The 144,179-nt window shown below is 34.8% G+C and overlaps 1 protein-coding gene across 4 annotated transcripts; it reads left to right on the top strand.

The window, feature by feature from the left end:
* Positions 1-64,121: 64,121 nt before the first annotated feature.
* LOC149528998 (uncharacterized) lies at positions 64,122-125,218 on the top strand. Of its 4 annotated transcripts, none has more exons than XM_089809004.1 (2): positions 64,122-64,770; positions 71,077-77,710. In XM_089809004.1, the coding sequence occupies exon 2, from the start codon at positions 75,443-75,445 to the stop codon at positions 76,397-76,399; it is 957 nt and encodes a 318-aa protein (XP_089665130.1). In that variant the 5' UTR covers positions 64,122-64,770; positions 71,077-75,442; the 3' UTR covers positions 76,400-77,710. The 4 variants fall into 3 exon arrangements, 2 of the variants coding, with proteins under 2 accessions (XP_089665130.1, XP_089665131.1); XR_016358511.1 differs by lacking the exon at positions 71,077-77,710 and adding an exon at positions 124,943-125,218; XR_016358510.1 differs by lacking the exon at positions 71,077-77,710 and adding an exon at positions 78,141-78,605.
* The last annotated feature ends 18,961 nt before the right edge of the window (positions 125,219-144,179 follow it).

The following is a 144,179-nucleotide window of genomic DNA, read 5'->3' as shown; positions in this document are numbered from 1 at the left end:
AACCTTTAGCTCAAGGTGATGAGGGATAACAAGTGACAAAGTTGGATTACCCTAGACAAAGCTCTGTCAAAGGGATAACCTTGGTGAGATTGATGGATTTGGAAGATTTTAGGAGTGGCAAACTTTTGACAAAAGTGACAACAATTTTGAAGGCTTGGATGTGAGGTTTTGATTGCTGGCTAGATGGTTTGATTCTAAATGAGATGGATGAGCTAATAATGCTTAAGGGGATAACCTAAGATGGCTGGCTTTTCTACAAAGATGACTCTAAAGTGAAGCTTATCCAAGAAGATGTGGAGAAACAAGGGTGTCTAATCATAGAAATCATGACTAGTTGGTAAGGCATAAGTAGGATTAACTCCTGGATGTTGGCTAAATTTGATGTTGTGCTCTAACTAGGCCTCTTGAAGTGCTTCGTCGGTAGCTTTGTCCTCTACTTTGTGGAGTTTGGCAATTCGTGGGCTTGGTGTTATTTCTTTTCTCTTGGCTGAAAGTTCTTGGTATGCTAGAGATGGTTTGAGTTTAACTTTGTGGAACTTCTGTTTGGGTTTGGGTTGCTCTAACATCAATTCCTGAATCTGCTTGGCTTTGAGAGATCTTGGTTGTTTTGCTTCAACTCGTTCAACTTCTGGAATAGGCAGTGACTATGCTAAGTATGCCCTAAGCTAGGATTGACCAAGTTTGGCAAACATTCATTCAACAAATAAAAGATCAAGCAATAGATAGAAACAACTAGATAGAAGTTTTTGATTCTCAGAAAGTGATACTTGCGCCAAGGAGTGTGTATGTTCTACAAATGTTTCGATCAGTCACCTCAAACACATTAACATCCTAGATGGTTGTCTACAAGGCTAACAGTTGGTTTAGCTAAGGAGTCCTCGATATACCCAAGGTACATGAGGCCCAAATCTGTAGATGAGACCAAAAAGATGTCACACAGCCGAGAGGAGCGGTAACCCACTTCTCCTCTTTCACTTCTCAAGGGTATAAAGTTCCTTGAGGCTTAGCCTGAGTGAAAAAATCTTGATCCCAAGAGAGGTGTCTTTCGATTCACCTCCCGATTCTTATAATCCGCCAGAACGCTGGAGTTGAGGTCGTCCAAGGGGTGATGAAATCCCCAAGCAGGCCTCCTAAAAAGAAACAAGGTTTTGGATCCTAATCTTATGCACCCAAGATGGCCTCGAAAGACGACAAGGGGAGAGAAGACTTGGATGACCTTGGCTAAAAAACACGCTTGTTCTTTTACCAACTGACTCTTATGTGTGCTAATCTAGACTTTGCAAGCACTCATGTTTAAGAGACAATGTTCAATTCCAACTTGAAGCGCCAACAAAAGTAAATCGATCGAAGAATGCAAACAATAAGAAGAGTTAGGGTCAACAAAAGCAAACTCGCGCACCTAGAGGCCCTCCACGTCAAGTATCGATTAATTTTCTTTAAGGCATTCAAGATTGAGTGTGAGTTTGTTTTAAGCCCAAAACAAAAGTGTGTGAGATTCGATTTCAAGCGCGCGCCCGAAGGCTCTCCACGTCAGTTGTTGTTCAATTTTAGTGCCCAAACTTGAAGTGTGATCGATTTAATCTAGAGTTTTGATCATTTAAGAATTTTGATAAAGTTAAAGCAAACATTCAAAGACCAAGTGAGTGAGTTAGATTGTGGAACATTTAACACCTTTTTCAAGTAGACCCATCCCCATAAATGGCGCTGAGATTGCAACCAATGGTTAATATTTGATGGGTGATTAGAAAAGAGGTGAGTCCAAGGAACTACTCAAATTGATTTTTGCAAATTTGTATTTTAACTTAACAAGGTTTCTTAAATGTCCAAAAATCAAACTTTACCTAGATTGCATGTGGAAAAGAGATTTGTTTTGTTCAATTTTTAGAAGCTCCAAATGAAGTGTTTGATATTGCAATGGTTAATTGATCCTTAGAATTCAAGATTGGATTTGTTGTTTTAATCATGCATTCAAGGAAAATTTGATTTTAATCCATGGCATTCAAGAGTGATTTTAGCAACATGCATTCAAAGACAAGTGGTTAAACATTCAAGTGTTTTCTTTTGAGCATTCAAGATTGAGATTTTGTGTGTTGTTTTAAGAACTTTGAAGTGCTTTGTTTTAACCTTAGATCATTCAAGATTGTTTTGGACTCAAAAGTGAAAATGACTCTTTGGACTTTGGTTTTCAGTCAAGATTTTGTGTTCTAGTTTGCATATTTTAAGCCCAAAAATGATATTCCTAGATTGTTTTGATGCATGAAAAACTTAAGAAACATTCAAGATTTTGCAATAAGACATTTGTTTGGAACAAATAACAAAGCTTTTAGGACAATTTTTGGCAACCATTTAGGACTCTTAGTTTTCATGAGATTTTTTTAAAAGAACTTTAGTGTGCACTTAGTGTTGATTTTGAACCTTTTGAAATGGAAATTTGAAGTTCTTTTTAAATTCCCAAAAATGAAGTGTTCCTAATTTTGCATGAATGCATCTAAAACCTTGATGTTGCAAGGATGCAAATGATTAGATTGGTTTAGTTTCACTTGTTAAAAGATTTTTTCTTTTTTGCAAATTTTTAATTTTTCAATGGATTTAAGTATGATTTGGGGGTTCATTTTAAGCACTAAAAAGAAGTGTGTATGATTTTGCTTCCTTAAAAAAAAATGGCCAAGATCTCCCACAAGAAGAAGAAGAAGAAGTAGATGGAATAAGAAGAATATAGACAAGAAGAGGAAGAATAATTTCAAGTTCTTTGTCCACCTATAAGCTTGAAAAATTTGCAAACACTATGAGATAGATTATGAGTTCCTTTGTCTTCTTCATGCTCATGTGGACCTACAAAACCAATTTATACAATCCTACCAATCACAAAAACAAGTAAAATTAGCCAAAATCAGCAAATGACATACAAAACTTGACTAAAAAAGCTAATGAAGATGACCCATGCAGGATCCCACCGGGCGTGCCAAAATGTATATGAGCAATGTTAGTATGCTAATAGAAACCAAATTTAAATAAAGCTTCTACAAACTAAACAAAATTCATAAACTTCAAGATAGACTAAGATGAGCTCTCAATTGAGAATATGAGTCATTAATGGGATCTCTCAATGAGAAGCTCTCTTGTTGAGTAGCTTTGTCTAAATAGATAGGATGTATGCTCAAGCTTATGCTTCAAAAAGGGCTTCAAATGGAGTTGGAATTTGGGTGTGAGTGTATGGTTTTGATGTAAAATGGCTTCTCAAAATGGCATTATGACTTTACTTCATGGATTGTGTTATTTTGCAAAGGGGAAGGATCCAATTTATAGGCAAGAGGCTTGAGGGATTGAGGGCTAAGATGCAAGGATGGGAAAAAGCTCATGGAGGGCTCAAATTGCATGAGAAGAGAGCACATGGATTGTGCTTCCTTATAGCCAATCGAGTGACACATGTCACATGGTGAGAGGATGGAGGAAAGGGGAAGGATGAGTCAACAAAGGAGGCTCGAGGGATAAAATCTTCATAAAGACCCTCATAATGACTTGTAAGAGCAATAAAAGGGATTGTAAGAGTCATTTATGACCTAGTGGACTTCATAAAGTTTTATGGTTGAGATATTTTGAGGGTGATGAGAGAAATTTCGATTTGGACTTGATTAGGAAGGTTTTAAGCTTGTTTAGGCTTGTGCAAATGATTAGAGGATGGATTAGGATGGTTTAGGATTAGCTTAGGGATAGGCAAGTGGATGGCATTTAATGAGGGTGGGTGAAGGAGGAGATATTTGTTAACTTTGGCTTGGGTTAGTAAGTTTTAACCCATGTTTAGGGAATGTGACAAGGTTAGGAGGGGATTAGGATTAGGTTTAAAGACATCTTCTAGAAGAGTCTAGACTTTGGATGAGGATAAAGACTTTCTAGAATAGTCTAGAATTTCCTAGGATGAGGATGAAGACTTTCTAGAAGAGTCTAGAACTTCTTAGGATGAGGATAAATTAGATTTTTAGGAAATAAATAAAGTTTTATTTATTTCAAGGGTTTGGGTTGAGGAGATATTTATTAAAACTTTTTTAATAAACATGAGGATTAATATTTAATCTTAATTAAATATTTTGAGTTGGGATTAGGGGTAGGAAATGATGGGATTAGCCTTTAATCGAAATTAAAGAAGGATTAGAAGATTTTGGAAGAGGTTATTGGTCATAAGGAAATTGGCCAAGTTTTGGGCAAAAAATAAATTTTTTATTTATTTTAGGATTTTTGGTCAATTTATTAATTAAATAATTAATAAATAAGGAAATAATGTTTAAATAAGATTTAAACATTTTTGGTAGGGATTCCTTAATTAAATATTTTTAATTAAGATAAAGGGATTTAATGGCATAAAAATTAATTAATTAATTAATTAATGATGATGTCATCAGGGATTTTTTCAAAAAATAAAAATACTTTATTTTTTAAAGGATTTTTAGGTGTCTACATATAGATCTATGTTTTAGTTCTCCATTATGCTTGGTTTTCACACACTTATGCTCTAATAGCTTATTCACCCTTCAAGCATCCATACCCTTAAGCCTTCTTACTTTTCTTGCCAATGTAGTCTCTTCTCTTAGGTCACTAAATAAATCAATACCCTAGACTCCTTGTCTTCCTTAGGTTCTTGCACATGATAGCCTTTGCTTCTGACCAACCATCTATATAAATAGAGAATTAAGATCTTTTGTCATTCATCCTCACTTATCCATTTTAGTATTAGGTTGGATTAGGAAGGATACAATGAATCTACACATCATTTAATTTCATTCCCTTCTAGAAACTTCTTCTTCAATCTTCTTTGAATTTGCCTCAAAATTGTTCACCATGAATTTTTTGCCACCAACTCATCAAGCTTATCTTCCACATGGTTCACACAATCCAAGAAATCAAACTTGTCAGCTCAGATTCATCAAATTCATGATCTTTCTCATAATGCTAACATTCAACATTAACTTACTTTTGATGCTCAACACATACTACATTGCTCGATATCCACTATCAAAACACTTGGCATAAACTAAAGTTAAGTGGTGCTTGACATCAACTAAATTTTACTTGACTTATACTGTATCACTCAACTTACACTAACTTTTCTTGGCACCTATTGTGTAGATTCTTAATCTTGGTAGACATACTTCATTTAACTTGTTCTTCTAAACTTAATCAATGTATCCATCCTTTGCAACCTTAAGTAGATTATCAATGCACTATAATATCACTGTCTTAATTGATCCTTGTACTCCTTTTCCATATCATAAGTCAACCTTTCCTCTAGGTGCTATTGTTACTTCATTTGATCAAATCCTCTTCATCAATCAAAAAAATGATAGTACTCAAATCATCTAAGCAATTATCTTACCAACAAGTAGTAGGTTTGACATCAGTAACAAAATAATGATTGAAATACATATTCATACTTGTATCAATCTATTTTCAATGGGTACCCACAAAATGATGTACTAATATAAATATTCTTTGTAAGAGGATGGACTTTGTTAGGAGCCAATGAAATACATTTCGTACATATTAGTCCCTATTAGAAGACTTTGAATCCCTGTTAGGAGATTCGAACCCTATTAGGAGTTAGAGAAGACATATAGACCCACTGTCCAAAAAAATTTAAGGGCAAGACCACTGAATTCACTATCCAAATGGTCTTCATATTATTCCTTTCAAAATAATAGAAATGAAATTAATCTTCATAATTTGAACTCTTTCTCTATCCTCTTACCATGCCAATACTACACCAAGCACTTTCTCATATCTCAATACCAAGTTTTCAAAGTTGCATTACACCAATCCCTTTCATTGCTTGCACACATTTACCAACTTCACATCTCCAATACAAGTTCACTTTCTTGCATTCATTATACACTTCACCACAAGGAATATAACCTTCCTTTATACGAGATCCTCAAAATAATTTTTTGAGTTACCCTTGAGAATTTTCCAATTAATTATAATAAGACTTCATTAAGATATTACATCTTTTAACAATTACAAAACATTGTCAACTCACAATAAATATAAATTCCCACACTTATGATATCTGACCTCGTTCACTCATTGATGTCATCATTAGAATGTCTACTATCACTATCTAACTTTTCTCACCACAATTCTATCCATGTTAAGAGATATAATCCAAACATCATAAACCACTTCTTAGGTACACTATCTGCACATTATATTCTATACATCTTGAATAAATATTGCATTTCTTTGGATCTCTACATATGTACTTATCTAGTTCATCAAGGAACAATGTAGAACACATCCTCATCTATGCTTGACCTCATCATCAATACACAACCTGTACAACCTCATTCTCTATTTGCTACTCTGCCAGTCTTTATAGAAACAATACTATGTTGACATCAATAAAAAAATAGTCATGAATGCAACATGTCAATCATATTAACAATCTCCCTAAGTGTTATAGAAATGCTTAAGATACTCCCCCAAAGGAATATCATTAGCATTCATGCTAATAATATCCCTTTTTGGCATTTATGGAAACATAGATGAAAAGTATCCAAGTTCCAAGATTGGCAAATCCAACTATGTTATTTTTTCTGCTCTCATATTTTTCAACTCCTCTTCATTAATGAAATCTGAAACTCATAGGAACAACTTTCCATATATGCTTCCTCATTCTTACATGGATGGAATCAATTGTTCACACTTCTTCCAGAGTGTTATACTTCTCCATTATTATCAATATCTCATAAACAATTCTTTCCCATACATTCTCTCTCTCATATGCATCTTCCACATAATATCAGAAGATGTTTTTCGTACAATATCTCCCTCTTTCATCAATGATAAAGACATCATTATGTCAATCAAGTTAGATTGTGGTTACTAAATAGGAAAGTATTGTACACACTTCATAAATTCTTTGGGGTTTGGGGGCAGCACCTCAAAAAGAATTTGGGTCATGGCTGATGTTATAGCTGACATATGGCTGACATGTTGTAACCCTAAAATGGGATAAGATACTTGTATAAAGGGGCTTAGGGTTAGGTATTTCCATTAATTTGTGACGTGAAATTGGTTCTTGCGGTGGTACTGAGCTGTAAGGGATTACAAATTGTAACCAGGTTGTAATCACTAGATTGTAATAAGATCAGACTTGTTGTTTGGTGGACGTAGCCCAAGGATTGGGTGAACCACGTTAAATCTTGGTGCCTTGTGTTCTTTTCTGTGTGATCTATTATTATTTTTTATTGGTCATATTTGCATGTAATTTTTATTTTTTGTCTATGGTTTAAAAGAAAGTCTCACGGTTGAGTGGGAGCGATAGCAGATGAGGGTAAGCTGAAGGTTGACAAGTTTTATGGGCAGAACTTCAAGTTATAAAAGATGCAAATGGAAGACTATATTTATAAAAAGGATTTATGGAAGTTGTTGGAAGGAAAAACCAAGAATCAGGGATCTATGTCAAATGATGAATGGGATCTTTTCGATAGAAAGGCACTTGGAAGCATTCGGTTATGCCTGGCACCAATAGTGGCATTTAATATTACAAAAGTGAAGATGACACGAGAGTTGATGAAAACCTTAGCAACATTGTATGAAAAGCCCTCTACTTCAAACAAGGTATTTCTCATGAAGCGTTTATTTAATATGAAAATGGAAGAAGGTGGATCTGTTGCAAATCATTTAAATGAGTTTAATACTATTACTAGACAGTTATCTTCTATGGGTATCAATTTTGATGAAGAAATTAGGGCACTCTTGATTTTGTGTTCTTTGCCTAAAAGCTAGAATGGCTTGGTAATGGTTGTGAGTAATTCTATTCTTGGATCTAGTACCCTAAAATGTGAAGATGTGATTGGTGTTATTTTGAGTGAGGAACCTCGTAGAAAATCCTCTGATGGATCTACATCAGGAAGTGCTTTGATTGCACAAAGCAGGGGCAGAATGATTGAGAGAGGAAATAATTTTGGAAATCATAGGAAATCAAGAGAAAAGTCAAAGGGGAGGAGGTCTCAATCGAGAGGACCGAATGATTACTAGTACTGTGGGAAACCAATGCACAAAAAGAAAGATTGTTAGAATTGAAAGAAAAATCAAGGAGATAAACCAGATGGAAACAAGGAGGCAAATGTGGTAAGTAAAAAATTCGAAGAGGATGCTTTGCTTTTGTCTTTTGACAGTGTTGATGATTCATGGGTTTTAGATTCTAGTGCTTCATTTCATGCTACACCTCATAGAGGTTATTTCATTGATTATGTCCAAGGGGATTTTGGGCCTATTTATTTGGGGGATAATGAACCCTGTCAGATTGTTGGAAAGGAAAAAATTAAGATTAAGTTACAGAATGGGAATCATTGGCTACTACATGAGGTAAGACATGTTCCAAGGCTGAGTAGGAATTTAATTTCAGCAGGGCAACTCGGTGATGAGGGTTGTGTAGTTACTTTTAATGATAAAAATTATAAGGTTTCAAAAGGTTCCCTTGTAGTAGCAAAATGTGTGAAAGTAGGCACCTTATATCTTTGTATAGGTCATATTGTTCCTTCTACTTTATTTGTTTCAGAGAAAAATGAATGTTAAGGAACAATTGCTACAGTTGAGCAAGGAGAACAAATAGCTTTTGTAGATTCTGATACAACGTTGTAACACAATAGAATTGGGCACATGAGTGAGAAAGGTATGAAAGTACTTCATTCAAAGAAAGTTTTACCAAGTCTAAAATGTGTTAATATGGATTTCTGTGAAAGTTGCATGTATGGAAAACAAAAGAGAGTGAGTTTTGTGAAGACTAGGAAGGAAAACAAAAAGGAGAAATTAGAGCTTGTGCATATCGATGTATTGGGACCGGCTCAGGTATATTCCCTTGGAGGCTCTCATTATTATGTTACATTTATTGATGATGCAACTAGAAAGGTATGGATTTATTTCTTTAGACAAAAATCTGATGTATTTCAAACTTTTATGAAATGGAAATGCTTGGTTAAAAATGAGACTAGTAAGAAATTAAAATGTCTCAGATCTAATCATGGTGGTGAGTATTGTAGTCGTGAATTTGAAGATTATTGCACCACTAATGGTGTTCATAGACAAAAAACTATTCCAAGGACTCCACAGAAAAATGGAGTGGCTAAACGCATGAACAAGACTATAATGGAGTGTGCAAGGAGCATGAGGTTGCATGTTGGGTTGCCCTTACACATGTGGGCAGAGGTTGTCAATACTATTGTATATTTGATTTACAAAGGTCCCTCTACTCCTTTGGGTTGTGGTATTCTAGAGGAAGTATGGACCGGTAAGAAGGTGAGTTATTCTTTTCTCAAGACCTTCGGTTGTGAAGATTTTGCTCATATAGACTCTGAAAATAGAACCAAGATGGAAGCTACATCAAAGAAATGTGTATTTTTTGGATATGGCATTAATGAATTTGGTTATAGGCTTTGAGATTTTGAAAATCATAAAATTTTAAGAAGAAGAGATGTCATAATCACTGAGAAAGTGTTGTACAAAGATCTATTGCAACAACATGAGAAGAAAGAAGATGATTATGTAGTGTTGGATGATATTCCAAAAGCAGATGTTCCAGTCATTTCTTATGATGTGCAACAACCACAACAAAAAATACCACACACACCAATGAATGTTAGATGATCAACAAGGCAAATTAGACCTCCAAAAAGATTCTCTCCCTCTTTGTATTCAATTTTACTTACTGATGCTAGTGAACCTGAAAGTTATGATGAAGTTGTGCAGGTGGATACTAAGATTTAGTAGGAGTCTACAATGAAAGACAAAATGGAACCTCTGCTAAAGAATAAGACATGGGATTTGTGCAAGTTTCCTATAGGTAAAAGAGCTTTATAGAATAAGTGAGTTTATAGGTTGAAAGAAGAGGAAGGGGGTCAGAAAAGATGTAAAGCCAAGTTAGTTGTAAAAATATTTGCACATAAAAAAGGAATTGATTTTGATGAGATATTTTCTCCCGTTGTTAAAATGACTTCCATCCATATTATTTTAAGTCTTGTGGCTACTGAAGATTTGCATTTAGAGTAGTTGGATGTTAAAATAGCCTTCCTTCATGGTGATTTGGATGAAGAGATATATATGCCTCAGCCACAGGGATTTGTAGTCAAAGGTAAGAAGAACTTAGTGTGCAAATTGAAGAAAAGTTTATATGGCTTAAAGCAAGCACCTCGGTAATGGTTTCTAAAATTTGATAGTTTTATGCATGAGCATGGTTACAGTAGGTGTCATTTAGATCATTGTGTCTACTTTAAGAGGTTGGATGATGATAGCTACATTATTTTATGTTTATATGTTGATGATATGCTTGTAGCTGGGTCTAACATGGATCACATTAAGGGGCTGAAAAGCCAATTAGCACATGCATTTACTATGAAGGACTTGGAGGCAGCAAAACAAATCCTTGGTATGAAGATTTGCAAATAGGAAGAACAGAACATTGATGCTATCTCAGGCTAATTATGTGGAGGTGTTGCGACGTTTCTCTATGGAGAATGCTAAAGTTTTCAGCACACCTTTACCTGGTCATTTGAAGTTGACTAAGGAGATGTGTCCTAAGACACAAGAAGAGGGGGATAAGATGTCCAAGGTACCCTATGCTTCAACTATAGGAAGCTTGATGTATGCCACAGTATTTACTAGGGCAGATATTGCACATGCAATGGGAGTGGTTAGCAAGTATATGAGTCATCCAGGAATTGAGCATTGGAATGCAGTCAAATGGATTCTTAGATATTTGAGAGGAACATCTAATACGTTTTTACACTTTAGAGGCTCTACTACTGATTTACAGGGCTATGTTGACTTAGATTTGGCAGGGGATATTGATACCAGGTGAAGTACTATAGGTTATGTCATTACTATTGGTGGGGCAGCTATGAGCTGGGTTTCTCGATTACAAAAGGTTCATGCTTTATCCACTATAGAGGAAAAGTGTGTTGCTACTACAGAGGCAACCAAGGAGATGATATGGCTTCAGTTCTTCTTGGAAGAATTGAGACATCCTCAAAAGAATAATTATTTGTTCACAAATAGTCAAAGTGACATTCATCTTGCAAAGAATTCAGCTTTGCATCTAAGACCAAACACATACAGTTGCGGCACCATTTCATTCAATTAGTTTTGAAGGATGGATAGTTAAAGTTGGAGAAGATACATACAAATGACAATCCAGTAGATATGTTGACCAAGGTAGTAACAAGGGAGAAGTTGAACTCCTCTTCAGCTTCAGTTGGTCTTCTAGATTGAACATGAATAAAAGAACAGTAGAGTCTAGAGTGGTTTGATCCAATGGGAGCCCCATGTGGTAGCAGTATTGCTATAGAATCAGTTTCCAAGTTGGATATTGTTGGTTAGTATGGCGCTTGATCAGTCCCCAAGTGGGAGATTGTTAGATTGTGGTGACTGATCAAGAAAGTATTGTACATACTTCATAAATTCTTTGGGTCGTGGCTGACATTGTAGCTAAAATATGGCCAACATGTTGTAACCCTAAAATGGCATAAAATACTTATATAAAAGGGCTTAGGGTTAGGTGTTTTCATTAAGTTGTGATGCAAAATTGGTTCTTATGGTGGTACTGAGCTGTAAGGGATTATGAATTGTAATCAGGTTGTAATCACTGGATTGTAATAAGATTGGACTTGCTATTTGGTGGATGTAGCCCAAGGATTGGGTGACCATGTTAAATCTTGGTGTCTTGTGTTATTTTCTGTGTGATCTATTATTTTCTATTATTGGTCATTTTTGCATCTAATTGTTCTTTTATGTCTATAGTTTAATCCTAACAAATCATCTGCTCAAAGTCTTCAATCAAATCAAGTGTCCAAAGACACTATTTTGTACTAGCTATCATGAGTCCTTAATGACTCTATTCAATAATAGATAATCTACCATATAGGAAGCATTAACATCCAGTCTAGATAAACAATAGTGCTTTGTGCTACTAGAATGATGCACTCTTTGCATCATCTATTTAGAAGTAGGCAAGGGCATAACCCCAGGCATACCTCACAAATACTCAAATGTATCCTTAAGCAATGGCTTCATAAAAAAATTTGTAATCTGCTCCTTTATATCAGCATACTCTAATTTGATCTCTTTCTCTTCAACTTTATTCCTTAGGACATGGTACATAATAGATATATGTTTTTTCTTAGAATGTAACACATGATTTTTAGACATGCTCACTATACTTTTGTTATCACAATATATGATAATAGGTTTTGAAAAGTCTATCCCAATATCCTTTGACATCTATTTCATCCACATGATCTGATTACAATTGTTTACTACTACTACATACTTTTCTTCTATTATACTCTATGAAGTGCAATCTTATTTCTTGTTAAGCCAAGAAACCAATCTTCCTCCCAGGGAAAAATACTCCACCACTTGTACTCTTTCTATCACCCATACTACCTGCCCAATCCGTATCAATATATGCACATAAAGTAAATTCATTTGATCTATCATACCCCAAGCCAAAATCAAGTGTACCCTTCAAATATTTGAATATTCTCTTTACTACTGTGTAGTGTGATTTGTTAGGGTCTTCTTGAAATCTTGCTACTATGCTAGTTACATTTTCTATATCTAGTATGGTGTCAGTTAGATATTGCAAACCTCTAATCATGGATCTATACTTCTTCTACTCAACTATAGGTGTCTCATCTTTCTTAGATAACTTGTGACTAATTATCAATGGTGTACCAATAGGTTTTCAACTTTCCAAGCCAAATCTCTTCAACAAGTCTTTCAAATACTTATTTTGTGATAGAAAAGTACCATCATTGTTCTACGCAATATATAAACCTAAGAAATATTTCATCTCATCAATCATACTCATCTCAAATTAATTCTTCATTTCATCATTTTTTTTCACTTGCTTCATCATTACCTCCAAATAGTATGTCATTCATAAATATCAATAACCAACAATCCATCTTCAATATCTACCACATATTAATTACTATCTACAGTACCTTTAGAAACTCCCAACTTTGCCAAATATTTGTCCAACATCACATACCAGATTCTAGGTGCTTGATTTAGTCCATACAATGCTTTATTCAACTTGCATACCATGTCTCCTTTTGTTGTCAAAGGAAATCCTTTAGACTACTCAAAGTAGACTTCTTCTTCAAGTCCTCCATTTAGAAATGTTGACTTCACATCCATCTAATACACTTTTAACTTCTTACTTTTTACATAAACCAAGAACATCCTTACTACCTCAATTATGGCAACAGGGGCAAATGTCTCTTCATAGTCTATACCTTCTTCCTATGAATATCCTTTACATACCAATATTTATTTATTTCTCACAATCTCACCTTGTTCACTCATATTGTTTCTTAAAATATATTTAGCTCCTATAACATTCTTATCTTTATGTCTATGAACCAATTTGGTGTCTCATTCTTCACAATTTGATCTAGTTCTTCCTTCATTGCTTGAACCTAATTATCACCCTTACATGCCTCATCTGCACTCTTTGGCCCAATTTGAGAAATCAAAGATAATTCTTCATGTACTATGTTTCTTGTCATAACTCCTTTTTCTTTGCTTCCAGTAATCTAATTGGCAGGGTGATTCTTTGTCAGATTCATGTTAGGTGTAAGTTTCACTGACTTAATTCTTATTTTTTTCTCTAGGTTTAGATCTTGGTTCTTCTCTCTATTCTTCAACTTGAATATCATTCTGCAAATCATTGATAGTCTCAAAGAAAATCTCAATATTTTTTATGATAGGCTTCCAATTAGCTTCTTCTTCATCTATTACTTCCTCTTTCTCAACCAATTCTAGCTCATCACTATCATCACTATCGTTGAAAAATCTTTCCATACTTGCTTTAAATTTTTCATCATCAACAACAAGGAAATCATTTCTAGTCTTCCTTACACTCTTATGACATTTGGATGAAAAATGACTAGATTCTTTACATATCGAACGAACAAAAAAGATTATACCATCTGGCTCTCTTTTCATAAGAAGGGAAATTCCTTCTTCAATGTTTTTATCTTCTTCATATCTGAATCTATCTTCACTTGTACTTACACTTCTTGATGAAGTACGTCTATAATTTTGTATGCAACAAAAATATTCTAAATCTGGAAACTCAATATTTTTTCTGTACATAATTATGATATCTCACCGAGGAACTCCATCTTCTAACTCAATTAATCTTAGAACTTTATAAACTAAAATGACCCACCATTGATCTCCTTAAGTTGTTAAGATTTTCCTTATAAAGTACACCAAGATAACTGAGAGGGGGGGACGGGGCATTTGAATCAGTTATCAAATCTATATAACTTTTATCAACCTTATTAAATCTTAAACATGTAAACAATATAATAAACAACCATAAGAAGATACACATACACAATAATACTAGATATACTAACTAGGGAAACCCTTGATCAGAGGACAACCCTGATGGGGATGGTACCCACAAAATGATGTACTGATACAAATATTCATTGTACAAGGATGGACTCTATTAGGAGCCAATGAAATACATTCAATGCATATCAGTATCTATTAGGAGACTTTGAATCCTTGTTAGGAGATTCATTGTCCAAATAGCTTCAAGGGTAAGACCACTGAACTCATTGTCCAACTAGTCTTTGTATTATTCCTTTCAAGAATAATATAAATGAAATTATCTTTGAAAATTGAACTCTTTCTTAGTCCTCTTACCATGTTAATATTGCACCAAACACTTTCTTAGATCTCAATACCAGATCTTCAAACTTATATTACATTAATCCCTTTGATCACTTAACATGCATATACCAACTTCACATCTCTAGTACAAGTTTTCTTACTTGCATTCATTACGCACTTCAGCACAAGGAATATAACCTTCCTTTATACCATATCCTCAAAATAATTCTTTGAGTTAGCCTCCTAGATTTCCCAATTAATTATAATAGGACCTCATTAAGATATTATAATTCATTACATCTTTTCACAATTACAAAATGTTGTCGGCTCACAAAAAATACAACTTCTCACATGTGTGACCTTTGACCTCGAACATGTTGAAAATAGATTGACATAACTATGAGAATGTGTTTCAATCATTGTTTTGTCACTAATGTCAAACTCGATACTTGCTGGTAAGATAACTTCCTAGTTGATTTGAGTACTTGAACCGCCTCACAATAGGTGTTCCATAGTCATGCGCTAGGCCTGGCTTAGGAATAATCTATTCAAGCTAAGGACTATTTTTCCCCTACCATGAGGTGCATTTAGATTGTTAACCCAAGGATGTATACTTGAAATGGTCGGCACAGTATGTGCACTAGGTACCTTGATGAGTCATTATGCTTGTGCTGCAGGAAAGTAAAAATGCAAAGGAAGGAAACTACTAAATCTATGAATGTTGAAAACACAATGACAAGATAACAGAGATTCCATCTTGACTCATCCACTAGAGTGTTCTCACAGATGTTGCAGGAACATTTATGAAGTGTGATGCTACAGGAAGGAATTAACTAGCTACGTCTTACTTAAAATACTGCTAATGCTAGTAAAATAAATCTATTCTATCCTAATCTAATCCATCTTCCAAGTGGGCCCCCTTGGTTGGCTTCTCTAATCTACCAACACGGGATAGAAGCTAAAGAGAACTAATTCATTTCATTAATCAGTCATTACATAATTCAGAATTGTAAAACACAACTGCAACAAATTGTGAATCAGTGTTCTCTCTTACTCGATAAAACTTATCAAAAACCAAAAACTAAAACTTCACACACAAGAGTCGATCCTGACATATATAGGGAATCTACTCTTTATTACATAGCAGAAAAGTAACTATCCTAAGTTAAGTTTGTAGGAGAGAATATAGGAGAACAACTGAAAGTGGAAAGGAAGGATAATGGAATTGAGGAGGGAGCAATGAAGTCTCAGCATCCGCTTGTTACGACGTAAATGCAAAGAATGTAATGGCTCATAAAAGCTCCTCCTTATTCACTGCCATGTTTCCTAGAGTGGTTATAACTTCCTTTTCGTAGTTGTTCCTTGATGCTCGTTTCTCCTTGAATGTTGTCGGCAACCAACTTCTGGATTCTTCCGCTCATCCTTTAATCCTTATCATCAGGTTAGTTATGATATAAGACATATTTGCAAATAAACATCCATCAAACTAAATTCAAGCATAAGAACGCACATTTGGATATTTATATGAAATACTGCATATTAGATATAATTTAGGCAAAAGATGACATAGTTTTTCTACCCCATAAATCATCAAAGGTTTATCAAACATAGGCTTATAAGTGTTAAAACAAGGATAAACGGAGTATCACAAAGTATCTTAAACATAACAAAATAAAGGCATTTTCTAGACTCATCATCTGCCCCCTGCTAAACTAATGCTTGTCCTCAAGCATTACACTTCTTTGTCAAAGATCTGAGCTCTCCAACTTCTGCAATTCATTCTTCTATTGCAATTACTGTCAAACCCCACACAAAAGCTTCACCTTCATCAAATGTCTTGGTGAATTCTACAACTGCTTCTTCATTATATGTTGTTAAATTCAAACAATAACCTAACCACCCACATGCATTGAATCTTCTTACTGCTTCTACATCAAAGAGCAACAAAATGTGCTCAACCGGCTCTTTTCTCTGTAGACCTCCTCTCATTTCTTGATACTTCTTCTGCTACTCCATTTCCCTCTCCCTTTCTAAATGCAAACTTCAAAACTCTGTGTTATTTCTAAGACGCTTCACCGCTTCTTTTTGGGAACATTTATTGCCATAACCAATTGTTATGTGCCATAATTAAACTTTAGGTAAAAGTAAATCATGAATTTGCATGGGAATCGTCTGGCAACATGGTTCAAATGCCAAAATTTTTAAAATAGGTCACATCATGGCTTAGCACGAAAAATTTGGCACGAACAAGGAAAAATTCATTCATAAAGTGGGAGTACAACACTTGACATGGCATACTTATGGCAAAAAGTTCTCATTAATAAAGGGAAATTCCAGGATTTTAGAAAATCATCACAGTTAATCAAGCATGTCATTGGATAGTATGACACTCCCTTGACCCCTGCTAATTTGGTGACAAGTGTCCTCACTTGTTAGACTAGTATGGGTGAGGGACTGGAATACGTCGTAATTATAAAGACTATGCAGTATTATATATAATTAACAAAATTTGCAAACTTATAAATGAATAATAGTTTGAAAACATTTATACCTACCAAGTGGATTGTAACATGCTCCAAAAAAAAAGGTGGCAGAAATAATGTAAACAGCAGCATCCAGCAACATGTGCAGATTGCATTGAAAACACAAAAACTTAATTATGTAGAAAGTGAGTGGATGGAAGATTAAGAAATGGAGTGGGGTGGGTGGATGGAAGATTAAGAAATGAATGGAAAGAAATATCATGAAAAGAAAATGGACTTTATGCGAACATAAAGTTATTATTATCGACATGCAAATTAGAATTAATGTTGAAGAGGAGCAGGCGGAAGGTTTTCACCTTCTGTTGCAGGAAGAGATACTTGAGTTGTCATTGGATCCAGTTGTTCGAACTATTGCATGAATTCGGCTTTTGTTTGAGGCTATTTGTAAAGTTCAAGTCAATGACCATTGATCAGCATTTTGAAAGGCACATCATCAATTGTGGTTAGTTGAACAATTCCATTGTCAAAGACATGGATGATTTGATATGGTCCTAACCATCACGTCTGCAGCTTCCCTGGCATATCCTTAAAGCGAGGATCATACAAAAATGCCCAGTCACCAGCTTTGAACTGTTTGTTGAGGATTTGAGAATCATGCTAGTGTTTTCTCTATTTTTGCACCAGTTTAGTATGTTCTAAAGTGGTCTTGTGCATTTCATCCAAAGAATTAAGATGCAGGAGGCATTCTCTTTGTGTTGCAAGAAGATCAATATCTAAGGTCAAGGTTGTTCTTAAAGTTTTGTGTTCAAAATCAATTGGAAGCATTGCCACTTTCCCATACAAAAGCTCAAATGGTGTGAATTCGGTAATGGTTTTCCAAGTTGTTCTATAAGCCCAAACAGCTTCTTGTAACCGGCTGGTCCAATCTCGACGATGCAAATGAACTGTTTTAGTTAGAATATTTTCCAACTCACTGTTGGTAACTTCTGCTTGTCCATTGGCTTGTGGATGATAAGGACTAGATCTATGATGCCTGATGTTATATTGTTTCATCAATTCTGAAATCAGGTTGGAAGTAAACTGTATGCCTTTATCAGTAACCAATTCTTTAGGAACTCCATAGCATGTAAAAATCTCTTCATACAGGAATTCAGCAACTTTTTCATCACGGGCATGCTTCATAGCCTTAACCTCAACCCATTTGGTTAGGTAGTCAGTACAAACCAGAATATAAGACTTCCCATTGGATAGAGGATCAATAGGACCGATAAAGTCCATTCCCCATTTGTCAAATGGTGTTAACACCACTTGAAGATTCAGAGGCATTTCATCTGTTTTGGTTGGGCGACCCATTCTTTGGCATTGGTCACACTTCCTTGTATAATTGATTGCATCTTTATGAAGGGTAGGCCAATAGTAACTAGTGGCTAAGATTTTTAAAGCTATTCTTTTGGCTGCAAAATGTCCTCCACAAGGCTCATTATGACATGCATGCAAAATATCATATGTTTCATCTTCTCTTACACATCTGCACATAACTTGATCAGGTCTAGTATAGAATAGAAAATTGTCTATCCATGAGAAATGGAAGCTTTTCTGTATGAGCAGCTTTCTCTCCTTATAAGAAAAATGTGCTGGTGTCTTATTAGCTGCAATGTAGTTAGCAATATCTGCATACCATGGAACTTTAATAGCAATATGAAACAAATGTTCATCTGGAAATGCATCATCTACCAAAGTAGTGTCAGTATCATGATGATTGATTCTTGAAAAATTAATCAACTACAATGTTTGTTTTTCCAAGTTTATCCACTATGGTTATGTCAAATTCTTGTAGCAATAATAACCATCTTGCTAACCTACCAGTTATAGCAGGTTTGTTCATGAGATATTTGATTGTTGCATGATTAGTATGAACATAGATAGGATAACCTGTGATGTAATGCTGAAATTTATTTAGAGCATAAACTACTACTAACAATTCTTTTTCAGTCACTGTATAATTCAGTTCTGGACCATGAAGACTCTTACTGATATAATAAATGGCATTCTCAAGATTTGGGTGTTTCTATGCTAAAACTGCACCTATGGCATAATCAGAAGCATCTGTATATATGTGAAAAGGTAGGTTCCAATCAGGGCCTTGTAAAATTGGGGTTGTGGTCAAAAGTTTCTTAAGTTGCAGGAAAACTTTATCACACTCAGGTGTCCAATTGAATTCAGCTTCTTTTGTGAGCAGCTTGTACAAGGGACTGGCTATTTTACTGAAGTCTTTTATAAAATGCCTATAATATCTAGCATGTCCCAGAAAAGATCTGATATCTTTTAATTTAGTGGGTATGGGTAATGTTTGAATTACCTCAATTTTAGCTGGGTCTACTTGTATACCTGCAGTAGATATGAAATGACCAAGTACCACACCCTCTTGCATGAGCATGAAACACTTTTCACTATTTAGTGCCAAATTATGTTCTTGACATCTTACCAAAACTTTTTCAAGATTTATCATTGCTTCTTCAAAAGTAACTCCAAATGTTGTAAAGTCATCGATATAGATTTCCATACAATCATGTGATATATTAGCAAAAATACTAATTACAGCCCGTTGAAACGTTGCAAGACCATTACAAAGACCAAATGGTAAAATAGAGTATGCAAAAGTACCCCATGGATAGGTAAATGTAGTTTTGTCTTGGTCTTCAAGAGCAATACTGATTTGATTATAACCACTGTATCCATCTAAAAAGGAGAAGTACTTCTTTCCAGCTAGTGTATCCAAAACTTGATCTATGAAGGGTAAAGGAAAATGATCCTTTTTAGTAGCCTTATTCAACTCCCTATAATCTACACAAATTCTCCATTTTTCCTCCTTTCTTAGGTACTATAACCAGCGGTGATACCCATTTACTATCAGACATAGGATAGATAAAGCTAGCATCAAGCAGTTTCTGCAATTCTGTTTTGACTATTTCTCTGAGGTTTGAATTTATCCTCGTCTGAGGTTGACGAAGTGGTAGACAACCTTCATTAATGTATATCCTATGGGTACACATTATAGGTCTTAATCCTTTCATATCACCATAATCCCAATAAAAAGTCTTCTCATGCTTCTGAAGCAATTCTTTTAACTATTCCATCTGTACAGATGTCAATTTGGGGTTAACATGCAGTTTATGGCCTTTATTCAGTTCAACAGGAATAGTGGATTCTACCATAGCAATTTCAGAGATTGGGCTTCCTTCTAATTCATAGGGAAGTAGTGAAAAAAGATTTTCAGGTTCCTTAAGTAAAGTACAACTTGAATCAAACTCCTCATATGTAATCAATTCTAATATAGAGCTTTCAGACACATTTTTTTCTACCACACAATTGTTGGTAAGGATGCTTTGGATTACTGAATCTTCTTCTTGTAACTTTAGAAAAGATTTCCTATGTAACATCATAAGTTGTACTATGGAATTTATCTCTTCTTCTTCATCTCCTAAATTTGGCGAAAAAAGATGTACTCAAATCTGGTAATGGTTGTGCAGGAGGATATAGATCAAATTGCTTGGTTGCTTGGCCATTTGATATGGTCATATTCCTTGATCTGCAATTTATGTTTGCATCAGCTATAGCCAACCATGGTCTACCTAGAATGACAAGATAGCCAGATAGGTTTACTTTAGGGGACAAAATCATGAAGTCCCCAGGATATTCTAGGGAACCTAAGGTCACAACAATATTTTCTATCATTCCATCAGGAATGACAGTGGAACTATCTGTAAACTGCAGAATAGTTGGTGTGGGCCTTAATCCTTCTATTTGTAACTTCTTCATGGTTTCTTTAGTCATCACATTTATAGGAGCTCCCAAATCTATTAAGGCATTTTTAACAAACAGACCATTTATGCTGACACTTACTACTGGACTCCCTGGGTCAGAATATTTTGGTGAAATCACTCTTCCTAACATGATATCAGCTAAGTGTCCAACAACATGAATTGCGGTAGGATCCTTCTTCTTCCTTCCAGGTTTCTTTAGACAAGCTTCCCTTATAGCTTTTCCATAAGCAGGAATGTCCTTAATAGCTTGAAACGAAGGTATTTGCACATGCATAATCTTCAACTGATTAACAATGTCAAAGGGTTGTTCCTTGCTTTGTTTAGGTTCCTTTTGTATTAGTTGGTATGGAAAAGGAGGCTCTACTACTGGTTGAGTTGGTATTGGTATGGTAACATTAGTTGGGTCAATAGGTTCATCAACCAAAGGCTCTGATGCTGCAGGAGAGTCTGATACTTCAGTTATAAGAGGTGGTTTTGGTGTTGGTAAGGTCGTTCCAGATCTCAAATGTATATCTGCGACATCTAGGGCATAAGCAGGTTACTGCTGGGTATCAGCACTATACATGGGCTATTGTGGTTTGCTATTTGGATTTGGCTGAGGTTGTGCAAGTAGCTGTGTTTGCTTTTGAGATCCACTATTTGTAGGTGGTGGCATTAAAGCAGGTTGTTGAGCTGGAGGGGGTAATTGTGGAGCACCAGTATTTTGGTTAGGCCATTGTTGAGACCCCTTCCATTGGTTTGAAAATTGACAATTCCATTGGTTTGGAGATTGCCAATTCCCTTGGGGTGGTTGCCATTGGTTCTGCTGGTTCTGGGGCAATTGGTTATTTTGCTGGTTAGGCCAAGGTTGTTGGAAATTTTGAGACCATTGAGACTGTTGTGGGTTATTTTGCCCAGCATTATTCCAATTGGGTTGGTTTTGTGGAGGACCTTGGGTATTGCGGTTTTTCCATTGATTACCATATGAATTTGAATTTTGCAAGGGGTCTTGAGGCATACCTTGACGTTGAGCCCACGGTCGGCATTGAGCAACAAAGAATACTTGCTCATCATCCCCATCTATCTTTACATATTTAGTTGGAAGATGTTGGTTCTCCATGCTTGTGACCAATTTACAGTGGCAATCCTTCTTTTGTTTTCGGCAATGAGGACAGTACTCAGCTAGTTGTAACTCAGCCTCAGCTTGCTTCTTCTTTGCAGTCATTGTATCCAACTGTGTAGCAACATCATTACTAATGTCTTGTTTGAAATCTAACAACAAATTGGATATTTCAAGTTTTGAAATGCCTTGACTAATTCCTTTTGTAACTGTAGAACGGGGTCCTCGACCTTTCTTCATGGTTGACCTTGAATAGTTCTGACATATCTTTTTGAGGTCATCCCATTGAGCTTGATATACATCTCCACCAGCCATCAGGTCTAATGCTTCCAAATAGTCTTCATTCACTCCTCTTAGAAAGACTAGTTTTTGGGAATCTTCAGACAATGTGTGCTGAGGATTCTTTTGTAGTGTATATAAAAATCGAGAAACATAGTCTTCTAATGTCTCTTCCTCCTTCTTTGATATCCTAAAGATATCATCTCCTCTTGTACCAGATGCTTTGCAATATTCTTTATATTTTTCCAAAAACAAAGCTTGCATTTCATCCCAATTCACAGCTGCATTGGCTCCTAAGCCCATGAACCATCGTAAAGCTGATTCATTCAATGTGGCTAGAAATAATTTAAGCTTATGGGCATTAGTGTTGTAGTTGAAACTACAACAAAGGATGTTGAACTCAAACAAGAAGGTATCAGGGTCTTCAGTTGCAAGGCCATAGAACTTCGGAAGAGCAGTGGGAGGTATATTCTTGAGATTGGCATTGGTTATGAGACTTGGAAGTGGAAATGGAAAAGTGGGTTGTGCCATGACTGGTGGGACTGGATTATGAGGTTGCTGCTGAAAAGGAATGTTAGGCACTGGATGATTAACAACTGGTGGATTTGAGGTAGTGTTATCAAGAAGACTGGTCAATATTTCAGTGAAAGATTGGAGACCAGATATATCCAGGGATTCATCTCTTGATGATGATACTGTGGGGAAAATAGGACTTGCATCTTCAAAGGGCAACTCAATTTCTTCTTCAACTTCTTTATTCAAATTAATAGATCCTTGTGGAAGAAATTTTCCATATTCATCTCATCATCTTCCTCTTCGATGCATGCAACTAAAATTTTCACACTGGTAAAAAGAACTTAATCTAAAAACTATAACTCAAAAAATGCTCCTAGCTTGACACCATCCCTGGCAACGGCGCCAAAAATTAACCGCCTCACAATAGGTGTTCCATAGTCATGCGCTAGGCCTGGCTTAGGAATAATCTATTCAAGCTAAGGACTACTTTTCCCCTACTATAAGGTGCATTTAGATTGTCAACCCAAGGACGTATACTTGAAATGGTTGGCACAGTATGTGCACTAGGTATCTTGATGAGTCATTATGCTTGTGCTGCAGGAAAGTAAAAATGCAAAGGAAAGAAACTACTAAATCTATGAATGTTGAAAACACAATGACAAGATAACAGAGATTCCATCTCGACTCATCCACTAGACTATTCTCGCAGATGCTGCAGGAATGTTTATGAAGTGTGATGCTACAGGAAGGAATTAACTAGCTATGTCTTACTTAAAATACTGCTAATGCTAGTAAAACAAATCTATTCTATCCTAATCTAATCCACCCTTCAAGTGGGCCCCCTTGGTTGGCTTCTCTAATCTACCAACGCAGGATAGAAGCTAAAGAGAACTAATTCATTTCATCAATCAGTCATTACATAATTCAGAATTGTAAAACACAACTGCAACAAACTGTGAATCAGTGTTCTCTCTTACTCGATAAAACTTATCAAAAACCAAAAACTAGAACTTCACACACAGGAGTCGATCCTGACATATATAGGGAATCTACTCTTTATTACATAACAGAAAAGTAACTATCCTAAGTTAAGTCCGCAGGAGAGAATATAGGAGAACAACTGAAAGCGAAAAGGAAGGATAACAGAATTGAGGAGGGAGCAATGAAGTCTCAGCATCCGCTTGTTATGACATAAATGCAAAGAAGGTAATGGCTCATAAAAGCTCCTCCTTATTCACTACCATGTTTCCTGGAGTGGTTATAACTTCTTTTTCGTAGTTGTTCCTTGATGCTCATTTCTCCTTGAATGCTATCGGCAACCAACTTCTGGATTCTTCTGCTCATCCTTTAATCCTTATCATCAGGTTAGTTATGATATAAGACATATTTGCAAATAAACATCCATCAAACTAAATTCAAGCATAAGAACGCACATTTGGATATTAATATGAAATATTGCATATTAGATATAATTTAGGCAAAAGATGACATAGTTTTCCTACCCCATAAATCATCAAAGGTTTATCAAACATAGGCTTATAAGTGTCAAAACAAGGATAAACAGAGTATCACAAAGTATCTTAAACATAACAAAATAAAGGCATTTTCTAGACTCATCAGTACTATCATTTGTTTGATTGATGAGGAGGTTTTGATCAAATGAGATAACAAAAGCATCTAGAGGAAAGGTTGAGTTATGGTAATAAAAAGGGGTGCAAAGATTAGTTAAGATAGTGATATTATAGTGCATTGATTATCTACTTAAGGTTGTAAAGGTTGGATACACTGACTAAGTCTAGAAGAATCAGTAAGAATAATTGAGCCTGCCAAGCTTGACTAAGTGGACAGTAGGTGTCGAGAAAAGTTAGTACAAGCTAAGCAAAAAATTAGTTGGAGCCGAGAAAAGTGAAAGCTCAGTGTATGTTGAGTGATACAGCATAAGTCAAGTAAATTTTAGTTGATGTCAAGCACCAGTAAAATTTAGTGTTTGTTGAGTTATCTAGTGGATGATGAGTGGAAGAATAGTTTGGAAGCTAAGTGACAACATATTGATGTCTAGTGTTAGTATTCATGTTGAATCAAAGATTTGACAAATCTAAGCTAACTATTTTGTTTTTCTAAATTTTGTGAAGTGTGTGGAAGATAACTATCACGATTTGGTGGCACAAAATTCATGGTAAACCATTTTTAGGCAAATTCAAAGAGGATTGAAGAAGAAGTTTCTAGAAGGGACTCAAATGAAAAGATGGGTAGATTCATTGAATCCTACCTAACCCTAAAATGGATGATAGAGGTTGAATGATAGAAGATCTTGATTATATATTTATAGAGAGAGATAGTTAGAAGCAAGGGTTGTCATGTGTGAGAACCTAAGTTAGACAAGAGGTCTAAAGTATTGCTTCATTCAGTGACCAAATAGAAGAGACTATTGTTGAAAGAAAAGCAAGAAGGATTAAAAGTATGAATTCTTGAAGGGTGAAAAAGATATTGGAGCTGAATTATGTGAAAGCCAAGTAGAATGGAGGACTAAAACAAAGATCTTTAATCTACAAGTGAGTTGTAATTTTTTATCAGATCAAGCATTACTATTACTTTCTAATCATTATACTAGTCTTGAGTAAATCTTTTGGATTAAAGTTGACCTAACAGTCATTTGTAAATCTTTTAACTGGGTGAAATTCCAAGTGAATGATCTAAATTACTCTAACAAGGCTCACTCCTAATAGGATGATTGAAATACTCTAACCAGGTCACATTAACAGTGTGTATTCTAACCTTTAACAGGGTTGGCCTTTGACAAGGCATTTCTTTAGAAGAATGAGAATGGGTAGCATGTTACTGATGGTTTTTCCTAAATTGGGTTTCCACATAAAACCTAGTGTCAAATGTGTTACTAAATCTATTATGTTTCATATTTACATTTCTGCAAAGTTATTTTGAACTAGGACAATAATCTGCAAGTTTAAGTGATTCTATGATCTAATGGATACATGCATGAATATGTTTTATGGATATGGGTTCACTAAGCTTTGAAATGTTTTATTTGTACATCTGTACCTTGGATAACTAATTCACCCCCTCCCCCCCCCCCCCCCCCCCCCAGTTATTCTAAAAAATTCCAACAATTAGTATCAGAGCCATCTACTTAAGAGGACTAGTTTGAAGGTACTAGAAGCAAAAGATCAAAATTTCAAAAAGAGAGGTACCCAAGCTTAACAAGGAAAACTTACCTACATGGAAAAGTCTAATTAAGCTACACATTAGAGGTCTTGGAGACCATGCACAATCTACTATCATCATTGAGCATGTTGATCTTGCTAGAGCCCTAACTGCTGAAAATCTGAAAAAGAAGAAAGAACTCAACCAAGCAATGTTGGAGATTGCCTCTACCCTAAGTTATTCTAAGTTCAATGGCATCAAGGGTTGTGATAGTGCAAAGAAGATTTTGGATACTCTTCACACCATTTATGGAGGAGATACAAATATTTTAAGATCCAAATCTAAAAGTCTTAGAGGTAAGTTCGATGATATGAGGATGCAAGAAGGTGAGAATGTTGCTCAATATTGCTCTAGAATAAAAGATGTTATTAATGATGTAAGAGGAGATACTGGTAAGATAGATGATGATATTGTATTAAGAAAATTTTTGAGAACACTACTACCCATCTATGCTATTAGAGTTTCTACAATACAAGAACTGAGATGTATACCAGGTTTTAATCTACCTCTTGAAGGTCTGGTAGGTAGGCTCATTGATTTTGAGCTATCTAATTTTGACAAATTCAAATTTGACAATGTCGAATCTACTTTCAAAGCTAAGCTATCATCGAAGGAAGCTAATGAGAAGAAGAAGAAGGTAAAATATGTTTCCATTGATAGTTATATAGATGAGGAGGATGTAGAATAGCTTGAAGCACTACTAGCAAGGAGATTTCATAGAGGCAAAGGAAAATTCAAAGGTAAGTTACCTATCATGTGTTTTAATTGCAATGAGGTTGGTCATATTGTTGTTAGATGTCTAGAAATGAAGAATAATAGAAGTAGTGAAAAATACAAAAGTATAAGAGATGAGGACAACAAAATTACAAAGACAAAGGCAAAAAGTCTTGCTACATTACGGGAGAGGAAAACAAAGATGGATCTAATGATCATGATGATGAAGTGGTGTATGTTGCAATGAAGGATGATTATGATGAGGATGGCATAACTACACTAGTATCTTGTGTAAACAAGAATGAAAGATGGATCATTAATAGTGGGCATTCACATCACATGATTGGATATAAAAGTAAGTTCATTACTTTGAATTATTATGATAGAAATAGTGTAAGGTTTAGTAATGATACACCTTGTCTAATAAAAGGAAAAGGTTCTATCAAACTCATAGAAAAAAAATTATTTGACAATTCTTATTATGTTGAAGGACTTAACTATAATTTTTTGAGTGTCTCACAACTGAATAGTTTAGGTTGCAAGGTTGAGTTTGAGAACACGATTGCTAAGATATATGATACTGATGCAAAACTAATTGGTAAAGGTGATCAAACTAGAGGTAATCTATTTTGCCTTGATATGGATGATGCTACTTGTCTAGTTGTAGAATTTGATGATGTGTGGTTATGGCACAAGAGCTTATGTCATGTTAATTTTGATGACTTTGTTAGTATCAGTAACATGAGAAGAGTTAGAGGTTTTCCTAAGTTGAAGAAACCTAACAATATAATTTGCAAACAAAGTTAGTTAGGCAAAATGACAAAATCTACTTTTAAGAGTAGGACTCCCACCTCTAAAGGAATTTTGGAGATTTTTCATACTAACTTGTGTGGACCAATTGATGTGCATAGCTATAAAGGTGATAAGTACATTATGCTATTTGTTGATGATTATTCTAGGATAATAACATTTATGTTTTTGAAATAAAAATTTGATGCTTTCCAAATGTTTAGGTGGTACTTAGCAATAGTTGAAAAGGAAATAGGTAAAAGCCTGAAATGTTTGAGATCTAATAGAGGAGGAGAATTTAAGTCGAATGGGTTTGAGATGTTTTGTAATGACAAAGGAACAAAAAGATAGACATCTACTCCTAGGACCCTCCACAAAATGGAATTGTTGAAAAGAGGAACATAGTTGTAATGAATTGTGCTAGGACACTCATGATGGAGAAAAATGTTGCTTTGAAATACTAGAGAGAAGCTATAAGTACATCTATATATACCTTGAACCATATGCAAGTCAAGAAAGGTACTCATTCAACACCTTTTGAACTATGGTATGGATACTCACCCAATGTAAAATATTTTAAGGTATTTGGAAGCAAGTGTTATATTCTCAATAATTTTAGGAATGGTAAATTAGATGCAAAACATGAAGAAGGTATATTCCTTTTCTATTCCACAAGAAGTAAAGCTTATAAGTGTTTAAATAATAACACTAACAAAGTTGTGAAAATTGCAAATGTGAAATTTGATGAATTTATAGAAGTACATGAGGTTGAACCTATGAAGGAACCAAAAGAATACAAATCATTTGTATACTTTTATGAAGGTATGCATATTGATGATGATGTTGTAAATCAACTTGCAAATCAACAACAAGTTTCAATGACTATCAAGTCACATACTATGAATGTCAAGTTGCATTCAGGAACTAAGCTACATTTAGGTGTCGAGTTATAGAATGGAGTTGAGGCACGTTTTGATTCTAAGATTAGTATACATGATGTTGAACTACCTGATAGAGATGTATGTAGTGATTCAAAAGTTGAGAGAACAAGTGAAGAAAACATAGTAGAACTAAGATTGTCTAAGCATGTCAAGAGACATCACCCTAATACACAAATCATTAGAGATAAATATGCTAGACCAATGACAAGGAACAAGTTGAGAAATGAAACATGTTTGTTGAGAATGCAAGAACCTAAAATAGTGAAAGTTGTCTTAGAAGATGTGGACTAGAGAAAAGCCATGGAAGAAAAGATTGAACAAATTGAGAAAGATAACACGTAGAATCTAATTCCAAGACCAGAAGACCAAAATGTGATTAGCACTAAGTAGGTATACAAAACAAGTTAGATGAGAATGGAAAAGTCACAAGGAACAAGGAAAGATTAGTTTGTAAAGGATATGCACAAGAAGAAGGGATAGACTATGGAGAAACATTCACCCTTGTTGGGATTTACAAGTGGGAAGTATACTTCTGAGGGGTGGGAGGGGGAGGGGGGGTGAATTAGAAGTACTAAACATTAACCAATAAAACTTTTAACTTTTAAAACATTGCATGCATAAACATATGAAAATAACATGTAAAGTAAATGCATCCACATAAACACTTGACACCAAATATGATTACCTAGAAACCCTCCAATGAGAAGGTAAAACTGGGGTGGGGATGACACCCACAACTCTTCACTACTACAGCAATAAATTTCACCTATTAAGGTTACAAATTTTTTACCATTCTAATGATCTACCCTATGAAAGGTCTGCCCTATTAAAAGCTTACAAGGATTGTTAGATCAAACCCTGTTAAAGGATTTTAAAATCTATCAAAAGTGCACCTGGCTAAAGGATTTACAAAAAATTCACTTGGAATGTCACCATGTTAAAGGCTTTATACAATGGTTGTTAAACCAACCTATCTCCATAGGATTTCATTCTGCTAATACAATTGTTAGAAAGTATAGTAGAATGTTGTAATGGGCACCCCTGGATGTCCCAAAAAACTAAACCAAATTGCTGAAAGGAATTATGTCAAACAGTTTGCATTCAACTTCTTAAAACCCCTTATAACTCTGGAAATCAAATGTTTATTTGTTTGTTGTGTTTCGTGCATGGAATTGGTATCATACAACATAAACAAGAAAGAAACTACAATAATATGCAAAGTGGAAATGAACTGCTGCTAATAAAATGTTATTTTCAAAATTCATAAAACCAAATACATGGCAGATTTATCAACTCACTAATTACTTCAGCAATATTGTCATAATACTCCAGCCCATGCTTACGAACTTGCTGCTACAATACTTTGTCCTCCAATCAGTCCACTACCTTCATAATACCATTCCCTCCAAGCGGCATATGCGTCGGACAAGTAGTGAAGAAGATATGAGCAAAATATCAAATCTGCCTGTAGCCAAAAATGCAACTAAACTGCCTGATAATGAAGCCAATAAGAAAGAATTCCAAAGGCCAAACCCCAAAGGAATGACATCTAGAATGTTACAAGAGAGGATAGACATCCTCAAATGCCAAGAACAAAGCTGCAACTCACACACCAATTTCTTCTCATATTCAACCTGTCTAATGAAGCCACAAATGCTTCCTTTTATTCTATTCCCATAGGTCTACTCAACTCATATGGGCAATGTGGGATAAAAGATGTGTAATATAAAACATATATTAAAATACCCCTTTATGTCTCCCTTGGGTACACATCACCATAAAATAAATATTAAAGTAACACTTTAATATTTTACAATTAAATTAGACGTTACTTTAATAAAACTTCAGGCATTAAAATGTATTAACAATTAGACTCCGAATAATACGAGTGATAGCTCATCGGGAGGCTCTCACCGAGGAGTATCGAATCCAACCACCAAAATTGACCTGCATTGTGTCCTTCCGACTTACTAAAAATAGTAAGTATGTCTGAAACTGAGTAAATCAACTTCATTTTGGCCCAAACTGGAAATGACTAGGTCAAAACACTCCAAGATCCCATTAAACCCTTCGTTAGCCCTCGGGACCATGTAGAACAAGGCTAACGCACACACACTTGGTCAACTGCTAAAATGGGGACATTACAGTCTGCCCCCCTTGAAATTGCTTGTCCTCAAGCAATCTCAGTCCAACCTACTGAATAACCTGCTCACTCTCCCATGTAGAATCTTCCTCCGGCAGGTCTTTCCATCTGACCAAATACTCCTTCACTATCCTGTTTCTAAGCTTCCTCTCTCTGGTATCCAGAATAGCCTCAGGTACTAACACAAGCTTCCCCTCCTCATCCAAAGGGGGTAAATCTGTAGAAGGCACTAAACTCTGACCAATGGCTTTCTTAAGCCTAGACACATGAAACACATTGTGCACTTGATTTCCCTCTAGAAGCTCAAGCTCATAGGCGACTTTGTCCACTTTGCGAATCACCTTGTAGGGACCATAAAATCTAGGTTTCAACTTTTCAACTCCGCTCTTCTTGAGCGATGACTGTCTATATGGTTGTAGCCTCAAGTAAACCATATCCCCTACCTCGAAGCTACGCTCTATTTGGTGTTGATCAACATACAATTTATGTTGATTCTAGGCTTGTTGTATATTCTCTTTGAGCACTTTCAAGATGTCCTGACTATCCTACAATAAGTTTTTGGCTTTGGGCACTCTACTGTCCCCCAAAACTAAATCCATGAAGCTAGGTGCTTCATAACCATAGAGTGCCATGAAAGGAGTCATCTTGATGGACATATGATAAGTGGTGTTATAACAATACTCTCCCATATGCAACCATCTGATCCAAGCCTTTTGTTGTGTAGTTACATAGTTCCTCAAATATCCTTCCCCCATTTATTCACAATCTTTGTTTGCCCATCTGTTTGCGGATGATAACTAGTGCTAGGTGTAAGATCTGTACCACACAACCTAAACAACTCTTGCCAAAAAACACTCATAAACTTACTATCCCAGTCCCTGACAATGAATCTGGGCAGCCCATGTAACCTGAATATCTCTTTAAAGAAAAGATCTGCCACCTGTGCTGCTGTGTAAGTGGACGGAATAGCAAAGAAGTGAGCAAACTTTGTCAAGCGATCCACCACCACATAGATGCAATCCCTTCCCTGCACTCGTGGTAAACCAGTGATGAAGTCCATTGAAATACTTTCCCATTTCCTATCAGGAATGGGCAAGGGCTATAATAAACCTGTAGGAAATGTGTGCTCTCCCTTATTCTGTTGATAAACCACACACTCCCTGACATACCTCTGAACATCATCCTTGAGCCCTTTCCATGAAAACTGCTCTCGAATCTGCCTATAGGTCTTGAAGACCCCCAGATGTCCAGCTGTGGGTGCATCATGAAATGCCTTTAGTATCGCCTCTCTCAAATGTGATGACGTAATCAAATAAACCCTTTCCTGAACTCTGATCAATCCATCTATCACCTCATAGCGATCATCCTGTATGGTACCTAAAATCAATCCAGAAGCCCAAGCATCTCCGACATACCCTGCTATAATCCGATCTCTCCAATCTCTTGAAATCTCTGCCAGAGCACATAAGTGAGGTCTCTAAGATAAGGCATCAGCCACCACATTTTTCTTACCTTTGACAAACTCTATGTCAAAGTCATAAGCCTACAATTTAGTCACCCATTTTTGTTTCCGGTCATTAAGATCACGCTGGCTCATGAAGTATTTAATACTGTTGTGATCAGTCTTGATCACAAAATGTCCACCTACCAAATATGATCGAAATTTGGCCAATGCATGCATTATGGCCAACATCTCTCGGTCATAGACAGAATAACTTTTCTCAACTCCTCGAAGCTTCCTACTCTCGAATGCAATGGGATGCTTCTCCTGCATCAATACTGCTCCAATCCCATCACCTGATGCATCACAATGAAGCTCAAAAGGCTTCGTGAAATCCGATAGAGCTAGAACTGGACATGAAGACATTACCTGCTTGAAATGCTCAAAACACCTCTGTGCTGCCCCTGTCCACACGAAGGCTCCTTTCCTGGTAAGATCTGTCAAGGGTGTAGCAATCTGTGAGAATCCCTTAACAAACCTCCTATAAAAACCACATAAACCAAAGAATCCCTTAAGCTGTGTAAGGTTTGTGGGAGTAGGCCACTCTACAATAGCTCTAATCTTTTCGGGATCAACCCGAATGCCATCTGCACTAATGATATGCCCTAGGTAAAGGAGCTCAGTCATGCCAAACTCACATTTAGATTCCTTGGCATACAATGACTCTCTCTCCAAAATAGATAACACCTCCTCCAGATGATGTAAGTGCTCCTCCTAGGTCTTACTAAAGACCAAGATTTCATCAAAGAAGATCAAGACAAATCTCCTCAGCTGCTTCCTGAATACCTGGTTCATACAACTTTGAAATGTAGCAGGTGCATTGGTTAGACCAAATGGCATAACCATGAACTCAAAGTGGCCATAGTGACATCAGAAGGCTATTTTCTCAATGTCCTTTGCTCTCATCCTGATCTGATGGTATCCGGATCGCAAATCAATTTTGGTGAAGAAGCATGCCCCATGCAACTCATCAATCACCTCATCAATCCTAGGAATGGGATACCTGTTTTTAATTGTTTTCTTATTCAGTGCCCTGTAATCGATGCACATGCGCATCATCCCATCCTTCTTCTTTACCAATACTACTGCTGAAGCAAAGGGGCTCTTACTGGGCCTGATATGCCCCATCTCCAACAAATCCTTAATCGCCTTCTCTATCTCATCCTTGTGTTTCTTAGGATGACGATAGGGAGTAATCATAACTGGTTTGGCTCCCTCCTTGAGCTCAATAACATGTTCCATCCCTCTTTCAGGAGGAACCCCATGAGGAATATCGCTAAATACTTTAGCGTGTCTATCAAGTATCTTTTGGACATCTAGTGGATGACTCTTTTCTTGTGGCTCTGGTGAAATTGGCATAATGTGGCACTCTGTCGCCCACTCTATGTCATCATGACGAAAAAGTCTTTGCATTCTCCTCAAGGACACTACTCTGCAACCTCCATCTGAAAGCCCTCTAAGTACCACAGTTCTGCCCTCATGCTGGAATCTCATCTCCAATTTTGCTAGATTGAGTGTGAACTCAACTAGTGAAGCCATCCATGTCATGCCGAGGATGACATCATAATCTCCCATGTCCACAACATAGAACTCATCCTCCAACTCGTAGCCATCTCCAAACTTGATGCGAAGATTAGATATCTTTCGAGTGCATAATAACTTATCACCGTTAGCCACCATGACTCTAAACCCATCATGCTCCTCTGTCTGTAACCCTCTCCTGGCTACCAACTGTGCATCTATGAAGTTATGTGTAGCCCCAGTGTCAATAAGAGATATCACTTTCTGCCCCTGGATAGTACCCCTGACCTTAAATGTGATTGCCTTTTGGGCCCCTGTCAAGCGTGCCAACGATCTATCATCCTTAGGAATGTTGCTCTCCTCTATAGTGTTACCCTCATCTAAATCGGAGTGCTGATCCTCCCCTTCTGACTCTGACTCTTCTGCTGAAAAATACTCCATTTGATTTGCCTTAGCCTTGAGAGAACATTTATGAGATAAGTCCCAAGGCTCTCTACAATGGAAGCATAGCTTCTTCTTTCGAAGTTCATTCAAGGTTTCATTGTCTAGTGCTTTTGATCCTTCTTTGGGTTTGCTATACTCTTTCTGAAACAATTTTTTGTCTTTGTCCTTGCGGTAGGAAGAATCTGTTGAATGGTTTTTTCCTTTGTATACCGAAGGGGCTAAATCTCGTACCTTTTTAGTTGCTTCAGCTAACGTGAGTGGATCATGTCCCTTCACCCAACCTCGTAATGGATCAACAAGACCATCACAAAATAACACCACCAATCTCCTAGGAGAGATATCAGTAACAAGTACAAACAAGTGCTGAAACTTGGCAATGTAAGCATCCACAGAACCTAACTGTTTTAACTGTGATAGCTCCTTGAAATGTAACTCGGGATCCTTAGTGTCAAATCTCTCAATCAATGTTTCGGTGAATTCCTCATAGGATGTAATCTGATTATGCCCCAAAGTCACCATGCCATGATGCCACCATTCATGTGCAACACCATCCAAGTGCATAGCCGCATACTTGATAGCCTCCTCCTCAGGCATAGGATTTAGCTGCAAGTATGTATCTACCTTCTGCACCCAAGCTCATGCAGTCATCTTCCCTAAAGCATCATAATAAGGTAAAGAAATTTTTCCAACTTTCTTCCTCAGCTCAAAGTTTTGATTCCTCCCTCCTGCTTTAGGCATGTGTCTCATCCTCAAGTCCATATAATCTCTAAGAGAAATATTCGCCTGAAACTCTAGTCCACTAGCCTCCCAGTCCCTCCTGAACTGATCCTGTAACTTGGTAATCTATGGTTCATTTACTGGTTGAACCGGATCTCTGGGTGGGAAAGTTGGTAGAAGAGGTCTCGAGCTCGCAGTCCATGCTGGGCGTACAACGTGTCTAAAGTTATCAGCCTCATTCCCATTGTTGTCGTGTCCATTATTACCATTAATGTTATTCTCAGGACCATTATTGTTGCCTTGGCCTTCATGGTTATTGTTTCCCCCATTGTTATTGTTTCCCTCGTTGTTATTGTTTCTGTTGTTGGCATCACCTGGATTAATATTGACACCCATCTGTCTAGCCATGAGCTGCAACATCATGTCCATTCGCCTATTCTGCTCCTGCTGCATATGCTGCCCCTGCTCTAATGTATCCAGTAACTATCGGAACAGTACCTCCCCCTTATCTAGACCAGCATTTCTGCCTCCGCCTAATCTTGTATTCCTGTCATTTCGATCACCCATATTATTGTCCTGATCACAGAATATCTCCTCTATGTCTATATGGTTGGATTCAATGTCCCCCTACACAAATGTACTAGACTGTTTGCTTTGCAAGTCTGAAATCCTATTTTGTCTTTCTCTGGTATCGCGAAAATTATAAGACCCCTGTTGCATGCTCAAACATAAATGCTTAGCCTGTGTTTTTTATTTATTTTTTATTTTAGTGTTTTGACATTTCGTCAAACACTTTTTCCCTCTATCCGGCTGTTCCAAATTCCCTATAAGACCTTCACAGGATGACAGGACTTATAGCTCTGATACCATTGTAATGGGCACCCCTGGATGTCCCAAAAAACTAAACCAAATTGTTGAAAGGAATTATGTCAAACAGTTTGCATTCAACTTCTTAAAACCCCTTATAACTCCGAAAATCAAACGCTTATTTGTTTGTTGTGTTTCGTGCATGGAATTGGTATCATACAACATAAACAAGAAAGAAACTACAATAATATGCAAAGTGGAAATGAACTGCTGCTAATAAAATGTTATTTTCAAAATTCATAAAACCAAATACATGGCAGATTTATCAACTCACTAATTACTTCAGCAATATTGTCATAATACTCCAGCCCATGCTTACGAACTTGCTGCTACAATACTTTGTCCTCCAATTAGTCCACTACCTTCATAATACCATTCCCTCCAAGCGGCATATGCGTCGGACAAGTAGTGAAGAAGATATGAGCAAAATATCAAATCTGCCTGTAGCCAAAAATGCAACTAAACTACCTGATAATGAAGCCAATAAGAAAGAATTCCAAAGGCCAAACCCCAAGGGAATGATGTCTAGAATGTTACAAGAGAGGATAGACGTCCTCAAATGCCAAGAACAAAGCTGCAACTCACACACCAATTTCTTCTCATATTCAACCTATCTAATGAAGCCATAAATGCTTCCTTTTATTCTATTCCCGCGGGTCTGCTCAACTCATATAGGCAATGTGGGATAAAAGATGTGTAATATAAAACATATATTAAAATACCCCTTATGTCTCCCTTGGGTACACATCACCATAAAATAAATATTAAAGTAACACTTTAATATTTTACAATTAAATTAGACGTTACTTTAATAAAACTTTAGGCATTAAAATGTATTAGCAATCGGACTCTGAATAATGCGAGTGATAGCTCATCGAAAGGCTCTCATCGAGGAGTATCGAATCCAACCACCAAAATTGACCTGCACTGTGTCCTGCCGACTTACTAAAAATAGTAAGTATGCCTGAAACTGAGTAAATCAACTTCGTTTTGGCCCAAACTAGAAATGACTAGGCCAAAACACTCCAAGATCCCATTAAACCCTTCGTTAGCCCTCGAGACCATGTAGAACAAGGCTAACGCACACACACTTGGTCAACTGCTAAAATGGGGACATTACAAATGTTTGACCTAATCACTTGCAATCTGCTAATGCTGATTTTAGATCCTTGTTCTATCCAATCTAATCCTCATTGATCTGGTATGAAACTATTATGACCTTGATTCTTTATTCTGCTAACTGATTCTATAATGTTGTCCTTCTTCTAAGTCAATTCACCCCTTTCACTTCCTTCAAACTTTGCTAGCATTCTCTTTTCACACATTCCATCTCTCACTAAATTGTGGGGCTTCAACCTCCTTAAAAGCATTTTGTGACTTAGGATTAGGTAGGACTCTTGATTGAGATTCATCCATCTTTCCTACTCAAATCTTTCCAATTTTCTAATTGGTTGCATGTTGATTACATAGGGAATCAAAATAGATTCGTTCTTATCTTTTAATCCTTTGAGATTTATCTATATGTTAGCTCAAAAATAGTTTACATCTTAGTTTGTGAAGGCACAAACTCTTATGTTGATTTTGTGTTACTTGGCACTTACTAATTACTAATGCTCAACACATACTAAATTTTGTCTTGCTTAGCACTTGAACTTTGCTCTACATCTATTAGTCACTCGACATCTGAAACTTGCTCGGCACTATCTATTTTCTCAACATCTAAATGACTCGACACTTGTTGAATTTCTGGCTCGGCATATATTGTAACTCAACATCTATATTATATTGAGCATCAACTTAGAAAATTTCTTAATTGTGTTGACACTCAATTGTCAATACCAATCTGAGATCAACAATCTCCCCCTTTGACATGGGTGTCAAAAATACTTAACTATACATGATGAAACTAATCTCTTCGAGTATAATATACATTATGTTTGGCATATATACAAAACTTCAAAATTGTTCAAAATTTTGGGAAGGACTATATACCTAAAAATTGTGTATCTCCCCCTAAGTTGATGTACCATATCCTTGTAACCAAAATATCTCTGAATAGATTGATGTGCCTCAACTAATACTCCTTGTCTTCAAGTCTGATTCTCTTTATCTAATGTATTCTTGTTATGCTCTGTTTTGCTTCTTCTCTATTTATTTTATTCCTCCCCCTTTTATTTTTGCTCTCCCTTTCACATGTTTCCCCTTATAGCTTAAGTGCCCTTCTAGCTTTACAATTTCTCCCCTTTTGTCATTTAATTTCTCCATTACTCCCCCTTTTTGACACTTATGTCAAAAGGTCTTAGACACTAATTGAATATTTGTCCAAGAAGTTCTTGTTCACTTCCATTACAATTCTCAGAATAGCATCCCAATTTTGTATTGCAACTTTTAGGAATTTATTTTGAATGGTTGTCTCTACTGCAAGGTGAACTAAGCCATATAATGTGGAAAGATTGGGATCTTTCTTTATCACATTCTCTGCATAGGCTATTTCCTTTTGCAAAATTTTCATATGAGGGGTTAGGGAGACTTGTATTTGTACCAATTTGGCTCTTGTATTAGCCTCTTCTATTGTTAATATAGCTAGTTCCTTTTGAGTGTGAAGCATTGTATTAAAGTGCTTCTCACTTTGAGTTGGATCTTTGGGTAGTTGCATGCTTGATATGTTTAAGTTCCTCTCCAAGCTCATGATTCTTTGGCTAGTTTCCTGTGTGAAGATAGAAGGATCACACAATTTTGAGTACACTGAGAAGATATTCTCAAGTACTATCTTCACCTTTTCAATTTTCTTGGGTAGCTCTACCTATGATTGTGCTATCTCACAGGATATTCTTTCATTTACCTTTGTTTGAAACTTCCTTTCTAACCATTCCATTAGCTTTGCATTAGTATCATGGTCTTCACTTTGCACTTGTTCCACTATGTTTGAAAGTTGCTCCATAATGGGCTTTGTTTCATCAGGAGCCTACAAGCTAAATACATTTTTAAAAAGTCCTTTATTTCAATTAATGCTTGCCTCTGTTTATACTCCTTCCTGAGTATCTCCTACTTTTTCTTCCTCTCTAGTGCCTCTTGCACTTCATTTATCTGATCAATGTTCATGGTTTCATAGTCATATTTAGGAATGACTATTTCTTCATCTAGTGCAAGGTCTCCATACTAAAGTACCCTTGCAACCTTTATAGAGCTCGAGCCTGGTGCTAAATTTTGAAGTGGTACTACTTTAGTGCTAGGCTTTTGTGACATTTTTGTTGGAGTTCCAAAGGTTGGTAGATTAACCAAAGTTTGAATTGCTTGTTGCTCCTTTTCCTTTGGGGTCTCCTTCTCCTCCTTTGATCTTCCTTGATCAATGACTATTATCTGAGGTGGTGCACCTTGTACTTGTGCAGTAGGAATAGAAGTATCTATCTATCTTGTTTGGTCTTTATTGGCACCTCGACAGCTGTAGTGACTTTAACTGTGGAGTCAACCTTAGCTAATGTATTTTTGTGCAGCTTGCTCTTTGGGTTGTCCACTTGTAGCTATAGGGATGACATAAGACATTTCTTTTGTTGCAATCTTATCTCTAGTCAAGTTAGCTACTTCTTTTTGCAACTCATCTATACTGACCAACACTGGATTGGTGCATAATTGGGCTTGTAGAGTTGTTTGGTCAAGGATTTTCTTGAGATCCTCTGCAGTCAATGGGTTTATGTTTTCACTAGAATTGTTAGGAACATCCTTTACTTTTATTGTTTTTGTAGGTGTAGAAGTGTCATGTGGAGGACTTGGAGGTGGCAATTGTGTGTCTTGCACACTCTATTTTGTTTGTTGCTCTTTAGCAATTTCCATATCATCCTTTTGTGTTTACTTCTCCACTGTATCTGCCTTTTCTTTTTCTCCTTCATCTTCCTTTTCATTTTCATCTTCTTCTCCATTGTTTCTCCCTTCAAAAGGATCTTTTTCTCCTTCTTTCACAATTGTGAGGCTATAGATTAACTTTCACATTTGTGTGGACATTTTCACAACATCCTCAATCTTATTTTGAAGAATACTAAATGCTCTACATTTGGGTGCAAATTTTCTCCCATGCTTCTTATTTGCCTTGGCTATTTTCCCTTTTGTGAGCTCTGGCATTACTTGAGCCAATGTTGACTTTTTTATTTTTCCATATTAAGACAATAATGCCATTTATTTTCAACAATAGTATACAACACTTTGGGCATAGAATTGTCAAGTTCAAGTGGAGTGTTCTTGAACTTTGCCATCATAGTGTAGACCGATTCTTCAACTATGTTTTGTTCTTCTCTACTCAATTTATGAAAATTAATTCTTTTCAAGCCAGATAAATTTGCATTATCTCTAATATTATCACATATATTTTCTAAGTTAGACTTGGTGGTGCGACTTACCACTCTAAATTGGCTAGTGTCTTCAGATTCAATCCTTTCCTCATTTGATTCAAGAGGTACAACATATTTTCTTCTCATCTTCTTTGTTGGACCTTCCTACTCAATAGCCTTCTTCTTCTCTTGCTCCTTAGCCTCCTTTGTTGTAGCTCTTGTACTTGTCCTTGTAGTAGGCTTAGCTGGACTTGGCTTGGCTATCTTTTTGCCTTTGGGTTGAGCTATGAGTTTTTTTTAAGCTTTTCTTTTCTTTGGCTCTAGCTTGGTAGTGCTTCCTCGGCTTTCTCTTCCTCAACACCTTCTTCCTCTTCAACATATTCACCCATGCCTTGTGTCAAGGCAAGTGGCCCTTGGCCTTGTTCTTTTTCTTCTTCTTCATCATCTTCTTCTTCTTTTGTTGTCCCTTCACCAAATTTGGCCTTTACCTTTCTAACCAGTTTATCATTCTTCTTTAGGGTTGAAACAATCTTCAACTCCATCTCTATCTTGGATTTTACAACATCAAAAGTGCCAAAGGGTTTTGCACTTTTATCCATTTCTTCTACAAGCAATGTTGTGATTGTTGTGGATGCCTCATCAATGTTAATTTCATATCCAAGTGGCCTTAGCCATCTTACCCTTGGTACTGCTACTTGGATGTATGCATAATCAATGTCAACTAAGAAACAAATGTCATTGATGTGTTGATCCACTAGAGAAACTGGTATTCTAGGCCTTTGCTTCATAGACTTTTTAAAGTATTCAAAATAGCTTGTCATTAAGGTTTCAAAATTGGCTCCCATCTGCTCTATGTACTCATTAACTTGTATTGCTATAGACCTATTTTTCTTCCAACTAATTTTACCAAAAGAGGGGAATTCATTCTGAACATAGAAAAATATACATATCAAAATTGATCCAAACTTACACTAAACACTCTTGGATCTCCTTATTTCTCCCAAATTCTCCATAATATGTTGTAGTTGCAATTTTGCTAAATCATATGTATGATCTTTCTTGAAAAATTTGTATCCTAGGTCAATTGTAATGCATGGTACACTATTTAGTCAGCTTGACTAGAAGAATTTATGGGATATAACCCTAACATCAAATTCTACAAGTGGATCTCTGATTGTGTCAATTGTCATGCCCCTTTTGTTCCACTTAGCTCCAGTGTACTTCTCTATGGCTTCTTTTGAATCACTCCTCAAGGTCTTTGGCCATTCTAGGCTTGGGTACCCTATTACCCTATGGTTGATTCTCTTTGACAATTTAATAGGTCCATCCTCCAACCATAGGCATCCGTCATGAATTCTACTCAACACTATTCTTATCCATTCTATTTTCAAAACTGTGGGGAAATCTAGGGCACAAGTTAAGCCCTTCCTTTCAACAATCTGGAATTCCTCCTTTAATACTCTGCTCTCAAAAAATTTATCATAGGCTTTCCTAATCTCCATGTCACCTATTGATCCAATTTTACTATTATAACATTTTCTGACATCTTGCACCATAACAACCTTAGGTGGAATAATAGACAAAGTGCCAGTAAGGTCATTTTTGTAGGTAACTTTAGGAATTGGTCTGAAATTCAATTTTTTTACTTCATTGCTAACCAACTGAACCTCAAATAGTTCCTTGTCCTTGGGATTCCTAGAGCTAGATGCCATTTCTAAAAAGTAGGGTTTCAAGATATAGAAATTTCATAACTGCATAGCTCGGCACTTGAGTAAATACCTTAGATCGACGAAACAATGTTGAATCTTAGCTAGAATCTTTGCAAAAGCATCAATCTCTTCTTGGAAAGCATTTATATACTCTTTTCACTCTCACTTTGTATTTGTAATGATGAGAAATTATCAAAAATTCAACCTTATACCTTTTATTTCATAGCATTTAATGCTTAGTGCATATACAGTTGTCCACTTGGCTCCTTATGCAATTCTACTTTACTCGACCTCCATTGATTTTCCAACACTCGGCATCCATTGGAGTTTCCCTTATTCAACTTCAATAAGAGTTTCCTTTTACTTGACAACTACTACTAACTTGTCTTCTACTGTCTTTGGCAAAAAACTCGGCATATGCAAGGATTTCACTTAGCATTTGAAGGCAACTTTCCTTACTCAACAACAATGTGAAAACTTTTGAAGACTTAACCTTGCATCTTTATTCATGCCAATCTATCTTTTTCAGTGCTAACTCATTCTAGGAACTAATGTATGATAAAGCATTTAAATATCAATCCCACATACCTTCTTGCTTAGTTTGATGAAGTATGACCACTTGACCCTTTAGGTGAAGTGATGCCTTCATTTGATGTGTTGCTTCCATCTTTCTTCTTCCATGTCTTATTAATCTCTCTTCTAATGTGCTCAACATCTACCTTGCCTTTTCCCTTGTTTGAGTCTAAGTTAGGTGCCTTTGATCTTGTTGGACAATGCTTGCTAATATGACCAGTCTTTAAACAACTAACGCATGTAGTTTGGCTCAACCATGTGTTGTAGCTTCCACTGAAATGTGTTCTTATGCAATTTTTAGGGATGTGTCCATACTCTTGACAATAGTGACAACTATGTCTTATGTTGTAATCCCAATTGTAGGAATTTTCATGGCTTCTTCCCTTGTTTGATGATAATGTGGATTTGTATCTACATTCAAATGCTTTGTGTCCAAACTTCTGACAATTATAGCAGCATCCTTCAAATCTTGGTGCATACATGGTCCTTGTCATGCATTCATGTGCCTGATGACCTTGTTTGTTACACTTGTAACAATGGATCATGTTCTTTGGCTTAGCATTCTAACTAGCATTCTTGTTCCTACAAACATTAGCTATATTTCCTTTCTTACCACAATGATGACAAGTGGGTTTGGAGTTCTTACCTTTGTCATTCCTTTGTTCAGCAGCTTGGATGACTCTCCTTCTTTAGTTCTTGTGTATCCCAAACCTGATGTGTCTTTATTGAATCTAGGGGATATCAGTAGTTGCTCAAAGTACTTGATGGCTTCATTTGGCTTATTGAAGCTTTCAAAAAACTCCGTCTCTCTTATTAGGTCATTTTGCAATCGCTCATTTTTCAATTTCAATGTAGTTATTTCAATGTCCTTGACATTCAACTCATGATGGGCATTCATCATTTGGCTCAAGGTATCCAACTGCATATTTGAGATCCTAGATAATTCTGCTGATTTTTCTTCCAATCTATTTAACAAAATTCTTTTGTCTTCTTCAATTATGACCTTATCCTCAATGGCTTTCTTCTTTTGTTTAATTACTTTACATAGCAGTATTGCTTGTGATTCTTGCTCCAACTTGAGATTTCTAATCTCTTCAGCTTGTGTTATGTTCTTATCCATGAGATCTACAATTGTTGCATCAAAATCACATGAGTTACCATTTGCAAATAATTTTGTGGTGTCAATCTTCTTGTATTGAGTGTCATTCTTAGCTATGATAATCTCTTTCCTTCTCTTTAGCAAACTCCTCAAGGCATTTCTGGCTTCATCCAATTGTTGTAGTAAGAGGTATATCTCAATCTCTTGATTCTGAATGGTTTTTCCCAACTTGTAGACTTCCATCTCAAGATCTTTTCTCTAAGCTATAAGGCTTCTCTTGATGAGAACTTAGCTCTAATACCAATTGTTGGGATTTACAAGTGGGAAGTATACTTCTGAGAGGAGGGGTGAATCAGAAGTACTAAACTTTAACCAATAAAACTTTTAACTTTTAAAATATTGCATGCATAAACATATGAAAATAACATGTAAAGTAAATGCATCCACATAAATTTTTGACACCATATATGATTACCCAGAAACCCTCCATTGAGAAGATAAAACTGGGGTGGGGATGACAGCCACAACTCTTCACTACTACAACAATAAAGTTCACCTGTTAAGGTTACATATTTTTGACCATTCTCATGATCTACCCTATGAAAGGCCTATCCTATTAAAAGCTTGTAAGGATTATTAGATCCTACCTTGTTAAAGGATTTTAAAATTCTATCAGAAGTGTACCTGGCTAAAGGATTTATAAAACATTCACTTGGAATGTCACCCTATTAAAGGCTTTATACAATGGCTGTTAAACCAACCTATCTCCACAGGATTTTATTCTACTAATACAATTGTTAGAAAGTATAGTAGAATGTTTGACCTAATCACTTGCAATCTGCTAATGCTGATTTTAGATCCTTGTTATATCTAGTCTTATCCTCGCTGATATGGTGTGAAACTATTATGACCTTGATTCTCTATTCTACTAACTAATTTTGCAATGTTGTCCTTCTTCTAAGTCAATTCACCACTTTAACTTGCTTCAAACTTCACTAGTATTCTCTCTTTGCATGCATTCTCTTTTTGCACATTCCATCTCTCACTAAATTGTGGGGCTTCAACCTCCTTAAAAGGATTTTGCGACTTAGGGTTAGGTATGAATCTACGATTGAGATTCATCCATCTTTCTCACTCAAATATTTCCTATTTTCTGATTGATTGCATGTTGATTGCATAGAGAATCAAAATAGATTCATTCTTATCTTTTAATCCTTCAAGATTTATCCATATTTTAGCTCAAAAACAATTTACATCTTAGTTTGTGAAGGCACAAACTCTTATACTAATTCTATGTTACTCAGCACTTACTGATTACTGATGCTTGGCACTTGAACTTTGCTCAACATCTGAATGACTTGGCACTTGTTGAATTTTTGGCTTGCCACTTATTGTAACTCAGCATCTATATTATACTTGGTGTCAACTTAGAAAATTTCTTAAGTGTGTTGAAACTCAATTTCCAAAACCAATTTGAGATCAACAACCCTTGTTGCAAGATTGGAAAGAGTAAGAACTCTACTTGCTTACTATATATACTAAAGTTTCAAAGTTTACCAAATTGATGTTAAGTCTACATTTCTGAACGGTATATTGGAGGAAGAGATTTATATAAAACATCCAAAAGGATTTGTTGATGCTAACAACAAAAACATGGTATGTATAGTACACAAAGCTTGATATGGTTTGAAGCAAGTACCAAGAGCATGGTATAAAAGGCTTCACAACTATCTTGTAAAGATTGGATTTGAGAGGACCAATGATAACAACAATCTATACTTGAAGATAGAGAAAGGCAAAGGTATTTTATTATCTAGGATTTTTGTTGATGATATCATATTTGGAGGTTAAGATACTATATGCAAGGCTTTTGCAAATGAAATGAATAAAGAATTTGAGATGTCTATGTTTGGAGAGATCAAGTTCTTTGTGGGTTTGAAAGTACATCAGATGAAATATGGTATATACATCACTTAGTCTAAGTATGTAAAGGAGATACTAAAAACTTTTGCATTGGAAGATTCCAATCCAATAAGCACGCCTATGGTGACAATACACAAGTTGTTAAAGAATGATGATTCAGTTGAGGTGAATCAAACATTGTACAAGTCTATGATTGGGAAATTGCAATATGTAGTGCATAGTAGACCTAATATTGCATTATCTATTGGGATAGTTGCAAGATTCTTTGCTAATCCTAGGGAGAATCATTTGATGGTTGTTAAGAGAATAATAAGATATCTTGAAAGAACATAAGACTATGGTCTATACTACAAGAAAAATGAGAAGTTTGAGTTGAAAGCCTACACTAATGTTGATTGGGCTGGAAATATTGATGAAAGAAAGAGTACTAGGGGATCATTTATCTTAGAAAAAAGGTTGGTTACATGGACTAGCAAGAAACAAAATTGCATATCTCAATCTATTACTGAAGCTGAATATGTTGTTGCTAAAGTAAATTGTACAAACATTGTGTGGATCAAACAACTACTAAAAGGTATGAAGGAGGAAATCACTAAACCTGTGATACTTTATTGTGATAACACAAGTGCTATAAATATATCAAATAACCTTGTGATGCATACAAAGACTAAACACATTGCAATCAAGTATCATTACTTGAGAGAGTTAGTTCAGGGCAAAGATGTGAAGATGGAAGATGTGAATACAAAAGAGAAAATAGATAATATCTTCACAAAAGAATTACCTAAGGATTCTCATGAGTATCTAAGAGGTAAATTAGGGATGATACCCCTATCTAGGGCTATTTAAGAAGCATGATTAGTGCCCTACATCAACTAAGATGATTGACATATGTTACACATTGATGCAATGGATCTAACTTTAGGAGCTACCTAAAGTAATCAAAGAGTTGGAGATGCAAATCAATCACAAGCTAGGTGACAAAGGGAGAAACTAAAAATGTTCATATCTACATATTAAGAATACATGTCTTTGGCATTGTTGTCATAAGTATTAGTTGATTGCGTTTTGATCATAACAAAATTTTGTAGCCTATACAAAAGATGAAAGTTGTTGATAGAGGGAGAGATTTCTATACAAAGAATTAACTTCTTTTTGGCATTGTTGGTGGTACTGGTTTGCCATCAATGCCAAAGAGGGAGATTTTTAAAAAAACATAATGACATAACTAGGAGAATATGCTTCAATCATTATTTTGTCACCGATGTCAAACCTGCTACTTATTTGTAAGACAACTTCCTAGTTGATTTAAGTACTATCATTTGTTTGATTGATAAGGAGGTTTTGATCAAATGAGATAACAAAAGCACCTAGAGAAAGGGTTGAGTTATGGTAATAAAAAAGAGTACATTGATTATCTACTTAAGGCTGCAAAGGTTGGATACACTAACTAAGTCTAGCAGAACAAGTAAGAAGAATTGAATCTACCAAGCTTCACCAAGTGGACCGTAGGTGCTGAGCAAAGTTAGTGCAAGCTGAGTAGAAAATTAGTTGGAGCCAAGAAAAGTGAAATTTCAATGTATTCTGAGTGATATAGTGTAAGTTGAGTAAAGTTTAATTAATGTCGAGCACCAATAAGCTTTAGTGCTTGCCAAGTTATCTAGTGTATAATGAGTGGAAGAACAATTTGGAAGATGGGTGACATCATATTGATGCCAATTGCTAGTATGCATGTTAAATTGAAGATTTGACAAATCTGAGCCAACTATTTTGTTTTCTTGAATTTTGTGAAGCATGTAGAAGATAACTATGATGAGTTGGTGACACAAAATTCATGGTAAACCATATTGAGGACAATTCAAAGAGCATTGAAGAAGAAGTTTCTAGAAGGGACTCAAATAAAAATATGGGTAGATTCATTGAATCCTACCAAACCCTAAAATGGATGATAGAGTTTGAACAATAAAAGATCTTAATTTTCTATTTATAGAGAGAGTTGGTAAGAAGAAAGGGTTATCATGTGTGATAACTTAAGTTAGACAAGAGGTCTAAAAGATTGCTTCATTTAGTGACCAAACAAAAGAGACTGCTATTGGCCGACAAAGCAAGAAGGCTTAAAAGTATGAATGCTTGAAGGGTGAACAAGCTATCAGAGCTAAAGTGTATGAAATACAAGTAGAATGGTGGACTAAGACAGAGATCTATAATATACAAGTGAGTTGTAATTTATTATCAAATCAAGCCTTACTATTACTTTCTAATAATTGTACCAATCTAGGGTAAATCATTTGGATTGAGGTTGACCAAATAGTTATTTGTAAATCCTTTAATCGGGTGACATTCCAAGTAAATGGTCTAAAGTCCTCTAACAAGGCTCACTCCTAACAGGGTGATTGAAATCCTCTAACCTAGTCACATTTAATAGTGTGTATTGTAATCTTTAACAGGGTTGGTCTTTCATATGACATCACTTTAGAAGAGTGAGAATGAGTAGCATGTTACTGGTGGTTTTTCCCAAATTGGGTTTCCACATAAAATCCTACTGTTGAATGTTTTATTGAATCTATTATGTTTCATGTTTACATTTCTGAAAAGTTATTTTGACCTAGGATAATCATCTGTAGGTTTACATGATTTTATGATCTAATGGATGCATGCATGAATATGTTTTATGGATATGGGTTCACTAAGCTATGAAAAGTTTTATTTGTACATCTAGACCTTGGATAACTCATTCAACCCCCCTCTCACTTATTCTAAAGAATTCCAAAAATACACTTGCTGACATTATCATCAAACTATCTACTGTCATTGTCTAACTTCTCTCATCATGATTCTATCCTTGTTAAGAGATACAATCCTATTGGTAAATAGATTTTTTCTTTCTAATTTTAACTCTTCAAAACCCTAATTTGTGAACAACATATGATTACAATAGTTGGAAAGTCACTTCTGAGAAGACTTACTTTCCTCTGAATTATTAGGTACAACTCCCTATTGTGAAATTTGCAATTAATTTTGTTTACTCCTAAATTTAAACAGGGTATGTTCTTAACCAAAGAACAAGAGAGGTAAACCATGTCACACCTATATGGGATTTAACTTAGGCAAGAAATTATACTTCGAGGATTGATTAAGTCTATGAACTCACACATATTATGAACTCATAGCTAATATGCACTAAGGCTAATTGATCTATCTAGAAACTAAATTGTAGAGAGAGAGAGAGAGAGAGAGAGAGAGAGAGAGAGAGAGAGAGATTAAATTGAATGAAAACATCTCAAAGATCTCTTTTAAGCCTATAATGACAATACTTATCATATTTAGCTTGTTGTTTCAAAACAAGGGAATAAAGCTCTGTTCGTTCCTCATTTCAATCTAGAATAAAGAGAAAACAAGCAATTAACAATTAACCAAAATGGAACAGAAAATAATTGATACAAAAATATCATTCAATTGACTCTGCAACATCAAGTACTTCACACCAAAAATTTTCCAACCTTTTATTAATCTTTCATTATCATACATATAGGATTCTGAGATGACTGTTACAATAGAAGTTCAATTAGTTCTTCTCCTCAAAAATTACAAATGGCAAGGAGCTAGTTTGTCTATTACAATGATTACATAACAAAAATAAAAAGGCAAAATATGAATCACTTCACCTTCTTTCCTTTTTCTGCCTTTGCCCTATAGGCTATGGTGGCAACAATGATTGGAATTAGCTCTTCATGTTTAGGGATGTGTACATTGGTGTATCTCAAGAGCCATTTAGAATGCTCTTAAGCCAAATCTTTAATGTTGCCCAACTAGTCTTGTAATTCTTTCATGGCCACGTGCACACATCCACCAAGCTTCTGAAGCTCGAAAATTCTATCTTGGTGACTAGAAGTTATTCCTATCAGATCATCTATGAAATTGGAGAAGTTTTTCTATATGATAGTTAGTCCAATGATTTCCTTCCCTTACCTACTAGAATTTGAGTCCATATACAAACCTCTTAGTAGTTCATAATCTCTATCATGCTCCTTTTTTACTTTGACTTCAATTTCTTTAAGTCCCTCTTCTACCGCCATGATCATTTTAGATTTAAATTGCATGCTTTGAAACCACTCAACTAGGGGTTCATCTCCTTTAGGTAAGATCTTTGCTTCAACGGCCTCCTTTACCTTCATGTGAATGCTCATCTTCAACAAAGAAACACAATCATCACTCTTGACTTTTTCTAAAGCCAAGGTGGCTCTATTTGATGATATGTTATCTTTCTCTATTTCCAATCTTAATATGGCATTACTAATTGGCTCTATAACCTTGATCTTCTCACTCCACTCTCTACCAATTTGCCTTAAATGCTTATCTTCTTGGAGCTGGGAGATAAGTGTCTGGATGTTTGTGGCAGTGGGATCTCTAGTAATGGGCATCTCATAAATGCTTGCCAAAGGGGTGACTAATTGCTTTATGAAACAATTCAATTCTTGTATTTCTGCTTTCATCCGAACCTTTGACAACTTAAGGCTTTCCAATTGTCCTTCGATCACCTCATTTGTGGAATTCCACAAGTTGACTTTGGTATCATGTCTGGCTTCCCCAAGATCTATTAAATGCATGGTGAAATCATCTATAGTCATGTCCTCAATCTTTCCTTCTTAAATAGGTTTGGCTATCTCCATTGTTAAATGCCCTATTTCAAGGTCTTGCCGAAGGATAGACAAGGTCTTTTGTTTCTTAACCTTAGTCAATGCAGATCCAAAACAGACAACAAGGGATAAGGTATCCTTATTGGGAGCACCTTCATCCTTCCTCTTTCTCTTCCTATCTAGAGTATCTTCCAACCATGAATCTAAGCCTATTACCTTTGAGGTCACCCCAAGATACTCTATGCTAAACATTTTCCTTTTGACCGGATTGATTGCTTTCATGGTCGAAGAGAAGGGATTCTTTTGGGCTTGTGAAATGAGCTTTAAGGACTCTTGGCTTTTCTCTATCTCTGTAGTCTTCTTGGCTACTTCATTTGACTTAGTGGACTCACTATCACTACTTGTTCCATCTCCTAAATCCACTACTTGCACACGAGGGTTGCTTGGGAGGAGAAGTGTAGCGCTTGCAGATGGAACTAGACTATTATAAGGTGAGGGAACCAAAGTAATGGTGCTATCTTTTGGTTCATCCACCTTCTTCTTAGCCTTTGGTTGGGCACCAATCACTGGGGAGAGTCATCCTGACAAGTCTTAGCCAAAGGGATTTTTTTTCTGGAGGTTGATCACCTCCACCTATTGGTTGAGATGGTCCTTGAGTCATAGCGAGGGTTACACCTAACGTGCCACCTTGTGAGGAAGAAGCAGGGGCAGCTATTGGAGAGGCTTGAGTGGGGGTGCTTTTACTTCGGCTTCTTCTTTTTGTAGTCCACTTGACCCACTTCTAGGTCCTTTAAACAATGTGGGCCATCATGACATGTAGATCTTCTCCAATATCCTGATAAGGCTCTGAGCTGATAGGAATATTTCTTAGCTTTGTTAAATAGTTATTACTATGCACATTCTACACATCATCTTCTACTCCCTCCATATTGATATCAACCTTATACATTTTCACTTGATCTACTGTGAGTCTGGTGAAAGCACAATCATGGCTCTTGAATTCATCCTTGCAATCAGCCCAGTAGTCTTCAATAGTGGCGATATGTTTGATAACACTTCTAATCTATAACACCTCCCTTGCATATCCATTTGGATCAAACATTGGCCTCAAAACTTCATACATCTCCAATTTATATTTTACCTCAAATACCTTTAATATGTTATTTGCATCAAAATAGGACTCACAACTGAAAGCTCCTACTTTCATAGGAAACTCATAACCTTTCTTGTTTAGACTCTTGCTCAGCACGTTCACTTGAATTGCTTGCCTCATGATCTCGATCAACATGATCATATCACTTGGATCTCTCAACAACTCTAAGGAGAATCCATCAAAAGCTGCAAGGCACAAATATGAAAATGATGAGAACTGGATAAAATAACTCCCAAACTGACTAATGACCACCATAGCTTTGGGGTTGAATCTCCTCTCTAGGCATCCCTAGAGCTCCTTGCAAATTCTCATGGTAAATGCATCATTAACTCTTATATACTCTGCATAACTATTTTCCAATTGCAAACATGAGTAGAACTCATAAGACTTCATGTCATCAAGGATATTTTCTACCCTTGGGAGACCTAGCCATAATTGTAGAAAAGCTGACATGTAACTCAGAAAGGAGGACATATAGAAGGTGTTGTAGAATTTTACAGCACTAAGAGCATTAGACATAATCTCACTTACCTTGTGAGCCCAATCAATATATTGGGTGTCAGAGCAAATAACTTGCACCAAAAAGAAATATTGCTCAATGAAGTTTAAAGCTTCTACCTCACCTTTCAATCTGTGCAAGAGAACCAAGATGTCAACAATCTCAAGCTTGAGATTAGTACCAAAAAGAGTCTTAAGAACCTTACTTTTGGTGCTCCATGGTTTTTGAAACCATGATTGCATAGTTTCCTTTCTCCAAACCATTTTCTTTGCTTAAAAATCAAAGATGACTCCGCTAATTGTTAAATTTGAAAACTCCTCCCACTTCGAAACTCAAGGCAATTTACCATAGTTTGTCTATCAATGGAGATCAATACTATGTCATTTGGAAATACAATCTATTTAGTGTCCAAGTTATAATGATTTATGCATTCATATATCAACTCTAAAGCTTGGCCTGAAACTGGAAAACTCGCTGCTTCAACTAGCCCACATCCTTGGAGCTTCTCAGTAATCGGATGAATAGGCTCTGATCTCACTCTCTTCTAGAAATCTTTCATGTCATAGAAATGAAGAGAAGTGTCTATGAAATTTTGTAGTGAAGACTTGATCCCATTCAATCCATTGGAACCTGCAAATCTAGTTGCCATTTTGTTTGAAACTAAAATTTGAATCTAGAAAACAAAAGGAATAGAAAATGTGTGTATGCTAGCCCTTTGAAAAAGCAATGCAATTTTAATAGAATAGCAGTTTAAGAAAGAGTGGTAGTTTTGTAACTGTTCACATTTCCACCTATATAGGGGCTTCAATTCACCCGTTGATCTTCAGAATTTGGGCCACACAAATGAATTGAAGGAGAGATCTGTTGGGACAGTAAATGCGTAGTTTTAATGGGTATTTAGGTTTATTTTCACTATTCCATTATGCTAACAATAACTTTATATCTCTCATATTTACTTTCCCATTTTCCATCTAGTTTTAGGAAGTTATGAATAGAGTACTCCATAAGAAAATAGTTGTTGAACCAAATTCTGCTTAATAGATCTTTCCTGCAATGGTTAGATTATTTCCATTATCATCTTGAGATGTTTTGCACATGAAATATGGGTTTAATCCACTCACCAACTTGGTTTTCTTTAAAATCTAGAAAATTGTCTTCATGGGTTGAAAACTTACCAAGGAGAAAACAATTTATATTTCTTCGCCCAAGCTTCATTTTTAACTTTACATTTTGATTATGTTTTCTCTTGAGTTCAAAAATTTAAAAAAGTAGTGCACATAATCATTAGGGGCCCACCTTTTGTTTCTTTTCCCTCAGAGTTACCTTTTGCAGGAAACAGACTTCATGGGTGGAAAACCTGCCGAGGAGAAGTCAGTTTCCATTTTTCCACCTATAATGATCATAAGAGCTAAAAAAAATCTTGAATGCTTCCTAATATAGATAATTGTAAGAGGAACATCAATTTGTGATAGGTAACCTTATTATCCTCTTTTTTTGACCCGTATGCATCATTTAGTGCTCTTCGCAGGAAATCACCTTTATGGGTTGAAAACTCGCCAAGGAGAAGACGAAGTCTAGATTTTCGCAAACTTTTGTTCTCATGGAGAAAATGATGGGCTGCAAGAAAATATAAATCTTGTGAATAATCTTTGTATGTTTCATGAATCTCCATCAGATTAGGTACTAAGCTACTTGCAACATCCCTTGACACAAAGGAAAGAGACCACCTAGCTATGAAATGTGGAGAAAGGGGAAAATGAAAAATCCGATGAAGATTCCTTCCACCTAAGGGGACTTCGACTTGAATACACTTAGGACCTTACTAAAACACAAACTTTCACTTTACAAGTTGATTAGACAATGAAAAGTGGGGCAAAAAATCCAAATATAAGAAACCACTTCTTTGGTACTCTATCTATACACTATCTTCTATAAATCTTAAATAACTCTCACATTTCTTTGACTCTTTGTACGTGCACTTGTCCACTTCATTAGGACATAATGTAGAACATATCCTCAACTATGCTTGACCTCATCATCAATACATAGTTCATACGACCTATTCTCTATTTGTTACTCTGTCACTCTTACAGAAATATACTATATTAACATCAATGACAAACATAGTCATGACTGCAACATGTCAATCCTGCTAACAATCTCCCTAACTATTCTATAAATTCTTAGGATACTCCCCTTAAGAAATACTATAAGCATTCATGCCAAAATAAATAAAGGTGTTTGATGCACAAATTCAAGAATATGTGATTTTTGTGTGAAAGACAAAGTTTTACAATCGTAAAGAGTTGAGAAGCCACTTATAGGGGTGTTATGAGTAGGATCCTTAAGATATGATGATAGATTTATGAAAAGAAGGTCATAATGATCCTCATTTTCAACAAGATCTAATTTGAATTGAGATATGTCTTGAAAGAAAGAATAAGGAGAATCAAGGGTGTGGTCTTCTATGACTAAGTCACTTGTTGGAGAACGACAGACAAAACTCATCAAGGCCTCATCTATAGAAGGAATATTATTAGAATGCAAAGAAAAAGGTTGATAAATAGGAGAAATAATAATGAAATCATCTAAAGGTTCCTCGTGAGGAAGAGAGTAATCCACATCCTTAGCTAAGGGCTCACCCCAAATAATAGAATCATCTAAAGAGGGAAGAAAACACACATTAGATAAGGAACAATCATAATAAAAGAGGTTTCAAGAAGAAGAGCGTAATCGGTATTCCTATCCAAAAGATCATCCCAAATAATATTACTATCAAAAGTAGGAACATCATGAATTACTAAAGATTTATCAACATCATCTTTGAAAAGACTACCCTCGGAAGGGGTATGAGATACAGTGCAAGGAAAAACTAAGTTTTCATCATATGCATGAAATGGAACATCATGGATATCATGAATGAAACTTGAAAAGAAAGATAACAACCCCATTAATATGAGATGCAATCTAAAAATTAACTAGATGTAAAAACAAATTGTATTTTCAAAATGAAAATATATGTAATGTAATCAATATGTAAACAATGGAAAAGGAGATCTAAATACCACCAATAAAAACGAAGTAGATCTAGATACACCAAAATGAAATACAATAATCTAACTCCAAGATGAAACAAGAGATCTAAGCATATCAAGCTCACCAAAAAGGAGGTAAAAACCCAATGAAAAGAATCTAACTCTAACATGAAAGAACAAATGTAAGGTCAGGTTCACCAAAATGTGCAAGGATAAAATGGAATCAATCACCCTAACACATTTAGAAGGGGGAAGACCAAGATCCACCCCTCAGAATAGGTTAGATTGATGTAAAAGGATGTATCAATGCAAAACCCTAATTTAAAAGGATGAATAACTTGGGTTGAATTCTCTCTCACCTCCAACTTAAGAGGGTTTAATCAAGATGATGTGCAATATAGAGATCAGATACAAAGATGTGAAAAAATGATGAAGTATATAGAAATGAAAAAGAAGAAGATGAAATACCTTGTGAGATATAAAACTAAAAATAGGTTGTCAAACAACCTCCAAAAGGACTAATTCTTGCAAATTGGAATTAAAACAACACTACAGACAAAACCCATAAATTGCTTGCCAAGAAATCAAGGGAAACTTGGTTAAATTAGGGGCCCAATGAAACCTTCATGGAATCTTTAAGGACAAACTAGTGCTTTAGGGGTGAACTAGAGCATTGGGAGTGCAATGCGACCCTAATCAAATGTGTGCAACAATAATTCTAATTTCATGGTTATGATAAAAGACAAAAAGGTAATCCAGATTAGTAACCTATTTGTTAATCTGAGATCCAAAACCTATAAAACAAGAGATTATTTATTTGTTGTTTAGGGGGGTTCACCTTAGTCAAAGCCTAGTTTAAAAATTAACCTTGAATTGAAATAATATAAATGGAATGCTAGCAAATAGTAGTGATAGATTTAACATGAAGAAATGTAAATCTATGAATATGCTCTTGAACTTGGAATGCAATCAAGTATGTAGATGTAATAGCTTTGAGTCAACTTCAAAACCCTACAATGGAAATCAAAGTGACACAAAACCTTCATGTAAGAATGTGCAGTGAAGAAGATTCAAAAGAAATAAAGTTGCTAGTGACTAATTTGAAGAAAATTGATGATTATTTGTTGAAAAATTATCAATTTACCATATACATATACATATACATATACATATACATATACATATACATAGACATATACATAGACATATACATATACATATACATATACATATATATATACATATGCATATACATATGTGTGTGTGTGTGTGAAAATAAAACCTGTTGGGAGCATGTGTAAAAAAGAAAACATTAGTAGCATATGCATATCAAGATCTATACAAAATAAGGAACTACTAATCATCTTGATTTTTACAACACAAATGCAACCAATGGATTAAGTCCTCACACAACCTCAAGAGTAGCTCAAAAAGTGCACCCAAAGGGCTTGTTGGTGTGCTCAAAGTTATGGTAAGTATATGTTATCTCCCTTAAACACAAGATTGAATCCCACGACTCAAATGAAATGCAATAATGACATGAAACTATGCTAAAATGGAGGATAATTCTTTTAAGGGATGGCTATGGAAGCAACCATTCTCGAGGGTATTCAAAGGAGGTGAATATGGATGCAATGCAAACAAACTACCAATGCAAAGCTACCATGAAAATTCAAGAACAAAGAATAAAATGCAAACCACTACCAAGGGTTAGCTCTAAGCATAAAATCTCTAAAAGCTCTAACAATAAATTAGCATGATAACAATGCATACAAGGGAGATGGAAAATGCTTCAGACGAGGACTTTATTTATAGGTTTGAGGAAGGTCTTGAGGAGGTGGTATCTATGTGGCATCCACATAGATGTCACAAGGAAGACAAATGGGCTAAAGGACAAGCCATGCAAAATTCAAACCAAGCCTTTAAGGTTTGAGTGTCTCAAGGTGTGCTCATACATATGTTGTTGGAAACTATAATTGGAGCAATTGTTATGTTGTCATTAATGTCAAACCTTTTGGAGAGACATTTACTAACAATGTAGAGTGCCATATAAGAGGATTTGAAAAGAAGAGATAAGTTAGTCCTTGACAAGATAATGTGTTGTTTAATCAATACATGAAGTAAAGAAGACAATTGGATGAAGCTCATATTTGAAACGAGTCATAAGGATAAGCTTGAGCGAGTATTAGTATTGTACGATCAATGAAGGAGATGAAGCAGAAGATTAAGGAACTTATGTAGAAGCTGAGCAAAACAATTCAAGTTGAGTGTTAGTTATTGCTAGCAATTATATAAAGAAGTGTGGTAGTGACCAAGTGTAGTATTGGTTGAGCAAGCCTATTGATGTCAAGTGAGAAAGTATAGTGTGTGTCAACCTACAAAATGATGACCGAGCTCAAGAACACAATGATTGCCAAGTGAAAACAAAAGTTATAGTTTGTGAAATATTTGAATTTTAGGCTGACACAGTTGGAATTTTGAATTATTCAAAGCGCGTAGAAGATAATGATTAATGAGCTAGCATATTTAATGGACAAGGAGAGTTTGTTAAGCGATCAAAGGAAAGGATTTGATTAAAAGTTTCTAGAATAAGGAGAAAAAAAAGATGGAAGGTTTAGATAAACCTGGCCTAAAAAGATGAAGGTGATGTTTAAGCGACAAAAGATCAATATTACCTATTTAAGGAGGCATAAAAAATGTTTTTAAAAGGTTGGTTCATTGTTGACTGGCGATCTTTAGGAGAAGGTTTGAAGAACAAAACAACAAAAATGAAGTGTGAAGAAGTGATTGCTTGGGGAGATGCCAAGCAAATCGGTGATGGAGATGTCAATGAAGGTTAGCCAATGAACCAACAGATGAGCAAATGGAGATCTCAATTTGCAAAGTGAGTTTTACTTTACATATCAAACCCTATTGTTACATTTTAACCATTATATTAGTCAAAATCCTTTAATCAAGATTGACCTAACAATCATTTTGTAAATCCTTTAATCAAGGTGTCATTCTAATGGAATGATCCAAAGTCCTCTAATAAGGCCACTCCTAATAGGGTGACTAATGTAATCACCTAAAAATGTTCACTTATACTATTAGCTCCCTTTCTAGCATTTTGGCTAAATTATTTAATTATTTGCCTAGATCAAATCATAAAAAAATTATTTATTTGATTTTAATCTATAGTTTGACTATAATATCCGAAGTCCATATTTGATTAAAAGAACATGTCCCCTTTTAATTAAATAAAAGACCCCATTCTCACGTGTTCCTATGTTACACACATAAGTCAAAATGTAATCACCTAAAAATGGTTACTTAGATTATTGGCCCCCTTCTCAACATTTTAGCTAAATTATTTAATTATGTACCTAGATCAAATCATCAAAAAATAATTTATTTGATTTTAACCTATAGTTTGACTATAATATCCTAAGTCCATATTTGATTAAAATAACATGTCCCCTTTTAATTAATAAAAGACCCCACTCTCACATGTTCCTACGGTGCACATATGAGTCATTTATCCTAAGTATCGTACCTCCTTTCAAGAACTATCACATTGTAGTCTTGAACATTGTCACACAGGCATTATACAGAGTATCACACAAATAAGAAGTATCGTGATGTATACTTAAAAGTATCATATGATACTTTATCAGAAAAAAATATCGCCCTATCTAGAACTGATTTTGTTGGGTTATTTGATTAATTTTGAATCTTTAGCATTCTATTTTTTGGATTTCTCAGAGTTATTTGTTGTCTAATAGAGGTCTTTTGTAGGTTCATTGTATGTTGGACTAACCCTTTCATGGACTAATGCATTTGTTTTGTATGGTTGCCTACAAATTGCTATAAAAGAATGCATGTCAAAGACCTTGTACTAAAAGGGCTACTAACTCTTGTTCGTAGGGTTGTCCAAAGGGAAAAAATAAAAAGCCAAGTGTGCTTATTGATTATTTCATTTCATGTGCAGCAATATACTAGTTGTTTATTTTCCATAGGCACATAAAACTTGCAAGTAGGGTCTTTTGGTGGTAGGAAAGTATGTTTTGCATCGGAGGTGAATCATAAATCTTGACCCACCCTTGGATCTCAAAAGTGAGTGGCATACTCTACTTTTTAGTAGTTTTAATTAACTAGCTTGGTGTGTTTGGGGGAAGCGCTTGAAATAGGAAAGTATGCTCTTCACCCTTTGGGTGAATAAGAGATCTTGACCTCCAAGAGTGGATCCATTTTGTTGCTAGCTCCTAGAGAGGTATTACATTTAGAGAGCCTACAATTGGTGGAAAGATACCAATAGGAATGACCAAAAGTAGGAATGAGCGAAACCCAGCTAACCCAACCCATTATAATCACAAACTCCTTGACAAAGGCCAAAGCCTTAGGGGATGTAGCACTTGTCTTTGTGGAGTAGAAGTACTTTTGGGATTGGGAATATGAGCAAAATACTAAGAAAGAATGCTTCAGGTGCTCTTGTGGCCATGAAGTCCATTACCTACTACAAGGTAGGGTGTCCTATTCATAGGTGCAAGAGCAATGTTGCAAATAGGACCCTTTCTAAACACCATAGGAATAGAAGTTACCTTATCCACTCAACATCTTGGTGCAATGATCAATACTAATGGAGTACCCAGATCAATCCAAGACTTTACACTCACCAGTTGTGTCCCTTTTATTGTGCCAATTACACCTCCATGATAAAGCCAACATCTATTGTGGGAAACCACTTTATGTGAGGTGAGGGGATATCAAGCGTGGGCCAAGGTGTTGAGTAATGAGTTGTGACCTTAGGTATTACTTCTTGGAATGTGTTTTGGAATGTGACAAGACTTGTGTAAACACTCTCAAACATCAAACATGGCATTAACATTCGTAGGATTTTTCTTATGATATCCCAATTGCTTGTGTTGAAAAGGTTACTTTGTCCCTTGTTCACCTATTTGAGACATGTTTATTTCCCCTACTATTTTCAAACCATGGCGTTTATTGCAAAAAACTAAAGTTCTATTTTGTCACTATTGCATTATAGTCTGAGATATCCAAAAAGATGAACTAAAACATAGGCATTTTAGGAATTAACTTGTATTTTACATAGTTCACTCGCCCTTTATCACATGGCCTCTTGAGAAACATTCACATAAATTTTGGGATCCACATAAGTTTTAGGATTTGTTATGCTTTGACCCAGGCCGACCTATACCATCCAAGTCAACACATACATCACCACAAGTTAACATGTACCTGGGACATAATGCTTTTTGGGTTTTCTTTCCATCAGTTTATTGATTCCATATTTGGTATATGTTTGGTTCCTTTTGTTTCTAGGCCTTCAAAGTGTCTTCCTATTCAAATATTCAAGGTTATTTGCATTCTTATTTGTCCATTTGTGTTTCTGATTTGATTTCTTGCATAAGTAGGGTTGTACTTATTTTTGTTGTTGTTAAATAAATTAAACTTGAGCAAGTTAATCCGTCTAATAATCAATTTGATTTAATTGATTCACATTCACATTAAAAATCTAAGGTGAATTAACATTTCACAAAAGAGACTACTTGCAACTTCCTAAGTATAATTTGAGTTTTGCATTAGCATCACTTCATCTTACTTGGGTCTTGCTAATCAAACTCAAGTTATATCAAGAGTTACACCTGAAAGCCCCTCTTTCTTTTGTATTGAGTGTTAGGGAAAATATCTCAATTGATAAACACATCTTATTGAGTGCTTCTATTCCTCCCCCCCTGAAACATAAATATTTTAAGAGACTAAGAGGAGCTAAAACTTTGTATTGGTCTAACCATATATTGTTGAAAATACAAATTTGATATGAGAGAATAATTATCTTCCATTATATGTGGGTTATTTTATTAAACTATATAAAACTAATTTGATGTAATAATAAGTGGATTTACCTTGTGAATAAAGCTCCTCTTATTTGATATGTTTCGTGGGGTTTTATGTGTCTTGGGTGTCATACTTCGCTTTGCTCCTATAGTTTATAACTCAGTTTACAACATAAACACAATTCCTTTAATATAATATATTGCTAGGATTTTATGTATCTTACGTGTCCTACTCTACTTTACCACTATATTTAGTTGAAAACCTTTTCCTTATAAAAATATTAAACCCAAAACGCTTTTTGCTTAATTTATATGTTAACAAAAACATCATTATCTATATGAATTTTTATTAATCGATATGTTATACCCATAAAAATAAAGTATTTCACATGTTTGTAACCTTTTCAAGGTAGTGGAAATATTTCTTGCCTCACCTTGAAAATAAAATCTAACTTGAAAACCTTGATGTATAAGATACATTTTCTTTTTTATTATGAATAGTTTGAAGCAATAACTATGAGGAGATTTGTTTCAGTTTGACTCATTAAAAAAATCTATTGTGGTAGGTTTTCACAATTTTTTTCATGCATGCTCTACTCCTCTTATCTACCAGCATCATGATAATTTTGATACTTTGTGTTGATTGGTATTTGTGCATGGGCAAATGATTAGAGAAATAGTGTTTGGAATGTGCACGTTCTATGCAAGGTCGATAATTAGAATAAGTATGGTACACATACAAATCATTAGTTTTCAACAAGGTATACACTTTCCTTATGAGTGTAATTTGATGTTGATGTAGGAGCATCTTAGAGTTGTTAGCAATCCTGCATGTTGGAGGAATTTTGGCTTAGAGTTTTGGACTCGGTCACCAAAGGAGTGGTGCTTGGTCGTGATTGGATGTAGTGTTGGTCGAGGTGCTCGGTCATTGAAGGGCTTGATCTCTCGAGGGGCTTGACATCTTCTATTGCTCAACACTCACTGTAGTACTCGACATGTGTTGATTGCTCGACACCTATGGAACTTGACAATGCTTGTGGGAGCTCGACAATGCTTGTAGTTTTGCTAACACTCGATAGTGTGGCTTGCGGGATGAAGTTCTTGTAGATTTGTCTTGATCGATTTGGTGCATTTAATGTAGGTAGCATGTGATCGTGACATGGATCGATTTGGGAGTTTGTGTGGACCTTTTTGGGTATGTGCATTTGATTTGTGTTGTAAGCCTTCTAAGGCATTTGGTATTTAATATCTATTGGAGGTCGACTTGTGGCCCAACATATATTTAATGTTAGGGTTTATTTATTTTGTAGCTTACTAGATTGACTTGTGGCTTAGTTGGGTATAAGTAAGGGGTTTTGTGGAGTCTTTAGGAATGATTCATCTAGCTTAGAGAAGGGGATGAAGGGTAGGAGAGAACATTGAGAAGGGCTAGTAGCCGAGGCTTGGTAAACCGAGAGATTTCTTGGTGGGCTTGCGAGCACAAGTTGAGATTTCCTTGGGGTTTTCTACCATAGCGTGGATCTAGACTAGCTAGGGTTTGGATAAGATCTTGAGGGATCTTGTAGAGCTATTACTTGCTTTGTATTTTGCTGTAATCGAGAAGGCCTTATAGCCTGACACATTACATGTCATCAGTTATTTTGTGAATAAAGAGTTGTGATTTGGTATTAGATCTTGCATTGTTGTTGTTTTTCTACTGTGTGGTTATTTTTTGGGGGCTAGGACATCTCCTTTGGGGATTCTCCTGCCTTGCACTGCATCAGATGCTAAGGCTTGTTATGGGTTTAGCTCAATGCACATTTGGTTGATTCAAGTTCTTTATCAAGGAAAGTAACTAATGCTAACTTGAGTTTTGCAAATGGGGTTGCAAGCGCAGTGGGTTTAACCATGGAGGAAACTTGATAGTTAAGTGTGCTCAAGTTGGAGTAGTACTGGGATGGGTGACCTCCCGGAAAGTCCTAACTCTTCACCTCTATGAGCATCACCTAGATCTAATGAGTGCTTAGTGTTCCATTTATTGTCTTGAGAGATGGTCTATGTGAATCACTACTCCTGAAGCACGAGTCAATGAGTTTGACTCAAAAACCACACAATTAAATCCTAATAGCAATGTCACTATTTGACTTGTCGAAAAATATCTCCTACTTATCTATTGAAGAGCTAAAGGGGATTTCTAATGAATGTTTCATAAGGCACAACACTTGGTGAAGGTTTTGCAAATGGGGTTGCAAGCAGAGTGGGTTTAACCATGGAGAAAACTCTGTAGAACTAAGCACGCTCGAGTTGGTGTAGTGCTGGGATGGATGATCTCTTGGGAAGTCCCGATGCTTCACCTTTGTGAACACCACCTAGATCCAACGAGTACCAAGTGTTCCATTTATTGTCATGAGAGATGGATTTGTGTGAATCACTACTCATGTAACACAAGTCAACAAGTTTGACAAGAAAACTACACAATTAAATTCTGATAGCAATATCACAATAATGCTAACTCTAACATTTTCACCTTGTGTTCTCGAATATTTTCATTCATAGTTTTGAGAATACTCGAGGTTGATATGATTGCACGCCAATGTAACCATTACATATAAACAATCATTGAGGAACATGTTTTATACAAAATATGTGAGTTCGAATGTGTATGATTATGGTTTGAGCTTGTTAGCAATAGTCTTTAAAGTAATTGGATTGTAGTTTGCAAGGGCAATTCTCCAAATATTATAGATACAAGAAAATCTACATGCTAGGGCTCCAACACAAAATAATACAAAAAGAAAAAGTGCAAATATGAAGAGTATAAACAAATTTGCAAAAAGTTAAAAAAGAAGGAAGAAGTGCAGAAATGAAGAATATAAAGAAAAAATGCCTATACACCAAAAAAAACCAAATGTACTTTAGAATTCCTAGAAGTGCCCATGTTCTCCTATAATACTAAGGTGGAAGGAGTTGAACTATGTATTTTGGAGAACCTTCTTATACCTAGCAAATTGCTCTTATGAGTGAGAAGAATATGTGAGACAAGCGGTTCCTCCTCATGACAATGAGTAAACAAGGAAGAAAAAACTCATCTACAATCTAATTTGCTTTGACAAAAGTGATCACAATAACTTTAAACACGATAATAGATTTTTAATATAAACAATAAGTGAATAAATAATTTTAACGATGTCTACCAAACCACTTTAATTTTTTTAAAGTATAAGCTTTTGGTTTTGATTGTATAGCAATTTTTGAACATCAACGTTCACACCTCCGTAATCCAAACCTACGACCTTTACAATTTCCATTAACCCATTAACCCAAAAACCCAAAAGTTTATTTGGTCTACCAACAATTGTTTTTTTTGGCTGAATGTTCTTGACCCCATTTAAAAGCCCCAAGAAAATGACAATATCTTTAAACCTTCTACATCACACATACCCTCCAATTATTAAATATTTGAAATGAACTTAAGGATCCTTTGGACACCTACATAAGCATGCATGAGATGGGCACACGTGGCAACCATATATGTGGACACAAGTAACAGGGTATTTTCCGTTTCTATCAAAATCAGTAACGCCCAAAAAATAAAACCTATACAATGATCCCCCAAAGAATGCAAACATATGCACTCGTCTCATATGAACCTTTAAAATACCTTCACAATCTACGGTAAATCTAAAATTTAAACCCTGGAATAAAATTCGGAGACCTAAACGCAGTGAAACCCTAGTTTCCAAACCCTAAACGCCGGATAATCCGAGCATCAAACCCTTATATATATCCACGTACACCTCAATGTAGTCTGCAGGCAGAGGGCATAGATATATTTTCTTCTTTTGTCAAACATTTTTCAATGGCAGGTGACGGGGACGGGACGCTTCTGGCAGAAGCTCGTCTTCACGGTTTGGGGCGACTCTTTTTTGTGTCGTAGATTCCATCGTGAACGTCACAAATCAATATCTGTTCGTTGATGGCGGTTCTTACCGTGAGGGAGAAACGTGCCTCCGAGCAGAAGGATGTTATATTCTATGGCCCTCGGTACTGCGGCGTTGCCGCTATGATCCGTTGGGACAGGCCATAACATCTACATTCTCTATCTTCCATCATTTTGTGTGATTTCTAGATTTCAAAGGTTAATCTTTGTATTTAGTTATGGAGCGAAGTGTTTTGGAAATGAAGTTTCTGAGCGTTTACAACGGCTCTGGTTTTGTATTGTTTGATAGGGTTGATGCAATTTCTTTTCATCCGCCGCTCCACTGGTAAGTTCTTTCTCTCTCACAAGAAGTCGTAAGTGGTAGTATTTACAGATGAATTTGTTAAAGTTTATTGTACTCGCTAAACTAAAGATCAGGATTAAGGCCATTTTTATAGATGGAGATCTGGTTCTATAGCATGCTTATGATTAATTTGACGAAAAACTAGATTTGATTTAAACTTGCCGATAAAAAACATAAAGGATATTATATGATATGATATGATAGATTTTATGACGCACGAGACTAAAGTAGTCTATGGGACCTATGCAATCACCCTCCCTTCTCCCTTCCAAGTCAGGAGTGGAACTAGTGAGTTGTAAAGTTTTGGTTAACTTGTCTCTCCTTCTCTGAAGTTTGGTAATTAAATCTGCTGTTTTTTTCATTTGATCTTCTTCGAATAAATAGTTGAAGTCCTTGTTCTACAGTATTTTTGTATAATCAGATCTGATGTCATTGTAAGCCAAACACTCTTTCTTTGACAAAGTGCTGCTCTGTCTCAACTGTTCCCATATTACAAAATAAACATATTCTGTCTGTCTCAATTGTTCCCATAATACAAAATAAACATGTTCTGTCTGACTCAACTGTTCCCATATTACAAAATAAACATGTTCTGTCTGCCCACTCTTCTTTTGGAATTCGCCACCGACCAGTTTCACATTGCAACTGATGTGAACTAGTTTTAAGTTGTGCCATCAACATTTTTTTGCTTTTCAGTTAATAGGTGCTTTTATATAGGCCTTTTCATCATGACTAGAAGTGGGATTAAATTATTTAATGTAATAAGATTTTTTGTGCCCTTATATAGGCCTTTTCATCATGACTAGAAGTGGGATTAAATTATTTAATGTAATAAGATTTTTTGTGCCCTATGTGTCTTGTCCACATGATATTGCGAAATTTGCAAAATTTTTCATTGACAAATTTATTTATTTTTATAATGTTATCCGAGCAAGTTTGGATGTTGATGAGTACTAAGAAGCATTGCAATGAATTGACTTTAACCAACGTATTTTTCTTATATGTCATGAGGTGTTATTTTGGCGTGGAAGATAACAAATCAAGACCTACCCTATACCGACTTCCGACGTGTGAGAGAATTTTAAAATTGAATCAATTTCTTCTGATTCCGAGGTTAACCTGGCTTAATCATAGAATACTGAGCCTGTAGAGAAGCACTTGGCCCGAGGAGCGGGAAACTGGGCCCTATCGTAGTTCGTTAACATGAGACTAAGTCAATAGCAAATGGTTCCCTGCCTGACTTGAGTGTTTTTCTCTACTATGACAAATAAGATTTGGAAAGCAAATAAAACTCTACCGCGAAAGTTAATAGAACTTCTTTGTTGTGGGGAGGGTAAGAAGCAATTCAATCCCTTTTTGTTGCATGGTGTGTCAGAGCAGGAGCAAATGAAAGTCTACCTGGTAAGCCGAATTTCTTTCCCAGGGCAAAACAAGATTGATTTAGATTTGGAATTTAACTTAGTTTGATATATCCCTACACTAGCAAGGTTTGACATGGCCTCGCCACCGTGGGGTTTATAGATCTAGTCAAGCCTTTTCCTCGCATTATTCTTGTCCAAACTTTCAAAGTGTATGCGAAAGTGAAGCCACAGAAGGGCGAAATTAGCCATTTCCTAGGGAGTAAGAGCATGAGTGCAATGAATTTTCTTTAATCAACTAAATTTGCTTATATGTCATGAGGAGCTATTCGGGCTATGGAGATCACAAATCAAAACCTACCCTTCCCCGACTTCCAGTATGTCACAGAGAAAACGTAAAATTGAATCAATTTCTTCCGACTCTGAAGTTATCCTGGCTTGATCATAGAGCACTGCTCCTGTAAAGAAGCACTGACCTCAAAGAGTAGGAAACCAATCCCTATCGGGTTTCCATTGATATGAGAGTAAGGTTAGAGGTCTCATGGAGGGGGCTTGGGCTCTATTTTTTGAGAACTGGATGTCCCATGCATTGCTTTAATTAGAATTTTTTCCTATTTTATAGGAGCCTTTTTTATTCTGAGGGGATGAAAAGGGGTTGGAATCCCTATTTTTTAGGTTTTTAATATAGGGGATGAAAACGGGGTGGGGCTGGAATTAACCCCACCAGTTAAGGAGAAAATTTTGCAACTTGTCAATAATCTGTTTTTATTTTCCCACCAAAAACCACCTCCTTCCTTTTTTTGTAGGAGTTAATTGTTTAAAGCGGGTTCACATTAAAAATTCTATGAGACTGTTTCCGTTTAAAAGTTTCTAAAAAAATTCAGTGGCACCTGCTCTATTTTTAAGTAAATGGGTGCCCACGAGACTTTACCCTAAGTCAATAGCAAATGAGTCCATGTCTTTGACTTTAGTATGTTTCTCTACTGTGATAAATGATATTTGGGAAGCAAATAGAGCCCTACTGTGCAAGTTAATATTAAATCAATCTCTACCTTGGCTTTCAGCTTGTGCGCTATTTTAAAAAAGAGATATGGTTAGTTAATCAAGAGTAAGTGATAATTTTGAGGGTGCCGGACGGGTTCAAATCATAGTCAGATATGGAGACAAATGATATTTGGAAAGCAAATAAAGCTCTACTGCGCAGGTTAGTGGTAGATCAAGCTCTACTGTGGTTCAGGTTAGTTAATCAAGATTAAGTTAGAGTTTTGAGGCTGCCGGACAGGTTCAAAACCTAGTCTCATTTGGAGAATTTCGTTGGCGTGGGGGAGGATTAACAAGCAATTCAATCCCTTTTTGTGGCAGAGATGCAAACCTGGCACTGTGTGTAATACTAGGAGCAAATCAAGGACAAAACAAGGCTGACAGAGATTTGAAAAGCTAACTTGGTTTGATGTATCCCTATACTAGCGATGTTTGACATGGTTACTTCAGCGTGGGGTTTATAGATCTAGTCAGGCCTTTTCCTTGCATTATTCTTGTTCAAGCCTTGAAACTGTGCGAAGTTCAAGCCACAGCAAGAGCGATTTAGCCATTCCCTGGGGAGCAGAGCATGTGTGTATGTCTATATTTATCCTACCATAGATAGCTTAGAGTGAATCGTGCTAGCACCTAAAAGTTTAATAACAATAGCAAATTATTCCAAATTGGGGTCTACTTTAGTATTTATTTAGAATTCACCTGCGTGATAACTTATTTGGGTTCTACTCAGTATTGAGAGTGCAAGGGTAAAATTAAGGAATCAACGGTTACTTAAGCATGGAGTGTGTAGGCATAGGAGAGAGCAAATAAAAAGACCCCCTTTGAAACTGCTCAAGCAAGACTTGTTTAAGCGTATAGAGTGCAAGAGCAGGAGAAGTAAAATTAGATATACACCTGATGAAGAGGTTAGGGAATTAGCCCTAGCAATGAAAGCCTCTTTAGCAAAATACTTCTCTAGCATAAAAGGAATAAGGGCAAATAAATTCCTAGCACAAAAGGCCTATTATAAAGTTCTAAAGCATTTGCATTATGATTTAAAATGAACCTGTTCTGTAAAATGCTGTAAAAAATTAAATTTCAGTTGAAAGGTTGTATCCAGTGTGGTCATATGTTGGAAATTATTCCACCTTAATTGATTTCTTTGGATTTCTGTTTATCTTCACCATTGTGTTCGGTCCTATTATTCGGAGATCAGTACGAACGGGAAAACAAGACTGCAATGACAGAATGGGTAGAGGGAGCCAATTCATTGTATTGTGCTGATTTTTATTTGAACTACCTTGTACTTTTTTCATAGCTCAATGTTTTTCTTGTATTGTGCTGATTTGTATTTGAATACCTTGTGCTTAATTCAAAGCTTAATGGTTTATTATTTTGGATAAGACAATGTAAGCGTAGATTATATTGGTTTATTATTTTGGATAAGACAATGTAAGCGTAGATCATATTGGTTTATTATTTTGGATAAAACAATGTAAGCGTAGATTATATTTGATTAAAGAACAAATATAAGTGTACACATAAAAATAGAGTTAGGATTAGCGGATGCTGAATGATTACACGGGTGGAAAACTATCTCAATACTTGTAACTACAGCTGAGAAAGTGAAGAACACACAAAGTGGTGGGGTAATGAAAACACGTTGCAAGCTGGCCAAACCCAAAGAAATCCCAAAGCATGAACTCACCGTAGTAGTAAAGAACTCTTCGCTATTCTCATGAAAGATGCAATTTTATAATCTCCTTCATGATTGGTCACCCACTTGATTTCCCGGTAGCCTTTTTAATTTTGCATTTCTATAGTTACGGGAAGTGGGTAAAAAGGTCTGCACATGTCATGTCGTGCATGTGGGTTTGGCGTATTGACTCTCTCTGTATTAAAACGTCCATTTCAAACGATCCTTGGTTGGGCTTTAGGAGGATTTTCAAGGCTGCGGAACATATCCAATTTTTAAAATTAATTGGTAGCAAATCTCTGTAGTGGTTCTTGATTAGCACTGACTTTCTACATTGTCTTCGTTTAAGAAGTAGTCCCTTGTGGGGGTGATCTGAACATAAACTAGTACAGCAGTTCTTGCTTTTCCGCCAAGCAGTCTGTTTTAATTGATATTCTTATTTCCATTATTTCCATTTTTTCAAAGAATATTGAAAGTAGGATGCAAGGCTGCGAAAAATATACTTTCTACGTTATCTTCTTTTTTGATTTATAACCATATCCCTTATTCTGATTTATAAGTATCCTCTTGTGGGCTGACCTGACCCTCAATTATAGGTACAGCATTTTCTGCGTTTTTGGCCAAGCACGTCTGTTACAATTGATATTCTTATTTCCATTTTTTCAAAGAATATTGAAGTAGCAATAGGTGTTCCAAGAGAAGGGATGGATTAGAGATCCTTAGGGCCTTGCAGGTAATGCATAGACCCAATATAGACTAAGGAAGGGACACTATAGACTAAAGGTGGGATTAGAGATCTGGAGGGCCTTGTAGGCAATGCATAGACCCAATGTAGACTAAGGGATTGGTTTGGATCTATAGACATTGGTTTGGATCTATAGACCCAATATAGACCAAGGGATTGGATTGTATCTAAGGGATTGGTTTGGATCTATAGACCCAAATATAGACCAAGGGATTGGATTGGATTGGATCGGATCTGTAAATTGCAATTGGTCTCGAAGTGCCTTGGTAATACACCTAATCTTTCCCTTAGCAAGTGCCTAGGTAATACACCTAATCTTTCCCTCTGCAAGTTAATCTTTCCCTCAGCAAGTTTTCCCTCAGCAAGTTAGAATAGTAATAATAGTAATAAGGTCAATATAATCTTTCCCTCAGCAAGTTAGAATAGTAATAAGGTCAATATAGATGTCCACGCCCATAAATATACCATAAAAATATTATAGTATTTGTATAGATGTCAATAAATATGCAAAATATTATAGTATTTGTATAGATGTCAATAAATATGCAAATGAATCTGCCAGAAACATATACTTTCTACGTTGTCTTTTTTAATTTATAAGATAGTATAGTAAGCCAGAAACATATACTTTCTACGTTGGGTCTTTTTTAATTTATAAAATAGTATAGTATTTGTATAGATGTCAATAAATATGCAAATGAATCTGCCAGAAACATATACTTTCTACGTTGTCTTTTTTTATTCTTTTTTTATTTGTAAGTACCACTTGTTTAGATGTCCATGCCCATAAATATACCATAAATATACAAAATAGTATAGTATTTCTATTTGTATAGATGTCAATAAATATGCAGATGAATATGTGAGAAACATATACTTTAATCTTTCCCTCTTTCCCTCTGCAAGTTAATCTTTCCCTCAGCAAGTTAGAATAATAGTAATAAGGTCAGTATAGATGTCCATGCCCATAAATATACCATAAATACACCATAAATACATAAATATACGAGTAGTATACTATTTGTATAGATGTCAATGAATCTGCAAGGAACATATACTTTCTACGTTGTGTTTTTTTGATTTATAAGTACCCCTTGTTCTGATTTATAAGTATCCACTTGTGGGCTGACCTGACCCTCAACTATAGGTATAGCTTTTTCCGACTCCTGTTCCAATTGATATTCTTATTTCCATTTTTCCAAAGAATAGTGAAGTCGAAGAGGAGTCGTCCTATTTATGGTATATTTATGTTCATGGACATCTATACTGACCTTGTTACTGTTATTCTAACTTGCTGAGGGAAACATTAACTTGCAGAGGGAAAGATTAAAGTATATGTTTTTGGCAGATTCATTCGCATAGATGTCCATGCTCATAAATATACCATAAATATTCAAATAGTATAGTATTTGTTTATACTTGGTTAGTTGCCAATTGAACTAAAGAGCCATGTGTAAATGTTTTGATTGCAGTAATTACAGCAAATTCAATTCAGTCAAATATTTCAAGAACTTGATTCATCATTTTGTTGATTCTTCAGCAATTCAATTCAGTCAAATACAGTCAAATATTTCAAGAGCTTAATTCATCATTATATTTCAAGAGCTTAATTCATCATTATGTTGATTATGTAGCAATTCAATTCAGTCAAATACTTAAGATTGATTCATTATTATCAGTCAAATATTTCAAATATTTCAAGAACCTAACTTAATTCATCATTATGTTGACTTTTTAGCAATGCAATTCATCATTATGTTGACTTTTTAGCAATGCAATTCAGTCAAATACTGAAGAACTTGATTCATCATTATTGATTTTTTAGGAATTTTATTAAATCTTTATACTTACTTTTTTAATAGGTAATTGGCTGAATTTTAGATTATTATTATAATTAAGATTAATTATTATTATGTGTTAATCTTGAAATATAATTGAACCCAAGACTTTCCTGATGAGAGGTTTATGAGAGGTAAGCCCTCTCTTCAAAATTACTTAGTCAATGCATTCTTGCCTCTCTCTTCAAAATTGCTTAGACAATGCATTCTTTCCTCTCTTCACAACTATTCAATGCATTTTCGACCATGTCTCGTGTTAGATTGCCAATTGAATTATAGAACCATGTGAAGTTTCTCTTAGTCAATGCATTTTCAACCATTTCTTGTGTTAGATGGCCTATGAACCATTTGAAATTTTTTGATTGCAGCAATTACAGGAATTCAACTCAGTCAAATATTGTAAGAACTTGTTTCATCATTTTGATTAAACGCAGGCTCTCTGTCTTTACAAGTTCTTAGTCAATACATTTTCAACCATTTCCTTAAGTGTGTTCTTAGTCGATACTTTTTCAGCCATTTCCTTAGTGTAAGAAATCTTCATTAATGATATTGCATTTAATTGTTTTGCTCTTCCATATTTCCATGTTGCTATGACAATGAATTCTTACAACATCATCTCGTGTCATTTTAACTCTGCTATTTCAAGCAACCTTTTTTCCAAGATTTGAATATCCTCCGTTACTCTATTAGCAGCAATTCGGATCAGTGCTTAGACTTCTAGGCCCAGACCTTATCCCAATAATGATTGTTGGTATATGGGATCGTATATTCACGCTGGTCCCATTGTATTATGTTTGAAATGGACATATAAAAAATACATGCTTCTCATTTTGAGCAAGGAACTTCTGGGAAAGCTTTTGCGGCTTTAACACACTGTCACTGGCATGCTAAGGCTGGGGTCCCATGGAAGCCGGCTTCCTCAAAAATAGAGTTGCACCTGCGGAGATTTTTAAAGAAATTTGTAAGCTGAGAGGTCCTATGGATTTTGTAATTTGAGTTTCAGCTCCCAAATTTAAGGAAATTTAAAAAAAAATTTATTTAATGATAAAAGACTTTTTAAGTTTCAAAGTCTCAGTTTTTGACAAATGGCTAGTTTTTTCTCTAAGCTGGTGGGGCTATTTCCAGCCCCACCCCATTTTCATCTGCTTCTTAAAAAAACGGGGCTCCTATTATGAAGGGAAAGATTCTAATTAAACCTGTAGCCCCTCAAAAAAATTCTTATGGTTCCACTTGTACCTAAAAAATAGACCTATAGCCCCCCCTAATGCTGGGGTCCCATGGTAGCCAGCTTCCTCAAAAATAGAATTGCACCTGTTGAGATTTTTAAGGAAATTTGTAAGCTGAGAGGTCCTATGGATTTTGTAATTTGAGTTTCAGCTCCCAAATTTAAAGAAAAAAATTTTAAAATTTATTTTATGATAAAAGACTCTTTTAAGTTTTAAAGTTTCAGTTTTTGACAAATGGCTAAATTTTTTCCTAACCTGAGGGGGCTATTTTCAGCCCCACCCCATTTTCATCCGCTTATTAAAAAAACGGGGTTCCTATTATGAAGGGAAATATTCTAATTAAACTTGTAGCCCCTCAAAAAAATTCTTATGAGACCACCTGTACCCAAAAAATCTGTAGCCCTCCCTCATGAAACCCATGGAACCCCTGCCTGATAGACATTCTATTATAGGGCCTAGTTTTCGGACTTCCACGTCACAGTTGCATCCCACAATTCCCAACGGAACCTTACATGATTGGTTCCGTCTTCAAAACAGATAATATACCAAAACTATTATTATATCTAATGTCATGAATGCTTCCTTTTTGACAAAGAAGTCAGAATGCTTCCTTTTCTACATTGATAATATATGGCAACAACTTTTGGAGCCGGACTCATCGAACTCTTCCATTCTTGTTAAAATATGATTAAATTTTTTTGTTTGGTTAAATTTTAGCTTACAGCCTATAGCCTATTAGGCTATTGTAGGTGGGAAATTCACTTCGATCGCGTATGATGCGACGTGTATGATGTCGAGAATACTGGTGGTAGGGGAGAGGCACCAGTAGTGGAGCGGGGTCCAATAATGGTTATAGCAATTGTGAATATTAATACTATTAATACAACAAATAAATATTAAATCTTGATTACATAGATTTTATCTATTAATAAAAAAATTATCAGATATGTGATGCATGGAACCAATAATAGTACATGTGAGAACTTGTAATGTTTAAATAAATTCAAAATTTTATACATATATTATCAAATCTTATGTAATATATTTTGCTTTGATTAATATAAATAAGTGTACTACAATAAGTTCCTTAGTTTTAAAATAATGAATCTATCATAACTAAATAAGTGTCTCAGAAAATTAAATAGATCTCTTGCATCTCACAATTAGAAATAAATATATAGATTTATGATCCAATATGTCACAATTTAAGATTTGATTGTGATTGGCAAATATTACAACTTTGACAGTTTAAGCAATGTTTATTGAAAAAATACCATCACTGAATGCACAATAATACAACAGTTTATAAATCTATACATATATTCTTCTTTAAATATTACCCACTAGTGTACAACTACTAGGTACTTTACAACTGTAAACAAATCTTTTTTTTTTAATATTACCCACTAGTGTACAACTCCTGGGTACTTTACATCTTTTTTTTTCAAATAATACTGACTGGTGTACAACTACTGGAATACCATCAAATCTAATTTCAAGTCTTCATTCCAACTTCCTCCACCTAGCCGATGCATTTATTGGCTTATTTGACCTTTCACCTACAAAAGTAGAAAACTTATAAGGCTCACCACAAAAATAACACAAAGAAAAAATAATGTTTAATTAACAAGACAACTATCAAAATTTCAAACTCTTAATTTATGAGAACAAATTACATCATACTAAAACAGTCAAATCATGCAACAAAATTCAATCCGTGGGAACAAAAACCATCCAATCAAATTTAGGACAATTAAAAGCTCAATCCATGGCAACAAAAACCATCCAATCAAATTTGGATATTAAAAAAGACTAACCAATTGAAATTTAATCTAATCATGGTTAAAGAAGAGTTAACACAATCTATAAAATGAATGGACAATAGTCTCTTTTCTTTCACTGTAGACATTTTCTCTGCTTCAGCTTGTATTTAGGATCAACAATATCTGGAACTGCTCTCATCAACCACTCTCATCAACCAAACTAAGCATATTCAGGAGCATAATTTTCAACCAGGTTAAGCATATTCAGGTGCATAAATTGTTATTCATTTTCATTTATATTTTCTTTGCTTAGATCTTTCAATTTTTTTTAAAATAAAAGATATGCTCAGAGAGAACATATAGGTCAATAGGTTTGTACACATATGTTCAAATTAGAGCCCCAGACATTTTTTGAGGATTTGCATAGAACCCCTATCACCCATTCAAGTTTTGAAAGGTTTTCCTACAACCCTCAGCCCTTGCCTTCACCACCATTTAAAGAGATTGCAATGAAGAACAGTTTGTCCCAAATAGAAACATATAGAGTTTTAAGGTTTATGGCTCAGATTTACAAATCTTCAGTCACTGGATTCTCTTCACTCTTCACACGTTTATTTATTTTATAGAAGAAATGCAATCTTTTAAAATCTTCTTTTTATTGCATATTAATGACCTGTTTGGAAAGAAATGATGTCTATATAACTCTAGGTTGTGAACAAAATAGTCAACAATAGCAAAAAAATGTTGACCAAAGCATTTGCATTGTTTTTTAATTTATTTGTCATTGTATCATTTACATATTTATACAAAAGGAAGTGCAATCATTTAGTAGCTAGAATTTGGCAACCAACATTAAAAGAAACCATACTATTTCGTTAAAATTATTCCTCAACTTAGACTGATTGCAATCTTCTATTAAAAGAAACAATGAAAGTAATTTTCTAACATGACCGATTTGTTAATATAATTTTTACATGTAATAAATTTCACACAGACTACATATATTTCACCATGAGAACTTCTATGAGAACTTCTAAGAGGAATCGAGTTCAAAGAACAAGGCCTCTACTTATGCACAAAAGAGGGGTTATGCTTCACTGCAATCTAGAAAATGAAAGCAATGCCAAAGATCAAATTAACATACCAAATCAACCTGAAAAACCAACTCCAGATCCAATAGATATAGTGGATGTGCAAGGTAGAGTTTCTAGTACACAAATGACTTCTACTACATCTAAGAATGCACCAATAAGAAAACAGTGGTCAAATTCAGACTTGGACAATGCAATCAAAGACGTTGAAGATAATATGTATTCGATCCGAGCTGCTGCCAAGAAATGGGGTATTCCTTTTACAACATTGTCAAATTGGTTGCAAGGTATCACAACTAGAACAAAGAGAGGTCCATCGACTATATTATCAAGTGAAGAAGAAATGGAAATAGTTCAATGGTGTCAAGATATGGCAGAGATGGGATATGGTCTTGAAATAACGCAATTAAAAGCACATGTTGCTCACATTTGTGAGACCAGGCCAAACCCTTTCAAAAATGGTTTTCCAGGCAAGTCATGGTGGAGAGGGTCCAAAAGAAGATATCCTGAGCTGGCATTAAGAACAGCAGAAGGTATAGACAAAGATAGAGCTACCATGCTTAGACCATCCATAACAGCAGCTTTTTATGGCAATTTGGCAAAAGTTTACAAAGATAAACAATATGGCCCACACCAAATTTGGAACTGTGATGAAACAGGTGTTCAAGCTGGGAGAAATTGTGGAATGAAGGTGATAGCCAGAAAGGGCTCAAGGAGTGTGCCATATGTACTGTCAAAAAGTAGAGAATGGATCACCATATTATGTTGTGTTAATGCTGCAGGACAGAGCATTCCAGGATTCTACCTTTTTAAAGGTCAAAGGCAAATAAAAAATTATATTGTAGGTTGTGAACCAGGGGCTTGTATGGCAACCTAACCTCATACATGGATGACCAAGGAACTATTCCTCAATTGGTTGCATCACTTTGCCAGATCTGTGCCTGGTGGAGTTTCACCTAGCAATAGGCATTTACTTATATTTGATGGTCATGGGAGCCATGTGGCACTTCCTACAATTCAAGAGGCAAGAGTTCTAGGAATTGATCTCCTTACATTGCCAAGTCACACAAGCCACAAGCTCCAACCTTTAGATGTAAGTGTATTTTCTCCTTTTAAGAACCACTTCAAGAGAGAGATCAGAATGGATGGCAAAGCATCATGGATTAGAAATAAATAAGTTTGAATTAGCTACCTTATGCAGCAAAGCATTCAAAAAGGCCCTCACTCCAGAAAATATCAAGGCAGGATTTAAGAGGACTGGTATTTGGCCATTGAACCCAACAGCACTTATAAATGACATGAATCCTAGTAGAGCATTTCCAGTTGGTGTTGAAGAGGAAGATGAAGCAATTGCTCTTGAAAGTATTCTTAGATTTGCAGGAGTTAGTGAGTCTGATATTCAAGAAAGAGTAGAACGAATTCAAAGAGAAAATGATGCAATTGAAATGCAACTACAACACGATAATGCCACTGCTGAACAGGGACAGCACGATTCTGCCACTGCTGAACAGGGTCAACATGAATTGGTACATACTGTGCAAGATATATAAGATTTAAGTATTCCTACTGAAGTGAGTATTCCTAATTACATCATGGAAGGTGCTAAAAACCTTTGTGTGAACTTGGACTTAAATAATGAGGATATAGGATTGTCACTACCATCCCCTCCTCCATCTCTTCCAAACACATTGGTTCATTACTATGCAACAACAGAGTTTGGTGTAGAAAATGTAGAGAATCAGTCAACAGATAATGATGGCAATGACGGTATAGTGGATGAAAACATTACGAATATAGATAACAACCAGCTAGAAGGTAACCGTATGCCATTATTATCATCTTTCTTGAAGTTACCAAATGCAAGGGTCAATGAAAAATATTCTCATGAGAGTGGTGGCACAATCAGGCTCAACCGACAATCCCAACTACTCACAGGAGATGAGTTCATGCAAATTTACATGGAACAAGAAGCCAGAAAAAAAGAAATTGAAGAATTGAAAGCCAAAAAAAGGGAACAAGCAGAGGAGAGAAAAGCTAGTAGAGCTATCCAGAGAGAGTTGAAAGAACAAAGAAGCTAGAAAATGCAATGAAGAAGCAAAAGAAAGAACAACTTCAAATGATACAGAGGAAAGAGAGAGCAAAAAAAGGAACAGGTCAAAAAAATGAGAGAAATTGAAAAAGCCAAAAAGGAGTTGGTAAGGCAAAGGCGTTTAAGCAATCCCTCAAATCATCTTCCAGAAAATTCAATTCTCAGGGATATAATGAACATTTACACTCCTGCTTATTCATCTATTGCCAACTGTTCAAACAACAATCAAATTTGTGCAAGCCAAGTACATCTTCCTATAACACCTCTCATGGAGCAAGGAAATGGAGGATCTACAGCCATAGCTAATGGAGGGTCAAGTTCTAATATTACATCCGTACCCACAGATGTTGTAGGTGTACATAAAAGCTAATATGAATGTGCCACTAATACTATCTAAGAGGTATATGTTCCTTGAGATAGTTTTTATTTTATTTGGGGTTTTTGGTAGGTACATCATTCATCAAACCATATTTTTTTCAAGTAAAATTTCCTTGAAATTGATTTATTTTATTTTATTTTATTTTTGTAGGTATATGATTCATCAAACCATATTTTTGAAGTAGAAGTTCTGTATTTTGTGGATGGATGTTACGTACATGAATGATCAAACCATATACAGGTGCTCCTTGAACTAGATATGCCATATGTTATGAAGTATTTTGGCTAACTTCATAGATTGATGTAACTCGAGACTGGACTATGTTGAAACTGGATATACCATGTGCTATGAAGTATTTTGGTTAACTTCATACATTGATGTAAATTGAGACTAGATTATAAACTATGATGTAATGTTTTTTATTTTTGGATAGAATATAGGCAAATGAGTGATCACGCCATATACAGGCTCCTTGAAACTGGATATACATATACGATATGCTATGAAGTATTTTGGTTAACTTCATGCATAAATGTAAATCAAGACCATATTATAACTTATGATGTAAAAATTTGGAGTTTTGGAAGGAAGTTAGGAAAATGATTGATTGTGCCATATATAGCCTCCTTGAAATTGGGCATATTTACATAAATTCACATTGTATGTATACGTGCATATTTACATACTCATCCATAATTTTGGGCATATTTGTTTTTAAAAACTTCATATGTGACTATTTCTTCTCAGCCTAAAATTTCATAAATAAACTACCTAGTCTAGAGTTGTAGTTTAGTCAATATAAATTCATGCAAATATCTGCAAGTACATGAATATATGCATGCTTCTTCTATATGTTCATGCATTAGTGACCTATATGTAACTACCAGAATTAAACTAATAAAACAATAAAAACTACAAGAATTAAACTAATAAAACAATAAACAAAATACGAACTAAATAGAGTAGAAAAAAGGGATCATTGCCTTAGTGAGGTGTAAATTAACCTCACCTGAAATCAATAGTGACTTCATCCTCCTTTTATGCAACTCAATTTCATTTCCTGTACAGAAAAAAAATGCAACATACAATTGTATAGCGATAAACAAATTAATGATCAAACTGGTGAGTAGGATGATACCAAATAAGGCAAAGGAAGTCTTCATTTGAAATGAATTAAATTGCCAAGACAGACATCAGCATGTCTAATCTGTACAGTCTAGAATTAATGGATAAGTTGGCAACATTATTAGTGAAGCTACAGTGCCATCAACATCTGAACAAGCATCAACATCTGAACAAGCATCACCATCTAAACAAGCAGTGAAGCTACAGTGCCATCTGTCCTACAGTCCACCTGAGATGCACATTATAGAATTCAATATGTCATCATCAAAAATACAACAATCTCTATTTCAAATGAAGTAATTTATCATAAAACAAAAGATGTCAAACTTGCACATTCATTTTATTGTTATTTGAAAATAGATGTAATTTTTTCAAAATAAAACTCTCATCATGATACCATAATCATGATCCAAGAATCATCATGATACCATAAGAATGCTTGTGGGCAAGCGTTTTCCAAGCAAGGAAGACTGTGATGTGCCCAAACTGAGAAACTACAAATCAATGAAAGATTCAAATAATTTTTAATTTTACAGGAATATATCTCAAGGGAGGGTCAATTTATCCAAGAAGCCTACTCTCCTATTTTTGAGTGGGGATCTTGCACCCTTTTTTGATTTTGTTACTAGCTTTCTTGTGAACCTAGCGTATCAAAACCACTATGAAAATTCTATATATCTGGACCGAATACTTTTGTTTTGCAGCACGGTGAGAAAACAGTTATAACTTTGGGTTGCAGTTGAAGACAGTGCTAAGAGGACTCAAGATTGAGAAATGATTAATGTGAACCAAGTGCATGGGGCTGAGGATGTAGAGCAAATGACTTGTGACAGTAGGGTAGGCCTTTAAGATCGAAGGTAGTTACAATTTACTTTTCAATCATATCTCTTTTGTATAAAATGTTTTGGTTCTTCTCTATTGCAGCGACCAGAAATACCCTTTTTGGATGTACTGTCATATTTTTGTATCAGTCTTTTATCAGACATTTACACCAAATTGTGGATACCACTTTGCTGTTTTCTTAGATATATATATTGCAATAATATTAGTGGAGCCTAACCATGGAAAGATTCCTAATAAATTAAATGTGCCTCTATGTAACTTTGATAATAAAATCAAGAAAGATTAAGAACACTTCATTGAATTTTTGAAAAGCAATACAGTTCAACATGCTAAAGGTGTCAAATATAAAAAGATTAAAGTGATAAGGATTCAAAATCAAAGGAGAACCAGGGTTGCAATACATGCCAGGTTGTTGGTGAGCAGTACAAACTATTTCTTGTCCTCGAGAAAAATAAAATCTAAAATGTCTTAGCATATTTTGTATTGCTTGCAAACTCCTTGCAATCTCATACTTGAGATAGAAATGTACATGATCATAAACCAAAAACCAGTTAAAATGCCTTATGTTTAACCCTTACTACTAATTGCATATACCAAAGGACTTCATTTTCCTGAAGATACGTAAATAGCTCACTCTTGAAGTCTAGCATAAGTTTGATAGCTTCTCCAAATGCACTCTCTGAAAAACACTTCGAGTGCTCAAATCTATGCAAATTGTATACCAGCATTTAAATGTTACACCCAACAAGGAATACAACCATTCCATATCACTTAAAAAGTCGCAAACACCTATTAGTAAAGAATCCAGTTACGCATCTAGTTTTCAGTTAAGCATTTTGATTATTCACACAATCCCTCCTCCATAGAAGACGAATCAACAACATAAATTGAGAATAAACTCTTAAACTCCAAGATCACATCTTCATAGGTTCAAAAAGGCAAATGGTAATTCAGCCAAATGGGATTATATACCGTGAACCAACCATTTAGTATTTTAAGGAACACATATGAAACACTTTCAATGAACTAAATTGTGATCCAAGAAAATACTATAGCAACTAGAGAAATTATAAAGACAAGCATCGCTGCAACACTAAAGAACTGGTGATTGTAATTAAATCCGGTTAAGATTTACACATCTTTTTTAAACTAAAAAACTATTCTATCACAAATATTCATTAGAACTTTAACAAAGAGGAAAGAAAAACTGGTACATTACCCCCAAAAAATGGAGACACCTGAAAGTAACGAAGGAGGCACCTGGAACTGATAAGGTCAGCTGCAGAAGCGCTTAATTGCAAGCATGGAGTACCTAGAAAAGATGCCCATGGCCGATCGATGCTAGAGAGACTTATGAATTCCAATGGCTTCTGTTAAACATTGTGAGTAATTTAGATGGGCATGTTTGCGAGTGAAGAAGAAATATTCCATATTGGTGTCGATTAATAATTGGCGAAATCATAAAAGCCTGAAATGTCTACAAATAAATCACATCCTACAAACCTTTTATTGATCTATTGTGCAAGATGTTTCACTTATTTTTGCTGAATCCAAAGGCAAATAAACACATGAACAAGATTTTGTGGTTGTTCTACCATGAAGAATCAATCGATTTTAAACAGAAGTCAACAATTTTAAACAACCTTGTGGCCATATTAGCTACACAAATACCCTGTAAAGGATCTGGATCTACACATTATATTAAAATGGATCTAATAGTACTTACAGAAAAGTTTAGAACATTCTTGGATGTTAAAATTGATATCATGGTACTTATAGCATGATTCATAAATTTCTATTCAAACTAATAAATTCACTAGTAAGGTAATTTCAAGAATATACAGAAATGAAATACCTCTCCTCCCGAATAGCATAGCAGGCTGGATGAAATCAATGAGATGTCATGAAACACATCTCATCAGTGCTTGAATCATATGATTTCCAGCCAGTAGAATTAATGGATAAGTTGGCAACATTATTAGTGAAGCTACAGTGCCATCAGCATCTGGAAAGGACCAGCCAAACCTTCCTGAACCTTTGGCCTCTTGTAAGAATTAAAATTTTGCAAACAGCCAACTCAGTATAGGAATCTCACAAAATAAAACCAGAATCTTGCAAATACATCACTCCCCAACGGAGAACGACAAATACAATCTTTGAAAGTTAGAAAGAATGTTATGCTAAAACCAAATACGCACAAAAAGACAGGATGGAAGATAATTTTCCGCCAACACAAATGTAACAAACACAAGTGCAAGGTATTTCTGAGCACAAATACTCCAAAAAGAAGGTATGGTATCAAAGATCAAAACCCTAATCATAGAAAAGTAGAAGGTAAAATCATTAGAGGAAAATGAAATTATGTGACTATTTTGCTCAAGAAAATTTATTTCCTTTCCAAATATGGTGTGAACACACACCGTTGAAAATACACAAAGATCTAAACTATTTTTCACCAAAAGTTTGTATTGAAAAACTCAGTACACGATGCATCTGCTAGAAAAGTGGAGCCACGAAAGTGGAGCCATATCCGGCTGACCCGCAGGCCCTACTATTCATGCCCTATATTGAAAAAGGGGCGCCAGGGCCTCCCCACAATTTTGAAAGGTTACAGGGTACCGCCCACAATTTATACAAGGAAAAGCCCTACCCTACATTAACAATAGCAACAATGCCTCCTGAACACCCACCTCTGAACGCCCACCACAACCTGGAAGGCGCTGCCCCTACTATTGTAAAGGGGACCTGGATAGAGGATAGCTCGGTCGGGGCGATACTGCTAGAATGTGGGTTCCAACGACAGAGAAGGTAATCGCCCATCCCATTATTTGAGTAGGCGAGTAGGCCATCCGCCCTCATACTGCGCTAACCGTGGCTAAAATGTCTGTGTGCATTTGGAATAAAGTAGTTCGCCATACAGTAGACTAGCATAGCTCAAAGCAGCGTGGCATAAAGCCGCTTCAGACATGAAATAAACCCCTTGCATCCAACATAATAGATGTCACAACGATTTTAGGGCACAATCACAAACGCTAGTTCAGAAACTTCGGGATCAATACGTGTAAGCTACGCCCACATTTGATCAACGCGTGGACATGTTAGGACATAGAAAATATCGTAATCAGTATTATAGTGTTTATTTTTGAGTGAGATTTTTAAAGAATAGGTGTTAGAATTAGTAGTATAGGTATAACAGTGATCAATTATAGGGGCATCGATAATTCTTTTGGGTTAATGGTGCCCAAATTTAAAGTAGGTTATATAAAATTTAGGTTGTAGCATGTAGTAAACTAGACATTGTGATAATAAATTGAAAATAGAAATGAACTAAATAGATAAGATTATAAATAGGTTTATATATGTTATTGTATATTTTAATTAATTTTTAACATTATAATGTATTATTATTTGAACATAATTGTGTTCAATGTGATCAACAATTGGTCTGTTTTTGTTTCATATAAGAATAAAATATAACTAAAATAAATGCTATTTAAAAATATTAGGACCTTTAATTATTTAATATGTTGCTTTCATAAAATGTATTTGTATATATTTTCATAAGAAATCATGTCTAAACAATCATTTATTAACAATTTTATTATTAAGCTTTAGTCAAATGTCTAAAAAGTTAATATTTGGACACTTCGAACTAAATAGATTATTTTGACAACTTGCGTGATGAGTGGCAGCTTCAAACCTTAGTTATAATTAGTTAAGTGTCTATTTTATATTTGTAAAAAAAAACGGAAGTCTCACGACATTCCATGTGAGAGCTATGTATTGACAAAGTTAGCCGCTCCACTACTGGTGCCTCTCCCCTAAATTGATTAGTGGTTTGTCATCCAGCAATTTATTCAGTCATCAAGAAAATTAATAATCCAAATCTTAGCTAGATCATGTCGCAGATTTAAATCAAATGTAATCAAATCAAATCTTTAATAGATACAAATAGCACGAAATAGGAAATATGCAATCAGATCATATCTTTGGACAGCACAGGACTCATTCAGCACAGGACTCATTCCAGCAATTTTTGAGGGCTTTGATTGTCAGAGAGGAATTTAATAATTTATTAATGTCCGTGGATATTGTGAAGACCGTATTTCTCATGGATTCTGAAGCGGACTAGCAGGAATGTCGAGCTCATCATGGGAAGCTCCATGAAAATAATCCAAATCTATTTGACCAGTTTCGGTCCTCGGTATCCTGGCTGTAGGTCGTATCAGAGGCTACAATTTCATCTCCAAAACCCTCATAAGATGTCCAAAATTCACAATAGAAATCTCAAACACGTCAAAAATTTATGATCTGAGTACAGAAATTTCAAACACTTCAAATCATTGATGAAAAGATTGCACATGATTATTAATACTCTTCATAAAGAAATTTGATATACAAGCAAGCAGAACTGTAAAAGAGGAATTTAGACTGCACTTCTCCAATTTAAATGCTGATGAAAATGCTTGATAAAGGTTTAAATCGGTCAAATCAATCAGAAACTTTCAAAAGATCTGTACGGGAAGAGCAATTAAAGATTTGTTTTAAAGTGGACCGTAGCTGCCATTATCTCAAATCTGAAAGTCTTAGTACTACTTATAGTCGTATGGCACCGGCTACGACGACCAGCGAATGTACATTCCATACTGTCGCATACACAGCCATTATAATGCGTTGTACAACGATGTCTGACAGTACTTTGTCATCTCCTTCCAACATATATGTTTTTTTTATTCCTTTTGCAAAGTAAAAATTGCATGTTAGTATTTTTTAATATAAACATTTAAAGTCATAGATAATTTCTAATAAATGGTAATTTATTTATTTTTTAAATTAAATTAATTGATATACAATATTAAAAAATGATAATCTTTTATTTTTAATAGAATTTATTAGTATAAAATATTAGAAAATGTTATCATATCATTTATAACATATTAAAAATTGAATTTATTTATGTATATCTATTTCACATATTAATAAATATTATTTCTAATATTATTATATTTTCTTACTTAAAAAGTATTTCTATAATTTTAATGGTTTATTTGAAATATAATTTATTTATTGATTAAATAGTTAATGAGTGTATAATCTCAGTTGTAATAAAAAAATCTTTAATTTGTTACTACAAAATGTATATTTCTTATTTTTTAAACAATATAAATAAATTTATATTTATATTATAGTGGTGATCATAGTATTGTTCTTAAGTTTCAATCTCAGTGTTCTTATGATGTCCTCATTTTCAATCTCTAATATATATTTAAAATAAATAGAAATGTAAAGAAAATGAGAATGAATGATAATAAATGATTTTTATTAAAAATTAAATGGCTTTGTAGATAAATATAAATGTTAACTACTAATATATATATATATATATATATATATATATATATATATATATATATATATATATATATATATATATATATATATATATATATATATATATATATATATATATATATATATATATATATATATATATATATGCAATAATCATTATCTATATTTTTTCCATTGTAAGTTTTAATTTTTGAATTGAATTTATTAATATAAAATATTAAAAAATAGTAATTTTAATTTTTAATGAAAATAATTAGTACATATAAAATAATAATAATTTATTAATATATAATATTTAAAATTATCTAATTTTTTATACAAAATTAAATTTTGATTATATATATGAAAAAAATATAATGTAATATTTATTATTTCTAATTTTGAAAAAATATTAACATAATATAAATTTAAACGATATAGATATATATTTTATTCCATTCCTCTTTCTATATATAAGCTTTATGTGTATCTAGTTCCTATACAAATATATATGAATTTTAAATATAGTACCCTTTCATGTGTCATTGTAGGGTATTTTTTAAGGTTTGGGTTTTTTCATTAGTCATCTATATTTTGACTCTCTTAATTTTTCTTTCATTCGATCACTTGATTTTGTTATCCTTTTCTATATTACTTTATACTATTTTAGTTTTTTTAATTTTATTTTTTTTAAAGTTATTTTATTCTAATTGATTGAGACATTGTCAATTTCTTAACTTAGCTTCTTGTTGTTTTGTGTTCCTCGTTAATTAATTAATTTATTAATAAATTCAATTAAAAAATAGTAATTTATTTTTTAATAAAAATAATTAGTACATATAAAATAATAATTAATTTTTACTATTTAATTAAATTTATTAATATATAATATTTAAAATTATCTAATTTTTTATATAAAATTAAATTTTGATTATATATATGAAAAAAAATATAATGTAATATTTAGTATTTCTAATTTTGAAAAAATATTAACATAATATAATTTTAAATGATATAGATATATATTTTATTCCATTCCTCTTTATATATATAAGCTTTATGTGCATCTAGTTTCTATACAAATATATATGAATTTTAAATATAATACCCTTTCATGTGTCATTGTAGGGCTTTTTTTAAGGTTTGGATTTTTTCATTAGTCATCTATATTATGACTCTCTTAGTTTTTCTGTTCATTCGATCACTTGATTTTGTTATCCTTTTCTATATTACTTCAGTTTTTTTAATTTTTAATTTTTTTAAAAGTTATTTTATCCTAATTGCTTGAGACATTGTCAATTTCTTAACTTAGTTCTTGTTGTTTTGTGTTCCTCATTAATTTATTTATTTATTCTATGACTTTTTCTTCCTCCTCCTCGGTTGGTGTCATTTTACAATTCTATTATTTCATAATTTTTTTATAAAAAAAAATAGTTAATTCATAATTTCTACTTTATAATTTTTCAAAAACAAGAGGGACAAGATACTAACATAAACTTGAAAAATTGTGAATAATAATTTTTAAAAAATTATTAATTGAGAAATATGATTATATGAAAATAATCTAATTAATATATTAATTTTTATTAGATAATGATTATTGCATATTATATTATTTATCTATATATTTTTGTAGTTAACATTTATATTCATCTACAAAGCCATTTAATTTTTAATAATTTTTTATTATTATCATTCATTCTCATTTTCTTTACATTTCTATTTATTTTAAATATATATTAGAGATTGAAAATGAGGACATCATAAGAACACTAAGATTGAAACTTAAGAACAATACTATGATCACCACTATAATATAAATATAAACTTATTTATATTGTTTGAAAAATAAGAAATATACATTTTGTGATAACAAATTATAACTAAGATTATACATTCATTAACTATTTAATCAATAAATAAATTATATTTCAAACAAACAATTCAAATTATAAAAATACTTTTTAAGTAAGAAAATATAATAATATTAGAAATAATATTTATTAATATGTGAAATAGATATACATAAATAAATTCAATTTTTAATATGTTAGAAATGATATGATAACATTTTCTAATATTTTATACTAATAAATTCTATTAAAAATAAAAGATTATCATTTTAAAATATTGTATATCAATTAATTTAATTTTAAAAATAAATAAATTACTATTTATTAGAAATTATCTGACTTTAAATGTTTATATTAAAAAATACTAACATGCAATTTTTACTTTGCAAAAGGAATAAAAAAAACATATATGTTGGAAGGAGATGACAAAATACTGTCAGACATCATTGTACAACGCATTATAATGGCTATATATGCGACAGTATGGAATGTACATTCGCTGCCCGGCCCGGTGCAAATAAGTTGCACCGTAGTCGATGCAATAGTCGTATGGCCTCGGAAAAGATTTAAGGTTATCATTTGTAAGTAACGTAATGCTATATTCATTTGTAAGCAACATAATGCTATATTCATTTGTAGTTGTCATTGTATATATGTATATATAATGCTAATTGATATCTATTTATATGGTAACCTTTTTTCCTTTTTTCTTTAGGAAAATGAAAGAATAATTATGTGAATATATATCTCATCAAAATAGTGGAGAATTTTTTGATGGAAATATTAGGTCCATGTAAAAAGATTATGTTATAAATTAATATATTATATACATGGAGTGTACTAATGTTTGATTAATAACCCTAAATCTTAAATAAAAATATATCCTTCTAATTATATTTTCTAATTATATTTTTTCATTTCTCTTGACATTATTTCTTATATAATTGTTGCTATTTGCTATCTTGCAAACTCTTATTTTATTGAGGGATTGATTTTATTAATTGATAAGATTTTTGTTGCATTTGTTTACTTATGTTCTTTTTATAACTGTCTATCTTTAATCATTATAGTACTTATAAATTTTTCCATTTAAGGATAATGTATCAATTATTTCAAATCTTACAATCATGGTTATTATTGTTAACTAGATAGTTGTGGCTAATGATTGTCAATATTGATTTTGATGGATGGTTAGTTGGGCATAAATGTTCTTGTAACAAAAAAAATTGAAGTCAATTTTAATTTAGTTTTTAAATTCTTACAATATGTATTTATCACTTTTAAGTATTGTATATCAAAACTATTTGTCTTTAAATAGTGTTGTATATCAAATTATTTGTCCTTAAATTTGTGAAGGATTTTGTATTAGATAAAGATAATATTAAAATTGTTACGAGTTTTTAGTAGTGTTTATTCATTTAAATTATACCTAAAAGATTATATTATTTTACATAGATTAGGTTGAGAAATTGACACCATATAAACAAGTTTAGGCATAAATTGTTATTCTTTACTAAAATAAGCATAGTAGTTGCACCTTCATTACTATCATCATGCAATATAAACACTATGTCCTTCTAAAGAAATGCATTTGACTAGTTAGTGCACCTTTACAAACAATCTAATGGGCCACCAAATAGATAAATTATTATATTACTCATTCTTCCTACTTAACATAAAATTGCTATAAAAACACTTATACAACTACATGTTAACATGTCAACTTCCAAAATAAAGCTTTCTATGTAGAGGTCAACGAATAATGTTTACCAAAATGACAATGTTTACTTAAATTGTTTTGATTCAAATAGGTCTTGTAAATGGATATTTTGGGGACATGGTAGATATTTTCTTGTAAACATCCATAATACCTATATATGTGATTGTTTAATTTGATAATTACAATAGCCCACCTTGGAACCAAGATGACTCAATAAGTTTACTTGTAACACCACTATACATAAATCCTAAGGATTGATGCTTTTGATGACAACAATTGGTATCGGTAAAATAAGGCAGCAAGATTTGACTTATATAGCGATATCAAGAGTTAAAATTATTAGACAACCTTCGTATAGAGACATCATTCTCTTTTGATTGATACTTTAGAATGAAAAATAATCCATATACAATGATCAACAAAAAAGAAGTCTCAATAGCAAAAACTCACCATAGTATGGAAAGGTACAAAATCTCACTTATTTTTGGCTATATTTTTTTTCTAGTTAATAGGCCATTCTTTTTCAATTATTTGGCACACTTTGGTACCATTTCTCTATTGTATACTATATGCCTTAATATGTCTCTTTGTGCATTTCATTTATCACTTTTTTATTAGCTACATTTATGCAATTCCATATCCTCTCTCTCTAATGAATACAATCTTTGTATTATAGGTGTTAGGATTAAACCACAGACAACAATAACAATTACATCCAAATATTACTAATATCAGAAAATAATAGATCACATAGAAAAGAACACAAGACACCAAGATTTAACGTGGTTCAGCCAAACCTTGGTTACGTCCACCAAATAACAAGTCTAATATTTTTATGATCTAGTGATTACAATCCGTAATCCCTTACAGCTCAATACCGTCGCAAGAACCAATTTTTGCATCACTTTATAAAACAATCCCTAACCCTAAGCCCTTTTATACAAGTACTTTTACCGCTTTAGAGTTATAATTAATAATTACATGTCAGCCCAAAATTTCGATAAAATAGGGCCCAATTTTTTTTTCCCGAGCCCCAAAGAATTTATGAAGTATGTATAGTATACCACATACTAACAATCTCCCACTTGGGGATTGATCTGGCTCCACACTAAACAACAATCTCCCATTTGGAGATTGATCTTGTCGCTATGTCGCTACTCCATGAGGCTCCCACTGGATCAAACCACCTTGGACTCTGCTATTTTTTTTTATTCATGTTCACTCTAGAAGACCAACTGAAGCTGAAAAGGAGATCAACTTCTCCTTTGTTATTACCTTTGTAAACATATCTGTTGGATTGTTATTTGTAAGTATCTTGTCCAGCTTTAATTGTCTATCTTCCAAAATTGATTGAATGAAATGGTACCACAATTGTATGTATTTGGTCTTTGAATGTAGAGCTGAATTCTTTGCAAGATGAATGACACTCTGAGTATTTGTAAACAAATAATTATCCTTCTTAGGGTGTCCAAATTCTTCTAAGAAGAACTGAAGCCATATCATCTCCTTGGCTGCCTCTGTAGTAGCTACATACTTTGCCTTTGTAGTGGGCAAAACATAAACCTTCTGTAACCTAGAAACTCAGCTCATGGCTGCCCGACCAACAATGACATAACTTGTAGTACTTTGCTTGGTATCAATATCCCTTGCCAAATTTGAGTCAACATAGCCTTGTAAATTAGTAGTAGAGCCCTCAAAGTGTAAACACTTATTGGATGTTCCTCTCAGATATTTGAGAATCCATTTAATTGCATTCCAATGCTCAATTCTTGGATGACTCAGATACTTGCTAAAAAATCTCACTGCATGTGCAATCTCTGGCCTGGTACATACCGTAGCATACATAAAGCTTCCTACAGCTAAAACATAGGGTACCTTGGACATCTTATCCTCTTCTTCTTGTGTTTTGGGACACATCTCCTTAGTCAACTTCAAATGACAAGGTAAATGTGTGTTGACAACTTTAGCATTCTCCATAAAGAAATGTTGCAACACCTCAACATAATTAGTTTGAGATAACGTCAATTTTCTATTTTTTCTTTGAAACAATTAAAGTAGAAGGAACAATATGACTTGTACAAAGATATAAGGTGTCTACTTTCACACCTTTTGCTACTACAAGGGAACCTTTTGAAACCTTCCAATTTTTATCATTAAAAGTAACTACACAACCCTTATCACCGAGTTCTCTGTTGAAATTAAATTCCTACTCAACCTTGGAACATGTTTTAGCTCATGTAGTAGCTAATGGTTCCCATTCTGCAACTTAATCAATGAAATAACTTCTATGAGGTGTAGCATGAAATGAAGCACCAAAATCTAAAACCCACGAATCATCAACGCTTTATAAAGACAGAAGCAAAGCATCTTCTTCGAATTTGTTGCTTACCACATTTGCCTCTTGTTGTTGGATACAATTGTTCAATTGTGTGTTGTCTTTGATGTCACACAAATGTCATATCAGTCATCAGATATAGTCTACCGAGCTCAGAAGGCCAGCAAGGCAAAGGACAGTGTCTACTGAGCTCAGAAGGTCAGTAAGGCAAAGGATAGTGTCTACCAAGTTTAAAAGGTTATCGAGGCAAAGTACACTCTACTGAGCTTAGAAGGTCAGCAACGCAAAGGACAGAATCTACCGAGCCCAGGAGGTTAATAAAGAAAATTTGCAGTGTCTACCGAGTAAACAGTTCTTACTAAGCTCACTCGATCATCCAAGGAAATGTGGCAGAAGCAGTTCTTACCGAGCTCTCATGAAGGAATTCAGTTCTTACTGAGTAAACTTGGCAGCCAAAGGATTTTACAGATATTGCAATGTTAACCGAGTCAAGAAGGTTAACTTAGGAAATTTATGTAAGCAGTATTTACCGAACAGGGTCGGCCAGTAAAAGATTTCATTGTTTTATGAAATAACGTTTATTTGTTTAGAGTAATATTTGTAGTTGACTGATGTATGGTTTATTGGTATATGTGACATGTAAATTGGCTGACTTGACAATCTGAATGGTATAATTAAGAGGTCAAGTTGCGAATTCTAAGTGTGAAGTGGAAGTGTGTGTGGAATTAATGTGATATGAAGACTGGTTATTGTGGAAGCAAACCTAAAGGATGATCAGAGATCATTGAGGAGCAACAAAACTATATTTGATCAAGGAAGATTTAATGATGCTGAACAGAGACATGTAGTCCGCAAATTTAGTTGCATCTTGTTCAGGTCAGTTCATTGTTGCTTTCTAACCATTGTAGCAATTATTTCAAATCTCTTAACAAAGTTGGTTTAACAACCATTTTGTAAATCCTCTAACAAGGTGACAGTTTAGTTGAATTGTTCTAAAGACCTCTAGCAAGACCACTCCTAACAAGATGATTAAATCTTTTAACAGGGTCACACCTAACAGTGTATTGTAACCTTTAACAGGGTTGGCTCCTAACAGGGCTCACTTCAGAAGAGTGAAAAATTGGTGACTAGTTACTTGGTGGTTTTTTCCATATTGGGTTTTCACGTTAAATTTGGTGTCTCTTGTGTTCATTTTGTTTTCAATTGCATGCATGTTTGCTTGAAGATAAGTAACAATTTAATTTACCGAGTTACAACATTTTTGTTATGTTTATCGAGTATCAGCAGTAACTAGATCTTTAAGACATCTAAGAGATTTGTGGATAAATTTTTGTAATTGATTCACCCCTCCTCTCAGTTAGTCTATTTTTAATACCAACAATTGGTATTAGAGCCTTTTGGTGCTTACAGGAAAAAGATTTCAAGGATCTAAGCTAAAGATTAGGGTGTCTTACAAAAGGGAAATTTCAAGACTTAATAGGGACAACTTCTCAGCATGGCAAAGATTGATGAAGCTTCATTTGACTTCTATTGGTGATATAGGGCTAAAGTACCTCGATGAAAAATATGAACCTTTTGGTACATTATTTGTCAATGATATTGCTGAAAAGAAGACTCACAACAACATGATGATAGATATAATATATGCTCTAAGTTATGAAGAATTTGATGACATTAAGGATTGCAAAAATGCCTTTGAAATGTGGAACAAGCTGAAAGATATCTATGGAGGAGATGATAATGTGAGAAGAGCCAAAGCAGAAAGTTTGAGACGACAATTTGATCAAATGAGGATGAGAGAGGATGAAAACATTGCAAAGTATGTTGAAAGAGTTAAAACATGTGTTAGTGCAATCAAAGCATCTGGAGGAGATATCAATGATGAGACAGTTATAAGTAAAGTTCTTAGAACTCTACTTCCCATTTTTGCAATCAGAGTCTCTGCAATTCAAGAAAGAAGATGTGAGGCAAATCATAAAATAAATTTAGAGGCCATAGTTGGAAGATTGACTGCATTTGAGCTAGACAACTATAGCAATTATGTTCTAGCTGTCAAGAACATTAAATCAACATTTGAAGCCAAGCTTTCACTCAAAGAAAAAGGGAAAAAGATGAAGGATCCACAATCAAATAGTGATGAAGAATTAGAACAAAGTTCAGACAGTGATCTTGAAGTGGTTGAAACTCTACTAGCAAGAAAATATTCAAGAGGTAAAGAGAAATACAAAGGTAAGGTTCCTCTAATATGCTTTTCTTGTGAAGAAATTGGACATATTGCAGCTAGGTGCCCAAATAAACAGAACAAAGATGAGAAGAAAGGTCACAAGTACAATGGCAAGAAAGATTTCAAATCATTCAAAGATAAAGGTAAGAAAACATGTTTCATGGCTAAAGATTCTAATGATTCTGATGATGAAGAAGAAGATAAAATTGTCTACATTGCTGTGAAAGATGAATCTGATAATGATGAAGAAATGACATTCATTTCTCATATGAGCAGAAATGATACATGGGTCATAGATAGTGGTTGTTCTCATCACATGACTGGCAATAAAACTAAGTTTGAATACTTTGAAGATTATGATGGTGGCAATGTAAGATTTGGTAACAATGAACCTTGTTGTATAAGAGAAGGAAGAATCTCACTAACTGAAGAACTTGTATGTGATAATGCATATTGGGTAGAAGGACTAAAGCATAATTTGTTGAGTGTGGCACAACTACTCAATAATGGACTCAAAGTAGAATTTATGCATAGAAAAGTAAGATTGCTGAATGGTAAAGGAAAGCTGATTGGATCAGGCACTCAAACAAAAGGTAACTTATTTTATCTTAAACTTGGTGAATGTTCATGTTTCATTGTTCAAATTGAAGAAATTTAGTTATGGCATAAGAGGTTATGTCATGTAAACTTTGACAACTTGATAAAGATTAGTAAATTCAGGAAAGTAAGAGGTATTCCTAACATAAAGAAACCTGAGGTTGGTCTATGCAAGATTTGTCAAATTGGTAAAATGGAAAAGACTAATTTTCAAAGCAAGAGCTATTAGACTGAAGAAGTTCTAGAAATTGTGCATATTGATTTGTGTGGACCTATTGGCATTGAAAGTTATATTGGTGAAAAATTCTTCATTCTGTTTGTTGATGATTATTCAAGAATGATGACTGTTATATACCTATGAGAGAAATCATAAGCATTTGAAAAGTTCAAATGGTATTTGGCCAGAGTAGAAAAGGAAACAGGCAAAAGACTGAAATGCTTAAGGTCTGACAGAGGTGGTGAATTCATTTCACATGAATTTAATAACTTTTGCATTGAAAGAAGAATCAAAAGATAGGTTTCAACACCTGGAACTCTTGAACAAATGGAATAGCAGAAAGAAGGAATAGATCTATCATAGATTGCGCAAGAACGTTAATGATTGAGAAAGACATTGCTATCAAATACTGGAAGGAAGCTATCAACACTACAGTTCATACCTTGAACCAAGTATAGCTGAAAAACGACTCATTCAAAACACCTTATGAGTTGTGGTATGGCTACAAACCCAATGTAAGTTATCTAAAAGTATTTGAAAGCAAATGTTACATTTTGAAAGAATCTAAAAAAAGTAAATTTGATGTAAAAAGTGATGAAGGAATATTTTTGGGATACTCTTGCAAAAGCAAAGCATATAGATGTGCAATGGGCACCCCTGAATGTCCCAAAAACTAAACCAAATTGCTGAAAGGAATTATGTCAAACAGTTTGAATTCAACCTCTTATTTCTCCGTTTAATGTTTTAAACCCCTTATAACTCCAGAAATCAAACGTTTATTTGTTTGTTGTGTTTTGTGCATGGAATTGGTATCATTCAACATAAACAAGAAAGAAACTACAATAATATGCAAAGTGGAAATGAACTGCTGCCAATAAAATGTTATTTTCAGAATTCATAAAACCAAATACATGGCAAATTTATCAACTCACTAATTACTTCAGCATTATTGACATAATACTCTAGCTCATGCTTTCAAACTTGCTGCTACAATACTTTGTCCTTCAATTAGTCCACTAACTTCGTAATATCATTCCCTTAAAGCGGCATAAGCGTCGGACAAGTAGTGAAGAAGATATGAGCAAAATACCAAATCTGCTTGTAGCCAGAAATGCAACTAAACTGCCTGATAATGAAACCGATAACAAAGAATTTCAAAGGCCAAACCCCAAGAGAATGATGTCTAGAATGTTACAAGAGAGGATAAACATCCTCAAATGCCAAGAATGGAGTTGCAACTCACACACCAATTTCTTCTCATATTCAACTTGGCTAATGAAGCCACAAATGCTTCCTTTTATTCTATTTCCAAGGGTCCGCTCAACTCATATGGGCAATGTGGGATAAAAGATGTGTAGTATATAAAACATATATTAAAATACCCCTTATGTCTCCCTTGGGTACACATCCCTATAAAATAAATATTAAAGTAACACTTTAATATTTTACAATTAAATTACACGTTACTTTAATAAAATTTCAGGCATTAAAATGTATTAGCAATCAGACTCTGAATAATGCGAGTGATAGCTCATTGGAAAGCTCTCACCGAGGAGTATCAAATCCAATCACCAAAATTGACCTACACTGTGTCCTTCCGACTTACTAAAAATAGTAAGTATGCCTGAAACTGAGTAAATCAACTTCATTTTGGCCCAAACTGGAAATGACTAGGCCAAAACACTCCAGGATCCCATTAAACCCTTCGTTAGCCCTTGGGACCATGTAGAACAAGGCTAACGCACACACACTTGGTCAACTGCTAAAATGGGGACATTACAGTCCGCCCCCCTTGAAATTGCTTGTCCTCAAGCAATCTCAGTCCAGCCTACTGAATAACCTGCTCACTCTCCCATGTAGAATTTTCCTTCGACAGGTCTCTCCATCTGACCAAATACTCCTTCACTATCCTGTTTCTAAACTTCCTCTCTGTGGTGTCCAGAATAGCCTCGGGTACTAACACAAGCTTCCCCTCCTCATCCAATGGAGGTAAATCTGCAGAAGGCACTACATTCTGACCAATGGCTTTCTTAAGCCTAGACACATGAAACACATTGTGCACTCGATTGCCCTCTGAAAGATCAAGCTCATAAGCGACTTTTCCCACTTTGTGAATCACCCTGTAGGGACCATAAAATTTAAGTTTCAACTTTTCAGCTCCGCTCTTCTTAAGCGATGACTGTCTATATGGTTGTACCTTCAAGTAAACCATATCCCCTACCTCGAAGCTACGCTCTATTCGGTGCTGATCAACATACAATTTATGTTGATTCTGGGCCTGTTGTATATTCTCTTTGAGCACTTCCAGGATGTCCTGACTATCCTGCAATAAGTTTTTGGCTTTGGGCACTCTACTGTCCCCCAAAACTAAATCCATGAAGCTAGGTGCTTCATAACCATAGAGTGCCATGAAATGAGTCATCTTGATGGACATATGATAAGTGGTGTTATAACAATACTCTCATATATGCAACCATCTGATCCAAGCCTTTTGTTGTGCAGTTACATAGTTCCTCAAATATCCTTCCACCCATTTATTCACTAGTGCTAGGTGTAAGATCTGTACCACACAACCTAAACAACTCTTGACAAAAAACACTCATAAACTTACTATCCCGGTCGCTGACAATGAATCTGGGCAGCCCATGTAACCTGAATATCTCTCTAAAGAAAAGATCTGCCACCTGTGCTGTTGTGTAAGTGGACGGAATAGCAAAGAAGTGAGCAAACTTCATCAAGCGGTCCACCACCACATTGATGCAATCTCTTCCCTGCACTCGTGGTAAACTAGTGATGAAGTCCATCGAAATACTTTCCCATTTCCTATCAGGAATGGGCAAGGGCTGTAATAAACCTGCAGGAAATGTGTTCTCTCCCTTATTCTGTTGACAAACCACACACTCCCTAACATAACTCTGAACATCATCCTTGAGCCCTTTCCATGAAAACCGCTCTCGGATCTGCCTGTAGGTCTTGAAGACCCTCGGATGTCCAACTGTGGGTGCATCATGAAATGCCTTCAGTATCGCCTCTCTCAAATGTGATGACAGAATCAAATAAACCCTGTCCTAAACTTTGATCAATCCATCACCTCATAGTGATCATCTTGTATGGTACCTGAAATCAATCCAGAAGCCCAAGCATCTCCGACATACTCTGCTATAATTCGATCTCTCCAATCTCCTAAAATCTTTGCCAGAGCACATAAGTGAGGTCTTCGAGATAAGGCATCAGCCACCACATTTTTCTTTCCTTTGACAAACTCTATGTCAAAGTCATAAGGCTGCAATTTAGTCACCCATTTTTGTTGCCGGTCAATAAGATCACGCTGGCTCATGAAGTATTTAATACTGTTGTGATCAGTCTTGATCACAAAAAATCCACCTACCAAATATGATCGAAATTTGGCCAATGCATGCATTATGGCCAACATCTCCTGGTCATAGACAAAATAACTCTTCTCAACTCCCCGGAGCTTCCTACTCTCGATTGCAATGGGATGCTTCTCCTGCATCAATACTGCTCCAATGCCATCACCTGATGCATCACAATGAAGCTCAAAAGGCTTCGTGAAATTCGGTAGAGTTAGAACTAGACATGAAGACATTACCTGCTTGAAATGTTCAAAACACCTCTGTGCTGCCCTTGTCCACACGAAGGCTCCTTTCCTGGTAAGATTTGTCAAGGGTGTAGCAATCTGTGAGAATACCTTAACAAACCTCCTATAAAAACCACATAAACCAAAGAATCCCTTAAGCTGTGTAAGGTTTGTGGGAGTTGTACACTCGAAAGTGTCCCGCTCTAAACTCTTCTATCCAAATGATTCCATGAGTTCGGAATGCTTCGATGCCGGCTTAGAGCTCCCTATCCATAGAGTGCAAGAGAGTGTATTTCAAGTTCAAGGGCTCTCAGATGAGCCTTAGAGATACTCTTCTTGCTAGTAAACCATGCAATGGGAGGTTCCAAAGACAAGATGCAAGAATGCAAATGTCCCAATGAGTTCTTCAAGAATGCAATGCAAATGAAAATTAAGCTAGAATGAGATGCAAAGTGCAGCTATTCTAAGCATGGATGAGAGTGTTACAATACCATTACTAATCTATGTGAGATTAAGCTACATATAAAAATGAAAGCTAAGCTAAGCTAGAATGCCATGATGCCATGGATGAGAGAATGTAGACAAGAAATAGAAGTTCTCCACAAAGCTCCAAAGAAACTTGTTAGAAAACTTGCAGCATAACAATATTCAAAATGAGGATGGATTGAGGGGGAAAGCTCTCTCTTTTTTAAAGTTGTACGGACGGTAGAGATCAAGATGAAGATGGTGAATGATCAACGGTGGAATTTGAAAAGAGGAGTGATCCATGTGCACACACAAGTCAACCAATAGAATATAAGTTGACTTGTCATATAAGACAAAAGTCACAAGCCTTTTCTTTTAATTGCAAAATAGAAAAAGGACTTTATGTGTGCACTTTAAGTGGGTTAGAAGGATGGGGTCTTTTATTTAATTAAAAGGGGACATGTTCTTTTAATCAAATAATGAACTTAGGATAGCATAGTCAAACTATAGGTTATAATCAAATAAATTGATTATTAGCAATTTGGTCTAGGTAAATGATTAAATTAATTTAGCCAAAATGCTGAGAAGGGGGCTAATAGTCTAGATGACCATTTTTAGGTGATTACATTTGCCCCTCTTTGACTAATGCATGATCGATCTGGGAACACATTATGTCAAAGAAAATCGAAGCCAAGTAAGCGATGATAGATATAGATATCTGATTCCAAAGAATGAAATGCAGAAATAGATAGCAAGTCCTAAATGCACAGCCTGATAGCGGTAGTACTGAACATTAGGAAGATGATGTTAGGATCCGAAAAGAATTCTAACATCTAGCAAAGCAAATAGATCGAGAGAAAGTGATTAGGTCAAACAAATGCTCCTAAGAAATAGATAGCTGTAACAATCAACAATGGAGTATTTCTGCCCCCTCAGGATCGAAATCGAAATGAGGTAAGAGGAAGCAGAAACTAGCTAGACATGAGAAAATCGAGATATAGCAATGTTTGATATGACAGATAAATGATTAGAACCCAAGAATGACTATAAGAAATTGATGAAATGCCCCAGTTTGACTAGAGTTGACCTTGAAGGATATAGCATAAAAATTAGGTCAAATCTAGTAGAAAGATGATTTAGATGTGAAAAGGTGACTAGAAGTAGATATGAAGCATATAAATGATGAAGTCATGAAGAAATGAAGATGCCTCAGCGATGATTCAGAGATTAGACCTCAAAAGGTCAGCTAACTGCTCAGAAGAAAGTAGAATTTTAAAAGACAATTTTGACCATCAAGATTAACTCGAATTTGGATTTCGATCTCGAAAATGAATCTAGGATGGTGAAATTATTTAAGAGGTCAAAAATTTATATAATGTGATGATAAGATAGAAAAGAGATGAAGTGAAAGATTAAGAAGGTAAAGGACATGAACAAGAAGAAAGTAAAGAACTATATGAAAGGAGTTAGCTGATATGTCTATGAAAAGATGAAGAGAGAGCTCTCCCCATATGCAAGAATGCAAGACTGAGCTAGAAAATGAACCTAAAATGCAAGCTAATATGCAAAGTGGTTTACCAGCAAGAAGCGCATAACATTTAGACTCTTAATTTCATCATTGAGCATTTATTAGGGACATCATGAGATCATACAACCATCACTAGTATAACTATGAGGATATGAATATGATCGATATCGGATAGGTATGTGGAAATCCAATCTAAGCATCAAAGACATGTAAGTCAAGATAACTACATGATTAGATTTCCTAAGTTTAATTTAGCAAGATTACACCTGTATCAAGGCATAAGCGCCAGGATAAACCCCAAGTGCGATCTTGTGAAATAGTCAAGGATGATACATTTATAAGTCAAAGTGTTGAATAGGACAAGCACGAATGCTTACAACACTATAGACAAACAAAGTATACCCACAAGCAGAAATCAAGAAAACATGCCCCATGCCCTTAGTCTTCTAGTCAATGACAAAGACTATTAGGGATGGAACATATAGTAAATAAATCATCATAGACAACACACAAAGTAGATAAAGATTAGCATAGCTTAGTTGTTAAAGTGTTAAAGTGCATGTGTGTAAGTCACTTGGCCATTTCTTCAAGACTTGATTCTGATAGTGAGAAATATTGTGATATCGGAGACCGTAGGTAAACTATCTGAAAAGTATTGAAAAACACTTGATGTCAAGGTGGGGGAAGTGTTGAGAAACACTATTTTGTGAGTTGTCAAAGAAACCCAAATGCACAAGAATACCTCAAAAAGGCTAAGTAGTTATGCCCCCGAGATGAGGACAAGAAACAATTCCAAGCTAAGAAATGTGTAGCAAAGTAGGTGATTGAGACTGATAGACATAGGTGCAAGGGTTTCAAGTAGTGCCTGTTTTTAGGTTTTCACCACTTGACAAATTTTTTCAGGACTTTTTTCAATTTTTTTGTATTTTTAAATTTTTGATTTTTTTGGTGATACATCAAAGCACCTATTGCTAGGTTTTCACTAAGATGATCATTTTTTTAGGACATTTTCTGATTTTTAGGATTTTTTTAAGGATTATATATGATTTTTTTTGGAAATTTTTAGAAGGTTTTAGAGATCACTAGTTCTCAAGCAAGATCACATTATTTTCTCCTAATGTCTAGCAAGGTATAGGACATGATGGAGAAACAAGCCAGTGGATAAGCAATAATGCATAAGAAAGGAATGTGAAGAAAGTGAAAGTGATCCTCAAGGACTAACTCCTCAAGAGTACCCAAGCTAGGGAAAGAAGTGAAATAGTCATATGAAGCATGTTTTGGATAAGCAATGGAAGAAATGAGCAAGATAGCATGTAGGATAAGAAGTGGAAGCCAATGAGAGAGATAGCATGAAAGCGTGCAATCCAAGAGAGCAGACATGTCAAGAGGCCTATGAGAACCATGTTTGATTTATTATGATCAAGACCAAGGGGTCAACTAGATAGGATAGCAATGGGATAGAGCAATAAAAATAAAGCTCAAGATGGAGGCTATGAGTGAATGGGAGAGCACAATAGAAAATCTCATGGATAAGATAGCCAATATGCAAAGATAGCTCAACATTGTCAAGATCAAAGAGAGAAGAGGTGATAGATGGATGATGGAAGAATTACGCATGATGCCTGTTTGCCAAGTTTTCGACAAGAAGTAGTTTTCACCATAGGATAAATTTATTTCTCTTTAATTTTGCTACCAAGGTGCCACAAGAAGTGGTTTTCACCAAGGCACATTTTCATTTTTTTCATTTTTTCTATTTTTTCTTTTTTCTTTTTTTCTTTTTTTGAATTTTTAGAAAGAGCTCAAGCTTTTTGAATGTAGATAGTGCTCCTATAGGAAAGATAAGTCATCATAAGACAAGACCATAGAAAGGTATGCTCAAAGATGTTGATAGGGTGATGAAAGAGACCTGGTAGTAGGAAGAATATATTGAGGATAATAGTTCATGTATAGAAAGTAAGTGTAAGCTTTGGAGGATTTCATGAGGGTAGCTGAAATATTGGACAAGATCAACATTGACACACACCTTTAAGGGTATTGGAAGAATGGAGGAATCATGGATGAAGTAGCTTGAGGTTTAGATGTATGAGGTGGTAGAAGAGATTTGGAAAAAAGTGGAGTGGAAGGCTTTGGAATATTTTTAGGAAGATTTTTGGAAGAAGATGGAATGGAAGCCTTTGGAAGCTTGAATGTCAACTTTGAAGTATTTTCAATATTCAAGTCTTTTAAAAGAGACTTGGGAATCCATATAGCTTTAGATTTTCCTTTCAATACTTCAAAACACATTTCTTCAATAATGGATTTAGGAACCCACATTTGCTTTGATTTAGCGCTCTTAATAGTGGACCTTTGCGATCTCTTTTGTGCTTTCTCTTTCTTAGCATTCACATGTCGATTAGATGGGACATAGTGATCTTTCTTTTTCAATGGATTCTTATGTTTATTCTCACTTCCAAAGGACTTGGGATTTGTGTATGAATAAGGATGATATGACTGGTTTAGATGTATAGATGGGTGAAAATTCACCAAGGATGAGTGTCTTTGTTGATCTTGAGGTATGATGGAAGAGCTAGGGAATGAGCTAGGAGTGAATGTAGGAGATGGAGGAACATAAGGCCCCAATATGGATGGAAGGTTTGAAGGCTTTAGCTTTGATGGATGAGGACCAAGGATAGATTTAGAAGATGCAAAGGGATAGTGGGAAGGGATATCAACATCTTTAGAGTGAGCAACATGGTCAAAGCCATCAATAGACTCATGAGTACCTTTGATAGGAACAACATTTTTAATAGAAGCACTTGAAGCTTGAGCACAATTTTGAAGTGGATGTGGAGAAGTAGAACATGAGGGACACTTTGATCTTGAAAAGTAGCTTTGGATAGCATAGGAAGAGAACTTTTCTCATAATTTTCAGTAAGCTCAAGGGAGATAATGGAAGTGGTATCTTCATCATACTTTGGCGATGGAAAAGACATAGGATATGGAGGGGAAAAATATTGAAAGAGATGAAAGGGTACTTGATCTTGATCTTTCTTGACATTTATAGTTTTTTCCTTTTGAGAGTCCTCTTGACATGGAGCCACTTCTAAGGACAAGGGAGAATGAAGAGTGAATGGAGTAATGCTTGGATTAGGCATAGTAGTGCATGAAGGTTGAGGATGTTTAGGATTAGTAGCATGGAAAAGGTTTGCCGCCAAGTGAAGGTTAGCTTGAGTTTCTTTTAGAGATAGCCCTTGAGGATACACGTAGTCAATGTGGAAAGCATTAGATTCTTTATTTGATGGAGGCATGTTGGAAAGATTTGAAGTCTTGGGAGATGCACGAGTGTTGGAAGAAGTGGAAGATGTAATAGAGCCGCTACTAGACATAGGCTCATTAATCTAATCTTGCTCAAGAAAAGTATCCTCATCACATGAATCATTAGAGTTATCAATAATTCCATTATCAATAAGATCTTGGATTTTATGTTTTAGCTCAATGCAATCTGAAGTACTATGTTCATTATGTTGATGATAAGCACAATAGATATCCAAGAATGGGTTTCCATATGAGCTAGACTTTGGTAACATGATGATCTTATTGCTAAGAATTTTTTGCAAAGTGTCATCATAAGAATCTTCCAAGGGAGAAAAAGTTCTATTAGAAGTATGTCTAGAGTCCTTTTGTTGTTTCTCAAGTGAATGGTATGCATCCATGTCTTCATCATTATCTTGGTCAAAGATAGGTCCATCATGAAATTTTAGCATAGGCTCAAAGGAGGTATCACTTGGTTGTTCTCTAAAGAGGTCTTTAGATCTAGAAGAAGAAGACATTTGATGTCTTAAAGTAGAGCATGTAGACCTAGAAGAAGAGGATGACCTCAAAGAAGGTGACTCACATGCATGTAAAGACCTTAAGGAAGATTCATGTAATGATGCAATCTTCTCCTCTAACCTTTTCTCAAGTTTAGACTTCATTTCTGTCATGTGCTTAGAGAGATGAAGGTAAGAAAGATCATTTGTCTCTTCTAGTTCTTTGTATTGTGCATATAGATCTTGAAACTCTTTAGTGACATGGAGGATATCATGATCATATAGATTCGGTTGAAGTTTGGTAGCACAAGGTTTAGATCCCATAGTTTTAGATGCAAAGCCAAGCATAAAAGAGCCTACAAGATAACTTAATGTTGAAACTATAGGAGGTAGAGTGTTCACTTGCCAAGATAGTAGAGAGAGATTAAAGCGACTTTTAAAACAATATGTCCAAGAAACTTATGACATGAATGACTCAAGTCAATAGCTAGGCAAGATGCCCAAATAGCCAAATAGATAGAGCAAGCGGGGTGACAAGTGAACAACTTTCCCAATCCAAGAGTGTAGTCAAGAAATCAAGGTAACCATTTTAGCAAAAGGATAACTAGCAAGCATGCATAGACCATGAAGATAGAAAGACCAAGAGAACCAAGACCAAAGAGTCACTTTAAGCATGTTCAAGAACTAGAGACATAGAAAATAAAAATCAAATGATGAGACTCCCCTTAGCAAGCAACACAAGAAAACATTTGCATTTGATGTTTTGACTTGGTTGACAAAGTTTGACAATAGTTGATAGCATAGTAAGTTTGATGTTCAAAAGCAATTTCTTTCCAAGCAAGCTAGTGACACATGGAGTAGTCTTCAAACAATCAAACAAGGGACAAAGCAACCTTGCATGATACAAGCATATGTGAGGTCTTAAAAGAAAGCCGTATAACTATCATCATGTGTATGTTCCAAATATTTTCACAGGTCTAGCACATTCAAGAACACATCAAGCAATATCTACCTAAAGCACATGGTTCATTACTCAACAACTTGGCCCACACTTGATGCTCCTTCGCCTCACACCAAGTGGTTGCCCACAAGAGATATTGACTTTGTCATGGAAATTCCATAAGCATAACCAAGGGAACACATATGGTGAGTGTAAATCTTGGGGTGATCTGGGTAGTCCACTAGGATCAATCCTTGCACCAAGAAGTTGAGCGGCTAAAAAGGGTAGTTACTAACTTAGGGTGTTTAGACAGGGCTTTCGTTCATAGTGTTCTTCTTGCTCCCAATTATGGGACACCTCACCTTGCGATGAGTAACCGATCTCGCGATCACAAGAGTACCTTAAGCATTCTTGCCTAGTGATCTCCCTATGGTCGAAATCCCATAAGCGATCACACTAGGCGAAGACAAACACTACGTCTACCAAATTTTTGTGTCTTTGGTAGCCTTAAGTTTATAGTGGGTTGGAAGAGCCAGGTAATCGGCTTGTCCCCACTTGGGTCGTTCCTCTCAGGTTGTCCGAGAGCAGGCCCTCTAAAGGATTCTAACTACACAAAGTGGATCAACTTTCGGAAGTCAAGATTTCTGGTTCACCACAAGGGTGAAGAGCATACTCTCCTATTCCAATCGTTTTCTCCCAAACACACCAGGAAGATTCAGTTACCTCTTGCTTTTGAAACCAAATGGCAAGTCAAGATTTCTGATTCACCACGAGGGTGAAGAGCATAATCTCCTTTACCAAAAGACTCCAATCACAAGTTTTATGTGCCTATAAAAAATGAACAATTATTCAATGCCGCACATGGAAAAAAAAATCAAGCAAGTTTGAGTTTTTATGTTTTGGGCAGCCCTGCAAACAATGTTAGTAGCCCTTGTGCATTTGAAGCTTTGACATGCATTCTTTTTATGCAATGTTTCAATTTTTTTTCTCTCATAAGGATGGCAACCTGTAATCACAACTTGTTAGCACCAAAAGTAAGTGTGAAATAACATAAAAATCTGCAATAAAAAGTGGTGAGTTGCCTCAAAAATTCAATTTATCTTCCAACCAAGTACATGCAAAGAAAGTGCAAGTTAATCACAGATGTTCTCATTTTTACTCTTTGGTTTTGACCTAGTCAACAAGATTGGACTTGTTTGCTATGATTTCGTATCCAAAAATGAAAATGAAAAGAAGAGACCCCTATTAAAAATTAGAGATCTTTCCAAAAATGCAAAAAATTTAAAAAAATCTCTTCATTTGCGCTCTAGAGATTGATTTTGTTAAAACATGCCAAATTTCTCAAATCGAGTTTTTGATCCTTAATACGACCTCAAAATTCAAAACACAAAGAAGAAACCCCCATTAGAATTGCAAACTCTTTTTGGAAATGTAAGTTTTTCTGAAAAATATGCTGATGTGCGACCAGAAACAACTTTTTATGAAAATAAAAGAAAATATCATAACTTCCACAAATCATGTCAAAATGCTCTAAAAATCGGACTAGGACATTTTGAACACATAAGAAACTTACAAAAAACATTTCAGAACCAAAATCCAAGAGGTTTAAAAGATATGATCAAATCTTTAAACCAACTAGATTTTTGGCCTTCAAACCAATCTACTTATGGGTTGGCCTTAAAATCAAAGTGATAATTCTACAAAAGCATTTGATTAGATCCAATATGCTGCTGTAAAAAATCAGAGATAAGAAATGAAAGAAAATGGAGCTATAAACTTGATTCATGCCCCACGGTGGGCGCCAAAAATGTACACTCGAAAGTGTCCCACTCTAAACCCTTCTATCCAAACGATTTCATGAGTTCGAATTGCTTGGATGCCGGCTTAGAGCTCCCTATCCACGAACTGCAAGAAGTTAGTATTTCAAAAACAAGAAAGCTCTCATATGAGCATTAGAGATACTCTTCTTGCTAGTAAACCATGCAATGGGAGGTTCCAAAGACAAGATGCAAGAATGCAAATGTCCCAAGGAGTTCCTCAAGAATGCAATGCAAATGAAAATTAAGCTAGAATGAGATGCAAAGTGTAGCTATTCTAAGCATGGATGAGAGTGTTACAATACCATTACTAATCTATGTGAGATTAAGCGGCATATAAAAATGAAAGCTAAGCTAAGCTAGAATGCCATGATGCCATGGATGAGAGAATGTAGACAAGAAATAGTTCTCCACAAAGCTCCAAAGAAACCTGTTAGAAAACTAACAGCATAACAATATTCAAAATGAGGATGGATTGAGGGGGAAAGCTCTCTCCTTTTTAAAGTTGTACGGACGGTAGAGATCAAGATGAAGATGGTGAATAATCAACGGTGGAATTTGAAAAGAGGAGTGATCCATGTGCACACACAAGTCAACCAATAGAATATAAGTTGACTTTTCATATAAGACAAAAGTCACAAAGCCTTTTCTTTTAATTGCAAAATAGAAAAAGGACTTTATGTGTGCACTTTAAGTGGGTTATAAGAATGGGGTCTTTTATTTAATTAAAGGGGACATGTTCTTTTAATCAAATAATGAACTTAGGATAGCATAGTCAAACTATAGGTTATAATCAAATAAATTGATTATTAGCAATTTGGTCTAGGTAAATGATTAAATTAATTTAGCCAAAATGCTGAGAAGGGGGCTAATAGTCTAGATGACCATTTTTAAGTGATTACAGGAGTAGGCCACTCTACAATAGCTCTAATATTTTTGGGATCAACCCGAATGCCATTTGCACTAATGATATGCCCAAGGTAAATGAGCTCAGTCATGCCAAACTCACATTTAGATTCTTTGGCATACAATGACTCTCTCTCCAGAATAGATAACACCTCCTCCAGATGATGTAAGTGCTCCTCCCAGGTCTTACTGAAGACCAAGATGTCATCAAAGAAGATCAAGACAAATCTCTTCAGCTGCTTCCTGAATACCTAGTTCATACAACTTTGAAATGTAGCAGGGCATTGGTTAAACCAAATGGCATAACCATGAACTCAAAGTGGCCATAGTGACATCAGAAGGCTATTTTCTCAATGTCCTTTGCTCTCATCCTGATTTGATGGTATCTGAATCGCAAATCAATTTTGGTGAAGAAGCATGCCCCATGTAACTCATCAATCAGCTCATCAATCCTAGGAATGGGATACCTGTTTTTAATTATTTTTTTATTCAGTGCCCTGTAATTGATGCACATGCGCATCGTCCCATCCATCTTCTTTACCAATACTACTGCTGAAGCAAAGGGGCTCTTATTGGGCCTGATATGCCCCATCTCCAACAAATCCCTAATCGCCTTCTCTATCTCATCCTTGTGTTTTTTAGGATGACGATAGGGAGTAATCATAATTGGTTTGGGTCCCTCCTCGAGCTCAATAACATGTTCCATCCCTCTGTTAGGAGGAACCCCATGAGGAATATTGCTAAATACTTTAGCGTGTCTATCAAGTATCTTCTAGATATTTGGTGGATGACTCTTTTCTTGTGGCTCTGGTGAAGTTGGCATAATGTAGCACTCTGCCGCCCACTCTATGTCATCATGACGAAAAAGTCTTTGCATTCTCCTCAAGGACACTACTCTGCAACCTCCATCTGAAAGACCTCTAAGTACCACAGTTCTGCCCTCATGCTTGAATCTCATCTCCAATTTTGCTAGGTTGAGTGTGAACTCCACTAGTGAAGCTATCCATGTCATGCTGAGGATGACATCATAATCTCCCATGTCCACAACATAGAACTCATCCTTCAACTCGTAGCCATCTCCAAACCTGATGTGAAGATTAGATATCTTCCGAGTGCATAATAATTTATCACCATTAGCCACCATGACTCTAAACCCATCATGCTCCTCTATCTGTAACCCTCTCCTGGCTACCAATTGTGCATCTATGAAGTTATGTGTAGCCCTAGTGTCAATAAGAGATATCACTTTCTACCCCTGGATAGTACCCCTGACCTTAAATGTGATTGCCTTTTGGGCCCCTGTCAAGCGTGCCAACGATCTATCATCCTTAGGAATGCTGCTCTCCTCTATAGTGTTACCCTCATCTGAATTGGAGTGCTGATCCTCCCCCTCTGACTCTGAATCTTCTACTGAAAAATACTCCATTTGATTTGCCTTAGCCTTGAGAGAACATTTATGAGATAAGTCCCAAGGCTCTCTACAATGGAAGCACAACTTCTTCTTTCAAAGTTCATTCAAGGTTTCACTGTCTAGTCCTTTTGATCCTTCTTTGGGTTTGCTATACTCTTTCTGAAATGGTTTTTTGTCTTTCTCCTTGCGGTAGGAAGAATCTGTTGAATGGATTTTTCCTTTGTATACTGAAGGGGCTAAATCTCGTGCCTTTTTAGTTGCTTCAGCTAAGGTGAGTGGATCATGTCTTTTCACCCAACCTTGTAATGGATCAATAAGACCATCACAAAATAACACCACCAATCTCCTAGGAGAGATATTAGTAACAAGTACAGACAAGCGCTGAAACTCGACAATGTAAGCATCCACAGAACCTGACTGTTTTAACTGTGCTAGTTCCTTGAAATGTAACTCGGGATCCCTAGTGTCAAATCTCTCAATCAATATTTCAGTGAATTCCTCATAGGATGTAATCTAATTATGCCCCAAAGTCACCATGCCATGATGCCACCATTCATGTGCAACGCCATCCAAGTGCATAGCCACATTCTTGATAGCCTCCTCCTCAGGCATAGGATTTAGCTGCAAGTATGTATCTACCTTCTGCACCCAAGCTCATGCAGTCATCTTCCCTGAAGCATCATAATAAGGTAAGGAAAGTTTTCCAACTTTCTTTCTCAGCTCAAAGTTTTGATTCCTCCCTCCTACTCTAGGCATGTGTCTCATCCTCAAGTCCATATAATATCTGAGGGAAATATTTGCCTAAAACTCCAGTCCACTAGCCTCCCAGTCCCTCCTGAACTAATCCTATAACTTAGTAATCTGTGGTTCGTTTACTAGTTGAACCGGATCTCTGGGTGGGAAGGTGGGTAGAAGAGGTCTCGAGCTCGCAGTCCACGCTGGGCGTGCAACGTGTCTAAAGTTATCAGCCTCATTCCCATTGTTTCTGTGTCCATTATTACCATTAATGTTATTCTCAGGACCATTGTTGTTGCCTTGGCCTCCATGGTTATTGTTTCCCTCGTTGTTATTGTTTCTGTTGTTGGCATCACCTGGATTAATATTGACACCCATCTTTCTAGCCATGAGTTGCAACATCATGTCCATTCGCCTATTCCGCTCTTGCTGCATATGCTGCCCCTGCTCTAATGTATCCAGTAATTGTATGAACATTATGTCCCCTTGATTTGGACCGGCATTCCCGCCTCCGCCTAATCCTGTATTCCTGTCATCTCAATCACCCATATTGTTGTCCTGATCAAAGAATATCTCCTCTGTGTTTGTATGGCTGGATTCAATGTGCCCCTGCACGGATGTACTAGACTGTTTGCTTTGCAAGTCTGAAATCCTATTTTGTTTTGCTCTAGTATCGCAGAAATTATAAGGCCCCTGTCACATGCTCCAACATAAATGCTTAGCTTGTGTTTTTTTATTTCTGATTTTAGTGTTTTGATATTTCGTCAAACACTTTTCCCTCTATCTAGCTGTTCCAAATTCCTTATAAGACCTCCACAGGATGGTAGGACTTATAGCTTTGATACCATTGCAATGGGCACCCCTGAATGTCCCAAAAACTAAACCAAATTGCTGAAAGGAATTATGTCAAACAGTTTGCATTCAACCCCTTATTTCTCTGTTTAATATTTTAAACCCCTTATAACTCCAAAAATCAAACGTTTATTTGTTTGTTGTGTTTTGTGCATGGAATTGGTATCATTCAACATAAACAAGAAAGAAACTACAATAATATGCAAAGTGGAAATGAATTGCTGCCAATAAAATGTTATTTTCAGAATTCATAAAACCAAATACATGGCAGATTTATCAACTCACTAATTACTTCAGCATTATTAACATAATACTCCAGCCCATGCTTTCGAACTTTCTGCTACAATACTTTGTCCTTCAATCAGTCCACTACCTTCGTAATATCATTCCCTCAAAGCGACATAAGCATCAGACAAGTAGTGAAGAAGATATGAGCAAAATACCAAATCTGCCTGTAGTCGAAAATGCAACTAAACTACCTGATAATGAAGCCGATAACAAAGAATTCCAAAGGCCAAACCCCAAGGGAATGATGTCTAGAATGTTACAAGAGAGGATAAATATCCTCAAATGCCAAGAATGAAGCTGCAACTCACACACTAATTTCTTCTCATATTCAACCTGGCTAATGAAGCCACAAATGCTTCCTTTTATTCTATTTCCAAGGGTCCGCTCAACTCATATGGGTAATGTGGGATAAAAGATGTGTAGTATATAAAACATATATTAAAATACCTCTTATGTATCCCTTGGGTACACATCCCCATAAAGTAAATATTAAAGTAACACTTTAATATTTTACAATTAAATTAGACGTTACTTTAATAAAATTTCAGGCATTAAAATGTATTAGCAATTGGACTCTGAATAATGCAAGTGATAGCTTATCGAAAAACTCTCACCGAAGAGTATCAAATCCAATCACTAAAATTGACTTGCATTGTGTCCTGTCGACTTACTAAAAATAGTAAGTATGCCTGAAACTGAGTAAATCAACTTCGTTTTGGCCCAAACTGGAAATGACTAGGCCAAAACACTCCAGGATCCCATTAAACCCTTCGTTAGCCCTCGAGACCATGTAGAACAAGGCTAACACACACACACTTGGTCAACTGCTAAAATGGGGACATTACAAGATGTTTGAACTTATCTACTCACAAAGTCATAGAAAGTGCACATGTGAAAGTTGATGAGTTTGCAGAAAGAACAGAAGAAGAAAGCAAAAAGGAACTTGAAGACTACAGAAGATTTGTTTACATGGAATCCGATACAATGCCAAGTATACCTATTAATCAGGAATTCTCAACTCCAGAGTCTTCATTAACCGAGTTACAAGAAGTTCAAACCAAGTCAGTACCTACCGAGCTACAAGAATTCGAGTTGCAAACAAAAGCTACTGAGTTAGCATCTACCGAGCCTGAACAGTCAGAATCAGAACCAGAAGTTGAGACATAGAAGGATAACAATGCAAGTCATTCAAAAGGCAAGGAGCCCATGTTAGCCAAGTATGTCAGAAAGCATCATGCACCAGATCAGATCATTGGAGATAAATTAGAAGGAACAAGAAGTAAGTTGAAAGGCACTTGTTTGCTTGCTGATGTTGAACCTAGAAATGTCAAAGATGCACTAGACAATGAAAGTTGGATTGAAGCTATGAATGAAGAGATATATAACAGATAGAGAAAAACAAAACATGGACTCCTATACGTAGACCCAAAGACAAAAATGTGATTGGAACAAAGTGGGTATTTAGAAACAAACTAAATGAAGATGGTAAGGTATCAAGGAACACATCTAGACTGGTATGCAAAGGATACTCTCAAAAAGAAGGTGTAGACTATGGAGAAACTTTTTCTCCTGTTGCAAGATTGGAAGGTGTCAGAAATTTACTGTCATATGCTACATTCAAAAGATTCAAAGTTTATCAGATGGATGTCAAGTCAACATTTCTCAATGGCATATTGGATGAAGAGGTTTACATTGAATAGCCTGAAGGTTTTGTTGATCCAGACAAGAAGGAAATGATCTGCAAATTACATAAAACATTATATGGTCTGAAACAAGCCCCTAGAGCATGGTATGAAAGGTTGCATAACTATCTTATTTAGATTGGTTTTCAAAGAACTAATGACAACAATAGTTTGTACATAAAGGAATGATCAGATAATAAGATTGTTTTGGCAGAAATATTTGTAGATGATACTTTGTTCACAGACAAGGAATTTGAAATGTTAATGTTTGGTGAAATCAAATTCTTTGTTGGTCTTCAAATTCAACATAATAAGAATGGAATCTACATCACTCAATCTAAATACATCAAGGAGATACTGAAAAAGTTTGTTATGGAAGACTGCAAATCAGTTGGGACTCCTATGTGTACTAGATTAAAACTTATCAAGGATGATGAATCAAAGGAAGTGGATTAGACATTGTATAGATCTATGATTGGAAAGTTGCAATATGTAGTGCACACAAGACCAGACATTGCCCTTGCAGTAGGAATTGTAGCAAGATTCTCAACAAAACCAAAAGAAATTCACATAAGGGCAATCAAAAATATCATGAGATACTTAAAAGGAACTGAAGAATATGGATTGTGGTATAAAATTGGAGGAAATTTGGATTTAAAGGTGTTCACTGATGTAGATTGGGCAGGAAATATTGATGATAGAAAGAGCACAAGTGGAGGAGCTTTCTTTCTTGGAAAAAGGTTAGTTTCTTGGACAAGCAAAAAGCAAAATTGTACATCTCAATCCACATCAGAGGCTGAGTATGTTGTAGCAATAGTAAATTGCTCAAACATTGTGTGCTTCAAACAATTATTGGAAGGTATGAAGCAAGAAATCAAAGAACCTATTGTTATGTTTTGTGATAACACAAGTGCAATTAACATCTCCAAGAATCCAGTGATGCATTAAAAAACCAAGCATATTGCCATAAAGTATCACTTTGTTAGAATTGGTGCAAGAAAAGGAAATAAGATTGGAATAAGTCCATACAAAGGAACAAATTGCTGACATATTCACAAAGCCTTTACCTAAGGATGCATTCTTGTATCTAAGAGGTAAGTTAGGGGTCATTCCCCTATCTGAAGCTCACTAACATACAGTTCTAGTGATGCATCAACAAAAACAGAATTGAAGATCTATCAGTTGATGCAAAAAACCAATAAAGACATTGCATATGAATCAGTACATCAGGTACAATGCTATTCAGTTGTTTTGAGTTGTCTTTGGCTTATGTTGTCAAAGAGGGAGAATATACTCTCATATCTTTCTAAAATTTGCAAAATAATAAGAGTTTGTGCAAGAGGGAGAGATTATTATGAAAGAGGGAGTTTGTTGTATTTGAAGAAGAAAGTGAAGTATTTTGTCAGTAAAAGACTTGTTTTCAAATTTTATTCTGCTATGACATGTTGTGTTGCCATCAATACCAAAGAGGGAGATTGTTGGATACAACTGTTCAATTGTGTGTTGTCTTTGATGTCACACAAATGTCATATCAATCATCAGATAGAGTCTACTGAGCTCAGAAGGTCAGTAAGGCAAAGGACAGTGTCTACTGAGCTTAGAAGGTCAGTAAGGCAAATGATAGTGTCTACCGGGCTTAGAAGGTTAGCAAGGCAAAAGACAGAGTCTACCGAGCTCAGAAGGTTAGCAAGACAAAGGACAGAATTTACCGAGCTCAAGAGGTTAGTAAAGAAAACTTGCATTATCTACCGAGTAAATAGTTCTTACCGAGCTCACTCAGTCATCAAAGGAAATGTGGCAGAAATAGTTCTTACTGACCTCACTCAGTCATCAAAGGAAATGTGGCAGAAGGAGTTCTTACCGAGCTCTCATGAAGGAATTCAGTTCTTACCAAGTAAACTCGGCAGCCAAAGGGTTTTACAGATATTGCAATGTTAAATGAGTCAAGAAGGTTAACTTAGGAAATTTCTAGAAGCAGTATTTACCGAGCAGGGTCGGCTAGTAAATGATTTCATTGTTTTATGAAATAACGTTTATTTGTTTAGAGTAATATTTGTAACTGACTGATGTATGGTTTATTGGTAAATGTAACATGTAAACGGGACGACTTGACAATCTGAATGGTATAATTAAGAGGTCAAGTTGCAAATTCTAAGTGTGAAGTGGAAGTGTGTGTGGAATTAATGTGATATGAAGATTGATTATTCTGGAAGCAAAGTTAAAGGATGATCAAAGATCATTGAGGAGAAACAAAGCTATATTTGATCAAGGAGAATCTAATGATGCTGAACAGAGACCTGTAGTCAGCAAATTCAGTTGCATCTTGTTCAGGTCAATTCATTTTTGCTTTCTAACCATTGTAGAAATGATTTCAAATCTCTTAATAGGGTTGGTTTAACAACCATTTTGTAAATCCTCTAACAAGGTGGCAGTTCAGTTGAATTATTCTAAAGACCTCTAGCAAGGCCACTTCTAACAGGGTGATTAAATCCTCTAACAGAGTCACACTTAACAGTGTGTATTGTAACCTTTAATAGGGTTGGCTCCTAATAGGGCCCACTTCAGAAGAGTGAAAAATTGGTGACTAGTTATTTGGTGGTTTCTCCCATATTGGGTTTCCACGTTAAATTTGGTGTCTCTTGTGTTCATTTTTTTTTCAATTGCATGCATGTTTTCTTGAAGATAAGTAATAGTTTAATTTACCGAGTTACAACATTTTTGTTATGTTTATCGACTATTAGTAGTAACTGGATCTTTAAGACATCTAAGGGATTTGTGGATTAATTTTTGTAAGTAACTGATTCACCCCCGCTCTTAGTTACTCTACCTTTAATTCCAACACTTGTCTCCATTTGGCTTATCTCCTTCATTTTTCTTTCGATTCCAACAATCTTTCTTTTTATGCCTTGGTTTCCCATAGTACCAGTAGTCATTCAGTCCTCTCGATTGAGACCTTCTCCCCTTCGACTTTCCTCTTGATTTCTTATGATTTCCAAAATTACTTCCTCTCTCAGTCGTTTGCCTCTGCTTTGTGCATTCAAAGCACTTCCTAATGTAGATCTACTTGAGGTTTTCCTACAAGTTTTCTCAATCAAAAAAACACCAATCACATCATCATATTTTAGGGTACTAGATCCAGGAACAAAATTATTCACAGCCATTACCAAGCTATTCTAGCGTTCAGGCAAAGAACACAAAATCAAGAGAGCCCTAATTTCTTCACCAAAATTGATACCACAAAAGATAATTGACTAGTAATAATATTAAACTCATTTAAATGATCTGCAACAAATCCACCTTCTGCCATTTTCATATTAAATAAATGCTTTATGAGAAATACCTTGTTTGAAGTGGAGGGCCTTTTATACAATTTTGCAAGGGTTTGCATCAATTCTTCTTTCATCTTTGCTTTTGTAATATTAAATGCCACTGATGGTGCTAGGAATAATCAAATGCTTCCAAGTGCCTTTCTTTCTAAAAGATCCCATTCGTCATTTGACATAGATCACTGATTCTTGGTTTTTCCTTTCAATGACTTCCATAAATCCTTCTGATACAAATAGTCTTCCATTTGCATCTTTTATAATTGAAAGTTCTGCCCATTAAACATGTCAACTCTCAGCGTACCCTCGTCTACCATTGTTCCCACTCAACTGTGAAACTTTCTTGTAGAGGATAACTGAAATTTTTTTGCTCTGATACCGATTGTTAGGATTAAACTACGGACAACGATAACAACTACATGCAAATATAACCAATAACATAAAATAATAGATCACACAGAAAAGAACACAAGACACTAAGATTTAATGTGGTTCACCCAAACCCTGGGCTACATCCACCAAATAGCAAATTCAATATTTTTACGATCTAGTGATTACAACCTGAATACACTCTGTAATCTCTTATAGCTCAATATTGCCACAAGAACCAATTTTTGCATCACCTTATGAAACAATTCATAAGACCTTTTATAAAAGTATTTTTACCGCTTTAGGGTTATAATTAATAATTACATGTCGGCCCAAAATCTCGATAAAATAGTGCTCAAATTTTTTTTCCCAAAGAATTTATGAAGTATGTACAGTACTTTTTTGATTAGTCACCACAAACTAACAAAAGGTATGGTGAGGAGATGCCCCTTTAAGCGATGCAAATCATGTTTTACTAAAAAAGAGTTGTATTAGCAATGTTTACTTAGGACAATATCAGATCAATGGTCATTTCATCCAAACTTTTGCTGCTTGAAATTAGTTTTGGTAGTTTAGTGGAAAATTCATATCTCCTTTTTGCCATTGTGTGCTATTGAAATCTATTTCTTTAGAATCTTGTACTAATAGATTCTATTAAACTTGCAAACAAAAATGTGTGTAGTTGCATCTATTATTTTGCTGAAAAAATAGTTTACTTTGTGGTCAAATCGCATATTGATTCAACTATCTTTGTTTTTGTTTCTACATATTTAAAAAAAAAATAATAATAAATGTATATGAATTTAACAATTTCATTTTATTAATGTTTATTTTGTTTTCTTGTATATTTATTTTAAAATTATATTAAATGTTTGACAAAAAATATGTGGCCAACCTTCTTATCTCAACTTGCACCTTTTGTCATGATCAATGTACCCCTTGCTAATAATATTTATGTTACTAATAAAATTTGGTAGAATCCATTTGAGCTTAACAAATAATAATAATTATTGTAGGCTTTGGACACCTATCAAAAATATACAAGCAATATTGACATTGGAAAATAAAGAGAATGGGAACTTGAATCCGACAGAATGCATTTTCTATTATACCTTAGGGAGTAGTGTACATCCAATTTAATTTGGTTAACAAAGAAGGAAAAAAGGAGTCTAGAAATAGAAAGCAAAGCAACCTGCAAAGCTCAAAAGGCCACCAAAAATTCATGGGATGCACACAAATAGACCAACCCCACGAAATCCACAAGCTACAAATAGAAATGGCCAACAAATAGATAAGACATAAGACAAAAAGGGTAATCCACGATAATCAAGAGAAGGAGAAGAGAAAAAAGAAAGGAGATAAACCTAGATTGTCACAAAAGCTTGCCCCAGCAAAGAAGGAACTTAGAGATTTTAAGAACAAACCCAAAACCCTACAAAGGATTGAGGAATAGATAAGACAAAAGACAAAAAGGGTAATCCATGAAAAACAAGGGAAGGAGAAGAAAACAAAGAAAGGATATAAAACTAGAGTGTCACAAAAGCTTTCCCCAACAACAATGAAGGAACTTAGAGACCCTAAGGACACACTCGAAACCCTTGAAAACAAGGAGTTTAGAAAAGGAAAGCAAAACAATCTATAAGGCTCAAGAAGGCCAACAATTTTTTTTTGAATGTCCACAAACCACTAAATCCACAAGCGACAAAACAAAGGGCAAAATCTACAAGCTACAAACAAAAATAAAACCAGATTGTCACAAAAGCTTGCCCCAACAACAAAGAAGGAACTTCCCTAAGGACAAACCCAAAACCCTTGAAAGCAAGAGTCTAGAAAAGGAAAGCAAAGCAACCTGAGACCACAGGGCCAAGGAATAGATAAGACAAAAGACAAAAAAGGAAACCCATGACAAATAAGGGAAGGAGAAGAGAACAAAGAAAGGAGATTCAACCAAATTATTACAGAAGCTTGCTCTAACAACAAAAGGAACTTAGAGACCCTAAGAAAAAACTCAAAACCCTTGAAAATAAGGAGTTTAGAAAAAGGAAAGAGAAGCAACCTATAAAGCTCAAGAAGGCCAACAAAAAATGTTGAATGTCCACAAACTTCCCAACCCCACAAAATCCACAAGCTACAAACAAAAATAAAACCAGATTGTCACAAAAGGTTGCCCCAACAAAAAAGAAGGAACTTAGAGTCCCTAAGGACAAACCCAAAACCCTTGAGAACAAGGAGTCTAGAAAAGGAAAGCAAAGCAACCTATGAAGCTCAAGAAGGTTAAAAAAAAAATGTTGAATGTCCACAAACCGCCCAACCCCACAAAATCCACAAGCTACAAACAAAAATGGCAAAATCTACAAGCTACAAACAAAAAGGGCTAAGGAATAGATAGGACAAAAGATAAAAGAAGGGTAATCCATGACAAGCAAGGGAGAGAAGAGAACAAAGAAATGAGATAAAACTAGATTGTCCAATCCACTAATGATAATATGTTTAAATTATTTAAACTAAAACAATTCATGAACCTTCTAATAATAATCTTCGCCAAACAATATTAACATTTTCATATGATTGTAAATATCTTGGTGAAAAATGGAAGAGGGTGAAATAGGTTCTAGGCCTCCACTTTTTATGTAAAAGCATTAACATATGTGTGGGGAGAAGGAGAATTTCCAAGCGTGACCCTTCTTTGAATTCAAATTAGATTAGCAAGACCAAATAGAGGAAGGATGTGAATTTAAATTTGAATTGTTACAAAGAAAGACTTTGTCCCATGTGAATGTAGTTGTCTAATTGAACTAAATGACTAAATGAGATATACAATGTAAGTCCAAGTGTTCAAGGAATGCATTAAACTCAATTAAGATGTGCAAATTATGTTAAAACTAACAATTGAAATGAACATAAAGGAACTCATTTTGAAATGTGTAAAGGATAGTAATTTTTCTCCAATTGGGCTTGATTATGAAATTCTATTTGTGGATTTTTCAATTGAATAAAAAACCCAAAAAAACCTAGAATTAATTTTTCCTTTTGTAGCCTTTGGAATAGGTCGACCTGGAGGAAATGTCTCTAGACATTGTTCTATGAAGTCATTGTGTTCTCGAGATCCTGTAACTAGGTTGACTGACTTTTTTTGAAACCTCTTGGTTAGTTATTTTCAGATCTACAACCACAAATTTGTTAACCTATTCCTGTGCATAGTAAATTAGATTTTGTTTTTGGATGGATGAGGGCTTGCCTTGGTCAAACCCTAGATTGAGGAATCCACCTTGAAATTAAAATGTAAATGTATGTAAAGGAAACAAGATAAATGTAAGCATTCACCTTGTTTGTAGAAACCCTCCTTATTAAGGATTCATGTTGTGAGTTGTAGATGCTGAATTCTATATGTAGAATGTAGGATATCTTTATAATTGCAATAGATCTACCAAAACCACATCATAGAGCCACATATGTAAAGGTGTGTCAATGTAGAATATAATAAACATTTCAATATGGATCTCCTCCCTTGATGAGCCACCAAATGCTAGACCTTGAAGATGAAATTTGCACAAAGGGTTCTTGAATTTTGAGTGCCTTGAATGCTTGATGAAAATATGCTTGCTTGAATTCTTGTATGCTTTGAGTGCTTTTGATTTTTGGTAGATGCCTTATGAATGTATATCGAACATGGACATCTAAATGAAGATCCCAAGCCTCTTGTACATGCCAAATGTGGATCAAAATAAAATAATTAGAAACCCCAAGGCACTTTGAGCCGTGAGGCCTCTTTCTCTTGGGGAAGAGGTGAGCTTGAGGGCGACCTATTCAAGAAGAAGTCGACTAGGTCAATCTATTCCTAGGGAAGAGCTTGGAGAAAGGTTATAGAGGTCTCAAAAGGAGTGCATATAGAATTGAGAAAAACAAAAAGAGATATGAGAATGAACACATTGAGCATGCATCTATCCATGGTTCATAAAGTCACTATGAGACGGGTGCTAAAAGGTCTTAAATGATGAGTGCTTTCATTTTAAGATGGTATAATAAATATTTTTATTTAGATAATCATAACAATTTAAATAATAATAAATATTTATGCTCAAGTTTACTTGGCTTAATGATTACAAGATTTCATTATGCGTGTTAGATGTAATGTCCTTAAAATATTAAATTGCTTCATTGGACTAATTAGTTAAGTGGTCCCAAATAAAAAATTGTCTTATAAATTTTGATTAATTAATTTAATTATAAAATAAAAGTAATAAAATATTTTGCCTATTTGACTCTTTATAATGTTGTGGTTGACATTGTAGGAGTTACTTCTTCTCATGTATTTATGATTCTAGTTTGAATTGAGTATGATTTGTTACTCCTAGAGACATTCATGTTCTCATTAGTGTAAAGACAAAAATGTAAATATGAGAGTTATTTTAGAGCTCATTATACACGGATCACTTCTATATACACTGTGCATAGACCTTACAGAGCAATCCAAGTTTAACTGAGTTAGGATATAGTGTGACAACATAACCATCGAGCATGAACAAAGTATACACCGAGCTATGTAGGAAGCACATAAATAGTTGGAATGACACAAAATCTTATGTGTAACAATTCTACTAAGTGGAAAACTAACTTTTGCATGGATTAGGGAAAGTATTTAGTCAGATTTATTGGGAAATGTAATTTGATTGTGTATGATTCCTAGGCAGAATAGAGGCCAATGAAATAAAAGAATAGAAAACAAAGAACATCAAGAGATAAGAATGATTCTAGAATGCTGATTTGGATCCATAGAGAATTCTAGATGATTCTTAAACCCTAATTAGGTTAAGGATTAAAGAGGAAAAAGTATACCATTGAGGACCTATAGGGTACAATTTAATGTTGTTATTGTTGTTGATAAAGTTGATTGCTGCTATTGTTGAAGTTATGTGAGGGATGATCTAGAGGTTTGATAAGGTAGTTCTACTACAAATTAGAGTTTCAAGAAACATAAGAAATGATTTGATACATCAATCATTGGAGGTGATAAATGATTGAGCATAACAAAGATTTGAACAATAAATTAAGATGCAAATACACAACTCTGTTTCATTGCTATTTTCTAATCATTGTCGCAGATAAATCCTTTTATAAGGTAGACATAATAGTCTTATAATAAATCTTTTAATCGAGTACACACATAGTACTGTGTTATAAAAATCCTTGACAAAGGTAGATCCTTGCAGATCTTTAGTATTACTCTGAATAGAGTGTCACAAGAAGTGATACAACATTGTAGCCCTCACAAGGCTGCATCTTTGAACATTATTCTTTCTAGCGAGCTTGATAGGGGAGTGTGTAGAGCTAGGGTTCAGGCTAATTACCAAACCATGGACCATATTTTGACATTGCAGGCCATCATCAAGTAGGGTTGTCATCAGTCGAAGAAAGTCTACTATTGCTTTGTGAACTTTCGTAAGACCTTTGATACCATCCCGCAGGTTTCCCTTTTCTAGAGACTAAGAGACATCGATATTTCAGAGATTTTGTTGATTGTCATTATGAAATTATATGAGTGTTACTGGTAGATTCAAGATGCAAGAGGGTTTCTCGGCCCCTATTTAGAGCACTATTGGAGGTGAAACAGGGCTTCCCTTTTTCCCCCACCTTGTTTGGTACTTATATTAATGAGCAAGAAATCTTCCTTAGAGACTTCTCACTCCCTGTGACGGTTGTTACCTGCATCAGGTCTTGATCTCCATTCTCTTGTTCGTTGATGACATGAACGTTTTGGCCTCCTCTCCGGTGAGTCTTTTGGGAATTCAAGATGGCTTAGCCTCCTTTTGTCACCTTCGTCATCTCTCAATGAACCCGAGCAAGGATCAAGTTATTATCTTCAACTATCTAAAGACATCTCATCTGTACTTGTACTTTTAGGGTCATGAGATCAAAATCACATCATATGTGTACCTTGGGGTCAAGTTCTCAGGACCTCACTGCAGTTTGAGACCCACCATCTAGCCTAGGGTTAGAAATGGTATGGGTTCCCTTACCATACTTGAGAGATAGTGCTTCAGACATCACTTCCAGGATACTTCGTCAAAGTTGTCCCTCTTAGACTCCTTGGTCAGACCGATGATTCTTTATGGCTCAATGGTTTGGGGGCCCTCTACTTGATTCTGACTAGGCTTCCATCGAGCATGTCTAGACTCTATTTCTTTGGCGTATTATTAGATGTCATTGGCTCACCCTCCATAGTATTGTTCTTGCCGAGTTTGGGGCCCACCCCTTTAGGTTGGCCACCATTTTTGACTTGATTTGGTTTCTTCATTGTCTTCATGGTTTTTTTGACTCTATGGGTGATCGATTTAGATACTCTTAATTGGTTTATTGCTCCTCTATCATTGTGGCAAATTTTGATCCTACCCTCCATGCCCATTGCTGGTTCGCATAGGCTTCATCTTTGTTGAGATCAATTGGGATCGATATTGACCACCTCCCTCCCTTCTATTTCTCTCTCGATGCTCCTGCCCACCTCCTCCCCTCACAACAAGAGTTGAATCAACATGTTAGACTTGACATTTATAGACAACACATCACCACAACTTGGTGTAACCCTGTAGCAGGTTATGCCTAAAGATGGCCTTTTACGCCAAGTACTTTCTAGTTATTAGAGACAATATTATTGTGCTTCCTAGCTACTTATCTCGGCGTTGGTATCATGCCTTACATAGCTCTTTGGGCTCCTTTAGGGTTGGTTCCCATAGGCTTTAGATTCAAACAGATCACCACATGGACATAGAGGACTAGACTTGTTACTTGTGTACCTTAGGCATGACCGAGACATAGATCTATTTCATTTTTCACCGTCGCACCTACTATGAGATTCATGGGAGATTTTATTGCTTATTTAGGAAGTGCAACTCCCTCGTGACTTTTTTTAGCTACATGGACTAGAGATGCCTTGCACTATAACTCAGAGAGACTATGCAGCTCCATGACCACACCTTATAGCTCTTGTTCCCATAGAGAGTGACCCTAGTTCAACTTATCACTGCTTTCTTCTCTCCCTCATCTCCTGTATGGGGGATGCTACCATTTCCAACCACTCTAGATCTATGAGACCTCGTAGTTTTTATACTCGTCAACAACACCCTCCCAAATTTTATCTCAACAGTGGTTTAGGGCACCTCCTCGCCCTAGTTTGTACCCTTCGATGCTTCGATTCTTTTTACCAAGGAACAACCCTTAGTCCTTGCCTCGTCTTGTGGTTCTTGCTTCTTGTATCTTTTCTTTTTCCTGTTTTCTTTATTTCCTGGGCACCATTTGGTGCTCTTACTGCTAGCGGTCTTGTATCTTGTATGCTTTTCAGTCCCATAGACCCTTATGGTCTCTTTTTGGATATTAATGAAATTATCTTATCTTATCTTACTGCAATAGTGAAGAATTTGTGGCTACAACCCTACCTCAAATTTCCCTCTAACCAAAGGTTTTTGTGTAATGTCCCCTTATAAGACCTTATTTAATTTTCTTTATAATTTTAGATTTATGATGTAAGATGTGTCTTGAGATGTAATTGAAATGTAATCCTGAATGTCCATACTTCCATCCCTTCATCTCCAATTTATTCTCCCTTATATATACTCCGAGATGGAGATAAATGTCTCTTTCTTCAAAGGTCACCACTAATAGGTTTAGTCACTTATCCCGTTATAAGACTATTTATTTTTCTTTCTAATTTTAGATTTATGATGTGATAAGTGACTAAACCTATTAGTCACTTATCCGCCTTGATAGTTTATCACCTATCACATCATAATAGATTTATGATAAGTGACTAAACCTATTAGTAGGATAAGTGACTAAACCTATTAGTCACTTATCCGCCTTGATAGATTTAGTCACTTATTTAATGATTAATGATATTTGATGTAATATAATTTATGTATATTATATTTCAATTTTACATCATAAAATATTTATTACTTTATTTATTATTCATTAAGTATTTATTATGCTGAGAGACATATACAATGGCAAAAAAAAGTCCCAACACAGGAATATTCCAAGGAATAATCCGTGTAAGGGAAAAACATTTAAGGACAGTTACAAAAGAAATATCAAGCAACATTCTAAAATAAATAAAAATAAAATTAAAAAACTGTCACATGGCCGAATCTAAGTCCTTGTCCACTTGGCAAAAATCGGTAAATATGAAATGATTGAGAGCATATTAATGTCATCTACAGTTTGAATAAAATATGGAAGCTGAAACATCAATCAGTTTGAAATAATACTTCCTATTAATCTCATTGATTTTCTTGCTATAATAAGGACAAGAAGGTATAATAGGCTAAGCTATGTCGGGTTTTATTTCAGCTAGCTCATTAGCTATCTCCTGAGCTATCAAGGCGGACCTGTGATATGATCTGTTCAGCTGTCAAGAATGCAGGTGGAGATGGAATACAAATATTAGCTACGATGGTTGTAGGATCATAGTTTGGAATTCGATCAATGATTTTTTGTGCAAGATTAGATATATCAATAGATGGTGCTCTAGGAAAGTAGATCCAATTAGGAACTTCAATTGTGATTCTATTGTAATTGATCTTGGTTTCATGGATATGAATCTGATTGGTAATTTCTTGGATAGATGTGATCTTCTTTTGGCTTGTGAGATCAGTTGTAGATGGGACCTAAATATGAGATGTGATTTCAACTGTTGTGGGTATCTTGAATGGTGAAATGACAATTTTATCAACATATCTTTGGTTAATCCTAAAACAGGAATGAACTTAGTTGGGTGGATTGTCGAAGTTTAAGGTTTATCGACCTGCTTCATTACAAGTGACTTGATTAAGGTGCTCACAATTTTTGGTCAATATAGGTTTCAGATGAAGTTTTTATTCTTTTTTCCTTTAGACTTTTTGCAATTAATTAGACCAAAAAGCACTGTAGTTTATTCTTAGTGTCATTTTTCCTTATTAAAGAGCATACCAGGTAAATTTCTAATTTATTTGTTAATCATCTCTCTTTTTCAGGTTATGTAACCATTATAACCATGGATCCTAGAGGCATATAAGAGAAAGTTGGGCTACCGCTGCCAGTAGTTTCTGCTGTACATCTTTGGGATCCATCATTCTCAAGGGCGAGAGTTGGAGATAATGCAATTTAGGCATAACTGTGATGACAATGTTTCTGATTCTAGAATTTTCTACACGTGTGAATTAATTTACCATTCAACCTATTTTGATTAGAATCCTATGCATGTTTTAATTGTGTTTTGCTTTATAATTATCATAATCCTTGTTTGTTTCTCATCATTGCAAGCCATCAATTGCAGATCTTGGAACTCTTTTTTGTCAATTCACTTTAACAGACTACCAAATCCATTTTTGTAGAGTTTTGGCTGAGCATGCAAAGCAACTTGCAGATCCTCCAAGGCAACTTGCACTTCCTTCATCATTGACCCAAATTGCATCCTTTGCTTGAAGCTCTCTTGATGATTTGGCTTCTTTTTGGCTAATGGATATGTAATGTAAGGGTAAAAATAATTCATAATCTATCATGTATTGAAGATAATTAGCAAATCAAACTATTAACAAAAAATGTATATGTACCTCAATCTAGGATAAGATTCACAGTGATGATAAAAGAATAGATGAAAAGATGTTTTTGATTAAGGAAAATAGGTTTTGAAGGGTGCCTAAAATCCTGTACACCGCTATAGATATCCAATGATCACAGAAACAAAACTACAGCTAAGCAAAGAGGAATAGGTCTCCCCTCATAAGGGTAAGACCGAGGTGACAGAGAAACCTATCACCAATCGGAACTAAGAAAGGAAGGAAAGATCTCAGGAAAGGACCTACTTCCAAAAAGGCCAAGCACAACAAGGGAGCTCAAGATACTCCCTTTGATTTGGACTCTTCCTTGCTAGACCAGAGATACATACCAAAAGGCAGAACAGAGGGCTTAGTCTTTTTTCTTTTTACCTCGATCCAACCATCCTCCACCCTAGTCACCACACCAATCCAATCACCATAAGAAACATAAGAGTGGAAGCCAATGGGAGCAGGACCAACAAAAAACTCCCTAGGAGAGGAGGGCTAGTCTCCCATTGGAGCAACAACTAAGATAGGGGCAGGGCCAGGAGAGGGGCTAGAGGCCAGACTCGAAAACCTGCCAACCTCAGCAACCATTAGCATCGAATCAACAAGAGGAGAAGGCTTGACATCCACCGCCACCTTAGGCTCTGGGATGTCAACAGCGTGGGGATCATCCTCAGCCTCTAAGGAAACAAATGAAGACACATCCGAGGGCTTAAGCACCATGTAGTGTTTAGGGGAGACCCCAACCCACCAGGAGGGTGGATGCCTTGGAGTAGACTTCTGAACAACACAAGAAGCAACAATGTGTCTTGTCATATGACATTTTCTGCAGCGGAAGGGGATACCTTCGTAATCCAACATTTGAGTCCAAGAGCCCTGTGGATAGGCCAAATAAATCTTTTCTAGAAGGCCCTTTGAGACGTCCATCTCAACAAGAATTCGAGCACACATCAAATGGAGAACATTGAAAGTCGCTGAGTCGACATATAAAAATTCATTGAGAGATTCTCTGATAGTTTCCAAAATAGAGTCTATCTAGAGATGCATTGGGAGGTTTGAAAGCCAGACCTAGATAAGAACCTTGTTAAAAGATTTAGAGAGTGGATCAAAATTCATATGCCACGATTTGGCCATAAGTGGATATCTGTCTTGCCATGAAAAATAGTTATGACACAAGCTGGACTTCTGGTCCTTAGCACTTGCAAACTTAACAATGAAGAAACCTCTGGCATTATGAAAAATTTGAACACCATGGTCTAAAATAGGTTCCTAGTGCTTGGAGATCCAAGTGTGGAGATCAGCTAGAGAGGGCCAAAAACCCCGAAAACAAAAAATGGCAGCAAGGGAAGAGAACTCCTCTTCCGTATTAAGAATATCTGCAGTGGTATCAATGTCTACAAGGACCATGATGGGTTTAGAAACACACACAAGATCAACCTTACGAGGGCAAGAAGGCCCAGAACCAACGTGAGCAGCACCATGAAGACCCGCTTCAAAGGCTGCCATGTTGGCATAAGAAGTAGTCCTACCCCTTGAAAGTGTAGGAGAAGCCATCCCAAAGCCATCACCAGTAGAATGAGCCGCCAAGGGAGGAGGCCTTAAACCAATCCTCGAGACAAACCTGTTTGGAAAAACAGGCACAACATCGTGAGTAGACACAACGATAGCCAAGGAGGATGGGGAGGAGGCAGAAGGCCCTGGAATAGGCCCATGAGCCACAAGTCCAGACGTAGGAGAAACCATGGGCGAAAGCAGGGAATGTATGAGTGAGAGTGACATTTCAAAATATTCTAAGTATGTTTATATAAATTATTGGTAGTTAGTAATAACATTCTATTATTTCATTAGATTCTTGCATTATTTTTTAGACAAATAAATTTAATAATTTTTACTTTTTAATAGCAAAAAAGAATTCATTTAATTTTAAGATTTATAAAATTGTTCTATTTCTATTATATTTTTAGTCTAGATTTAATAGAATTTATAAAGGGATAATATTTAATTTCTACTATATGATTCATTTTTTCAATTTTTTTATTTTAAAAACTTCATATTTTTAATTCCTTAAAGCATATTTTAAAAGATAATGTAGTCTAAGCAAGTAAATTAAGTTATATTTAAAAAATACAATGGAATTTTAAAAATAAAAAATAAAAAATTTAAATTAGAAAGTGTCAATATTAGAAATCCTAACTCTTTTTAAGGGACGATTAGATCATAATTGAAAGAAAAAGGTTCAGATTTAAAGCAAAACAGCTTTGAAGCAAAAATATTTTATGATTGCACTCATAATTTCTTCTACTAGATTCCATTGATTTTTATAAAATTCTATTATATAAAATTCTTCTAAATTCTTTTTCAAATTTAATTATGTTATTTTTTCAATTAATATTTCAAATAACAATATTACCCTAAATAAATTGAATCTTACCAAATAAAATTGAGGCTTAGCTATAATACTAAATTAAGTTTAAGTCTAAATTTAATTATATGTCCAACTCTAATTTTAATTAAATATTAATCATCATTTATCTAATTTATTACATATTACAATTCACATTTAATTAAGTTTGAGAGAAAAAGAGAAGGTGCAAATCATTGAGATGGGGGAGGAGAGAGAATGATAGAGAGTTAGGGGGCATATATCTATAGAGATAGATAGACAGATAATTAGGAGGGCACAGAGAGAGAGAGAGAGAGGGAGGGAGGGTAATTCATATATATATATATATATATATATATATATATATATATATATATATATATATATATATATATATATATATATGGTGGGGGGGGGGGGGGGAGAGAGAGAGAGAGAGATTAGGGGTCATGAATGGATAGAGAGGGGGGTGGGCGGGACAGGTGTGGGGTGGGGCTGGGAAGAGAGAGGGAGGGAGGTGGGGGAGAGAGCTAGAGAAAAGGTGATTGCGGGGCATATCTAGAGAGACAATCAAGGGATCCCATTATGTTTTTAATAGAGAGAGAGCTTAGAGATATGGATATTATGGTGAGATAAGGGACATGAGAGAGTGAGAGAGATGAGGTTATTGAATGATGCAAAAACATATACACACACACACACACACACATATATAGATATACATACACACACACACACACAGATATATATATATATATGTACATGTATATGTATGTATATATATATATGTATATACACATACATATATATATATGTGTGTGTGTGTACACACACACACAGAGAGAGAGAGAGAGAGAGAGAGAGAGAGAGAGAGAGAGAGAGAGGCATCCTTCTTGAGGTGCCTATTTTTTTGTGTGTGTTAGGATTTGAATAAAATAGGCGACTCGAGAAGGATGAATCTTGACATATTATATGTATACGTTTATATAAGCTAATAGCAGTTGACTTGCACCATGGAAGACATTTTTTAAGAAATCTGGATAGTTATGATTAGGAACAAACAATATATTATTTTAAGTTTAAATTATTTTCATGTTGAAGAAATTTGGATGATAATATTTTTATTTAAAATTTTAATTTCTATATATATAAGGATTTTTTAAATTTTCTATTTTTGGTAAAGTTAGTATCAAATAATTTATTTATTTCTAAATATAGTTGTATAAATTTACTATAAAATTGTAGCTTTATAAAGATACATTAAATTATTAAATAATTTTAAATTATAGTTGTGTAGAGTTACTTCAAAATTTTTCTTCAATATTTTAAATTTAAATACTATATATGGTGTTTAACTTGCATAACTTTAATTTGTTTTAATCTTAAGGATATTATTATGTAAAATGTTACAGTCAGGAGAAGAGTTATGATTAGGGTTAGAGTTAAGGTTAGGGTTAGAGTTAGGTTAGAGTTAGGGTTAGCATTTTGATTAAAATTAGGGCTAGGGATAGGGTTAGAGTTAGGGTTAGGATTAGCATAGGATTAGGGTTACAATTAGAGTTAGAGTTAGAGTTAGAGTTAGAGATAGGGTCAGGGTTAAAGTTAGAAATAGAGTTAGAGTTAGATTCAAGGTTAAGGTTAGGGTTAGAATTAGAGATTTAGTTAGGACTAGGAGATAGAATTAGGGTTAGAGTAAGGGTTATATATAGAGTTAGGGTTAGGGGTAGCATTAGAGCTAGAGTTAGGGTTAGAGTCAGGGTTAGATTTAGGGTTAGTGTTAGGGTTAGGTTTAGGTTTAGAATTAGGGTTAGGGTTAGAATTAGAATTAGAGTTAGGTCTATATATAGGGTTAGGATTAGGGTTAGGGATAGAATAAGAGTTAGGGTTAAAGATAGAGTTATTTTTGGAATTAGTGTTAGGGTTATGGTTAGGGTTAGCATTAGGGTTAGGGTTACAATTTGAGTTAGAGTTAGAGTTAGAGTTGAGGTTAGGATTAGATATTTAGTTAGGGTTTGTGTTATTATTGTGATTAAGGTTTTTTTTTAGGGTTACTACTCCTATACGAGTAGACGCTAGTACTATTAATATACTTTAAGATAGTGTTATTGTAACTGTTAGGTTTATTTTTTATGTGGGTTAGTTTTATTAAAATATTCATGATTACAGTGACACATACTATTATATATTTTTATAATGTTCTCACTCCTTGTTAGTATTAACCTCAAATAGAAATAATAGTTACATACAAATATAACCAATATCAAAAAATAATAGATCACACATAAGAGAACACAAGACACCAAGATTTAACGTGGTTCACCCAATGCTTGGGCTACGTCCACCAACAACAAGTCTAATATTATTATTATCTAGTGATTACAATCCACAATCCCTTATAGCTCAATACCATTATAAGAAGCTACAATATCACCATTACATTATGAAATCCCTAACCCTAAGCCTTTTTATACAAGATTTTTTATCGCTTCCAAAATTAGGGCTAGAATAAGTCGTCCAATAGGAAAATAGAAACCAACACCTTTTACAATATAAGCTCATTTTTGGCTTTGGGGGCACTACCCTCAAAAAACCTTGTAGGGGCCCCTTGATCCCACCCTGTATTGCAACAGGGAGCACACCTGGGGCGCTACCACTTGACCCTATTTTGGGGGCACTACCCTCAAACCCCTGTAGAAATAATATGGGAAGAAAACCACGTTGAATAAACCTTTAAGTCTGATCAGGCTCCACATCACAACAATCTCCCACTTGGAGACTGATTAGACTACACAACAATAACCTCCACTTAGAGACTGACCATAGCACTACTAAAATTGTAGCACCCATTGGAATATCAAACCACCCTAGACTCTATTTTTCTTGTATTATGTTTAGTCTAGAAGACCAGTCGAAGCTGAAGAGGAGTTCAAATTCTCCCTTGTTACTACCTTGGTAAACATATCTGTTGGATTATCATCTATATGTATCTTCTCTAGCTTTAACTGTCCATCATCCAAAACTAACCGAGATAAATGGTATTGCAATTGTATGTGTTTTGTCTTTGAATGCAGAGCTAAATTCTTTACAAGACGAATGAAACTCTGACTATCCATAAATAAATAATTATCCTTTTGAGGGTGTCCCAATTCTTCTAGGAATAACTAAAGCCATTTCATCTCCCTGTCTGCCTTTGTAGCAACAACATACTCTACCTCTATTGTGGATAAAGCATTAACCTTCTACAATCGAGAAACCCAACACACTGCTACCCCATCGACAATAAACACATTACGTGTAGTACTCTACATGGTATCAACATCTGTTGCCAAATTTGACTCAACATATCCCTCTAAATTAGTAGTAGAGCCCCCAAAATATAGACACTTACTGGATGTTCCTCTCAAATATCTGAGAATCCATTTAACTACATTCTAATGCTCAATTTTTGGATGACTTATATACCTGCTAATGACTCCCACTACATGTGCAATATTTGGCCTTGTAAATACCATAATATACATCAAGCTTCCTACAATTGAAGCATAAGGTAACTTAGACATCTTATCCTCCTCTTCTTGTGTCTTGGGACACATCTCCTTAGTCAACTTCAAATGACCAGGTAAAGGTGTGCTGACAACTTTAGCATTCTCCATAGAGAAATGTTGTAATACCTTTGCAATATAGTCAGTTTGAGATAATGTCAATTTCCTATTCTTCTTATCTCTACAAATCTTTATACCAAGGATTTTTTTTGCTACCCCCAAATCCTTCATAGCAATTGAATGTGCTAACTTTTCCTTTAACCCCTTAATGTGATCCATGTTAGACCCATCTACAAGCATATCATCAACATATAAACATAAAATAATATAGCTGTCATCATCCAACTTCTTAAAATAAACACAATGATTTGAGTGACACCTACTATATCCATGCTCATGCATAAATTGTCAAATTTTAGATACCATTTTTGAAGTGTTTGCTTTAAGCCATATAAACTTTTCTTCAATCTGCACACTAAGTTCTCCTTACCTTTGACCTCAAATCCTTGTTGTTGTGCCATACATATCTCTTCTTCCAAATCACCATGACTAAATTTTGTTTTGACATCAATTTACTCGAAATAAAAATCTTCAGTAGCCACAATACTTAAAATAGTGCAAATAGAAGTCATTTTAGCAATAGGAGAAAATATCTCATCAAAATTAGTGCCCCTTTTCTATGAAAATCCTTTTACCACTAACCTGAATTTAATCATTTCTTACCTCCATCCTCTTCTTTTAACCTGTAAACTTATTTATTCCATAAAACCCTTTTACCTATAGGCAACTTGCATAAATCCCATGTCTTATTTTTCAATAAAGAGTCCATTTCTTCTTTCATTGCAGACTCTCACTGAATCTTTGTGTCCACCTGCATAGCTTCATCATAACATGTAGGTTCACTAGCATTAGTAAGTAAAATAAAATACAAAGAAGGTGGAAATCTTTCTAGAGGTCTACTTAGCCTTGTTAACCATCTAACATTCACTGGGGTGTGTGGCATTTGTTGTTGCGGTTGTTGCAGATCATGAGGAATTGTTCGAACACCATATTTTGGAGTATCATATAGCACTACATAATCATCTTCTTTCTTCTCATGCTACTGCAATAGATCTTTGTACAACACTTTCTCATTGAATATGGCATCCCTACTTTTTATAATTTTATGATTTTCAAAATCCCAAAGCCTATAACCAAATTCATCAATGCCATATCCAATAAATACACATTTCTTTGACTTAGCTTCTACCTTAGTTACATTTTTAGAATCTATGTGAAAAAATGCTTCACAACTGAAGGTTTTGAGAAAAGAATAACTCACCTTCTTATCAGTCCATGCCTCTTTTAGAATACCACAAACCAAAGGAGTAGAGGGAACTCTATTAATCAAATATATAGTAGTATTGATATCCTCCATCCACATGTCTAAGGGCAACCCTACATGCAACATCATGCTTCTTGCACGCTCCATTATAGTCTTGTTCATGTGTTTAGCCACTCCATTTTTCTATGTAGTCCTTGGAATAGTTTTCTATCTATGAATACCATAAGTGGAGAAATAAAATTCAATATTATGACTACAATACTCACCACCATTATCAGATCTAAGACATTTTAATTTCTTTCTAGTCTCATTTTCAACCAAGCACTTCCATTTCTTAAAAGTTTGAAATACATCATATTTCTATCTAAGGAAATAAATCCATACTCTTATAGTTGCATCATTAATAAATGTAACATAATAATGAGAGGCACCAAGGGAAGATATCGAGATGGTCCCCATACATTTGTATGCATAAGCTCTAATCTCTCACTTTTCTTTTCCTTCCTAGTCTTCACAAAACTCACTCTCTTTTATTTTTCATACTCACAACTTTCACAAAAATCCATATCAACACATTTTAGACCTGGTAAAACTTTTTTTGAATGAAGTACTTTTGTGCCTTTCTTACTCATGTGCCCAAGTCTGTAGTGCTATAGCACTATATCAAAATCTACAACAATAATTTGTTCTCCCTGTTCAACTACAACAACTGTTCCTGAACATTAATTTTTCTCTGAAACAATCAAAGTAGAAGGAACAATATGACCTATACAAAGATATAAGGTGCCCAATTTCACACCTTTTGCTACTACAAGAGAACCTTTTGAAAACTTCCAATTTTTATCATTAAAAGTAACTACACAACCCTCATCACTAAGTTTCCCTACTGAAATTAAATTTCTACTCAACCTTGGAACATGTCTTATCTCATGTAGTAGCCAATAATTCCCATTTTGCAACTTAATTTTAAAATTTCCCTTTCCAACAATCTGACAAGGTTCATTATCCCCCAAATAAACAAGCCCAAAATCCCCTTGGATATAATCAATAAAATAACCTCTATGAGGTGTAGCATGAAATGAAGCAACATAATCTAAAACCCATGAATCATCAATACTTTATAAAGAAAGAAGCAAAGCATCCTCTTCAGATTTGTTACTTACCACATTTGACTCCTTGTTCCCTTCTAATTTATCTCCTTCATTGTTCTTTTGAGTCCAATAATCTATCTTCTTATGCCCTAGTTTACCACAATACCAAAAATCTCTTGGTCCTTTGGATTGAGACCTCTTTCCCTTTGACTTTCCTCTTGATTTCTCACAACTTCTAGAATTATTTCATCTCTTAGTTGTTCTGCCTTTGCTTTGTGTGTTCAAAGAACTTCCTAATGTAGATCCACCTAAGGTTTTCCTATGAATTTTCTCACTTAGAATAACACCAATCACATCATCAAATTTTAGGGTATTGGATCTAGAAACAAAATTACTCACAACCATTACCAGGTAATTCCATCTTTTAGGCAAAGAAAACAAAATTAGGAGAGCCCTAATTTCTTCATCAAAATTAATACCCACAAAAGATAACTAACTAGTAACAATTTAAACTCATTTAAATGATCTGCAATAGATCCACCTTCTATTATCTTCATATTAAATAAAATTTTCATGAGAAATACCTTGTTTGAAGAGGACAACTTTTCATACAGTTTTGCTAGGGTTTGCATGAATTCTTCTATCATCTTCACTTTTGTAATGTTAAATGTCATTGATGGTGCTAATCATAATCAAATGCTTCCAAGTATCTTTTTTTCAAAAATCTCCTAGTCCTCATCTATCATAGTTTCCTATTTCTTTGATTTTCCTTCTAATGGATTTTATAAGTCCTTATGATAAAGGCAGTCCTCGCATTTTCTATAACTGAAAGTTTTGCCCATTAAACTTCTCCACCTTTAGCTTACCCTTGTCTGCCATCGTTCCCACTCAACCATGAGACTTCGACTCAACCATGATACCTTCTTGTAGAGGATTGCTAAAAAAAATGACAATGGTCTTGCTAAAAAATATGATGACAATTTGAGCTAAAAAAGAAGTGACGACTTGGTGGCTCTGATAGAACTTTTTAGGATTAACCACATAGAGAATTAAAAATTACATACATATATAACCAATATCATAAAGTAATAGATCACATAGAAGAGAACACAAGATACCAAGATTTAACATGGTTCACCCAATCCCTAGGCTATGCCCAACAACAACAACAAGTCCAATATTATTATTATCTAGAGATTACAATCTAGAATTCCTTACATCTCAATATCATCACAAGAAGCTACAATATCAGCATTACATTATTTAATCCCTAACCCTAACCCTTTTTATACAAGCTTTTTTACTACTTACAAAATTAGGGCTAGAATAAGTTGTTCACTAGGAAAATAACAACCAACACCTTTGACAATATAAGGTCATTTTCATCTTCGGGGGCACTGCCCCTGAAAACCCTCATGGGGGCATTGCCCCCCAACCCCACTACGTACTGTGACATTGAGAGCATATGGGGTGCTACCCCTTGACCCCATCTTGGGGGTGCTATCCCCAAACCCCTATAGAAATAACATGGGGTTACCATAAGGTCAGGTGGTAGTGCTTTTTACTTTTATCATTGAGATCCACAATTCAATGCCGTGGCTGGAGTTCCTTGTTTTGTATTTCCTTTCATTTTTTTCTTGTGTACTATGATGGATGGTTATACCTATTGTATTGTATTTTATTTGATGGATCTTAAGAGATGATGTAATCTATTTTATTATGCATACTCTTTCAACCTTTCATACGATGTGACCTGTAAAGTGGATGATTGTGCATTTTGATTATTGCCAAGTGGCATTCAGGATAGTTGTATATTATTTAAATGGATTTGTATTTGTAGTTATTCTTTAATGTGGATGTGCTATATTTTGGTTTTAATATTAATTAAACTTAAATGTGATTCAATGTAATGGGACCCTTAAGAATTGTAATCTATTTTATGGCATGTGATTATGTGTATGTTATTGCTTCCACTATATTATTTCTATTGTTGTTAAGTTATTATATTTCAAATTTTTTTTTTTTTTGGCAAACTTAGTGAAACTTTAAGTTAATTTCTTTTATGTTCCTTGGTGTAGCGTTAGAAAGGACTCCAATAGGGTGTCTTGATACCCGACCGTAGGCCTAAGGGCAGATCCTATACCCCTACTTGGCCCCATAGCATATGGAGTGGTATACCTAGTGGGCCTCACCATTCCCACTTATTTTTGTCACCTCTCTCTAATGATTACTTCCAAGATAGTGCCTTTGTATGATGTAACTGAAGCACATTCCACCATAGGGCTTACTTAGTTCCCTTGTACCCATTCCACCGTAGACCTTACCTAGTGCATTAGTATGATGTAGCTCATGCCCATTCCACCATAGGCCTTACCTATTTCCTTGTATGATATAATCACATGCCTTACCTAGTACCTTTGTATGATGTAGCACAATCCATCCCACTATAGACCTTACCTTATCTTGTGATGAAATGATCTAATGTAGTAAAAAAATATAAAACATTCTATCCATCTATTAGTCATTAGATCTATTATTTATTTTCATTTGAATTCTTTATAATAATATCATATCCTTTTAAATATAAATATTTTTATTTATTTATTACACTTATCTTCTTTTCATTGAGCACATCTCTTTAATAAATAAAGATGCCTCTTTTATCTATTAGTTCCTACCACTTGTTAATTAAAATACATCCCTTAAAAATTAATAAATACATTACCTTGAAAACTTCTTTCTAATCCAGTTGTACCTAGCATTCCATCTTGTGATGTAAACATATGCTTAGCACCTCTAATTGTTGGCATTATGATAGCTTGTCTACTCATAAAGTTTTTGATGCATTATATATCCTGTCTATGAAATGCTGAGGCACTAATCTTAGTGGATCTATTTTGTACTAATAATCTCTTAACTCACATATTTGCATATTATGCTCATTGTATGCTATTAGTTATTTAAAGACTTATTGTTATTGATTAATCAGTAGCCTCTAATACCTTATCACAAATTTTCTTATTATGCTCATTGTATGCTGTTAGTTATCTTAAGATTTATTGTTATTGATTAATCAGTAGCCTCTAATACCTTATTGATAAATTTCTTGTCTTGTTTATTCTCATAAATAAATAATATCATACTTTAGTTACTTAATCAACATGATTGGATGCTTACAATTCTTAATAGCGCTATACCAATATTATGAGACAAAGGTATAATCTCCTATGCACAACCCCAATGCTTTCAATATCCTATTTGACCATGAGTGTGGCTTGGACAATCTACCATGTTATCAACTTTAGGCCTCTAAAATATCTCTCACACAACTGCAAAGATATGTAGCAACTCTTCCATGGTGGTAACTATTGAAAAATAGAACTATAGAAATAAAATAGAGAAAGAAAGAACTTCCAACTTGATTTTATTGAATTCTAGATGAAAATTTATACAATAACTTGACCCAAGAACATTCCTAAATGACTGATAATTAGATTAACAACAAACTACTTCATGCTTGACAACACACATAAACTTGAAAACTAAGTCAAACTTATGGACACCTAACTCAAACACATCTACAATAAGAACTTGATTCAAACTAAACTCTTTGACTCACACCTAAACTATACTTGTATTGCTAGCAACTCAACACAGTTTTCCACATGTGTAACAATTATGTATTGACTACTGTTGGAACATTAACTCCAACACCCCCACTTAATGTGACAACTAAATGAAACATTATGTGGAAATTATACTTTGAAAATAGGTCATAGAAGAGTAAAAATTTCTCATAGTTATGAAGCTATCATCCAACTTCGAAACACCATTGGAAAAACTATCTCCACATGAAATGCCTCATAACCATCGTAAAGGTATGATGCTGAGTTCCCAAAATTTTTAGATCTCTTTGCACTATTGGACACCAATCCACACGTGTGTCCCATAATCCTCATAAAAGTATAGTTCCTCTGATCATATAGCACCTTAGACTATTTGAGCATCCATCTAACCTCTACCACATCTTTATCTATTTTTAGAGCATAAACTTCTTCAAAATAAAATAAGTTCTTCATTTTTAATGATGTCATCATCACTAACAACATCAGTTGATTCAACATGAACAATTATATTTGTTAATTCTTTAATTTTATCTTTGAGAAGGTCATTTGCACAAATTTTACAATTGATTACAAATGTCCTACCTATTTACAATAGGAACATTCAATTTCATTCTTACCATATATTCTCTTTCCCATATTGTTCTTTAAGTATAATGCATGAATGAGTTGAGTATTTTCTCTTGAATCCTCTGTAACTATTCTTTTTTCTTCAATCAAGAGTGCTAAAATCACATCTTCTAAAGTATTCTCATAGTAGAAAATTCTTTTGAAATGGAGATGACTCTGATACCATATTGAAAAATAGAACAACAGAAACAAAATGGAGAAAGAAAGAACTTCTAGGTTGATTGTATTGAATAATAGATGCAAATTTATACAATAGCTTGACCCAACAACATTCTTAAATGACTGCTAATTAGATTGACAACAAACTACTTGATGATTGACAATACACAAATAAATTTGAAAGCTAACTTAAACTTATGGACACCTAACTCAAACACATCTACAATAAGAACTTGATTCAAACTAAAATTCTTTGACTCACACCTAAACTAAACTTGCATTGCTAGCAATTCAATAAGATTAACTCCAATAGTAACATCCAATTTTTCTCCTTGTACTTGTACTGTCATATTATGTTAAGTAAACAAGAAGGATTCTCAAATATTGTCTTACATGCCTTGTCAACTCTTTCCCTATTTGAAATCTCTAATTGGACGATTCCAGTTATTTTTATTTGTTGAAATAAGGCACTCCATTGTTGCCTATTTTGTCTCTTAATAATTCTCTCCCAAATCTTCAAAATTTTCACAAAGAGTCTGTTATGAGCAATATATAAATTCTAAATAAATAATTATCTTATCTCTTATCCCTTCTATTGATGTGAGCCTTCAATCTCCTCAACAAAATATATACTTTTCCTTATAAATATCTGCTAATTGCAAGATTCAAATTCTTGAGTGCTGAAGTCTAATACTCCTCTCACATTAATTAGCTCTTGTAAATTTGAAACTCCTATATGTCAATAGGCTAGTAGACTTTTTCAATGCTCTATCTCTCCAAAATATAGTCAAATGTTGCTTAACGTTTGATGCTTTTATGATGAGGGTATGTTTTGATTCCATAGATTAATCCAACATATTATTTCAATCCACTAATGTCTCACCAAATCTCCATTTATAAATATATAAAATCACTCCACACTCTTTCCATGTCATGGCAACATTATATTCTCATAGCAAGAATACCAACTCTAGTATTCATTTATTTGCCTCCTTTGTAGAGATGACAATATCTACCATGACTCTTGTGGTTCTCTATTATGTACTCTTAAATATTCCCTTGTTCACAAACTATCATTTGTTGCTTTGGTGATGATTATCTTGTATTTGATTATTCCATTTGTCTTTTCCATACTCCTGATTGATAATGTTTCTGTCCATATCATCAAAGACATTAGTATGAGCAATAATCATAATAGATATCTCAATGACATTAGGTCAACTATAGATAAAAATGGCATTTTCCTCATGCTCACAACAACCTGACTTTGATACTACTTGTAATGTCCCCTTATAAGACCTTATTTAATTTTATTTACAATTTTAGATTTATGATATGAGATGTGTCGAGATGTAATTGAACTATAACCATTGATTCTTTTTCCTTATTCTACATGGTTTTCTGAATGTTCTATCCCTTCATCTCTAATTTTCTCTCTTATATATGCATCGACATAGAGAGAAATATCTCTTTCTTCAAATGCCACAACTAATAGATTTGGTCACTTATTTAATGATTTGTAATATTTGATATAATATAAATTATGTATATTATATTTCAATTTTACATCATAAAATATTTATTGATTTATTTATTATTCATTAACTATTTATTTATATTACAATTATGTTATTCTAATTGAAAATTGTATTACAAGATAATAGGATATCATATAATGTTATATCCTCTCATCATTATACCGATAATATGATTAATTTAATAATACATTATGTTATAACTTATTGTTTATATTTCTTTTAGAAATTGTTACGTGATAAAATGATTCTAATTTAATTATTATATCTTAATTTATATTTTGATATAATACCAAATTTTATATTAGTATTATATTCATTCTCTAATATTATATCATTTTAATAATTAATTTAACAATAAATTATATAAAAATATTATTATTTATTCTAAAAAAAGGGACATCAGATTCTGTGTGACCAAATTGCTTTCATGTATTATGGTGTTTTGATTTATGTTTACATGCATATGTTGAAGTAGATTAGTTACATTTACATTCATTTTAGTATTAAGGGATTATCACAATTGAAAAGTATAATTTTTTAGAGGATGGTGACTAACCCCACCTCTTAACATCATGCCTTTCCTAAGTATTCCAACAATTGGTATTAGAGCTAGTTCTCTTGTTAAGGGGTTTTACCACCTCAAAACAAAGATCTAAGATATGGAAAGGTATAGGCTTGATACAACTATTGAGAATCAGAAGTTGGAGCTAATGATGCTCCTGAATTAGATCCATGAGATGAAGGAGAAATTGAAGAAGTCATCAAATAGAAGGAAATAAATTATGCACCAATGAATGCAACAACATATCAGGAAGAAGTGATTGAGAAAATATTTGATAAAAATATGTTCAATGAATCTAATGCTACCATAGCATATTTGATGAAGAAAAACCATAACCTTACTAAGAAGATGAAGTCATTGAAGAGAGAGAAAGAAGTTCAATCTACAAGGATGTGTGAACTAGTGGACCAAAAGAGACAAGATGAGGATGAGAAATTAATGATTGGAGATGATAAGAGATAGAATACTACAAGAATGGATGCTAAGGATGAATAAATCACGAGGTTGACCCAAAACCTCTATGATATGGTAAATTAGCTACTTGATGCAAACCATGAGATTGATAAAAAGATGGAGGAAATTGTTGAGTTGAGAACCGAGAATGAAAAGTTGAAGAGTGACCTGACATCAGAGAAAGACATCAATGAAAGGATGAAAAGATTAGAAGAAAGCATAAGAAAATTGGATGAACAATTAAGAGGACAAAGTTGACTAAGAGACACTTCAGGACTAGGCTATACCAAGTACTCCACTACTAAGAAATAAGATGATAAGAGATAGATCCCTACAAGAATGGATGCTAAGGATGAATAAATCATGAGGTTGACCCAAAACCTCTATGATATGGTAAATTAGCTACTTGATGCAAACCATGGGATTGATAGAAAGATGGAGGAAATTCTTGAGTTGAGAACTAAGAATGAAAAGTTGAAGAGTGATCCAACATCAAAGAAAGACACCAATGAAAGGATGAAGAGATTAGAAGAAAGCATAAGAAAATTGGATGAACAATTAAGAGGACAAAGGTGACTAAGAGACACTTTAGGACTAGGCTATACCAAGTACTCCACTACTAAGAAAGGAGAATCATCTAAGCAAGATGAAAAAAAAATTTCTATACAAATCTCAAGCCAAAGAGGCCTACATGCTAAAATTATGGAAAGCCTGGACACATAACAAATGCTTGCAAGAGAAAAGCTGGTAACACCAATGTTACTGCTAAATTTGATGGTTATTATTATAACTACAACAAATACTATCATCAAGCATATTTTTAGTATAAATAATTAATTATTATTACAATTTACTTAAGTTTACTTAGGTTAAATGCATTATCATATAGACAGCTAGGAGTATGTGTAGTCATATGAGTTGTCTTGTTGACAACACAAGAGTTTACATGTTCATCTGAGTTGTCATGTAGAAAACACAGTTGTTTGTACCCCAATTGAGCACATGGTGTCTACAACATCTCTTTATGAGATACACCTATGTAATTTTATCCTCTCATCATTGCACAAACTCCTATGCTCAATGGAGGATAATCCACTCTTGGTGGACATGTGCTTAGTTGTGAGGCTTATCACTTTGCTGACTCCTAGTTATTCTAGATGCCTTTATATACAGACACTTCTAGTGTGTATTCATATGATATTAATTCTCATTATTATTATTATGATCATCCATTATTGGTTCATATTGTGCTAAGTGCTTCAGCTTCTTGATCTTGGTGTTATTTTTCCCTATGAAAAATTCTTACACATATGAATGTAGATCCAAATTCAATTAGTCCCCTAAGACGTGTAGTGCCTACCCTCGTTCACATCTTTTCTGGACATTGTTGTTGTTATTATCAGACTTTGATGGACTAGTATTATGTTGATGGATTAGTGCAATTGTTTTGAGACTATCAGACATCATGTTATGGATTTAGAGATTATCTGATTAGATCATTTAGACTTTACATTTCATGCATACATAATAATCATTATATTGTTTTCAGCTATTATTGATGATTAGTTGGATGGTTTATTATCTTATGTGTTTTATCATGGATACTTACCCCATACTTGCATGTGTATGGTGTGCATGTTTTCTTATTGTATGGCATTTCTAATGTGGTTAAGGAAAGGAGTCGTAGTCACCTGCTTAGTTAGGATCAACACGATGCACCACTTCCTGCCATTGTCTTTTTAGCTTAGCATTATATATATTGTATGTACATGCATGGTTTCTGTGCAGGTTGCAGGTACCGGGTATCGACTTCCCTGAATTGCTAGGATGAGCATACCCTATTATACTATCTCAACGATAAGAGAAGGGAGATAAATTCTCAAGTCCAAATCCCAAACCTTTAAGCCAATTGTCCTAGTGGGATAGGACAAGTATCTGGATATTTTACCTATCGAATGTGTCAGATGACATGATTCATGATTTTTAACCTTTTAGACTAATTTTGAGTGATTTTCTCTATGATGTGTTTTCATATTTTATCTTGGAGGTCTATGGTGAATTTTCTATTAATTAAGTCTTAATAAATAGATTTAATTAATAAATTAATTATTTGAGGAAATTAATATTAAATATCATAATCTTTGATATTTTGATTATAATTAATTAAATGTGAATTATTGATGAAAAATGAAATAAATAAAAGAAAATTAGAAATTAAAATTAATAATAATAATAAAATAATAATAAAGTAATAAATAAATAAAATAATAAAAGTTAAAAAAATTAAAATAAAAGTTATAAATATTTAAATAGAAATTATATAAAAAGTAAATTGGAGTTATAAGCTTGCATGGGAATTAACGCACTTCTCTATTTCTCATGTGTCAACAACATGGGGGTTAGTGCATCAATTAAGCACATGGTGTCTACAACCCTATGGCTCATCTTGAAGGTTGGAAAAGACCCATGCTTAGTTGGTGACACCTTCTAGCTGTTTCTAGAAGCATTCTAGATGTTTCCTGAAAGCTCTTTATATTCAGGCATTCATAGAAGCTTAGGAAGAGCGTTGGGAGTGCAATTGGAGCATTGGAGGACTCAAGAATTTTGAAGAAGGGAGGAGCTTGCTCTGCGGATTTTCTGAAGAAGAGCGATTTAGCATCAGAATCCGGGTAGATTCTTGTGATTTTAATTATGCTATTTTCGCATCATGCATTCCCTGTCTTCCATATGTCTTCTGAGAAGTTTCATATTTATATGCATTCTCAATATGGGTAGATTAATTTATTGGAGAATTTTATATGCATTCTATAATGCACATATTTTATTGTTAAATTGTAGATATAATCTTTGTGGAAGAAAAAAAAAAACATACATGGTTATATATTCAGATCTACATACATATACATATATATATATATATATATATATTTATATATATGCATATGTATACATTTATTATGAATCTATTATAAAATTTGATTATATATATATATACATACATATATATATATATATATATATATATATACATATACATACATATATATATATATACATACATATATATATATATATACATACATATATATATATATATATATATACATACATATATATATATATACATACATATATATATATACATACATACATATATATATATATATATATACATACATATATACATATATATATACATACATATATATATATATATATATATATATATATACACACACTGATATATATATATACATATGTATATTTATATATAATACACCGAATGAGCGATTGATAAATCGTAGTGGGAAAATTTAATAAATCGCATTGCGATTCATATCGCATGAAACAATGTTTAAAAA

Source organism: Cupressus sempervirens, chromosome 11 (genome assembly GCF_028749045.1).
Source record: "Cupressus sempervirens isolate cs-2001-9-10 chromosome 11, ASM2874904v1, whole genome shotgun sequence".
NCBI lineage: Eukaryota > Viridiplantae > Streptophyta > Pinopsida > Cupressales > Cupressaceae > Cupressus > Cupressus sempervirens.
The sequence above is the reverse complement of the archived record's forward strand: the minus strand, read 5'-3'. Positions and strand labels throughout refer to the sequence as shown.

Bases quoted from the DNA above. Each gene is read 5' to 3' on its own strand.
- LOC149528998 (XM_089809004.1), top strand. From the start codon at position 75,443: ATGAGAACTTCTATGAGAACTTCTAAGAGGAATCGAGTTCAAAGAACA.